This window comes from Populus alba, chromosome 17, assembly GCF_005239225.2.
Source record: "Populus alba chromosome 17, ASM523922v2, whole genome shotgun sequence".
In the NCBI taxonomy this organism is placed as follows: Eukaryota; Viridiplantae; Streptophyta; class Magnoliopsida; order Malpighiales; family Salicaceae; genus Populus; species Populus alba.
In genome coordinates, this window is record NC_133300.1 from 20,654,462 (window position 1) to 20,772,449 (window position 117,988).

Sequence of the window (117,988 nt, forward strand, 5' to 3'; positions counted from 1 at the left end):
TCGTGAGACTGCCTCTCAACATGAGCTTGCTTTTGAAATCGTATGCTGGATTCATCTCTCGTGTTGCCTCCTATCATATCTTGGGGAAGAAGTCTTCGACTTTTTTACAAGTAGCCCCTTTTTTCTCCAAATTTACGACTTGTCCTTGCCTCTTTGTCATGCTTTCGTTAAATGCTTTATCTTTTTCAAATCTACGGGCCCTCATCCCGTTTTGAAAACATGTAAAACCTTTCAGGAAATAATCTTTTATTGCCCCCTAGTGTGGAGTGCAACTGTATGTCAAGAAGATCTGATTTGGTGCTCTCCAATTGATGGAGTCATCTCTTTAGTCATGTGTAAAAAGTTCTTTTAAGTAAAAGATTTCAAATGCTATGAGATCATATGTTTTTATATATATATATATATATATATATATATATATATATATATATATATATATATATAAAAGGCTCTTTACAAAGAGAATTCATGGTCAGACTTTAATTTTGTTGATTGGGAAATTACGAAATACATCAAGCGTAATATTTCCTTATAGAGTCAGAATTCACGGGCCTAAATAGATCTTCTCCATCCATTCTAGATAACAATTAAAGCTTCTCCCAGAAATGCTTTTTGTACCACTAAAGGGCCCTCATTGTTTGGCGTCCATTTACTCTGACCTTCTCCTGGTAAAAGACAACATTTTCTTCAATATAAGATCTCCTTCGTGGGACCCTCAAGGTCGAATCCTCTTGTTGTATGATTTGGCCATCCTTCTTTGATAAAGTATGATGACAGATTGCGGCTATCCTCTTTTCACTTATCAGATTCAACTGTTCACATTTAACCTTGTCCCATTCTAACTCTTCTAGCTCAAAGTCTATCAATACTCTTAATGAGGGGATTTCAACTTCTAAAGGTATTACCGCCTCCATTTCATATACCAACGTATACAGGGTGACTCTTATTGAGGTTCAGATTGCAGTGGGGTACGTGTGAAGGGCAAATGACAACATCTCATACCAATCCTTGTAAGTGAATACCATTTTCTAAATAATCTTCTTGATATTTTTGTTAGAAGCTTCTACCGCACTATTCATCTTTGGCTTGTATGGCGAGGAATTGGCATACTTGATTTTTTCATTTAGCGCAGAGTTCTATTATCATCTTTCTATTGAAGTTCTGGCATTATTAATTTTTCTAGTGGACCATATCGATGGATCAAATATCTTTCCATAAATTTCTTCACCACTTTTTTTCACGTCATCGAAACATCTCAACAAAGTTTCGTCAAATGATTTCTTATACAAAGTTTCCCCATCAAGATAGAAATCCATTGCCAACCTCCTCAACGTCTTCTTGTTGATTTTTGGATGCCCCCACGGGATATGTATGGTTTTGGATGAAATTCTTGATATCATAGTACCAAGGGTTTCCATCTATTTCTCTTTCAAACTGAGCAACAGTGAGCTAAGTTATTTCTTTATATCAATGTGTATTGGTTTGTACCTTGTGCCCAAAGTCTATTCTAACCATAGAAGCTGGCGTGACCAAAACATCAAAATGGTTTCATTCCCTTCCTAGATGAGTGAACTTTATTTCCTCAAATTCTCTAGCCCATCTAGACAAGTATTCTTGGCAAGGTCTCAACTTCTCGTCCTTGGTTTGCCCTTGTCCTTTCACTTGACAAATAATCAAAATCGAGTCTCCAATACACATCTATCTTTCTGATGTTTTAGCTCTAATGCAACCTCTAAAATGCAAGCTTCAAACTCAGTTGTGTTGTTAGTGTACCCAAATTGCGACTTAACTAAAACCAGATACTGTTTCTTATTAGGAAAGATTAGCACTGCCCCCACTCTATTACCACAACACCCTCAAAGTACATAATCCAACAATCTGATTTCCCTTACTCGACTGAAAGCATATTTTTATCCAAAAAATTAAATCTTAACAACCCATAAACTTTCACAACATGGTCAGCTAGGTGATTGGCGATGACATTCATGGCTTTCCTTGTCATATATACTATGTTGTACTCAGCTAGTAGAACTTGCCATTTTTCAATTCAACTCGATAGATAGGGGTGGATTCAGTAGGTATTGCTTGATTTTCGTGAAAGCTTCTCCACGTTCTTATTCCAAATTCCAAGATTCTTCCTCCTTAACAATTTGAAGATGAGGTCATAAGTCGTGGTTAATTGGGATATATATTGAGCAATGTAATTCAAACTTCCCAAGAACCTCCTTACATCCTTCTTAGTCTTGGGAGTTGGCATAGGTTGAATAGCCTTTACTTAATCAGGGTCCACTTCTATCCCTTTGTCACTCATCAAAAATTCCAAAAACTTCCTAGATTTCACCCCGAATGAACACCTTGCATGGTTAAGCCTCAACTTGTACTTTCTTAGTCTTTCAACTAATTCCTTCAATATTTGGACATGATTCTCTCCCTCTCTAGGCCATGTCATCCACGTATACTTTAATCTCTTTTTGCATCATGTTGTGAAATAAAGTTACCATAGCACTTTGGTAGGTGCCCCCAACGTTCTTTAACCCAAACGGCATGACCTTGTAGCGGGTTTCCAAGCTTGTTCATGTTGTTCGTTTTTGTGAATCCCCTAATGTTATTTTCCTACCATTCTTCCTCTTCTACCCCTAAGTCTGGCCATTCATTCTCAGTGTAAAGTGCAGGTGTAGTTATGGAAGATTCGTTTTGAAAAGAAAAATGATGTGTAAACACCAAGGCGAACTTTTGAAAAGGCATTTGGAACCTCGATTTAAAAAGTTGAAAAAGGAAAACAACACAATATCATGATCAAACAAGCATTATTGATTAAATTTTGAACACCAATGGAGCTTCTTGGGTCTCCCAATTCTGGAAACCTCTCCTTTGGCTAGCTTTTGAATGAAGGTCTTCGGATTTAAGATGCTTTGAGCTTAGGCTTGTTTGGATGCAAAAAGATATTTATGGAGCATACATCCTAAGGATAGGCTCTAGTTCCTTTATGTGAGACATTGGGTAGGTTTACTACTTGGTCTCTAAAGAGGGTCTCTTGCTGTTCCAGTGATCACCCTCATAAAGGCGATATGGAGGTCCAGCAGATAGTGGGATGGCACGTGTACCAATCACAATCAGTCTAAACACTCAGCAAAGAGTTAGGGTTTACACAAACTTAAACCTTGACTCAAGTCATAAGGCAAGCTGCTAGTCCCCCACTTAATCTTAAAGTTACATGTGTGTGCCCTCAAAAACATAATAATAATAATAAAGTGATGCATGACTACATCATGTATGATAGAAATGTAAAGATGCATGCTAAAGCTTTTAAACAAAGTAAATCATTCATAGTAAAAAAAGAAAAACAACAACACATAGCATAAAAAAAAACAATTACCAAGCTTAGTCCAAGGGTCCCCAGTGGAGTCGCCATTCTGTCACACCCCCTCAAAAAATTTATAAAGGCACGACATCGGCTGGCGATTTTCGTTGTGTTCTAAGGATTTGGTTCTTTGGAGTCGCCACCTAGTATTTGGTCACTAGGAACCCTAACTGGTTTTTCAGAGATACTAAGGCAAGGGACTGGTTGCGTAAAGGGAAGGTACTAGCACCCCTAATACGCCCTACCTAAGGTAAGCTGCTTGGTGTTTGGTTTGCTCCATAGTCTATGGTGTTGGTGTTTTCTAAACCCGTCAATTTATTTTAGATAGAAATCTAAGGAAATTCCATGTGCTATGAAAGTTCGTTTTTTCCTTTAGTATTTCAAAAGTCGGTGACTCGTAAAACCGTGGAGAAAAAAAAAATTAAAATTTTGAAAATGTTTCTCGATCGCAACCAAAGCTTCTTTCAAACATGTGCGTTGATTTATTACTCCCGATAATATTTTGGATGTTCGTCCTTTTAAGGATTTCTTCATCCAAACATTAGCGGTGAACAATAACCACAACTTCTCCTCCCAAAATAAGATTTTTATAGTTTTTGGAATATTGGCCAATACCCTTTGGAGTTTTACAAACAGGTTGTAAAATCCACAAATGCAAGAAAATGATTTGTGTTTAAGAAATGCCATGCGAAAACACATTTTCAAAACTTTCCAATATTTTTTTTTTATATATAAAAAGAACATTCAAAACATGTTAGTGTATTGGCCGTATGCATGAAAACAAAACATTTTTTAATAAACATTTTTTTTTTATGAAAACCGGTATTTTTAATACCGGATTTGTATCTTTACAATATAAAAATACAAACCGGTATTGACCAAAATACAGTAATAAAAATTACAGAAAAAATCACAAATTCTTTTGAAATAATTTTTTTTGAAAGAATTTTTTATTTTTTATTTTTTTTTAGGGCTGGACCCAGTAGGGCCCACATGGCTGGGCTGAACCCAACAGGCCTCATGTGAACAGTGAAATAGCATTTCACTGTTCACGTGAATTATATGTGATGTGAACAGTGAATTAACATTTCACTTCAACAGTGAAATGCAAGGAAATGGTGCATGCACAGCGACGAAGGGGGTGCAAACCTGGTGGCAGAAATGATGTTGAAGACGATGGCGAACACTCCCAGTGATGCTGGTGGCGGTGGACAGGAAGCCAATGGGGGCTCACGATGGTTCTGACGGTGGCAGTGGTTGGGAAGCTCGATGACAGCAGCTGTTTTCTCTTCTTCTTCCCCTTTACAGAGGCGTTGCTTCTTCTCTTGGTTTCCCTCAGTCAGCAATGTTCTTCCCTCTCTATGGCAGCTTTGTGGAGGCGCTGGTAGTGGTGGCCGGGGAGTGACTTGGACGGTGGTCGGTGACTGTGGAGTGCGGTGTTCAGCCCTTCTTCCTTTTCTTCTCTGCGTTCCTCTTCAGCTATGTTCTCCTCTGCTTCCCTTTTCTCCTTCTGCTCCCAACTGTGTTGTTGTCGACTAGGAAGATAGTGGTAGCTGGCGGTGATGGCTTTGTTCTTCTTCTTCTCGCAGCAGAGGCGCGGGTTGCTGCCTTTTCTTCAATGATGCTGCTACGTCTGGGGAGAAGATGATGCAACCACCGTGTGTGACGTTTTAGTGGCTTCTTGAGGTGGAGATGTCGGTGAGAAAACGAGTGATGATGGTGGTGGTTGATGAGGGCCAACGGCGGAGAGGGAAAGAGAAAAAGAGGCTGGTTGCAGGAAAACTGGGCAGTAATGGCTGATTTTCGTCCGACTTTGTGTGTTCTTTTCTCCCCCCCATAGGTCTTCAAAAGAGATTCTATTTATAGGAAGTGGAAGAGGGCAATCTTGTATATGTTGGGGAAAAATTTCAGCCCTTGATTCAACTGGGAAGCATCTCAATCGTTGGCTCAAAGTGTGCACCTCGAGCTGCCAAATTTGGCAGCTCAAGGCTGTGAACTGCCCGAGGTGGCCACTTCGAGCCACTCAACGGAGCCGTTTCTAACTTTTTCGACCCGACCGGACCATTCTCCGGGATAAAGGGGTTGCGTGTGAACATGTTGGTGTAAGGTTTGTCGGATTTGGAGGCCACACGAGCCGGAAAACTCGCCTGGAAAGCAGCCACTCAGGCAGCGTTTTGAGGAAGAAAGTGAACAGTAAATTAAGGCACATTTTCCAAATTGGTCCCTGGTTTCGGATTTTCTCAATTAAATCCCTAATTGGCCCTTAAACTTCAATATTTATGCAATTAAGCCCCTGATTTGACTTAATAAAATTCCTAAAAATCATAATTTTGGCCCAGAACTTTAATTTCTTCTAATTAAAGCCCAAATTGACTTAAAAATCAATTTTTTCTTGCAATCAAATCCTTTATAAATCCCATTAAAAATCCAATTAAGTCCATAAACATCCAAATTTGGGCTTTTCTCCTCAAAATTTAAATTTTCCTTCTAAACAGGGCCCTCATCCTTCAAGAATATACTGTCCAAAATCCATCTTTGTATTTTTAACCTCCTTGACCAATTTTTCTGACCACTTTCTGGGCGCTTCTACCTCCTGTTATTTTTCTAGCCCCTTTTGGCTATTTATTTTATTTATTTTTGTGGGGACCCAAAAATGGGTTACAACAACATTTGTAATTATTATTTTGTTCTTCAGCATTTATGTAGTTTCCATTACATAATCATCTCTCCATGTGTACGTGCTTGTGTTAGTAAGATGTGCGTCATCTGAAAAGACTGAGTTTTATATACTAATTGTGATCAGAAACCGTGGAAGATCAAATGGAACTACTGGAAGTGAAGCCATCAGATTAGAGCTAGGTTGCTGATTCTCGATGACTAAAGAGTGCAGGTAGCATTTATAGTGTAGCTTTCAGGCTATACACCTATCAGGATGTTGCAATATGCAAGTAGCATCAACAAACTTTTGGAAGTTACTTTGATTTTCCATTTTTCTTACTGGAATAGAAAAGCTACTGAGCATGATAGCTAGTCACGCAGACCTCTAATGGAAGTTTTTTTTTTTAATATATGATTTTTTTCTTTTTTGTTATGATTTTTTTTAAATTATTATTTTTTTTTTATTTTTTAATATTGAGATGGTTGAGAATTTTTTTTATTTTATTTTGTCTTTATATGAGCTTAGCATGATTTGCGGGTTTGTCAAAATAACACAGATTGTGTCAGTTTATAAATTTAGTGGGTTTTTAATTGAATTTAATATTTTTATTCTATTTTTCTCATATTGTTAAAAAAATAATTTTAGATAAAAACTATATTATTAAATTTTATGAAGTAACAAAAATTAAAAGATACGAGGGAAACCATTTGTTCTCCCAATTGTAGTATGGATCACAATAGTAATCCATAGTGTGTTTCTTTCTTTTTTCCTTTGCTTTTTTTTTTTTTTTAATTTTTGTTATGATTTTTTTTTCAAATTTTTTTTTGTTGATTTTATCTTTTAAAATTGACAATGTTAAGAATTTAGCTTCGTAATTTACTTTTTTTTTTAGTTTTTTTTTATATAAGGTTAACCCGGTTTACGGGTTTGCTAAGGTAAACAAGGTTGTTATGGTTTACAAGTTTGGTGGATTGTCTTTATTTTTTTTAATTTAACTTAACTTTTTTTATAGTCTATTTTTTTCTCATATAGTTTAAAAACTAGTTTTAGAGAAAAATCATGTTATTAAACTTTATAAAATAACAAAAATTAAAGGGCGAGAAGAAACTATTTTTCATCTGCACACATTGCACTGTGAATGAAAATAGTAACCCACAGTGTTTTTACTTTCTTTCTTTTTTCTTTATGTTTTTGAATTTTTGTCATGATTGTTTTTTCAAATTTATTTTTATCGATTTTATTTTTTAATATTAGGATGATTAAGAATTTGGTTTCATAATTTATTTTCTTTTATTTTACATTTCTATAAGGTTAACATTGTTTGCGGGTTTGCTAGGGTAACCCCGGTTGCCCTGGTTTACGAGTTTGGTGGAGTGTCTTTTTTTTTTTAATTGAACTTAATTTTTTATCGTCTATTTTCTTCTTATATATTTTTTAAAAAAATAGTTTTAGAAAAAGTTATGTTATTAAACTTTATAAAGTTCATGGGTCTATTCACAGGTTTGGTTGATTGACTCAGTTCGTGGGTCTAGTAAGTTTTATTTTTTTTTAAATTAGTTTTTTTTTTTCATCCTTAGATACTAAATTAATTGAGAATTTAGTTTCATAATTGGTTTCATTTTATTTTTTATGAGGTTATTGTTTAACAAAAACCACATTCCCAATAATTCTTCTGCCGATGGGTCCCTTTGTGTAATTAGAAACCCTTAATTTTAAATTCCTAAACACATCGACATACATGTCATATTTAAGCATGTTATGTGAAATACACTTCATGAATTGCTTGTTTAAAGGGCTGTTTTCTTTTTCATAATATTAACGATTTAATCCTTAATTGTTTCTGTGTAATTGGCCAAATAAGGCAGATACTGCTTTGAAGTTCTATACATATAGGAATTGAGGATCGGTCTTAGCTCGCTGGCTACCATGACAGTCTAATTCTTATGAGCACGGTTCTATATGGTCCTTCCATTTCTGAATCATTTATAGCATTAATTTTACTACTCTTCTCAAGGAACCATAATTCCACCCGAATTTCAAGCTGCTGAAGAGGGAAAATGTTGTTTAATAAATTAAGTACATTCTTAATTTATTTGATTATTTATACTACGTAACATAACCATATAAAAAAAGGTAAACGGTGAGAGTTTTTCAAGGTTTTGGAATAAGAGTGGAGTTCCGCTTAATAAAACTCACATGGTCGAGCTCATTTGGAGACTTGGGGAGAGTTTGATGAAAAAAAATGAAATGAATGACAAATGACGGGTCGTTTTGGAAAATTGATGGTTTTGAGAGCCTATGATCGAGCACTCATTTTGAGCCAATGATGATGCAAGATCATGCATTTGAAATAAAATATAATCTTGGAAGAAACATTTTGAGATCCACTCGCGAACATAACGCAAGCCAGCATCTTCCATGTTTTAATTTGGATTGGATGATTGAATGTGTCCATGTGCCATCCAAAATGGCACCAGTAAAATGGTATCAAAAAGTATTTCGGTGGTTGTTCTGTAAAATATTTTTTATTTAAATATATTTTAAAATAATATTTTTTTTTTATTTTTATAAATATTTTTTACATCAACACATCTAAAACTATCTAAAAATATATAGAAATAATTTTTAAATAAAATAAATAAATTTTAATAAAACATCTTTTGAAACGCCATTTCCTAATCCTGGTTGCTATATTTGTCGCTGTGAATTATGAATTGGCTACGTGGGATGCTAGTTGTCTGGGAAAATAATATATAATAAATTGAATACATTATTAACTTATTTGATGCATTATATTTGATATCAATTGAAATTGTGGCTCGGAAAACAGGGATATATGTTAATATCATGGTGAATTTTTTAATATGCCAATGATCCTTGAGTTTCGCAATTGTGTTGTAGCTTCTCCCATGGAATAGGGATCTTTCCTTTTTCATGTTCTCTCTTTTCCTGTAGTGATTTTGGAGGTTACATTTTGTACTTTTCTATGAAACGTTGTATGGAAAGGCATTGTATGTTGTAGCTTCTCCATGGATTAGGCATGGTTAACCCTGCTACCTAGCAAATTCGCACGCTGGCAGCAATTATCAATCTGTATCTTTCATATTCTTATGATGTTTGCGTAATTTGTCATTGTTAAAAAATAATATATATATTTTTTTTTTGTGGTTGCACGATGGAAATGAGAATTCTACTTTAATGTTGTGTGCATTGATCAACTTTTATTTTATGCAACTCTCTTTAACATTTTGTGCGAAAATATTTCAATTCATTAAGTTGGCAAATTAAATCTGTTCAAATGATTAAGGAGTGCAATTGAACCATGTTTTTTTTTTTTTTTTTTTAATTTTTGAATAGTTTTTTAAAAAATTCAAAACAATATTTTTAGTATTTTATAAATATTTTAATGGCAAATATAAATAAAAAAATAGTTTTAAAAAATATTATTTTAATATATTTAAAAAAAACTTAAAAAAATACCCTACATCAAAAAAAAAAAAAAAAAACCTGCCGTATTTTATGATATGTGTTTTGAATTATTGTCTTTGGCATAAGTATTTTTTTACTCAAAATGGTTTGTGGATGGGTAAAATGGGTTCGTAGAATTTGGGTACCCCTAACTTTTGCAAAGATCAAAGAGAGCAAACAGCTGTTTTTTCGTCTTGTAGTGAGTTGATTATTGCCTACAAATAAATTTTTAATGCTTAATTTAAAATTGAGATACTTGTTTAGAAATATATTAAAATAAATTATTTTATTTAAAAAAAATTATTTTTAATAGTACAATTCAAAAACATAAAAAAATCTCATTATAAGATTAAAAAAAAATCAGACACAAACTTATTATGAGTGCATTGAAAGCATGTTTGGGTGCTTTTCATTAAAAAATATATTAAAATAATATTTTTTTTTTATTTTTTTAAAATTATTTTTGATATTAACGTATTAAAAATGATCTAAAAATATTAAAAAAATATTAATTTAAAATAAAAAAATTTAATTTTTTAATTTTTTTTAAATAATTTTAAAATATAAAAACAAACGTAACTAAAACGCACAGTAAATTCTGAGTATTGAGACGAAGAGGAAAAACGCCCACACCCTTTTACTTTATTCCGTAATGTAATTTTAACTTTGTATACAGATATTTGCAGTTAAAACACGAATATGTTAATCCCATGACTGCCCACAGTTAAATTCTAAATTCTAAATTTATGAGTATATATTAAAGTCTTTTAGACAAGTAAATATGAAACACATGCCATCTTTAAGCATGTTGTGTGAAATGTAGTTCATGAATTGCTTGTTTAAACTGCTGTTTTCTTTTTTTATAATATTAGCGATTTAATCATTATTTGTTTGTGGATCGGTCTTTTTTATAATATTAGCAATTTTAATCATTATTTTTTTAGGAAATTAAGGATCGGTCTTAGCTCGCTTGCTACTATGACAGTCTAATTCTTATGAGCACGGCTCTATATGGTCCTTCCATTTCTGAATCATTTATAGCATTAATTTTACTACTCTTTTCAAGCTGCTACAGAGGAATATATTGTTTAATAAATTAAGTACATTCTCATTTATTTTTTATTATTTATACTATGTAACATAACCATATAAAAAAAAAAGGAAACGGTGAGAGTTTTTTCGAAGTTTTGCTGGGATATTGGATTCATGGACTCTTAAGAGTTTTAATAGGCTATGGGTCTACTAGTATTTTGGACGCGGGCCAAACTAGTCCTAAAATATTTTCTTTCGAACATGGCCAGGGAGAAAAAAGAAAGTAAAATAAAAATAAAAATATATATCCTTTACTTAGAATGAACGAATGTATTATGGTCATCAAATGTTTTACTTTGGAAAAAAAATCTTCTTAAGAATCTATCCTTTACTTAGAACTTCCTAAGCAGTAAGCACAATAGCATAAACAACCCTGGTTAGAAAACCAAGTGATATCTCTCTTAGAATCTGAGATACATCAGAGATCAAAGATGATCATGACCTATCCTATCTTACGTATTTTCTCAAGAGTTTTCAGTGATGATGCTAATTAATTTTATAAAAATTCGATTTAAAAATATGAACAATACACAATTAATAATAATGGGTATGAAAATGCAAGAATACTAATCAATCACTGATAAATCTTGAACCCAAGATGCTTAAGAATAAAACTGATATGTTGGATAATTTATTGATCTCTTAGTTAAAGTAATATCATTTGTTCTCCATCAGTCAAGATATTTGATAACTTAATATGGAAAGCCTAGGGATTATAATTGTGGTGACCGATAGATTTTTTGATAAATAGCGTGTAGTGTCTAGTAAGCCAAAGTAACCTCTAAACTAGTACCTGCAAAAGATCTCTTTTGATGGACATATGGACTTTTCAATGGTAAAGTCAATAATTTTATAGAAAGAGAGTGCAATAACATTTTAGAGAAATAGACTCTTAACAATATATATGTTAAATGAAAAGATTGTGAACATTTAGCTTGAAGGATTCATGGTGTATTAATAGCCCATGAATCTTGTTCTTTTGTGGAGAGAAGGGTTAAAGTGTAACTTCACCCTTTTGATATTTTAAGTTGCAATATACTCGAAGTAATATGTATATGATCAATGAAAAAGAAAAATTATTTGATAAGTGTTAGGCTTAAACAAGATGCTCGAGCTCATTAAAAATGAATAACTAGTCCAAACGTGTTGCTTGGATCCATGGATGTTGAGCTCGGGGTGCGTGACTGAGCCTAAGGGAGTGCTGGGGTGCATGCACAATACCCTTGTTGGGCAGCACACTCATCTAGGTGGTGGGTGCACACCTAACACTAGGGATGAGCAAAAAAACCAATTAAATGAGATAACTGAAAAAAATATAATCGAAAAAATCGAACTGTGAAAAAAAAGAAAAAGAAAAAAGAAGAAGCATAGAACTACGAAAGAACTCAAGCTCAAGCTTAATTTTCAGCATAAAAAATGGGCAAGAGTGTTTTACTGTTATGTGGTGATTACATGGAAGATCATGAGGTGGGCTGCTTTTTTTTTTTTTTTTTTTTTTTTTTTATCTATCTTGGAGTGTTTCTTGAATCTTGGATGGATGAAGAATTGTGGGTTCTTCTTGTTTTTTGTAGGCTATGATTCCATTTCAAGCTTTGCAGGCTTATGGGATTGCTGTTGATGCTGCTTGACCTGGCAAGAAAGCTGGGGATATTTGCCGCACTGCAATTCATGATTCTGCTGGTTATCAGGTACTCTCTCCCTCATTATATACATTTAATCATCATATTGGATTCTTTTTTTTGGCTGTTTTTGAAAAAAACTTATTATAGTTCAGTCATCGAAGCTTTAGTTTTAGCATTTTCTTTTCAATAATTGGTGAATATAAGAAAGGTTTTTTTCTTTCTTTCTTTTTTATGGATTTGTAAAGTTAATATTAACTTATTCAAAATATGTTTTTTTCTCTCTATAGATATTGCTTACCTCACACTTTACTTCTTAATGTGCAGATTATTGGGTTTTATCATTGCTGTATGTCTTCTTTGGGTAGTTTAGTGGATAAAATCTAATACTTTGAGACTAATCTTCACATATATTTGTTATTAAATTTTAATTTTTGATTAATTAATAAGGTAATAAAAGACATTTTCTTAATGTAATAATAATTTTGTGATAACTGAAATGAGAGCCTGTAGTGGCCGTGGTGATCTTAGTGATGATGGTGGTTGCGGTTGTGGTGGCAGTGTAGTAGTGATAATATTAATATGATAATTTCTTTGATGGGTTGTGCTGAGTGCTAATTTTGATAATTGCATGGTTGTGGTGATGATCATTTTACATGCATTATGTGTTCATCAACATCCTTTTTTATGATAATTTATGTGTGTTGTTTTTCTAATAACCTGTTGGTGGATGTAGCTCTACTGATTGATTAAAGTGCAAGCATAATATATCAATTTCATAAACATAGTTCTGATAGGTGTTTTTTTGGAACTTTATTGATTTTAGACTTATACTGAGAGTCGTGGTCATAATTTTACTCTCAGTGCAACATTCGATGAAGTTGATTTTTGCAAATATGATGGGCTGGTGATACCTGGAGGACGGGCTCCAGAATATCTTGCCATGAACGAATCTGTGTTAGATTGTGTCGGGAACTTTTCTGACTCAGGAAGGCCAATTGCCTCTGTTTGCCATGGACAATTGATCTTGGCAGCTGCAAATTCAGTAAAAGGTCGGAAATGCACTGCATATCCTGCTGTGAAACCTGTGCTCATTGATGCTGGCGCTCATTGGGTTGAACCTGAAACCATGAAAGCTTGTGTTGTTGATGGCAATATCATCACCGGAGCTACATATGAGGGGCATCCTGAGTTCATCCAACTATTTGTGAGGGCACTGGGGGGAAAGATAACTGGTTCAGATAAGAAAATTGTGTTTCTCTGTGGGGTAAGTTCTAATTATTTGTTTTTAATTCTTAATTTTTTTTCCATTGACTGAGGTTATGCTTATGAAACATGTGTTGTCTCATAGTTGCTAAGAATCCTTGCTTCTTTTGTTTGGATGCCTCAAATTATGATGCTCTTGTCATTCCTGGAGGCCGGGCTCCAGAATACTTGGCACTGGATGAGACAGTGATTGCTTTGGTGAAAGAATTCATGCACTCTAAGAAGCCTGTTGCATCTATCTGCCATGGGCAGCAGATCTTAGCTGCTGCCGGAGTTCTTAAGGTAGTTTTGTGTTGTCTTGCGAGGAAATGTGGTGTAATTTTCTTCACATAACGCACCTAGAATATGTGCAAATGCAACTAATTTATTGTTGTGTGCACATGTTTTTGTTTGTTAGAAAAACTGCCATCATTGAACATTCAAGGAGACATGGAAATGCTTAAACATTAATTTTACCATGCATCTTTTAACATTTAAAATTATACTCCTTCTAAAATTATAAGCCATGAGAAGTCTTTCCCTGTACAAACTTTAACTCCGGACTGGGTGCCTTTTTTTATTAGATTTAGCTCTGTAGAATTTCGTATGCAACTTCTCATGGCTTATATCTTCACATGTGAAATTCAAACTCTTTGATCATCATATTTAAAGTTCCATGAGAATTGTTTTCCAGGGCCCTTTTATCTTCTATATTTGGAACGTAATTCTCTTGATCATAGAATTACAAATATTATGCTATTTCATGTGTCAGGCTGTATAATCGCTAATACGAATCATCTTTGCAGGGAAGAAAGTGTACCGCGTATCCTGCAGTGAAGCTGAATGTTGTCTTGGGAGGGGCAACATGGCTAGAACCTGATCCAATAGATCGCTGCTACACTGATGAAAACTTTGTTGGTGGGAGAAACCACTGGTGGTGGCTTTGAAACACTCAGAGGGGATAAAACACACTGTTTTATTACAAAATCCGAAGCTTACAATTAATTAACACAAAAGCTTAAACACACCCTCTCTCTCTCTTGCTCTTACAAGTGTTCCTCTCAATTCTCTCCACACAAAATAACATAACTGAGCACCCTATTTATACATAAATTCAGAATACGAAAATCTACTGTTCCAGGTGTGAAGGCGGCTGTTGACCGGCGGTGTGAAGGCGGCTGGCGGCTGCGGCTGCGGCTGGTGGCTGGCGGCTGGTCGGTGGTCGGTGGCTGGTGGCTGGTTGCCTTCCTTGACTGGAACCTTCTGGATTGAGTTTAATTATTCAACAAATCTCCCCTTTAAACTCAATTGAGGGATGTCATGCTAAGCATGAACTTTACTCTTCATTGCCTTCTTTCTGCTTGTAGCCTTTATCCACTAATTTGGCTTTCGTCTTGTAGACCCTTTTGACACCTATTGCTTTCTTCTTTTCTGGTGGGTCCTTATCTGCATGGAAACAAAATAGAGTTGTATCTTCCATAACCTGAGTGGTATCGTACAACTCTTCAAGGTTTCGCATCTTTCTTGGTCCTTCTGACGAGGATGCTGATGGTGGTGTTGATGATGATGCTCCTGGTGTGTTCCTCCTGTTGAATACAGGGAATCTGTGTACCGGACTTTGTGGTTCAGCTGCTGGTATAAACACCGGACTTTGTGGTTCAGCTGCTGGCACAATCGGTTCTTCTACAGGTACAATCGGTTCTTCGACAAGTACTGTTGGTACTTCTTCACCTTCAAGGATCAAATCAAGATTGATCCATTTGATTGCTTCTTGATCACCATTCCATGCCCAAGATGTATCTTCTTCAAAGATAACATCTCTACTCGTAATCACCTTCTTCGTGATGGGATTATACAGCCTGTATCCCATCCTTCTTTCACCATATCCGACAAAGATGCATTTCTCGCTCTTATCATCGAGCTTTCTCCTTCTTGCATCTGGGATTTTTGCATATGCCACACAACCAAAGACTCGTAGATGAGTAACACTTGGTTTGTGACCACTCCATGCTTCTTCTGGAGTGACTCCTTGCAAACTTCTGGTTGGGCAGCGATTCAACAGATACACTGCACATGATACAGCTTCAGCCCAGTATTGCTTAGGCAGCTTCTTTGCTTTGAGCAAACTTCTAGCCATGTCAAGAATCGTGCGATTCTTCCTTTCTGCTACACCGTTCAGCTGTGGTGTATAAGCTGGCGTCGTCTGATGTTTGATGCCTTGTTGTGTACAGAAGGCTTCAAAATCATTGGCTGTATATTCTCCTCCTTGATCAGATCTCACTGTTCTGATCGTATAACCAGTTTGCTTCTCCACAATTGCTTTAAAATCTTTAAAACAATTGAATACTTCTGACTTCCTCTTCAGAAAGTATATCCACGTTTTTCTACTAAAATCATCAGTAAAAGTGAGGAAGTACCTATTTTGTCCAGTCGACATAGGCGTGATTGGACCACACACATCTGTGTGTACTAACTCCAGTGGCCTTTTTGCTCTCCAGTTGACTTCTTTGGCAAAACTGGATCTGTGATGTTTGCTGAGGACACAACTCTCACAGACTTCATCTGGATGATCAATGTGAGGCAAACCTTTGACCATCTTCTTGCTTGCTAGCATCTTCAAACTTGTGAAATTCAGATGTCCAAGCCTCAGGTGCCAAAGCCATTCTTCACTGTTGGTGATGGCACTCAAACACCTTGCTGCATCATACTGGATGTTCAAAGGAAACATCCTATTCTTGGACATTTTCACATAGGCCATTAATCTCCAATTGTTGTCTCTAATTGCTAGATGACAATTCTCCGAGTAAAAAGTATAGCCTCTCTCCAAAAGTTGACCTAAACTGAGTAGGTTCTGTTTTATGGCTGGGACATAATACACATCGGCGATGTAGCTGGAATCGCCATTCTTCATCTTGACTGGGATGTTGCCTTTACCTTTGAATGGAACCTTTGCGGTATCTCCAAAAGTAACTAGACCTTGCTTGGTCTCATCTAGATTACTAAATAACTCTCGGTAGCCGCACATGTGATTGCTGGCTCCAGTATCTAGATACCATATGTCCTCCTTTTTCTTATCAAGTCCTTGTTGGACAAGAAATGCAGTTTCTTCTCTGCCATCCTTCTCTACATAGTTGGCTTGCTCACGTATCTCCAACGGAGCTTTTCTTCTGCATTCAGTGCTATAGTGCCCAAATTGATTGCAACTATAACATTGGATATTCCTCTTGTCACGGTTATTGTAACCGCCTCCTCTTCCTCTAGTAGTGAATGCTTGTTGTCCTCGGCCTCCTCTGGTGGTGTTTCTACCACCTCTTCCTCTGAAGCTTGTATTCCAAGATCCTCTTCCTTGGAATCTCTGGAATCCTCCTCTGGATTGTTGACTTCCTCCTTGAGTGGTGTAGCCACTTGATGAAGTCTCCCCTTGCTCATATCTGTCCTTGAGAGACAGCTTTGCTTGTAAGGCATGCTCAATTGCCTTATCTCCATTTCGCTTTACGATCTTCTGCTCATGAGCTTGCAAGGAACTCATAAGCTCATCAACCGTCAACTTGTCCACTTCCTTGGACTCTTCAATTGCGACAACAACAAAATCGAATTTTGGATCTAGGGATCTCAAAATTTTCTCCGTAATTCGAGAATCGATGAGGGCTTCTCCATTTCTCCTCATCTGGTTGACTATCACCATAATCCTTGTGTGATAATCAGAAATAGACTCCGAGGACTTCATTTGCAATAACTCAAATTCACCTCGCAAAGATTGAAGAAGAATCTTCTTGATTCTGTCAGCACCTTTGTATTTCTGTTGGAGAGCCTCCCATATATCATGTGACGTTTCAGCGGAAGCTATGATCTCGAATGTATCTTCATCAAGACCTTGGTAGATGATGGTCTTGGCTTTGTTGTCTTTCTTTCTGTTGACTTTCAAGGCTTGCTTCTGTGCCTCTTGTAAAGCATCTTCTCTTTCTTTGGACTCTGGTTCATCATAACCAGTTTGTACAATATCCAAACACTCTTGTGACCCAAGGAATGCCTTCAATCTGATGCACCAACTATCATAGTTGTCTTTGGTCAGCTTCGGGATGAGTGTATGTGTACCTTCTATAGTCATCTTGCTCTTTTAATGACTATATCGCCTTCTGGAAGCCGAATTTGGCCAAACGGACACTGTAGATCGATCCGGAATGGTCCAAATAGTAGGGAACCGGTCTGACTTTGTTGAAATCGGGTCAGAAAATGGGTGAACCGGTCAAAAAATCACTTCTGTACGGCGGGCGGTTCGCTGGGTTGAACCGGGAATATTCTGGGAATATTCTCTCGCTCGGCTGCGGCTTGAAACGCGGCTCGGCTCGGCGCGGAGTACGGCGCGGCTGGACTCGGCTTGCGGCGCGGCTTGGACTCGGCGTGGACGGCTCGGCTCGGCGCAATATATGGTGCGCGTGTGGCTCAGTCGTCGTCTACCTCTGGGGGCGTGGATGCGCGTGGGAGAACAGTGCAGAATCTTCAGGAGGCGCGTGTGTGCTACCTCCGGCTCCGATCAGGCTGATTCTTGCGACAGTGAGTTCGTCTTGATGAGCTCTACACTGTGGAATGATCAAAACTTGTTTTTGACAATTTTGAAAATTCGGATATACCCCAAAACACTTCTGTTTTCCGACGAACGGGGCTCTGATACCAATTGTTGGTGGGAGAAACCACTGGTGGTGGCTTTGAAACACTCAGAGGGGATAAAACACACTGTTTTATTACAAAATCCGAAGCTTACAATTAATTAACACAAAAGCTTAAACACACCCTCTCTCTCTCTTGCTCTTACAAGTGTTCCTCTCAATTCTCTCCACACAAAATAACATAACTGAGCACCCTATTTATACATAAATTCAGAATACGAAAATCTACTGTTCCAGGTGTGAAGGCGGCTGTTGACCGGCGGTGTGAAGGCGGCTGGCGGCTGCGGCTGGTGGCTGGCGGCTGGTCGGTGGTCGGTGGCTGGTGGCTGGTTGCCTTCCTTGACTGGAACCTTCTGGATTGAGTTTAATTATTCAACAAACTTGGTTACAGGTGCTGCTTGGCCAGGGCACCCTCAGTTCGTCTCTCAATTGATGGCCTTACTTGGCATCCGAGTGTCATTTTAGCTATTTTCATGTAACTATTATGCTTGTATCTTGTATCAAATAATGGGGATGTATGCAGTTTCCATGTTTGGGTCTAGGAATCCATCTTGTATCCCATGGATCCTTGTCGCTTGTATGCGGTTTGCCTGTGCTGAAAATAGACTTCTATACCATGCAAATAAGTGACTTTCTGGATTGTTGGTTGTGGGAAATGAGTGCTGTGAATGTATCATGTGGCTTGATTACAAAGGATGTGGAATTTTGCTTGCACTTGCAATTCTAACTCATTATTTTGAATTTGATCTTGATACACGGAATGGTGAAGATATGTTGGTTATTTTATTGGCAGAGGATTTTGGTTATAATATGAATGATCTTAGATTCAAAGACCGAGTCATTTCATGCATGATATGGTAAAAAGTTGATGAAATCACTTTAAACATCATGCTGATCGCGATAACAAGTAGGTGAGTTAGTCTCAATGCGATCTAGTCCAACAATAACAAAGCTCCCATTTAATATTTTTATTGGTAGCCATGTGCATTGATCCAACATTAACGAAGATAGTTACAGTACATTTTTAGTCAACGATAACGAAGAGAGTTAAAGAACAATTCCGTTTCTCTTGCACTTGCAGTCCTTATAAAAGCACGAAACTCCACTCGAGAGATGATAGCAATAAACAAAGCTAAGGCTTAAGTCTTATTTTTAGCATCAGCAATGGCTAATTGCAAGCCACAGAAGAAAGTTTTATTGTTATGTGGGGATTTCATGGAAGATTAATGAGGTGCGTTGCTTTCATTTTTATCTTTCTCATTTTGGAGTTGTTTTCCCCCTTGAAGTCTTTAAATGATTGGGTTTATTATCTTTTGCAGGCTATGGTTCCATTTCAAGCCTTGCAGGCTTATGGAATAGCAGTTGATGCTGTCTGTCCTGGCAAGAAAGCTGGTGATTGTTGCCGCACTGCAATTCAAGACTCTGGTGCCTATCATGGCTATCAGGTCCCCCCCCCCCTCTCATTTTATGTTAGCCTTTTATAATAACCATTTCTTAATGAAAATATTATTTGTTTTGGATATAAATGTATCCAAATTTAGTTACTTGCAACTCCGACTTGGTTCTGTTTAATTGTTTGTCTTCTGATATGGATGCTGGACTAGTGGTAGTGGCAATGGGGCAATCTGACTCTGATGGTAGTAGAAGATGTAGTAGTGATGATCTTGATGGCGATAGTGGTTGTGGTGGGAATGATAGTGATAATGATCTTGTGATGGGTTGTGCCCAATGTTAAAGATACAATAGTTATCATGATGATCATTTTACATTCATAATGTGTAAACTGAGCTCCCTTTTTGATGTGTTCTGTTGGCAAATATAGTACAGCCACTCGTTCCCCTAACTCTGATATGTGTTTTTGGAACTTCACTTGCTGTAGACTTTTACAGAGAAGCGTGGACACAACTTTAGTCTCAACGCGAACTTCGATGAAGTTGATTTTAGTAAATATGATGGGCTGCTTCTACCAGGAGGAAGGGCTCCAGAATATCTTGCCATAAATGAATCCGTGTTAGATTGTGTGAGGAAGTTTTCCGACTCAGGAAAGCCGATTGGCTCTATTTGTCATGGACAATTGATCCTGGCAGCTGCTGGCTCAGTAAAAGGTCGGAAGTGCACTGCACTCCATGCTCTGGGACCTGTGCTCATCGATGCTGGTGCTCATTGGATTGAACCCAAAACCAGGATGGATTGCGTTGCTGATGGCAATATCATCACTGGAGTTATATATAGGGCTCATCCTGAGTACATTCGGCTTTTTGTGAGGGCACTCGGAGGCAAGGTAACTGGTTCAGATAAAAGGATTCTGTTTCTCTGCGGGGTAAGTTCTATTGTTCTAATACAATTACTACCTGTCTCTTGCTATCAAGCTTGAGGAAACATGTGTTTTCCTTGTTTACTAAGAATCCTTTGTTGTTTTATTTCTGCTTGCAGGATTTCATGGAAGATTATGAGGTAACTGTTCCTTTTCAGTCCCTTCAAGCTCTTGGGTGCCATGTTGATGCGGTTTCCCCCAAGAAAAAGGCTGGGGATATCTGCCCAACTGCAGTCCACGACTTTGAAGGTGACCAAACTTACAGTGAGAAGCCGGGCCATAATTTCATTCTAACTGCTTCCTATGAAGGTTTGGATGCCTCTAGTTATGATGCCCTCGTCATCCCTGGAGGCCGGGCTCCAGAATATTTGGCACTGGATGAGACGGTGATTGCCTTGGTGAAAGAATTTATGCAATCTAGGAAGCCTGTTGCATCCATCTGCCATGGGCAACAGATCTTAGCTGCTGCTGGAGTTCTTAAGGTAGTTTCCTGCTGTCTTGTGAGGAAGCCTGTTCATAGACTTACAAATACTATGCTATCACATGTCCCATGGTTTATAATCTTCAATGCGAATCATGTTTGCAGGGAAAGAAGATGTACTGCATACCCTACGGTGAAGCTGAATGTTGTCTTGGGAGGGCAACATGGCTAGAACCTGATCCAATGTTGTCTTGGAAGGCCTTTGGCAGTCTTGTTGAGTACTTTGGAATAGCAGGTGCTCTTTGGCAATGTTGTTACTCGACAGTAGCGTATTATTATACTAGTCAGAACAAAAATAACCCAATCAAAATGTGTCTTCTACCTTTCATTTTTGCTTTGTGCGTGGTCATTTCTAAGTTAGTAAAGCGACCCGCCTGAACCATTGGTTAAACCTGAACCCACACTAGAGAAAATTTGTTTTTTCGTAGACAAGAACAACATTCAATGGCATTAGTGTATATGTGCTCTAGATGGGAATTAGTGTGAACGAAATTCAGATCGATCACATTGTAAGCTGAAAGAGAATCAAAGTCAAAAAGTTTTTAAATTTTGGATAATGCTGTCACAAAAGGAATGTCAATGGTGCCGAGGTATTGAAGATAATGCAGGGACCTCTGCAGATATTGAACAAGGAAACGTGTATGAGAATAACTCCAAGGAGCTCCACCCATAATCTCACAAGTAGTTTCCGTTTGGTTTTTCAATTTCTCCATTCTCACCAGCGCCACAAACTCTAAAACCCTGTAACCTCTTAATGCAGTACAGTGGAACTCTAGCAAATCATCAGAACAAGTAACGTGTATGAGAGGTTGTGGTGCTGTTGAGAATGGAGAAATTGAACAACCAAACGGAAACTATGCTTCCTTTTCCCGGTGGGCCAGAGTCTGAAAAGAAATGGCTCTCACATTGACTGTGAAAGACTTGGAGGCAGGAAGAGAGAAGGAACCAGCTGATGGTGTCACTTCCACACCTGGCTCATTTCCAGACGGGTTTTTTTTTTTTTTGTTCTTAAAAGTGCCATTTATTACTTCTGGGCATCGTTAATGATAAGCTAATCTCTTATCATCCCTGGAGGCCGGGCTCCAGAATATTTGGCACTGGATGAGACGGTGATTGCCTTGGTGAAAGAATTTATGCAATCTAGGAAGCCTGTTGCATCCATCTGCCATGGGCAACAGATCTTAGCTGCTGCTGGAGTTCTTAAGGTAGTTTCCTGCTGTCTTGTGAGGAAGCCTGTTCGTAGACTTACAAATACTATGCTATCACATGTCCCATGGATTATAATCTTCAATGCGATCAAGTTGGTTTTGGAAATTGGGACTGACTTATCAAAGTGAAGTGAAGTGAAGTGATCGACAACTCTCATGGACAAAACAGTAAAAACAAAATGATATTAATGAGTTGGATTTTAGAAATTATTATTATTTTTCTTAATATGTTTTTTTAAACTCAAGATTTGACCAGTTGAGTTATCTCTCAGCTGAGTTAGATAACAGTTTTTATCCTAAGAACTACTAAATTAAACCTTTTTATTTAACTAGTTTATATATCAAAGTTATAAAACCCACGATCTAGTCTAAAATTTGGGTCATAAGTTAAGCGTATTGATTTAGGTTGATTCAATCAATTTAAAATAATATTATATAATTATTTTCTGTTATAAATAAACATTATTATTTTGATTTTATTTTAATTAAACCAGGCTTTTTACCGAGTCAATTTCTACTTATTTATTTTAAAATTCAACTTGAGTTAAGGGTTGGATCGACGAGTTATCTAGTTAACCTGTATGGCTGACCGAGTTTAATAATAATAATAATAATAATAATTACAAAGGTGAGAAATAAAGTTCTTATAATTTTTTTATATTTTAATTGTAAAATGATAATGTTGAAATAAATCATTAGAACTAGCATCATAAATAAAATTTTGATAACACTTGTACTAAACTCTAATAAATTTTAGATAAAAAGAAATGACAAGAAGTTTAATTTAAAAAAGGGAAGCACTCTCATATATATATATATAATATATATATATATATATATATATATATATATATAAGAGAGAGAGAGAGAGATGCATTTTGTGATGGTCTCGTGAGTTAGGGACAAGTGAATACAAGCAATGCTCCATCTTATTGAATGTAGGATTGAAAAAAAGAATGATTAAAAAAAATGATTTTAATTTGTGTTGTTTAACCATTATTCAATTCTGTCGTTTCATCTTTAAAGTATTTGGAGTGAATTTTTGGACATTTCATATTGTCAAAAAAATTTACCTCGGTTTTTGAATAACATAGCTATAAACAAATTCTAAATAATCTTTTCATAAAAAACATAGCTAATATCTATTTTGTTGTCATTATTGCATTATCAATTCAAAGCGAGGGTGAGAAATATAATCAAATTATTTAGAATATTTATAAAAAATCAATCTAAAATTAACTGAAATAATCAATCTGAGAATTCAAATCAAGAAAACTAATTAAAAAATAATTTTGTTAAGTTTTAGATTTTAGAAATAAAAAAAACCAAAAATTGAGAAACAAAGTGAAAAAAGATAAGACTATATTATATACTCACATTTTTTTTGTAAAAAACAAAATTTTGTTAAGTTAAACTTTTTTTTGGTCTATTGTAAATTATACAATTTCAATAAAAGTAAAATCGATCTAAACCGATTGATTTTGCTTTCTGATTTAATATTTTTTAAAAATATAAATTAAAATAATTTTTTTAGTGCAAACAAAACTGAACCAACTACACTTTAACTGCATGACCTTACCTTTATATTAGGCTTATTTTCCAATGAACAATTGAGCTCAAGCCTAAGCACTATGAGCATTATGAAGGGGAAAAAACAAGCAATAAACACTTGAAAACAAATGCTACACAAGTTTGGCATTATTCTTGCTCTCATGCTGTGGAGACTTGAGGAATAAAGTTCACCTACATACCACCCAGATAGACCCAAAATAATTGGGCTTAAGTTTCACACATGGAACTCATCACCAATTTTATCAAAAAATCCACAAAAAAAAAAAAATCCCACCTCATTTCCCAACAACTTATACAATTTCCAACTCTCAAATTAATTAGCTTTTGCTTCCCTTATCTTTCAGTCGTTTTTATATCACCTTTCCTAAATCCTAACTTCCATAACTCAATCAATTCCTTGTATTTGATATCATATGTTAAAAGTATAGAAATATGGACTCGCTTGATAAATCAACCTCAAATTTAACTAATTATAAGCCTGGACCAATCAAGATTAAAAAATAAATAAGAGTAATCTGATTTCATTTAATTAAAAATCAATGTTAACTATCTAATTGATCTAGAGTAAAACCTGATCAAGATTAAAAAAAAATAAGAGTAATCTGACTTGATTTAATTGAAAATTCATGTTAACTATCTAATTATTCCAGAGTAAAACCTGGGCAAAACTAAGCTCATCAATCGTTAACTTTGTTTTGAAAAAAAAACTTCTTCTTTGTTAATAAAAAACCATGTTGTTTTGATAGTTTAAATAAAAATTTAGATTTACCCTCTTATGCCTAACTTTTTTCGGGTTTTATACGGATAAAAGTTAACATGGCTCCGACTATCTTGCTCACCTAAGACGGTACATTGAATGCCTAAAATTGGACAAAAAGGCTTAAGGGTTTATTTGAAATTGTGATAGCGGTTATGGTTTAAAGTGTTTTTTATTTAAAAATACATTAAAATAATATTTTTTTTATTTTAAAAAATTTATTTTTGAGATTAGTATATCAAAATAATTTAAAAATATAAAAAAATTAATCTTTAGCAAATTGTTTTTCAAAATTTGAGGGGACGTGGTTTGGACCGCGTTCCCAAACAGGACATAAATATATATTTAGGAGGAGGGTTGTATTAAAACAACTAATCTACAGAGGGACGCATTAGATAAAACATAAAAGTTCAAGGATGTGAAACTACATTTGTAATTATTATTTTGTTCAGCATTTATGTAGCTGCTATTACAGAATCATCTCTCCATGTGTATGTGCTTGTGTTAGTAAGATGTGCGTCATCTGAAAAGACTAGAGTTTTATATACTAACTGTGATCAGAAACCGGTGGAAGATCAAATGGAATTACTGGAATTACTGGAAGACCTCTAATGGAAGTTTCTTTGATGTTTCAGCTTTTTAGTTTGTTTAGAAGGAGGAATTTATATGTTAAGCATAATTATTCAAATGATCACACACAATATTTTAAATAAGATAAAGAGGTAAGCCAATAATTCAGAACAACCAAATGTTTATAAATTTATTCATGACTAGTCATCACACATAGCTAGCCAAGGAAATTACACAAAGCAGACACTCCGAGCCTTAAGTTGATCTTCGTAAGTGACAAACTGTTGTAGAAGATCTCAGCCGACAGGACCCTCACAGTAGTAAACCTGAAGAAATTAAACAAAAATAGAATTTAATAATGATGTATTAAGTTCAAAGAAATTTAAATTACTGAATGAATTAGTTAACTTTGCATTTTATCATGACACCCACGACAATGCCTTATCTTGTTCTTTTGCTCTAGTTAAATCTGATGGAGTTCCACTTGAATAAACAATTAAAAGGCTGAGTTAAATAAACATTGAAAAGAATTTAAAAGGAAAAAAAGGAATTGAAAAATAGATAAAAATGTGAAACTAAAAATGATATATTTAAATACTTATAACCCATACCTAATCAGATGTTTCTTCACCACTGTCATCATCGGTAACCTTGATTTTAGGGATATGTTTGATCTTGGGCCAATCTTCTCCTGTTCCCCTACGACATTTTTTGCTCAACCTTGGACAATCACTGATCTCAAGATTTTGAAGTTTCTTTAAATTGCCGATGCACTCTGGCATTTCTCCAATGTTTGGACACTTTTTGATGATAAATGTTTGTAAGGATTCTGCAGATCCTTGAAGAAATTGTTCTGGTAAAGCAATAGTTGATGGTAACCCTTCAAACATTACAATACGAAGGGAAAGGAAAAGAGGTTGAATTTTTTCCTCTTTCTTTTCTTCTATCGTCATCAAATTAAGTTTTGCACAATTAAAAATGCAAAATTCTTCCAAAGTAGTTAGGCATTTTATGCTTCGTGGCAGAGAAATCAAGCTATCACATCTAGAAACAACTAATTTTCGAAGACTTTTAAGACCTTGCATATCTTCGCACAAATTTTCTAGATTTTCACACCAAACAATGAATAAAGTTTGAAGACACTCCAAATACCCAATCCCACCTTTTGGCAACCACTTCTGCTTAGTAATTAGAGTTAAATATCTAAGGCTGGTCAAGTACCTCACATCTTTGGTCAGCTCTTCTATTTCTACAACCAAAGCTTGCAAGTTTTGCAATTTGAAAAGAGTGTTTGAGAATCTTTTTACTTTTTCTTTACTCCCAAAATAGGTCCCAAAATATCTCAAATGTTTCAAGGCGCCAATCCTCTCCGGAAAAGTCTCAAATTCAACATCATTTATTAATTCTAAAAACCGCAAATGTTTAAATTTTGACAAACATTTCTCAAAATCTGTTTTGCATGTAGGCCCCACTATACTATCTGCAAAGAATATTGACCGCACTTGATGGAAGTTGTTTGGGAACTCGGGGAGAGTTTTATGAAAAAATGAATCAGAGTCAAGAATTGTCAGATGACGGGTCGTTTTGGAAATTTGGTGGTTTTGAGAGCTTATGATTGAAAACTCATTTTGAGCCAATGATGATGCAAGATCATGCATTAAATCATGCATCTTAAAGGCAGCTCCTGTGCAATCATCTTCCACATAATCTTGGAAGAAACATCTTGAGATCAACTCGCGCACATAACGCAAGCCAACATCTTCCAACTTCTCATTTGGATTTGATGATTGAAGAATGAGCCCATGTGCCATCCAAAATTGCACCAATTCGAGATCCGAGAAGTACTGGTAATCTTTTGGAAAAACCGAACAATAAAGAAAGCATCTTTTCAAGTGAGGCGGCAGTCTTTGATAGCTTATTTTCAAGGCAGGTAAAATGCCGTCTCCCTCTTCTTCCCACTTCTCACTGTCTCTCACCGATTTCCACTCTTTTTCATCAGTCTTACCATACAGTTGAGTCCCCAAGTTAATCACTGCCAGAGGAACTTGCTTGCATTTCGCCACTATTTCTTTCCCAATTGCAACCAAATTTGGATACAACTCCATTTGCCCTTCCTTGAATGCACACTTGTAAAACAACGACAGACAGTCCTCCTGACCAAGAAGACTTAGGTTGTGCGGAGGAACAGTACCCATAATGTCAGCAACACGTCGACTACGGGTAGTTACTATAATCTTACTTCCATCAGCACCATTTGACAACAAAGTCTTCAACAACAACCATTTTTGAGCATCTTCGTTCCAAACATCATCCAAAAGAAGCAGGTATTTTCTTACCCTTCAATAATATCTTCAAGTTTTTGTATTAGTTCACCCTCATTCAAATCCGCAGATCTTTCCCCAGTTGCAGATTTAATAATTTTTTGTACCACTTGTTTCAAGGAAAAATCATCTGAAACACACGCCTCCATCTTCAGTTCAAAAATGACTTTTTACATTTTCAGCATCACACACCGATTTGGCAAGAGATGTCTTCCCCAAGCCTCCCATTCCTACAATCGGAAGGACAAGGGGATGTGCATCACCAACCTTAAAAAGGTTCTGCTAAAAGGTTGATGAGGCATTCTTTGTCTTTATCTCTTCCGATAAGACTGGGAGAAGGTCTCAAAGGATCGGTTCATCTCTGTTTCCTCATGCAGGACATGACTACAATCAATAGGCTGCTCGCTGAGGTTGAACTCAGACTTAAGAGATGAAATCTCAGCTAGTCTTGCTATGATGCTCTTTATCTTATGACCCATTCTTAAACGGAATGCAATCTTATTAGAGCTTGAAAAGAAGCGCCGTACCTTTCTGCTGGTGCTCCCTGTAGTTTTTCACCACCTGCCTTCGCAAAGTTTCGCACTCGATTTCGTCCAGCACGTCCTCTGCAATCGTACAAGACTTCTCTGAGCATATGGAGCCAGAGCCGAATCCTGTCATTCTTTGATTGTTGCTTTCTCAGCATCGGACAGCACCACGTGATGGCTTTCAATATCTCTTCAAGACGTGCAAGGTCATCTTCAAGTCCCCATGCCAAACGAAATTCTTGAACAGCAAAAAGAGCCTAACTTCCCTAAAAGGGATTTTGCAATCTCGGAAGCAAAAGCTTCTGCCATTTTCTTTTTGAGTGAGGGGAGAAGTGTTTGATAGGAAGAAATGATTGAGATAAGAGTGGAGTTCCGCTTTCTGAGTGGAGAGGAGAAGTCGTCGAGTCTTCTTGATCACAAAATTAAGGGACGAAAAGTAAAAAAGAATAAATTTAATTAAACATCATCCTAGAAGTAGTAATCTTTTGGAAAAATGGAAGAATAAAGAAAGCATCTTTTCAAGTGAGTCGGCTGTCTTTGGTAGCTTAATTTCAAAGCAGAATATAGGATGGTACAATATCCCAATAAAATTCTATACCACTAATTCGAATTTCAGTTTATATGGTATTCAGAGCATGAAAAAAAAAATAAAAAAGGGGGCAATTAAAGCACCTACAAATTTAATAGACTGGATACCTACTTAATACGCGTTCCATTACCAAACCTGGAGTCTAATTAGCTACTAAGACTGGATTTGTTTTTTTTGGTTAGCTTTTATGTTTGTAGTGAAATAAAATACATAAAATATTTGGAAACAAATCAAATTATGTTTTATGTTGTGGAGCATATTAAAAAATAAAGTTTGAAATGCAGTTTTTATATGTTTTTTAATTGAGTTTCATAAAACTATTTATTTTTGTGTTTTAAAAGTGCTTTTGAAAAAATTAAAAAAAAATTTAAATTTTTTTACTTCAAATTAATATGTTTTTTGGTATTTTCAAATCATTTTGATGCGGTGATATCAAAAATAATTTTTTTTAAAAATAAAATATTTTGATGTATTTCCAAGTAAAAAGCACTTTGAAAAATAACCGCAACTACACTTTTAAATATAACAACCAAATATTTTATACATGTGTTTTTTGCTACACACATATTTTACACATAGCTAGGATAGCAACCAGTGAATAGCGAAGGCCACTCATGGAAAAATAGAGGAAAAGAAAAGGAAGAAGAAGAAAGGAGTGCATGAATCATAAACAGAATGAAGGAGGCTTGGGAAAAGTTACTAGATCAAACTCTCCCACAAGCTCCAAGACCTGGTAATGAGAAATTCCAGCCAAGTTGATCTTTACAAGTGACAAACTGTTATAGAAGAATGGATAAAAATGTTAAACTAAATATGATAGATTTAAATACTCATTACCCGTACCTAACCAAATGTTTCTTCACCACTGTAATCATCGTCAACCTTGATTTTAGGGATATGTGCGATCTTGGGCCAATCTTCTCTTCTTCCCTTTCGGCACCTTTTGCTCAAATGTTTAAATTCTGACAAACATTTATCAAAGTCTGTTTTACATGTAGGCCCCACTATACTATTTAAAATGCAGTTTTTACATGCTTTTTTAACCAAGTTTCGTAAAATCCTATTTATTTTTGCGTTCTAAAAAGTATTTTGAAAAAAAATTAAAAAATTTTTATTTTTTTGCTTCAAATTAATATTTTTTTGGTATTTTCAAATCATTTGATGTGGTGATATCAAAAATAATTTTTTAAAAAATAAAAAATATTTTGATGAATTTTCAATTAAAAAACACTTTAAAAAATAACCGTAACCACACTTCTAAATATAACAACCAAATATTTTATACATGTTTTTTCTACACATAAAATTCAACCATAATTTTTACCGAACATATATCTACATCCTCCAACCAACATCTAACTATACTTTTTAAGAATATGATAGATTTAAATTTGGTTTACTACTGCTACCTGCAAGGGATGTCTCTTCACCTTTGTCATCACCGTCATTCTCGATTTCAGGGATATGTTTAATCTCGGGCCAATCTTCTCCTGTTCCCCTTCAGCATCTTTTGCTCAAACTTGGACAACAAGTGATCTCAAGATTTTGAAGTTTATTTAAATTGCCGATGCAATCTGGTGTTTCTTTAATGTTTGAATAGTCTCTAATTAAAAATGTTTGTAAGGATTCTGCGGATCAAGTTGTTCTGGTAAAGCAAGAGTTGCTGGTAACTCTTCAAAGATTATAATAGGAAGGGAAAGGGTAAGAGGTTGAATTTTTTCCTCATTCTTTTCTTCTATCGTCATCAAATCAAGCTCTTCACAGTCAATAATAAATAATTCTTCCAGAATAGTTAGGCATTTTATGCTTCTTGGCAGAGAAATCAAGCTATCACAAAGAATAACCAATTTTCGAAGACTTTTATGCTTCAGCATCTTCATGCCAAACATCATCTAGAAGGGATTTTGCAATCTCGGCGGCAAAAAGCTTCTGCCATTTTCTTTTTTGAGTGAGGGGAGAAGTGTTTGATAGGAAGAAATGATTGAGATAAGAGTGGACTTCCGCTAACGCAAGCCAGCATCTTCCACGCTGTCATTTAGACTTGATGATTGTATGAGTGTGCCATTCAGATTATTTTTTAAAAATATATTTTTTATTAAAATATATTAAAAATAATAATTTTTTATTATTTTTTTTAAAAAATATTTTTAATATCAACATATTAAATAAACAATAAAACAAAAAAAATAATATTTTAAAAATAAATTTTAATTAAACATCATCCTAGAAGTAGTAATCTTTTGGGAAAATGGAAGAATAAAAGAAAGCATCTTTTCAAGTGAGCCGGCAGTTTTTGATAGCTTAATTTCAAAGCAGAATATAGGATGGTACCATATCCCAATAAAATTCTATACCACTAATCGAATTTCAGTTTATATGGTATTCAGAGCATGAAAAAAAAAGGGGGGGGGGAATTAAAGCACCTACAAATTTAATAGACTGGATACCTACTTAATACGCGTTCCATTACCAACCTGGAGTCTAATTAGCTACTAAGACTGGATTTGTTTTTTTAGTTAGCTTTTATGTTTGCAGTGAAATAAATACAGTAAAATATTTAGTAACAAATTAAACTATATTTTATATTGTGAAGCACATTAAAAAAATAAAGTTTGAAATGCAGTTTTTACATATTTTTTAATTGAGTTTCGTAAAACCTGTTTGTTTTTATGTTTTAAAAGCGCTTTTGAAAAAAATTATTTTTTTTAAATTTTTTTTACTTTAAATTAATATGTTTTTGGTATTTTCAAATTATTTTGATGTGGTGATATCATATTTAAATCTATCATTGTTAGGCATTTTATGCTTCTTGGCAGAGAAATCAAGCTATCACAATGAAGAATAACCAATTTTCGAAGACTTTTATGCTTCAGCATCTTCATGCCAAACACCATCCATAAGAAGCAAGTATTTCTTACCATTCAAAATTTCTTTTAAGTTTTTTATTAACAATCAAATATTTTTATACATGTTTTTTCTACACATAAAATTCAACCATAATTTTTACCAAACATATATCTAAATCCTCCTACCAAAATTTAACTATAATTTTTTACATTGTGAAGCACATTAAAAAATAAAGTTTGAAATGCAGTTTTTACATATTTTTTAATTGAGTTTCGTAAAACCTATTTGTTTTTGTATTTCAAAAGCGCTTTTGAAAAAAAAATATATTTTTTAATTTTTTACTTTAAATTAATATGTTTTTGGTATTTTCAAATTATTTTGATGTGGTGATATCAAAAATAATTTTTTAAAAATAAAAAAATATTTTGATGAATTTTCAATTAAAAAACACTTTAAAAAATAACCGCAACCACACTTCTAAATATAACAACCAAACATTTTATACATGTTTTTGCTACACATAAACTTTAACCATAATTTTTACCAAACATGTATCTAAATCCAATTAACCACAACTAACTATATTTTTTTTAAAAATTACAATCATAAAAGCTACCATAAAAACAAATACACTTTAACCAGCTTGCGTAATAGAATAGCAACCAGTCAATAGCGAAGGCTACTCATGGAAAGATAGAGGAAAAGAAAAGGAAGAAGAAGAAAGGAGTGCATGAATCATAAACAGAATGAAGGAGGCTTGGGAAAAGTTACTAGATCAAACTCTCCCACAAGCTCCAAGACCTGGTAATGAGAAATTCCAGCCAAATCTAGGAATGATAATTTCATTATACTCATTGAATATCCAATTATTATAATCACTCAATTTGATTTGATTGGACTTTTACTTGATTTTATCCGATTCAAACTAAAAACTTGATTTTGGATACATAGAATTAATTTACCTAGCCAATACTCATATTACTTTTTTTAAAAAATGTAACCTAACTATATATCCAATCTTCTTACAAACTAAATGTTACTTAATAAATACCAAAACAGAATATTTAAATTTTAATGCATATAATAATTACTATTACAATATTATACTACAAATCTTGTAAGAACCAATCTAATTTCTAACATTATTTTATAATTGAAGTTTAATTTATAATAATGATGATTGATTAAGAATATATATAAAGTTATTTCTCTTAATACATATATTTATATCAAATACGAAGTAATATATGAGCCAAGTTAGGTGGTTGGTGCATTGTTTTTTTAAATATATGATATAAGGTTATTTAACAACTAATAAGCGCATCATTTAATATATTATTTATATGAAATAGTGTTTTTGTTATTGTCTCAAAGAAAAAAAAAAAAAACGGAGATAATATATTTTATATCTCTACGCTACAATATTCAGAATGAGGATGGGCCTTGAATGTATACGCTTCAACAAAAAACAATTGGTGCCTTGCCATTTCATGCAAGCCCTTTAACCCACTGAAGCAGACCCATTAACAGAAGAGTAACGGATAGCAAAACGAACAAATCATAGATAGATAGATAGTGCAATGGGTCTTCTACCCAGAGTAGAGGAAACTTGAGAGATGTTAGTGTGTTCTTATGTTTTGTCTTTAACAATTATTTCTTGTTTGTTTTTCTTTTCTGAATAGGAAAGCCTTATTTATACCTGGGTTTAGAGACTATAGCTGAACTTATAGGCTTTGGGCCCTTTAGGCTTTAGGGACAAAACTTGGGTATTACCTTAAGTATGTTGTGGTTGCATACTGGAAATGATAATTCTACTAGTAAGATTGTGTGAAAAACTTTATAATTCTCATGATTATGCGGAATGAGGCGAAGCTAAAATTATATTGAAATGTTTTTCTTTTGATCTTGACTACAAATCATACTTTCACTAAATTCTGGAAAATTCACGTAGGTCTGCTCAATCGCCCATCACTTGCCTAGATTACAAATGGAAGAGCACCATATACAGCTCCAAATTCTATCTGACGTCAATCTCTACCACTATCAAATGGATCTTTAAAATGACAATCTCTACCACCATATACCAGGTCGAGTTTAATATCATGGTAACGTAATGAAATCGATCTTATGATATGTTATATTGGATTTAATTACAATTCTTTTTAGCACACGAATTTTTTTTTTATCAGCCTCATTAATTTGCAGGTCAATTAATATAGCTGTAACGATTGAAGGTGGTTTTAGTTTTGGTCATTCAATGTATGGGCTGGTGATCATTGATGCTAACTAGGAAAAAAAGTTTTTTTTTTTTTTTTTTTTTTTTTTTTTTGTTTGGTAGCTGGTTTGGATTTTGATTATTTGGAAAAGGACAAACGGGTAGAAACTTTGATGTTCTTTCAAGGGCCATACGATTAAAATGACATATCAATGCATGGTAAGTTTCCATAATTAATATCCCTTGTTGATTCTAAATGGAGAGTCATTGGAAGCAAGAATGATGATGTTGATCTTAAAATTCTTTCATGGATAAGCGTGTTTGATATTGTTCAGTATTGCAGTAATTTTACAGTTATGAATAGCAGTAGTTTTTACAGTTACGAATAAAAAAATTCAAGTATAAAAAAATGCATGCTAATTAAAACTACTTGAGATGAATTTTTACATGTAAAATAAATTTAAAAAAAAAAAACATAATTTTTATTTGTAATTTTTACATAAATACTTTTATTAACCTTATTGATTTTAAACTCATTTTATAATATAACATTGTCAAACTTTTCATGCAATTATTTAGAAGCTTGTTTCAAACTATATAATAACTTAATAAGTTTGAAGTCTTTTTTTTTTCTTTAATAACAAACCTCTTAAGTTGTTTCATAAATACCTCTCCCTCAAAATCACCATTTAAAAAAACATTTTTTTTTTCATATTTCTAACTTGTTAATAATTGTAATAACTATTAAATACATATAAAAGTTATTATTAACATAGATAAGTATGTAGTAAACTAATTTTTTTTTGTTGTTTTTTGAAACTTTTAACGATAAATCTTGCTTTGTATTTTTGGATGGTTCTATTAGCTTTCAGTTTTCTCTCTCTTGAAGATCTATTTATAGCCTAGTAGGGAATGAATTTTTGAATGGTAGAGTATAGATCTTTCATCTATAGTTTGATGAGACCACCTAAGCTATTCTTCTTTGATTTCTTATGTGAACGAATTTCTTATATCTTTTATAAAGGAAAATGTCTTTAAAAGTATATTCATTGATTTTATTATTATATCATGATGAATTTATTCAATGCTTGATTTATATATATAAAAGAAATCCATATACACTATCAATGAATACACAATCCACTCCAGAGTTAGAAACGATAAGCTCAGTTTAGCAGCCATAGAGCCTGTCGAAGCAGAGAAGCTGTTTAAAGTTTGTGCCTTTAACTGGTGGATAGTTGGGATTGTTGATAGATTTTCCAGCAAAGATTTTGAGTGCTAAAAACAAGAAGGTTGAGGGGATAACAGTGAAGGTGAGGATGACAGAGAATGTCCATTTCTTTGAATGAATGATAGTTGAGATAAGGCAAATATGTGTAGGGGAATAGCTTTAAATCTTGGCCTAGAAACATCCCATGGCCTAGAAGAAAGGAAAATGACATGAACGAAACAATAATTAACTCCATAGAAAAACGTACAAGGAAATAATTCTAATAATCCTTTAGAGCAACAGTATGTTCCGAATAATCCTTTATTTAGATGGTAGGTTCTTGAAGGATGCAGAAATGGATGACTCTTTGTCAAGTTCTTTTTTGCCACATCTACTCTTCTTATTGTTAAGTGTTGCCTTTGAAACTCATGCATGAGACATCTGATTCTCGATCGATGACTGAAACGGTAAGTTTTTTTTTTTTTTTTTTTTTTTTCCAATCAAGAACTAGATTACAATTATAGAGCAGCTTTCAGGCTTTACAACTATCAGGATGTTGCAATATGCAGGTAGCAGCAGCAAACTTTTGGCAGCCCACATGTGATTGCCTCTAATGGAAGTTTCTTTGATTTTCGTTTTTCTTTTTGGAATAGAAAATCTACTCAGCATGATAGCTAGCTAGTCATGCAGACCCTTAGAGTTTAGAGCAACAGCATGTTCCCATGCATTATTCACATATAAAGAAAGAGTAGATGTTCTTGAAGGGTGCGGAAATGGATGTCTCTTCGTTATGATCTTTGAAACTCATGAACGAGACAATGCAGTAAGTTTGAAATTCTTGATGGCTGTTGTAGCTTAAGGGAATGGATGTCCTTCTCCTCCCAACTTCAGCTTTCTAGTTTGTTTAGAAGGACGAGTTTATATGTTAAGCATAATTATTTAAATGATCACACACAATATTTTAAATAAGATAAGTTGAATAAAATAAAGAGACAAGCCAATAATTCAGAACAACCAAATGTTTATCAATTTATTAATGACAAATCATCACACACAGCTAGCCAAGAAAATTAAGACAGGGGAAGTTACACAAAGCAGACACTCCGAGCCTTCAGCTAATCTTTGCAAGAGACTTAACTGTCGTGGAAAATCTTGGCCGACAGGGCCTTCACAGTAGTAAACCTGAAGAAATTAGACAAACATAGAATTTAATAATGATGCATGAAGTTCAAAGAAATTTAAATTGCTGAATGAATTAGTCAACTTTGCATTTTATCATGACATAACTTGTCTTGTTCTTTTGCTCTCTAGTTAAATCTGATGGAGTTCCACTTGAACCTGCCCCTCCAAAACACAAGAGGTTTTGTCAAATAAACATTGCATTTTCTTTTCGGGGAAAAGAATTTAAATGAAAAACAAGGAATTGAAGAATGGATAAAAATTGTGAAACTAAATATGATAGATTTAAATACTCATAACCATACCTAATCAGATGTTTCTTCACCACTGTCATCATCGTCAACCATAATTTTACGAATATTTTTGATCTTTAGCCAATCTTCTCCTGTTCCCCTTCGGCACCATTTGCTCAAACTTGAACAATCACTGATCTTAAGATTTTGAAGTTTTTTTAAATTGATGCAATTTGGCATTTCTTTAATGTTTGGACAGTCTTTTGATGATAAATGTTTGAAAGGATTCTGCAGATCCTTGAAGAAGTTGTTCTGGTAAAAGCAAAAGTTGCTGGTAACGCTGCAAATATTATAATACGAAGGGAAAGGGAAAGAGGTTGAATTTTTTTCTCTTTCTCTTCTTCTATTGTCATCAAATCAAGCTTTTCACACTTTATAATAAATAATTCTTCCAGAGTAGTTAGGCATTTTATGCTTCTTGGCAGAGAAATCAAGCCATCACATCCACCAATAACCAATTTTCGAAGACTTTTAAGACCTTGCATATCTTCGCACAAATTTTCTAGATTTTCACACCCAACAATGAATAAAGTTTGAAGACACTCCAAACACCCAATCCCACCTTCTGGCAACCGCTTCTGCTTAGTAACTACAAATAAAAATCTAAGGTTGATCATGTACCTCACATCTTTAGGCAGCTCTTCTAATCCAAAACCTACAGCCAGAGCTTGCAAGTTTTGCAATTTGAAAATAGATTTTGGGAGTCTTTTTATTTTTGCGTTGCCCCCAAAATGGATATATCTCAAATGTTTCAAGGCGTCAATCCTCTCCGGAAAAGCCTCAAATTCAGAATCATCCATTAATTCTAAAGACCGCAAATGCTTGAATTCTAACAAACATTTCTCAAAGTCTATTTTGCATGTAGGCCCCGCTATACTATCTGCAAAGACTATTGACCGCACTTGATGGAAGTTGTTTGGGAACTTGGGGAGAGTTTGATGAAAAAATGAATCAGAGTCGGTAACTGAAAAATGACGGGTCGTTTTGGAAATTTGATGGTTTTGAGAGCTTATGATTGAAAACTCATTTTGAGCCAATGATGATGCAAGATCATGCATTAAATCATGCATCTTAAAGATAGCTACATAAGTGAAATCCTCATAATCTTGGAAGAAACATCTTGAGATCAACTCGCGCACATAACGCAAGCCAACATCTTCCAACTTCTCATTTGGATTTGATGTTTGAAGAATGAGCCCATGTGCCATCCAAAATTGCACCATTAAGAGATCTCGGAACAAGTAATCTTTTGGAAAAACAGAACAATAAAGAAAGCATCTTTTCAAGTGAGTCGGCAGTCTTTGATAGCTTATTTTCAAGGCAGGTAAAATGTCATCTCCCTCTTCTTCCCACTTCTCACTGTCTCTCACCGATTCCCACTCTTTTTCTTCAGTCTTACCATACAGTTGATTCCCCATGTTAATCACTGCCAGAGGAACTTGCTTGCATTTCGCCACTATTTCTTTCCCAATTGCAACCAAATTTGGATACAACTCCATTTGCCCTTCCTTGAATGCACACTTGTAAAACAACGACAGACAGTCCTCCTGACCAAGAAGACTTAGGTTGTACGCAGTAACAGTACCCATAATCTCAGCAACACGTTGACTACGGGTAGTTACTATAATCTTACTTCCACCAGCACCTTTTGATAACAAAGGCTTCAACAACAACCATTTTTGAGCTTCTTCATTCCATACATCATCCAAAAGAAGCAAGTATTTTCCTACCATTCAGAATAGCTTCAAGTTTTTTTTCAAGTTCACCCCCATCCAAATCCGCACATCTTTCCCCAGTTGCAGATTTAATAATCTTTTGTATCACTTGTTTCAAGGAAAAATCATCTGAAACACATACCTCCATATTCAGATCAAAATGACTTTTCACATTCTCAGCATCACACACCGATTTGGCAAGAGATGTCTTCCCCAAGCCTCCCATTCCTACAATCGGAAGGACAAGAGGATGTGCACCAACAACCTTAAAAGGTGCTTCTAAAAGGCTGATGATGCGTTCTTTGTCTTCATCTCTTCCGATAAGACCGGAAAAGCTGTCAAAGGATCGGTTCATCCCTGTTTCTTCATGCAAGACATGACTACAATCAATAGCCTGCTCGCTGAGGTTGAAGTCAGACTTAAGAGATGAGATCTCAGCTAGTCTTTCTATGATCTTCTTTATCTTATGACCCATTTTTAAACTGAATGGAATCATATTAGAGCTTGAAAAGAAGCGCCGTACCTTTCTGCTGGTGCTCCCTTTAGTTTTCACCACCTGCCTTTGCAAAGTTTCGCACTCGATTTCGTCCAGCACGTCCTCTGCATCATACAAGACTTCTCTGAGCATATGGAGCCAGAGCCGAATCCTCTCTTTCTTTGATTGTTGCTTCTCAGCATCGGACAACACCGCGTTGATGGCTTTCAATCTCTCTTCAAGACGTGCAAGGTCATCTTCAAGTCCCCATGCCAAACGAAATTCTTGAACAGCGAAAGAGCCTAACTTCCCTAAAAGGGATTTTGCAATCTCGGCTGCAAAAGCTTCTGCCATTTTTTTTGAGTGAGGGGAGAAGTGTTTGATAGGAAGAAATGATTGAGATAAGAGTGGAGTTCCGCTTTCTGAGTGCATAGGAGTAGTCGTCGAGTCTTCTTGATCATAAAATTAAGGTCTGAAAAGTCGAAAAGAAGAAATTTACAAGAAGTTGCTAATAAGGAAGGACTAGTAATTTGGAGTTATGCAACTGTGTTGAAGCTTCTTCCATGGAATATTGACCACACATGGTCGAACTCATTTGGGGATTTGGGGAGAGTTTGATGAAAAAATGAAATGGAATCAGTAACTGAAAAATGACGGGTCGTTTTGGAAATTGGTTGTTTTTTGAGAGCTTATGATTTAAAACTCATTTTGAGCCAATTTAAAATTTATTTTAGAGAACAATTATATAATTAAAATGGTGTAAGTTTTAAGAAATACATGAAAATTATATCTAATTTATAATTTTTTTTAAAAAAAAACACGACTCTGTTCAACAAGTAAAATGAACGAACAAACCAGAACAGAGCTCGCCAGAATCCTCACATGGATTTGGTTAAGGTAGCATTGCACCAGACACCTCATGTGAGGAAATTCTACGACGTCTTGCTGGGCATAGCTTGTAGACCGTTGATGCATCCAACAATTTATAAATTATTTTAAATAAAATAAATAATAATTAAAAAAATAAAAATCAAATTTAATAAATAAAAAAATTCAATTAAAAATTAATAAAAAAAAGTAAATAATAATTATGAAAATAAAAACCAAAATTAATATAAAAATTAAATTCTAAGAAATGATATTGAAAAACAAATATTATAAACAAAAAATATATATAACAATCAAAAGTTTGAGAATCAAATATAATACAATCAGCAAATAATATGATATTTTTAAAATTATTCATAACTTTCAGAAAGTGTTTTCTGTCCAAAAAAAAAAAAAAACACTTTCCTGAAAATCAAGCTAAATTTTTTCTTGATCAACTTTTTTTAATGACAAAATAAACATATAAAAATTTAAAAAATAATTTTTCAAAAACTATTTTTCAACAAACAAACATAATCTTAAGAGTACATGTGCTTTGATTTAGTCGTGGATTCTCTCATCTATTTCTTACTTACTCAAATCGAGACCAAGTGTTTTAGTTCAAGAGTTTTTAATTAAATGTTGGAAACCTACTTCAAAACATTGCGGGATAGTAAGCGAATCTTCTGTTTAGATTAGGTTGTTTCTTTAATGGAGTGCTCGTCAATAAATATAGATTGCATATTCTAAATCATAAAATTAAAATAACTTTATAAAAAAATAAATTATAAAAAAAATAAAATAATCAATTTAAATTATCCTATCAAACTTATAACTCAATCATGATATTAGAATAATCTTATATAAAAATAAAATTAAAATAAATATTTTAGTATAATTTTTCAATCAACTTATTATTAAAAAATAAAATTAAAAAAAAAATTAATTTAAAAATGAGCTTATGCATTTGTTAAAACTCAGTTGGGGATCTTGGAAATTGTTTCCTCATAATCTTATAACGCAAGCTAGCATGTTCCAAGCTATCATTTGGACTTTAATTGAATGAGTTTAGATTTTTTATTTATTTAAAAATATATTAAAATATTTTTTGTATTTTTAAAAAATATTTTTAATATCAATTCATTAAATAAAATAATAAAACAAAAAAAATAATGTTAAGCAAAAAATTTAATTTTAATAAAACATTTTTTGAAACGCAATTCAACCAATATCCTAGAAGTAGTAATCTTTTGAAAAAAATGAAACAACAAAGAAGGCATCTTTTCAAGACATTGCATATCTTCGCACAAATTTTCTAGATTTTCACACTCATAGATGAGTAAAGTTTGAAGAAATTTCAGGCAACCAATCCCACCTTTTAGCAACTGCTTCTACTTAGTAACTAGAAATAAATATCCAAGGCTTATCATTATAATAAATACTATAATTAACAAATAATATAAATTGTTAGGGACTGAAAGTTTATAATTTGAAAAGTTATAAGATTAAAGTGTACGTTTAGCCCCAAGTTTAAAAAACCCATCTTTTTTTGCCATGCCTTTCATTTTAGTCTCATATCTTTGAATCCTGCACTTCCTTAATAAATGAACTTTAATTGGCCATTAATTTTAGCCTATAAGGATAGTAATAAAAAAGAAGAAGAAGAAGAAGAAGAAGAGCGACCAAAAACAAAGAAAAATCATTGTGGCAATCCATAATTATGCGTAGGGTCAAAGGGAGGAGTGTTAACCTGCCCTCCCTTCGCCGCCTACAGAGAAAGGCCCATTGGTCGATTGGTTAAGTCTTTGTTCCTCTTTTTTCTAAAGTTCTTAAGACGGTTATGTAATAATAACAGGGTATTATGAATTGGAAAGGGCAGGAGGTACTGTAATCTATTTTAGAACCCCGTGGGAAACCGACACAAGTAAACCTGCGGGAAAGGAAAAGCTATCAATCGCAATAGGCGCAGGAGATCAAGTCTTAAGTCTAGCATTACTTTAGTTCAAGAGTGAACAAGGAAGTGCAAGGCTAGCTGGCAGCTGTCTGATGAGTTCATCGCTCTCTATGGCCATTTGTCTTTAAGCTCTAGGCTAGTTAGAATGGTTATGACATGTGGATCCGGACTCACAGGATTATGCCGCCTGGCCCCTACAACACAACTAAGGACGACAGTGGGTGCCCAAGAGGAGGCGAAGTCCTTTGAAAGCGAAAAGTCTTGTGTGCAGAGGCACGGCGAGGAGCAATCAACATCTTAAAGCAAGCAAGCAAGCTCCGGGCGAGGCAAGCAATCAAGGTTCCAATTACCTTCCGCGTTCATTTCAGATATTAAGGAAAAAGATGGCAATTCAGCATCAAAGAATATTAGAGCCGTTAGTAGCTCCCGGCTTCGAAAGAGCAAGGATGGCAAGACATGCTTTTGTCTAAATCATTTTTGAGTTCATACGCAGTCGAAACATCATAGAATTAGCTAATCCCAAGACCACCTTCATCTATGGGAAGAGTTCATATACAGCTTCAAATTCTATCTGACAATCTCTACCACTATCAAATGGATATCTATATGTCCATTTGATCCATCTGTTTCAGCCCAGATATGCTTTTGCCAAGTAAAACTCAATCTTACAATAAAAGAACATTTATGACTTTTTTGGAAATCAATTTCTTCTGATGCATTTTTTCTTTTTTTAAAAAAAATATTCTTTTTCATTGACAGAATGACTCTGTTGCCTTTAATTTTTTTTTAAAAAAATTTAAAATGACAACATTTTGATGTGAGGGAAAATTTCATTTTATTAAAGGTCCCCCAAGTTTGGTGTCTTTTCAAGTTTGGTTCTTGGATCTTTAATTGTTTTATTTTTTGCAAATTTCAACTATTTTTTCTTTATTTCATCCTTAATTGGATTACATATAGTCCTTGAATATTGATACCTTTTTTGATTTGGTCCTTAGCTTTTCAATTTTTAATTATTTAATGAATTTCAACTCCACTGATTGTAATTTTTCTTTGTTTTTTTCTTAAAAAAAAATTTTGAAATTTTTTTTAACTGAAATATTTTCTTCTCGTTGAAGTATATTTTTTTAGATATTTTAGAGGGGTTAAAATCGTGTTATGATAACATAAATAAAGAAGATTTGGAAAGTGGATTTGAAGAGGTGAATTTATCAAGGAAAGAGTAGGAGGTAGTTGTGGTGGTCTAGAGAGTGAAGGCGGCGACGTCAATGGTTGCTGATGGAAGTAAGCGAAGAAAAGATTCAACAACATAAATACACAAAATTTGAAACAAGTTATTCCATGCTAAAAACACTCCTGAGATGAATTTCTGCATGTAAAATACACAAATTTCTGCATGTAAAATAAATTTAAAAAATAATATTATTTTTATTTATATTTTTTATATAAATACTTTTATTAACCTTATTGATTTTAAATTCATTTAATAATATAACATTGTCAAACTTTTCACAATTATTTAGAAGTATATTTCAAACTATATAATAACTTAATAAGTTTTAATTTTTTTTTTTTTAACAACAAACATTTAGGTTGTTTGATAAATAACTTTTCGTCAAAATCACCATTTAAAAAATCTATTTTTCTATAAATTTGATATATTTTTAATTTGTTAATTATATATAAAAGTTATTATTAACATAAATACATACTTATTATTAACATAAACAAGTATGTAGCAAATTTTTTTTTGTTTGAAACCTTTGATAATAAATCTTGCTTTGTAATTTAATTCACAAATATCATCAACAGTTCAAAGCACTCTTAAACTTCCTAATTTAATTCACAAAAATCATCTTGTTGCTATAACAAAACTGACACCGCACCAACCAACCTTGACTGCTATTGCTTGCGATCTCTCAACATTGCAAGATGCAGAAATATTTGTTAGTTAATAGTATTTTAAAAAAAAAAACTTAACCACATATTTGTTGTTATCCAAACTTAACATCCATCAATATAAATAATGCAATAACATAATTTTTATTTGTATATTTTATATAAATACTTTTATTAACCTTACTGATTTTAAATTTATTTGACAATATAATATTATTAAACTTTTCATGCAATTATTTAGAAGCTTGTTTCAAACTATATAATAACTTAATACGTTTAAAATCTTTTATTTTTCCTTAACAACAAATCTCTTAAATTGTTTAATAAATATCTCTATGTCAAAATCACCATTTTAAAAAAACAAATTTTCCATAAATTTGATGTATTTCTAACTTATTAATAATTAAAATAACTATTAATATACATATAAAAATTATTATTAACATAGATAAGTATATAGCAAAATAATTTTTTTTTTTTTGTTGTTTGAAACTTTTGACAATAAATCTTGCTTTGTATCTTTTAATGGTTCTATTAGCTTTCAGTCTTCTCTTGAAGATCTATTTATAGCCTGGTAGTGAATGAATTTTTGGATGGTGAGTATAGATCTTTCATCAATAGACCTAAGCTATTTTTCTTTGATTTCATGTTCAATACTTGATTTGTATATATAAAAGAAATCCATATACACTATCAATGAATACACAATACACTCCAGAGTTAGAAACGATAAGCTCAGTTTGGCATTTAACTGGTGGATAGTTGGGATTGTTGATAGATTTTCCAGCCAAGATTTTGAGTGCTAAAAACAAGAAGGTTGAGGGGATAACAGTGAAGGTGAAGATGACAGAGAATGTCCATTTCTTGGAATGAATGATAGTTGAGATAACGCAAATATGTGTAGGGGAATAGCTTTGAATCTTGGCCTAGAAGCAAGGAAAATGACGTGAGCGAAACAAAAAGGAATATCTGGATGGTGATGATTCAAATTCAAGTCACTAATGCTAAATTAAAGCTTGATAACGATGATTAGATGAATTTAAGCTGCTTGTTGCTGGTGGCACATAGTTTAGAAAAAGGAAAATGGGACAACTGAAAATTTTCAAAACAGAGCTCACAACACCACCCCTGCCTCCTCTGCAAGCTGCAACCTGGTTTCGTTTAATATTTTAGCTATAAAATCCAGAATGACGAAAACCAAGTTTGAGTAAATATATTACAAATGGAAGAGCACCATATACAGCTCCAAATTCTATATGACAATCTCTACCACTATGGTATCAAATCTAAAGACTGTTTGTTTTTATGTTTTAAAAGTGTTATTGAAGTATCAGAAATTTCAAAATTTAATGAAAAACAAAGTGTAAAAATTTATAAACTTTTAATATGTTATTGGATGTCTCTTCGTTAAGATCTTTGAAGCTCATGAATGAGACATTGCAGTAAGTTTGAGATTCTTGATGGCTGTTGTATTATTAGAAACAAGCAGCATAATTATTTAAATAATTCAGAACAACCAAATGTTAATGACAAATTATCACATATAGCTAGCCAGGGAAATTACACAAAGCAGACACTCCGAGCCTTCAGGTGATCTTTGCAAGAGACTAACTGTCGTAGAAGATCTTGGCCGACAGGACCCTCACATTAGTAAACCTGAAGAAATTAGACAAACATAGAATTTTATAGAATTTAATAATGATGTATTAAGTTCAAAGAAATTTAAATTGCTGAATGAATTAGTAAACTTTGCATTTTGTCATGACATACCTTGTCTTCTTCTCTTGCTTATGGAGTTCCACTTGAACCTGCCTCTTCAAAACACAAGAGGTTTTGTCAGTTTTTGTTTTCTTTTTCAAAGCTAATATTGTTTTCAGGGAAAATAATTTAAACGAAAAAAGGAATTGAAGAATGGATAAAAATATAAACCTAAATATGATAGATTTAAATATGGTTTGCTGCTGCTACCTGCATGAGATGTCTCTTCATCACTGTCATCATCGGCAACCTTGATTTTAGGGATATGTTTGATCTTGGGCCAATCTTCTCCTGTTCCACTTCGACATTTTTTGCTCAACCTTGGACAATCACTGATCTCAAGATTTTGAAGTTTTTTTAAATTGCCGATGCAATCTGGTATTTCTTCAATGTTTGGACAGTCTCTGATGATAAATGTTTGCAAGGATTCTGCAGATCCTTGAAGAAACTGTTCTGGTAAAGCAATAGTTGCTGGTAAGTATTCAAACATTACAATACGAAGGGAAAGGGAAAGAGGTTGAATTTTTTCCTCTATCTCTTCTTCTATTGTCATCAAATCAAGCTCTTCACAGTTGATAATAAATAATTCCTCCAGAGTAGTTAGGCATTTTATGCTTCTTGGCAGAGAAATCAAGCTATCACATCCAGCAATAACCAATCTCCGAAGACTTCTAAGACCTTGCATATCTTCGCACAAATTTTCTAGATTTTCACACCCATCAATGTATAAAGCTTGAAGACACTCCAAACACCCAATCCCTTCTTCTGGCAACCGCTTCTGCTTAGTAACTAGAAATAAAAATCTAAGGCTGATCATGTAACTCACATCTTTAGGCAGCTCTTCTAATCCTTCACCTGTAAGGAGAGCTTGCAAGTTTTGCAATTTGAAAATAGATTTTGGGAGTCTTTTTATATTTGTGTTCTTCCCAAAATGGATATATCTCAAATGTTTCAAGGCACCAATCCTCTCCGGAAAAGCCTCAAATTCAGAATCATCCAATAATTCCAAAGACCGCAAATGCTTAAATTCTGACAAACATTTCTCAAAGTCTGTTTTGCACGTAGGCCCCACTATACTATCTGCAAAGGCTATTGACCGCACATGGTGGAACTCATTTGAAAACTTGGGGAGAGTTTGGTGAAAAAATGAATCAGGGTCAATAACTGACAAATGACGGGTCGTTTTGGAAATTTGGTGGTTTTGAGAGCTTATGATTGAAAACTCATTTTGAGCCAATGATGATGCAAGATCATGCATTAAATCATGCATCTTAAAGATAGCTCCAATAATCTTATCCACATAATCTTGGAAGAAACATCTTGAGATCAACTCGCGCACATAACGCAAGGCAACATCTTCCAAGTTCTCATTTGGATTTGATGATTGAAGAATGAGCCCATGTGCCATCCAAAATTGCACCAATACGAGATCTGCGAAGACATAATCTTTCGGAAAAACGGAACAATAAAGAAAGCATCTTTTCAAGTGAGTCGGCAGTCTTTGATAGCTTATTTTCAAGGCAGGTAAAATGCCATCTCCCTCTTCTTCCCACTTCTCACTGTCTCTCACCGATTCCCACACTTTTTCATCAGTCTTACCATACAGTTGAGCCCCCATGTTAATCACTGCCAGAGGAACTTGCTTGCATTTCGCCACTATTTCTTTCCCAATTCCAACCAAATTTGGATACAACTCCATTTGCCCTTCCTTGAATGCACACTTGTAAAACAACGACAGACAGTCCTCCTGACCAAGAAGACTTAGGTTGTACGCAGTAACAGTACCCATAATCTCAGCAACACGTTGAATACGGGTAGTCACTATAATCTTACTTCCACCAGCACCTTTTGATAACAAAGGCTTCAACAACATCCATTTTCTAGCATCTTCATCCCAAACATCATCCAAAAGAAGCAGGTATTTCTTACCCTTCATAATATCTTCAAGTTTTTGTATTAGTTCACCCTCATTCAAATCCGCACATCCTTCTCCAGTTGCAGATTTAATAATTTTTTGTATCACTTGTTTCAAGGAAAAATCATCTGAAACACATGCCTCCATCTTCAGTTCAAAATGACTTTTTACATTTTCAGCATCACACACCGATTTGGCAAGAGATGTCTTCCCCAAGCCTCCCATTCCTACAATCGGAAGGACAAGAGGATGTGCATCAACAACCTTAAAAGGTGCTACTAAAAGGTTGATGATGCGTTCTTTGTCTTCATCTCTTCCGATAAGACCGGAAAAGCTCTCAAAGGATCGGTTCATCTCTGTTTCCTCATGCAAGACATGACCACAATCAATAGGCTGCTCGATGAGGTTGAAGTCAGACTTAAGAGATGAGATCTCAGCTAGTCTTTCTATGATCTTCTTTATCTTATGACCCATTCTTAAACGGAATGCAATCTTATTAGAACTTAGACCAAGAGAACGCCGTACCTTACTGCTGGTGCTGCCCGTAGTTTTCACCACCTGCCTTCGCAAAGTTTCACACTCGATTTCGTCCAGCACGTCCTCTGCATCATACAAGACTTCTCTGAGCATATGGAGCCAGAGCCGAATCCTGTCATTCTTTGATTGTTGCTTCTCAGCATCGGACAGCACCGCGTTGATGGCTTTCAATCTCTCTTCAAGACGTGCAAGGTCATCTTCAAGTCCCCATGCCAAACGAAATTCTTGAACAGCAAAAGAGCCTAACTTCCCTAAAAGGGATTTTGCAATCTCGGTTGCAAATGTTTCCATGGAGCGCTTGTTTAATTGGTTGCTCCCCTGTTCTCTTTCTTTTCTTTTCTTCATTATATTAGCGATCCTTAATTGTTTTTTGAGTGGTTGACCAAGAAGCTATGAATCCACCCTACGTGTTATCTACTTAATCTTAATTTATGTACCAAGTTGAGGAGGGAAAATAATATTTAATAAATTAAAAACATTATTAACTTATTTGATACATTATATTTGATATCAATTGAAATTGTGGCTCGGAAAACAGGGATATGTTTGTCATTTAATATCATGGAGTTCCGCTTGAGAAGTCGTTGCTAACAAGGAAGGAAGATTAATTTATAGTGATGCAACTGTGTTGTAGCTTCTCCCATGGAATAGTGACCTGGGGAGAGTTTGAGCCAATGATGTTCAATTCTAAACGCATTTAAAATAAAATATAACCTTGAAAGAAACATTTTGAGATCAACTCGCGCACATAACACAAGCCAGCATGTTCCCAAGCTGTCATTTGGACTTTTGATTGAATGAGTCCATGTGACATCTAAAATTATATGAGGGAGGTTGTTTTTTTAAAAAATATTTTATTTGGAAATATATTAAAATAATTCTTTTATTTAAAAAAAAAATAATTTTAACATCAACTCATTAAATAAAATAAAAAAATAAATATTAAACAAAAATAATAAATTTTAATAAAATATTTTTTGAAACTCAATTCAAAACAACATCCTAGAAGCAGTAATCTTTTGAAAAAATGTAACAACAAAGAAAGCATCTTTTCAAGACCTTGCATATATTCTCACAAATTTTCTAGATTTTCACTCATAAATGAGTGAAGTTTGAAGAAATTTCAAGCAACCAATCCCATCTTCTGGCAACCGCTTTTGCTTAGTACCAAGAAATAAATATCTAAGGCTGATGATTATAATAAAAATTATAATTAACAAATAATGTAAATTGTTAGGGACTGAAAGTTTATAATTTTAAAAGTTAGAGGATTAAAGTGTACGTTTAGCTCCAAATTTAGAAAACGTCTCTCTTTTTGCCATGTTTTTCATCTTAGTCTCCTATATGTTAATCATGTCCTTTCTTAATAAATTTTCTTTAATTGACCATTAATTTTGGCCATTAAGGGTAGTAATAAAAAAATAAAAAAGAGAAACCAAAAAGAAAAGAAAAGATCATTGTGGCAATCCACAATAATTTGTTCCTTAATGAAAAATAGCGTGAGAAACAATATTTTCTCCATGCCTTTTAGAGTATTTCTTACTATGCCAATGATCCTTGAGTTTCTTTAGTAAGTTAAATGTCACTACTCGATTTCCAGGCCCATGATCGGCAATGTAAACATAGCACCTCAAGATGCTCCGCTTATGCTAAGCCTCAAAACTAATACATTTGATATCATAAAAATCATAAAATAGTGCAGTATAACAAAATATCCAAAACTAAGGAATTCAATAAATAAATAAATAAAAATCCAACTCTTTCATAAATAATTCAAAACGAATTCAAAACATAATTTAAAATCATTATGTGAATTATCTATGGATAACAAATAAAGAATAAACTATTGGCCTTAAGGAACAACGGGACATTCCGACTCAAAGAAACAAGAAGAACACAACCAAAAGATCTTGCTATTAAAACTGAACAAAATAACTCAAAAAAAATGAATTGAGGGGTAATTAAGTCCAAACACTATGTGAGAGGTAGCAACTATAATCATGTTAATATATACTTTATGATAAGTCAATACGATTACATAAATAAAGAACAAAACAAAACATGTATATAAAAGGTATCATATCAAATGGTGTACAAAAGAAGTATGTATCATATTACTGACATCATATATATAATTGTGGGAGGTTAATCCGCACAGTACTGACAATCTACTCGCCAGCTAGGAAACAAAATATCATGTGTACATAGGCTAACTACACTCCGTTAACATAGAATAACTAATTATTCTTTATTAGTCAGGAGTTTCTGACAGCGGTCTAAATGGGGTAGCAAGAATCATGAGCTCAAATGAAGAAATAACATGAATATAGGATTTATGATTTATCATCAAGATTCATAATATAAGCATGGTCACATCTGAACAAATATAAAGGATATATGGACCATGCTCAAATCAAATAAGCATACAATGAACATTTCAGAAGAAAACATAATAATAATAACCATAACTAATCAAACTTATATAGTCAACAATTGCAATAATACTCATCATTTCATACCAATACACACACACACACAAATTATCTCACTTACTCGGAAAAAAAAAAAAACCAAAAAACAAAAGAAAGCAAATGGAAATAAAGCAAATCGACTCACTGAAGATCAACTAGAGTTGTATCAACTAAACCTATGTAAAGAAATAAAATATAAATTCAAAAACTACAAGAAACTGAATCCTATATACAAAACAAATTGAACAAGACCCAAAAGACTCTATTTCTCGTTAAATGATTGACCGATAGGAACCAACCAGTCGACCAAAACAAGTCAGTTGACAAATAATAAGGGAAACGATCGACAACACCAAAAAAAGATAGTCGGTCGACCTACCAAACACAACCCAACTGATCAACTGCACCTCCTCAACAGGTTGACCGACAGAACAAAATAGATTTTTCCTGCTACTGTATCCCCAATTGGTTGACCACCCACGCCTCAAACGGTCAACCACAATGTATGTTCAACAACTGGTCAACCTGTTCACTTTAACTAATCAACCGCTTGATCAGGAAATGCAGAATTCTGACTTGCAGTTTCAATATGATTATGCCAAGACGCAACAATATGCCCAACAACATCAAAACATTATTTAACAATTCTAGACTGCCCAAAACTTTTGCATGAAGTTTATTAATATGTTATCTTGCCTTGATTTAAGATCTCAGCTCAACTGGAGTTTAGTAAGGACTAGCTATTTAAGCAAAAAAATTGGATAGTGTACGTGAAAATAAAATGAAATACATAAGAGCATAAATGAGGGACAAAATTATAATTAATGGCAAATTTGCCTTTAAAACAGCAAAGAGACCAAATATTACAAAAAAAAGAAAGTGAGGCAATTGAGAAAATTCAGCTAGAGAGAGAGAAGTGCAGAATTTGGAAGAGCCAGCCTAAACAAGGCAGTATGCTCTGGTGGTCATATATCTGGCATTAACCGTTGGATCATGCTTATTTTCGGATATGATTTTCTTCTCAAATGCATCTACTAACTGACTAAAGGAATTTGAAAGATTACTGTTTGTCAGAACTCGCCATCGAAATTATCCTGGAAAACAAAAGGAAACACACCATGTAAGGTAGTTTTGGTCAATGGTCATATCTCCCGCATCAACCGCCCAAAAACATATTTCTAACATCCTAAACCCAATATTCATGCTCAATTCCATTGTCATCATAAAAAATTATTAAATTCCTCAATTCAACATACAAGCCCTAACATGTCTTTTACTGTTCATAATATGAAATTAAAGACAAAGTTTACAATGATCTTACCTTGCTATCAACACTCAAAAGCCACAAAACAAAATAAAACCTACCAAAAGTGTCGCACATGTGCGGCGGCGCGGCGATCGTCCACCCTCAAGGAAAAATCGGAATTAATTTTATTCCTGGCAAATGTGTGGAGAGACAAGGAATTCTTGTCTCTACATGTGAAAATATGGACTGGGAGTCGCCACCTAGTATTCTGGTTACTAGGAACCCTTACTGGTCTTTAGAGATCAGGTACGGAGACTGGTTGCGTAAAGGGAAGGTATTAGCACCCCAACTACGCCCTACCTAAGGTAGGCTGCATTGTTTTAATGTCTGATAAAATATAAGATCGTGTTGTGGTTTATTATTGTTCGGAATACGCATTACATGTAATGTCATACCCCGGGTTCTAAGAGACAAACAAAATAAAATTTTTGTTGTTTTTGAAATTTTGGCCAATATTCTCTTGACTTTAATAAACTGGTTATTAAAGCCAAAATGCATGCTAAATATTGTTTTTTTTTTTTACATATGAAAAATACGATATGATTTTTTAGATTTGAGACACTTGGCCGTATGCACAAAAACATTTTTTTTTTAATTTTTTTTTGTATTTTTGGAAGTTTTTTTTTATAAAAAAAACGGGTATTTTAATACTGGATTTGTATAACAATACTGTCCGATATTAATCAAAATGACATAAAAACTACGCGGAAAAATTATAAAATGCTGAAACAAATATTTTTGTTTATTTTATGCATGTGTGAACAGTACCGTAAATAGTGTCGTGTGAACAGTACCGTTGGACGAAAACCGGGTATTTGAATACCGGAGTTATGTTATTGTGATATAAAAAACAGAGTGATATTAAATAAACATTGATAAAAGAAATGTGCTGGAAAATAAATATATAACAAAAATAAAAATAAAATAAACAAAAAAATAGTAATAAAAATAAAAATTATATGGGCCAGACTCGGCCCAAATGCATGGGCTGGGCTGAACGGCCCCAGCCCAAGCCCAACTGGGCTGGTTACTGTGCATCAGCACAGTAACCAGCCCACGCTGCATTTTGCAGCAGAACGTGAATTATTCACGTTCTGCATGCAAGTGCAAGGCGGGGCAGCAGGAGAAGAAAATGATCGGGGAGCAGGAGGGTACCCGGGGTGGCGTCGAGGCGGTGCTGCTGGCGGCGTAGGCACGGTTGGCGATGGTGGCGGAGGCCGGCGGTGGTTCTCTCTCTATCTCTCTCTCTCTCCTCTGTTGTTTTTGCTCTTTTCTGCTTCTTCTTCTTTTTGGTTTTTTCTATTCCTCTCTCTCTAGTCTCTTCTCCTCTCTCGTTTCTGTCCTCTCTCCTCTTCTCCCCTCTCACTCTTCTCCTCTCCTTTCTTTTTTTTTTTTTTTTTTTTCGGTGCCCCTCCCCTGTTTTTATAGGCAAAAACAGGGGGGGGGATGGTGGTGGGGCGGCCACTGTTGGCCGCCCCTCCACTAGCCGTTCAACGGATAAAAAGGAGGCAAGTGGGCGTCGAATGGTGGGCGTCTTATTGCGTAGAAATGGGGAAAGAAGTTAGGCGAAAAGGGAGAAGAAAATCTTCTTCTTCCCCTGCCTCGCGCGTCCAGGGGAAAGAAGAAGACCTACAGTGCCGTCAAAACGGCGCCGTTTTGGGCTTCTTTTTTTTTTTTTTTTTTTTTTTGCAACAGTGAATGAAACGGCGCCGTTTTGGTCAAAACGCGCCGTTTCATTTAAAAGGAAAAGGCGCCAAAAGCATCAGATTCAAATTTCGGCCCTCCATTTGCGCGCGTTTTGCATTTTGGTCCCTGGTCTCGGATTTCTTCAATTAAGTCCCTAATTGGCCATTAAACTTCAATATTTATGCAATTAAGCCCCTGATTTGACCAATTTAACTTCCAAAAATTATAATTTGACCCCAGCAAATTAATTTCTTCTAATTAAAAGCCCAAATTAACTCCAAAATCAATTTTTTTTTGCAATTAAAATCTTCATAAATGCAATTAAACCTTTAATAAAATTTAATTGAGTCCATAAACTTCTGATTTTGCATTTTTCTTCCACAAATTGAATTTTCTTTATCATCGGGGCTCTCATCAGGCAATGATATACTGTCAAAAAATAATTTTTATATTTTTGAAAATCCTCAAACAATTTTTTATATTTTTAGCATGTTTATGGCGCTCTGGCATTTTTCACTGTTATATTTTTTTTTGTAATATATTTTTTTGAATTTTTTTGTATTTTATTATTTTATATGTGGGGACCCAAAAATGGGTTACAACAAAAAGTAATGATTGATTATCCAGAGTAGAGGAAACTTGAGAGATGTTAGTGTGTTCTTATGTTTTGTTTTTCTGAACAATTATTTCTTGTTTGTTTTTCTTTTCCGAATAGGAAAACCCCTATTTATACTTGGGTTTAGAGACTGTGGCTGAACTTATATCGTCGTTGCATGCTGGAAATGATAATTCTACTTTGATGCTGTGTGAATTGATAAAACTTAATTCCTGCAACTCTCCTTGATATTTCGATCCATTGAATTGGCAAGACTAGTAACATTGTGTGAAAAACTTTATAATTCCCATGATTATGCGGAATAAGGCCATGCTAAAATTATATTGAAATGTTTTTCTTTTGATTTTAACTACAAATCATACTTTCACTAAATTCTGGAAAATTCACGTAGTTCTGCTCAATCGCCCATCACTTGCCTAGATTAGCTTTCATCTTCATCCATCTGTAGAATGCACACCCTGCTGCAATAGAAGTGCTTTCTGAGTCAAAGATGGACAAGACGACAAAAGGCATATGTGAAATACCTACAGATCATCAAATTCAAGCTGGTCCATTCGTTTGGTCTCTTCTTTTATTCTGTCCCACTTAAGATTATCATTAATCAGGTGTTATTAAGGCTAAACATAGACTTCATAACAGAGCTCACAACACCACCCCTGCCTCCACTGCAAGCTGCATGAGATAGAAAAGGAGGGGGGAGGAACTGGGTATTCCTCGAAATTCTTAAAATATATTTTTTTGAAATATTTTTTAACTGAAATATTTTCTTCTCCTTGAAATATATTTTTTTAGATATTCAAGAGGGGTTAAAAATCGTGTTATAATAACATAAATAAAGAAGATTTGGAAAGTGGATGTGAAGAGGTGAATTTATCAAGGAAAGAGTAGGGGGTGGTTGTGGTGGTCTAGAGAGTGAAGGCGGCGACGTCAATGGTTGCTGATGGTAGTAAGCGAAGAAAAGATTGAGGGAATGAATGAATCATGTGTTAGGTATTGCCATTAGTGGGACTACCCCACCACCATTGAAGTGGCCACCACCACTAAGCAAGTGGCAGCAGCCTTTGTTGAAGAAGATGGCAGCCACCCACTCCCATGTGCAGCTGCTGGAAAGAAGAAGAGAAGCTACCATCCTGCCTATAAATAGGCACCATACAAAGAGAGCTATGAGAGGGTGAGAATGTGAGAATTGTAGAGAGTGGAAGAGAAAGAGAAGAGAAAGGGCTGCTGCCAATGGCAGCAGCCCTGTAGCTGCAAGAGCAGCAGAGATGTGAGTTGAGTGGATGATCCTCCTCCATGTATTTATTGTATTCTTTCTCTATCTCTAATAAATGGACTCTCTCCCGTGGATGTAGGCGGTTTTGCCGAACCACGTAAAATATTGTGTCTCAGTGTGCTTATCCCTCCGTTGAGCAATTATCAGTTCATCACCGGTCACCGGATTCCGCGCCCAACAATTGGTATCAGAGCATATGGTTTAAGTGGTGTTTGATTTTTGCTCAAAAATGAAAGTTGTCAAAATTGTGTTTTGACCATACCACTGTGTAGAGGAGGACGAGACGAAGCCACTGGTGAAAACCGCGTCGAAATCGGACGTCAGAATCTCCTTCACGCGCCGTCACGCTCCGGCGAGGTGACTGGCCACGCGTCACACGCGTCTTCTTCGCCCGGATGGGCTGACCCGACCCGAATACCAGACGACCCGACCCACGTGGCTGACCCGGATAAAGATGACGTCATCATGATGTAATTTGTGACGTCAGCATGCACAGTAAGCATGGCCCAAGATGACATCAGCATGATGTATTGGTGACGTCAGCAAACACAGTCAGCATGCCATGCCAGCAGACACGTCAGCACAGTGGGACCCACATGCCATGTCATCAGCCGCGAGCCAAGCCAGTTGAGCCGAGCCGAGCTAAAGGAGAGCCGAGCCGCGAGCCGAGGGAAAGGATTCTGTGCAGCAGAGTCTACGTGCAACCGGATCTGATAGTCAATCTGAGCCGTTGATCAGGCCAGAATTGTTTTGATCAAATCTTAGCCGTCTGATGTGCGATTTGGACGATTCAAGACATGTTTCCAGCTAAGTTGATCATTCCGGATGCAATGGTACGGTCCGATCGTTGAGATTCGAGACCAAAAATGGCAGTGGTGAATTATTGAAGAGAGATTGCCCGATCAGGAGGCATCTGAGGGTCATCATGGTGGTCGATGGAGAAGAAGAAGAAGAAGGTGCACATGTTTACCCAATTACATGTGCTGAACTGTTAAATGGGAAAATTTTAATGCCTTGATGGAAGGCAAAATTGGGACACTCAAGACACCCGGTTATGTGGACAATTAGAGGTGGAGAGTGAAAACTGACGAAGACCAATCTTGACGAATCTAAGCACTGGTAGTCTCGCCAGATGTTGAGAAATCAGGTATAAAACCAGTATATTCCAGATCACTTGTAAAGGAAAGCCGCAACAAAGCTAGCAAATGGTTGTATATACGGAGAGACAGTACGATGGATAGATATGGCCTAAGAAGTTCTGTCTAGGAGATTGGGTTTTAAGCGGGACCAGTGTGACCCCTCCAATCTTTCCTGGGAACTTGCTTAGTGGAAGGATTATCCATACGATACTATTTTCGTATATGTAACAGTTTGTAATGAAACTGATGAAGACTAGCAGGATAACGGCACAAGGGGAACAGTTGGGTTCCGTATGATCAAGGATCTGATGGAGTGGTGATTTCTCCAAAGAAGTTAGATTCGGTGACTGTGATTTCTCGAGGGGAGAATTGATGAAGACCCTGATAATGGAAGAGAAATACAGCAAGGGGATAAAGATTGGCACCCTATTTTGACTTGGACAGGTGTTGTGACAGGATGAGCTGCTGTCAAACATGAGCAAGGAATAGGGAGAAATCTGGAGAACAGATATTGCACGAGGGCACACGGAGATTGTGCATGAGTACCCGAAGGATCCAACGAGGTACTGCAATGAGACAACAGGTGCAAGGAGAAGAAGAGTTCCCAGATGAAGCTCAGAGCAGAGACTGTGTACAACATGAAGTCTCTTATGCTCTTAATGAAGACAACAAGCGAGGATCTTTCCAATGCATGCAAGGATGGAAAGATGAGCTGTTGCAGAGGCACCTAATTGAGGGGGTGCAAAGGCCTATGATAAAAGGCGAAGACACCAAAGAGAGTAGTGTAGGTGGAGCTGTCAAGCAGAAAGGCGTAGAAGCTCCAAACATAGAAATCTAGGTGGAGGATTGCGAGGAGTATACCGCAACTTTCTCTTTCTATGTAGTCAGTGGCAGTAATCTCTCCCAAGTCCACATGGTGGTAGAGAATCTTGGAGCCACTGGAGTCATCCCCAATGAAGGAGGATGAGACCGCCCCATGACAGCGGGCGGAGACACCTTAAAGAGAAGGTGTGAGGGCTATGAAATGAGCCCAAGATCAGATCGCCCAAGACAACGGGCGTAGACACCTCGGATGGAAGGTGTGGGGGCCATGATATGAGCCCAGATTTCAAACCGCTGCATGACGACGAGCGGAGACACCTAAGGAGAAGGTGTGTGAGCCACGATATGAGCCCAGTTCAGAACGCCCCAGAGCCAATGTGATGGCTGGACATAAGTGGACAGATGGATAGCCAATGAAGTGGCTATGATGAGTATGAAGACAAATGCAGGATTGACTTTCATGGATATTGCCCCCATGCTAAAGATCAATGAGCTAGAAGACATTTGCCTTGGACAATAAGTGTGTGACTTGTGGAGCATTAAGACGCGGCTGCTATGAAGGAGCAGAGGGCATGCGCAGGTTCCGGGAACGAGTTGACTCTTGTCAAGGTGGTGAGCTCGGTGATGGCATTGTAATACTCAGAGTATGGAGATAGATATGGATCAACCTTTAATGGGCTGCCCCCATGGTTAAAGGTGGAGAGCTACCTGGACTCTTACGACTAAGAGCGAGAGACTCATGGAGAAGTAAGGCGTGGTTCCTAGGGTGGAACAGAGGGCAGGCGCAACTCCTGGATGAGTAGACTCTTGGAAGAGTGGTGAGCTTGTGATCATATTGAGATACTCAAATAATGACTGTCGCACTTGGAATATCCGTTTGAGGGGGTGTTGTAAGCCTTGGTGTAAGGCTTGATGAATCATTCCGGACCGAGCATGGATGATACGCTCGAAGGGGAATGTTGTGTCCCAGAGACAAGCGTTAACACTCTTCAGATGTGAAGTGGCAGACCATCTGGTTGTAGTGATCCTTTTGTGTGAGAAAAGGTGTGCTTTGGTGACTCTGGTGATTGAAAGGTTTGGCGAGTACCTGTAAACTTGGCCACAGACGCTCTCGGAATGGTAAGCTTGGAAGAGCTGCAAGATGCAAGCTTGTGCTGAAGAAGCAAGAGGAAAATTGCCCACATAAATGGCAAAGGGGGTGATTGTTAGGTATTGCCATTAGTGGGACTACCCCACCACCATTGTAGAGAGTGGAAGAGAAAGAGAAGAGAAAGGGCTGCTGCCAATGGCAGCAGCCCTGTAGCTGCAAGAGCAGCAGAGATGTGAGTTGAGTGGATGATCCTCCTCCATGTATTTATTGTATTCTTTCTCTATCTCTAATAAATGGACTCTCTCCCGTGGATGTAGGCGGTTTTGTCGAACCACGTAAAATATTGTGTCTCAGTGTGCTTATCCCTCTGTTGAGCAATTATCAGTTCATCACCGGTCACCGGATTCCGCGCCCAACATCATGGTCATAAAAACAGATAAAGGAAAGAATGAGAGGAAGAATCCCGGCATTCAGTCACATGCAGCTATAATATTGGAAGGTAAGCAAAGATTCAACACCATAAATACACAAGATTTTGAGCGCTAAAAACAAGAAGGTTGAGGGGATGAAGAGAAGTGCTGTTTCAGCGAAGGTGAGGATGACAGAGAATGTCCATTTCTTGGAATCAATGATAGTTGAGACAAGGCAAATATGTGTAGGGGAATAGCTTTATATCTTGGCCTAGAAGCAAGGAAAATGACATGAACGAAACAAAAAGGAGCACTCCTTGTCCTAAAGCAGGATAACGATGATTAGATAAATTTAAGCTGCTTGTTGCTGGTGGCACTTAGTTTAGAAAAGGAAAATGGGACAAATGAAAATTTTCAAAACAGAGCTCACAACACCACCCCTGCCTCCTCTGCAAGCTGCAACCTGGTTTCGTTTAATATTTTAGCTATAAAATGCAGTGTGACAAAAACCAGGTCTGAGTAAATATATTACAAATGGAAGAGCACCATATACAGCTCCAAATTCTATCTGAAAATCTCTACCACTATCATATATTTGGGCCAAACACGCCAAGGTATCAATTCTACATGTAGTTCGTTTTTGTATTTTAAAAATGTTATTAACAAATTTTGAATTTGTTTTTTATTATTTAAATTATTTTTATATTTTTAGATCATTTTAATGTGTTTTAATGTGCTGGTTAATAATAAATTTTTAAAAATAAAAAATATTATTTTAATATATTTCTTATAAAAAATATTTTATCTAACATCCTTTTATTATCTGTATATCCATTTGATTCACCATTCTCAGCCTAGATATGCTATTGCCAAGTAAAACTCAATCTTACAATAAGAGAACATTTAGGACTCTTTTTGGAAATCAATTTCTTCTTATGCATGTTTTCTATTCTTTTTTCTATTTTTTAAAATATTTTTTTATTGACATAATGGCACCGATTTAATTAATTAAATTCACTCAAAATCAAAACTTTAAATTATTCACTAAATCACAAATTAACACATAAATTAATAACAACAATAATAAAACTAACTTCATTTACTTCGAATAATTTCTGATAGTAAGAATCAGAGTTTACTGGTAGGTCATGAAGAGAGTTTGAAATCCGTGATGGTTGAAGTAATCTGTCAGCGAAAATGAAAATGATTAAAACAGGGTTAAATAATTAGCTTAGAGAAAGAGAGAGGGGAGGTTTTTACGGACGGTGGAGATTGCACAAAAAGAGCGAAGGAAGGTGTACTGGAGAGATGAATTTGTCAGGGAAGGAGTCAGGGTGGTTTTGGTTGTATAGATAGTGAAGTTGGCGCTACTAGTGGTTGCTGTTAGTGTTAAAAGTTTGGTTTTTCTGGTTAAAGGAAGCTAGAAGTTTTGTCTGAGGGTCATTTTATTTTGCAAGAAGATGGCGGTGGTTGTGGTTGTATCGATGAGACACTTGTTTTGACGGCGAGGTACACGGTGGGAATGTTTGTTTGAAAAAAAAAAATTAAAAAACAGTTTTTCAAAAATTGGTTAGGATCAAGGGTTGGTTTTAGAGTGTGACCTAAAATATATTAAAATATTTTTAACAGTTACACATTAAAAAAAATTTAAAAATAAAAAATAATTAATTTAAACAAAGAAATTTCAAAATTTAATAAAAAAACAGTATAAAAAATTTATAAACTTTTAATATGTTATTGGATGTCTCTTCATTAAGATCTTTGAAAACTCATGAATGTGACATTGCAGTATTATTAGAAACAAGTAGCATAATTACTTTAAATAATTCAGAACAACCAAACGTTTATCAATTTATTAATGACAAATTATAACATATAGCTAGCCAAGGAAATTACACAAAGCAGAGACACTCCAAGCCTTCAGCTGATCTTTGCAAGAGACTAACTGTCGTAGAAGATCTTGGCCGACAGGACCCTCGGAGTAGTAAACATGAAGATATTAGACAAACATAGAATTTAATAATGATGTATTAAGTTCAAAGAAATTTAAATTGCTGAACGAATTAGTTAACTTTGCATTTTATCATGACACCCATGACATGCCTTGTCTTGTTCTTTTGCTCCTCCAAAACACAAGAGGTTTTGTCAAATAAACATTGCACTTTCTTTTTGGGGAAAAGAATTTGAAAGAACAAAATAAAAGGAATTGAAGAATGGATAAAAATATGAAACTAAATATGTTAGATTCAAATACTCATCACCCGTAACAAACTAGATGTTTCTTCATCACTGTCATCATTGTCAACCTTCGGCATCTTTTGCTTAAACTTTGACAATCACTTATCCCAAGATTTTGAAGTTTTTTTAAATTGCCGATGCAATGTGGCATTTCTCCATTGTTTGGACAGCCTTCGATAATAAATGTTTGTAAGGATTCTGCAGATCCTTGAAGAAGCTATTCGGGTAAAGCAAGAGTTGGTGGGAAGTTGCAAAATGTTACAATACGAAGGGGAAGGGAAAGAGGTTGAATTTTCTCTTCTTTCTCTTCTTCTATTGTCATCAAATCAAGCTTTCCACCGTCAATAATACAAAATTCTTCCAGAGTAGTTAGGCATTTTATGCTCCGTGGCAGAGAAATCACCATTTTCAGCCTAGATATGCTTTTGCCAGGTAAAACTCAATCTTACAATAAGAGAACATTTAGGACTCTTTTTGGAAATCAATTTCTTCTGATGCATTTTTTCTATTCTTTTTTCTATTCTTTTTATAAAAAAACTAACTTCATTTACTTCAAATAATTTCTAATAGTAAGAATCAGAGTTTACTGGTAGGTCATGAAGAGTGAGTTTGCAATCTGCGACGGTTCATATATTTTGTTTGAGGGTCATTTTATTTTGCAAGAAGATGGAGGTGGCTGTGGCTGTGGTTGTGTCGATGAGTCACTTGTTTTTGACAGGGAGGTACGCGGTGGTAATGTTTGTTTGAAAAAAAAAATGAAAAAACAGTTTTTTTTAAAAATTCGTTAGGATCAAGGGGTGGTTTTGGAGTGTGTTAGGTATTTTTACTTAAAATATATTAAAATATTTTTTTATTTTTTAAAAATTATTTTTATCAGTTATATATTAAAAAAATTTAAAAATAAAAAAATAATTAATTTAAGCAAATAAATTTCAAAATTTAATGAAAAACAAAGTGTAAAAATTTATAAACTTTTAATATGTTATTGGATGTCTCTTCGTTAAGATCTTTGAAACTCATGAATGAGACATTGCAGTAAGTTTGAGATTCTTGATGACTGTTGTATTATTAGAAATAAGTAGCCAAATTTGGATTGACCCTCTCATGCCTAAACTTTTGTCAGGTTTTATACGATAAAAGTTAACTATCTTGCTCACCTAAGATGGTACATTAAATGCCTAAAATTGGACAGAAGGGCCAGATTATAAGGTATATTTGGAATTGTGATAGTAGTTGTGATTTAAAGTGTTTTTTGCTTAAAATATATCAAAATAATTTTTTTTATTTTTTTAAAATTATTTTTTAGATCAACACATCAAAACGATCTGAAAATATAAAAAAATTATTTTTTTAGTAAATGTTTTTTAAAAAAACATTTAAAGGAACGCGGTTTGGATCGCGTTCCCAAATGGACCATAAATATAGATCTAGGAGAAGGGTTATATTAAAACAAATAATCTACAGAGGGACGCATTAGATAAAACATAAAAGTTCAAGGATGTGAAACTAAATTAACCCCACAAGGCTAAAACTACCTGCTCCTCTATCCCACTAAGATGATCTTCCTCTTCCTCAACCCCCAAAGCAACCGTCCTCTCTTATTCTCATTTTGCTCAGAGACAAAAACACTTGAATGTGGATTAGTTTTTGTACTTGTGCATATTCCAAATGTTTGCATTATTTTTTTAGTTTAACGTGGGTGTCCGGGCCAGCTTGCGTTCACCTCGACTAATTTCACGGGCCCTGAAGTTAACAACCATGTAAGCCTCCAGTGGCCATCATATGAGCAACCTAGAGCTCGAACCTGAGACCACAGAGGGAGCAAACCTCTTGGTTTCAAGCTCTTACCACTGGGCCACCACCTAGATGGTTATGTTTGCATTATTACTCAGTCTAGTAAAGGATAAATTGAGATGGCCAGTGGAAACTTTCAGATTACTTCCAAATCATTCAGATTGAGCTCTTAATTTTTATCCCTTTGCTAATGGACAAGTTCTGAAGCTTTAGTTTTAGCGATGGAAGAAGTTCTGAAGCTGATGCTGTTCAGTTATCAGAATCATTTACATTACTCTGGCTTCCAAAACTCTTATGTATGTAATGTTACTAGCTAGTTCATGTTACCATAGATTTTCACTGTCCTGTACAGTTATTGCAGCATATGGTATTTAACACTCTTCTGCAATTACAGTCTAATGAGACAACTAGAGTGCCAATCACATTTGTAATTATTATTTTGTTCTTCAGCATTTATGTAGTTTCCATTACATAATCATCTCTCCATGTGTATGTGCTTGTGTTAGTAAGATGTGCATCATCTCAAAAGACTGAGAGTTTTATATACTAACTGTGATTAGAAATCGTGGAAGATCAAATGGAATTACTGGAAGTGAAGCCATCAGATTAGAGCTAGGTTGCTGATTCTCGATGACTAAAGAGTGCAGATAGCATTTATAGTGCAGCTTTCAGGCTATACACCTATCAGGATGTTGCAATATGCAGGTAGCATCAGCAAACTTTTGGAAGTTACTTTGATTTTCCATTTTTCTAACTGGAATAGAAAAGCTACTGAGCATGATAGCTAGTCACGCAGACCTCTAATGGAAGTTTCTTTGATGTTTCAGCTTTTTAGTTTGTTTAGAAGGAGGAATTTATATGTTAAGCATAGTTATTTAAATGATCAAACACAATATTTTAAATAAGATAAAGAGGCAAACCAATAATTCAGAACAACCAAATGTTTATCAATTTATTCATGACAAGTCATCACACACAGCTAGCCAAGGAAATTACACAAAGCAGACAGTCTGAGCCTTAAGTTGATCTTTGTAAGTGACAAACTGTTGTAGAAGATCTCAACCGACAGGACCCTTATAGTAGTAAACCTGAAGAAATTAGACAAAAATAGAATTTAATAATGATTTATTAAGTTCAAAGAAATTTAAATTGTTGAATGAATTAGTTAACTTTGCATTTTATCATGACACCCACGACATGCCTTATCTTGTTCTTTTGCTCTGGTTAAATCTGATGGAGTTCCACTTGAACCTGCCCCTCCAAACCACAAGAGGTTGTGTCAGATAAACATTGAAAAGAATTTAAAAGGAAAAACAGGAATTGAAGAATGGATAAAAATGTGAAACTAAATATGATATATTTAAATACTTATAACCCGTACCTAATCAGATGTTTCTTCACCACTATGAGATGTTTCTTCACCACTGTCATCATCGGCAACCTTGATTTTAGGGATATGCTTGATCTTGGGCCAATCTTCTCCTGTTCCCCTTATGCACCTTTTGCTCAACCTTGGACAATCAATGATCTCAAGATTTTGAAGTTTCTTTAAATTGCTGATGCACTCCGGCATTTCTCCAATGTTTGGACAGTCTCTGATGATAAATGTTTGTAAGGATTCTGCAGATCCTTGAAAAAGCTGTTCTGGTAAAGCAATAGTTGCTGGTACTGCCACAAATAGTACAATACGAAGGGAAGGGGAAAGAGGTTGAATTTTTCCCTCTTTTTTTTCTTCTATTGTCATCACATCAAGCTTTTCACAGCTAGCAATAAATAATTCTTCCAGATTAGTGAGGCATTTTATGCTTCTCGGCAGAGAAATCAAGCTATCACATCCACCAATAACCAATTTTCGAAGACTTTTAAGACCTTGCATATCTTCACAAAGATTTTCTAGATTTTCACAATGAAAAATGAATAAAGTTTGAAGAAATTTCAAGCACCCAATCCCACCTTCTGGCAACCGCTTCTGCTGAGTACTAAGAAATAAAAATCTAAGGCTGATCATGAACTAGAGCTTGCAAGTTTTGCAATTTGAAAATAGATTTTGGGAGTCTTTTTATTTTTGCGTTGTCTCCAAAATGAAGATATCTCAAATGTTTCAAGGCGCCAATCCTCTCCGGAAAAGCGTCAAATTCAGAATCATCCTTTAATTCCAAAGACCGCAAATGCTTAAATTCTAACAAACATTTCTCAAAGTCTGTTTTGTATATAGACCCCACTGTACTATCTGCCAAGACTATTGACCGCACATGGTGGAACTCATTTGAAAACTTTGGAAGAGTTTGATGAAAAAATGAATTAGAGTAAAAAACTGACAAATGACAGGTCGTTTCGGAAATTTGGTGGTTTTGAGAGCTCATGATTGAAAACTCTTTTTGAGCCAATGATGATGCAAGACCATGCATTATGTCATGCATTTTAACTAAAGAGAAACAAACCTTATCATCATATTTTTGGAAGAAACATCTTGAGATCAACTCGCGCACATAACGCAAGCCAACATCTTCCAAGTTCTCATTTGGATTTGATGATTGAAGAATGAGCCCATGTGCCATCCAAAATTGCACCAATACGAGATCTAGGAACGGGTAATCTTTTGGAAAAACCGACCAATAAAGAAAGCATCTTTTCAAGTGCGTGGGCTGGTGATTGAAGGTGGTTTTAGTTCTGGTCATTCAATGTATGGGCTGGTGATTGATGCTAACTAGGAAAAATGATATATATATATATATATATATATATATATAATATATATATATATATATATATATATATATATTTGTTGTGTTTGGTAGCTGTTTTGGATTTTGATTATTTGGAAAAGGACAAAGGGGTAGAAACTTTGATGTTCTTTCAAGGGCCATACGATTAAAATGACATATCAATGCATGGTAAGTTTCCATAATTAATATCCCTTGTTGATTCTAAATGGAGAGTCATTGGAAGCAAGAATGATGATGTTGATCTTAAAATTCTTTCATGGATAAGTGTGTTTGATATTGTTCAGTATTGCAGTAGTTTTTTACGGTTACAAATAAAAAAAAAATACAATGCATGCTAATTAAAACTACTTAAGATGAATTTTTACATGTAAAATAAATTTTAAAAAATAACATAATTTTTATTTGTATTTTTTACATAAATACTTTTATTAACCTTATTGATTTTAAACTCATTTAACAATATAACATTGTCAAACTTTTCATGCAATTATTTAGAAGCTTGTTTCAAAACTAATAACTTAATAAGTTTAAAGTTTTTTTTTTTAATAACAAACCTATTAAGTTGTTTCATAAATACCTCTCCTCAAAATCACCATTTAAAAAAATAATTTTTTCATATTTCTAACTTGTTAATAATTGTAATAACTATTTATGTACATATAAAAGTTATTATTAACATAGATAAGTATGTAGCAAAATAATTTATATTATTTTTTGTTAGTTTGAAAACCTTTGACAATAAATCTTGCTTTGTATTTTTGGATGGTTCTATAAACTTTTAGTTTTCTCTTGAAGATCTATTTAGAGCCGACTAGTGAATAAATTTTGGAGGGTGAGTATAGATCTTTCATCTATAGTTTGATGAGACCACCTCAGCTATTTTTCTTTGATTTTTTATGTGAATGAATTTCTTATATCTTTTATAAGGGAAAATGTCTTCAAAAAGTATACATTCATTGATTTTATTATTATATTAGGATGAATATGTTCAATACTTTTATATATATATAAAAGAAATCCATATACAATATCAATGAATACACAATCCACTCCAGAGTTAGAAACAATAACTCACAACCTATTGAACCAACTCTAATGTGTAATGTTGAAGTTATGGTTGAGCAACCTCAGTGTATTTCAGGTTACAAAGAACCTGCATTGATTAGTGAGTAGCCTCTTACTAGAATCGACATTGCTCATTTAATTAGAGATCCAAGCAATCGTTCTCAAATTTGAGAATACCCAGTTAATCAACAAGATGAAATTCAAAGGGCATATATTAATTTGGGGCCATATCAACCTTTAAAAGAAATTGCTGAAAAATTCACAATTGATATGATAATCGATGATTTATATTCTATGAAAGAACGACGGGCACAATTAAAATAAATATGTAAGAATCATTCTTTATTTTTTACTTTATTTCAAAGTTTATCAAACATAAATAATGCTTCGCTTTAGCTAATGTTTCTTATATACTTTGTATGTTTATATTTGATAGGTATAAAGACCAACAACATTAAAGTGATGGATACATCATGAAGATAAAATTAACTTCATTGTTTTGACTCAATTTAGTATTGCTCGAAACATTTTACCTTATATAAAGGTCATTATATGTTTTGTAATAACTTATTTGAATAAAACTAAATTATAAAAGTTTTTTTTTTACAACTCATGTATAATAAATTAAAACAAATATTATATTTTGTTATATTATTTTTGGTCACCCCTAACAAATAATTTTAGCTCCGCCCCTGGCTGTTAGTGTTAAAAGTTTGGTTTTTCTAGTTAAAGGAAGCTAGAAGTTTTTGTTCCAGGGTCATTTTATTTTGCAAGAAGATGGTGGTGGCTGTGGTTATGTCGATTAGTTGTTTTGACGGTGAGGTACACGGTGGTAATATTTGTTTTAAAAAATGAAAAAAAAGTTTTTCAAAAATTGGTTGGGATCAAGAGGTGGTTTTGGAGTGTGTTAGGTATTTTTATTTTAAAATATATTAAAATATATATTTTTTTATTTTTAATTTTTTTTTTATCATTTATATATTAAAAAAATTTAAAAATAAAAAAAATAATTAATTTAAGCAAAGAAATTTTGAAATTTAATGAAAAACAGAGTGTAAAAAATTTATAAACTTTTTAATATGTTATTGGATGTCTCTTCGTTAAGATCTTTGAAACTTATGAATGAGACATTGCAGTATTATTAGAAACAAGTAGCATAATTATTTAAATAATTCAGAACAACCAAATGTTTATCAATTTATTAATGACAAATTATCACATATAGCTAGCCAAGGAAATTACACGAAGCAGACGCTCTAAGCCTTAAGAGGATCTTCGTAAGTGACAAACTGTTGTAGAAGACCTTAGCCGACAGGACCCTCACAGTAGTAAACCTGAAGAAATTAGACAAACATAGAATTTAATAATGATGTATTAAGTTCAACAACGAGGGAGCAAATGAACCGATTGGCAACCATTATGAACAAATGAAAAGCCAAGTACATCACCCGCAGGAACTACGAGCAAAGCACACAAAGAACGAATATTAATCGTTATTTGAACAAACTAGATTGTCAGCAACAACACCGAAAAAATTGAAGTCCCCGAATTATAACCGTCAGCAGAAACCCCAACGAAAGCTGAAGAAAATTAGACAAACATAGAATTTAATAATGATGTATTAAGTTCAAAGAAATTCAAATTGCTGAATGAATTAGTCAACTTTGCATTTTATCATGACATACCTTGTCTTCTTCTCTTGCTGATGGAGTTCCACTTGAATCTGCCTTTCCAAAAACACAAGAGGTTTTGTCAGTTTTTTTTTTTTTTCAAAACTAATATTGTTTTCAGGGAAAATAATTTAAACGAAAAAAGGAATTGAAGAATGGATAAAAATGTAAAACTAAATATGATAGATTTAAATATGGTTTGCTGTTGCTACCTGCATGAGATGTTTCTCCACCATTGTCATCACCGTCATTCTTGATTTTAGGGATATGTTTGATCTTGGGCCAATCTTCTCCTTTTCCCCTTTGACATTTTTTGCTCAACCTTGGACAATCACTGATCTCAAGATTTTGAAGTTTTTTTAAATTGCCGATGCACTCTGGCATTTCTTCAATCTTTGGACACTTTTTGATGATAAATGTTTGTAAGGATTTTGCAGATCCTTGAAGAAATTGTTCTGGTAAAGCAATAGTTGATGGTAACTCTTCAAACATTACAATACGAAGGGAAAGGGAAAGAGGTTGAATTTTTTCCTCTTTCTTTTCTTCTATCGTCATCAAATCAAGCTCTTCACAGTCCCTAATAAATAATTCTTCCAGAGTAGTTAGGCATTTTATGCTTCTTGGCAGAGAAATCAAGCTATTACATCCACCAATAACCAATTTTCGAAGACTTTTAAGACCTTGCATATCTTCGCACAAATCTTCTAGATTTTCACACTCAACAATGAATAAAGTTTGAAGACACTCCAAACACCCAATCCCTCCTTCTGGCAACCGCTTTTGCTGAGTAGTTAGATATAAAAATCTAAGGCTGATCATGTACCTCACATCTTTGGGCAGCTCTTCTAATCCTTCACCTGTAAGCAGAGCTTGCAAGTTTTGTAATTTGAAAATAGATTTTGGGAGTCTTTCTATTTTTACGCTGTTCACAAAATAGAGATATCTCAAATGTTTCAAGGCGCCAATCCTCTCCGGAAAAGCCTCAAATTCAAAATCATCCATTAATTCCAAAGACCGCAAATGCTCAAATTCTGACAAACATTTCTCAAAGTCTGTTTTGCATGTAGGCCCCACTATACGATCTGCAAAGACTATTGACCGCACTTGATGGAAGTTGTTTGGGAGAGTTTTATGAAAAAATGAATCAGAGTCAAGAACTGTCAAATGACGGGTCGTTTTGGAAATTTGGTGGTGTTGAGAGCTTATGATTGAAAACTCATTTTGAGCCAATGATGATGCAAGATCATGCATTAAATCATGCATCTTAAAGGCAGCTACATAATTGAAATCCACATAATCTTGGAAGAAACATCTTGAGATCAACTCGCGCACATAACGCAAGCCAACATCTTCCAAGTTCTCATTTGGATTTGATGATTGAAGAATGAGCCCATGTGCCATCCAAAATTGCACCAATACGAGATCTATGAAGTCATAATCTTTTGGAAAAACGGAACAATAAAGAAAGCATCTTTTCAAGTGAGTCGGCAGTCTTTGATAGCTTATTTTCAAGGCAGGTAAAATACCATCTCCCTCTTCTTCCCACTTCTCACTGTCTCTCACCGATTTCCACTCTTTTTCATCAGTCTTACCATACAGTTGAGTCCCCAAGTTAATCACTGCCAGAGGAACTTGCTTGCATTTCGCCACTATTTCTTTCCCAATTGCAACCAAATTTGGATGCAACTCCATTTGCCCTTCCTTGAATGCACACTTGTAAAACAACGACAGACAGTCCTCGTGACCAAGAAGACTTGGGTTGGACGCAGCAACAGTACCCATAATGTCAGCAACACGTTGAATACGGGTAGTTACTATAATCTTACTTCCATCAGCACCTTTTGATAACAAAGGCTTCAACAACAACCACTTATCAGCATCTTCGTTCCATACATCATCCAAAAGAAGCAAGTATTTCTTACCCTTCAAAATTTCTTCAAGTTTTTTTTTAAGTTCACCCTCATCCAAATCCGCACATCTTTCCCCAGTTGCAGATTGAATAATTTTTCGTACCACTTGTTTCAAGGAAAAATCATCTGAAACACATGCCTCCATCTTCAGATCAAAATGACTTCTTACATTTTCAGCATCACACACCGATTTGGCAAGAGATGTCTTCCCCAAGCCTCCATTCCTACTATCGGAAAAGGACACAAGGGGATGTGCATCACCAACCTTAAAAGGTGCTACTAAAAGGTTGATGATGCGTTCTTTGTCTTTGCCTCTTCCGATAAGACCGAAAAAGGTCTCAAAGGATCGGTTCATCTCTGTTTCCTCATGCAAGACATGGCTACAATCAATAGGCTGCTTGCTGAGGTTGAACTCAGACTTAAGAGATGAGATCTCAGCTAGTCTTTCTAAGATGCTCTTTATCTTATGACCCATTCTTAAACGGAATGCAATCTTATTAGAGCTTGAAACGAAGCGCCGTACCTTTCTGCTGGTGCTCCCTGTTGTTTTCACCACCTGCCTTCGTAAAGTTTCGCACTCGATTTCGTCCAGCACGTCCTCGGCATCATACAAGACTTCTGTGAGATCGTTGAGCCAGATCCGAATCTTGGCAGTCTTTGATTGTTTCTGCTCAGCATTGGACAGCACTGCGGCGATGGCTGACAATCTCTTTTCAAGACGAGCAATGTCAGCTTCAAGTCCCCATGCCAAACAAAATTCTTGACCAGCAAAAGAGCCTAACTTCCCTAAAAGGGATTTTGCAATGGTGGATGCAAAAGCTTCTGCCATTTTCTTTTTGAGTGGAGAGAGGAGAATTAGTTGATAGGAAAAATGATTGAGATGGGAGTGAAGTTATGTTTTCAGAATGGCAAACCTCTTGATTTCTAGCTACGAGCATGCATGTAAAGGCAACACAAACGCCTGTAATTTTTGTTCCTGACATTCCCTTGTTCTTTCATTTATCTCTTACTTTGGAAACAATCTTCCTAATTAGAATATATCCCTTACTTGGAACTTCCTAAGCAGTAAGCACAATAGCATAAACAACCTTTGTAGAAAAGCAAGTGATCTCTCTCTCGGAATCTGAGATGATCATGACGTTTTGAAGATGATATGGTGATGATGTATTGTTAATTAATTTCAGTTATGTATGTATGTATGATCAAATTACAACCTAATCAATCAAAAAGAATTTTGAACTACACTTAATTTTAAATTAAATAAGATTATAAAGAATTTAAACAACATACATTTGTGATTTAACATTGAAATGGAAGGATAAACACGAGCAAAATAATTTTGAATTAAAAAAAAAAAAAGGAATGTCACGAAAACAAAAAATTCTCATCCTTGAAATTCCTTAGCCCTTCCTCCTCGAGTTAACCTCTCTTAAATTCCCTCGTCCTAAAAAACCATCAAAAACATTCCTTCAAGTTCAATATTCTTTCAATGACAAAAACAGTTATGAAAGATGGTTCCTTAATATCACTAAAAATAATAAAGGAATGGGTTAAATAAAAGTAGGTCATAACATATACAATAGTTTATTTTATAAAATATAACTATATATATATACTATAAATATTTTAAATATGATAGTATAAACATATATCCTTGTTAAATATTTTTGAGTGAAATATATTAATATTTTTTTCAATTTTTAAAACCTTGTCAGATATTTTTTTTTAAGTAAATTTTATTAATATGTTTAGATGTATAATGAAAAATAAGTTGAAAAATATTTTTTGGTATTTTGACCACATCAAATAAAACAAATTAAAAGCTAAATATATTTTGAGTTATTATTTTTTTTAAATAGTAAAATTTTTATTTTTTATCAAATATTTTTTGGTGTTTAGAGAACTACATTGAAAATAAATTTCCTTTCTATGATATCCTAATTTTATAATACAATTTTATATGATTTAAATGTATGATTATGAGTAATATAACATGTTTTGTATTCAAATATGTTTTTTTATTTAATATTATTTAAATTGAAATATTATATGTACTGATATATTAAATTAATATACCTTTATATTATATATTAACATATTCTAATATATTATTTCCTATATAAATATAATACTGATTTATTTATTTTAATAATATTATATTTTAAAGTATTATATATATATATATATATATATATATCACTTTAGTTCTTAGCTCTTTATGAAAAGTGATTTTCAATTTTTTATACTAAATATAAAACATTTTTCTCCATCTAAAACCTATGCTTGTTTTTTTAATTAGAAAATAAATTTTGTTAACTATATAATTTTTCATAATATAATCAAACATAAAAAAAATCATAAAAAAAACTTTTTTAATTAAAACACCAAACAAATAAGCCTAAGTTATATTAAAGATACATTTCCTAGTGTTTATTTAATGCATTTTTTGTGTGGTATCTCACATATATTTATTGCATTTAAATAAATTTAATAAAAAAGTTGAAACTAAAGAAATTAAGTCATTTTTAAGTGATATTAAGAATATTTTTTTAATCTCAATTGAAGCATACTCTATGTCTGAGATACTCTTTAACATTAAATAAAAAAATATTAATTATTTTATGTTATTATTTATTTTCATTTAACTCATTCCTTTATTATTTAATTTTTAGTCACAAAATCTTTACAATCGAGATTCTTCTATCAAAGAAAATCCATTTTGGACCTGTCCTTGCGTTTGATCACGACAAAATAGCACATGAAAATAACCATGCTTATAAAAAAAAACAATAACAAAAACATCATTTCTCTCCGAAATTATATCATCACTTCTATAAAACTCACGAACTCCAAAAAAAAAAAAAAAAAAAAAAAAAAACAAAAAAGAAGAAGAAGAAGAAGCATAGAACCACGAAAGAACTCAAGCTCAAGCTTAATTTTCAGTATAAAGAATGGGCAAGAGTGTTTTACTGTTATGTGGTGATTACATGGAAGATCATGAGGTGGGCTGCTTTTGTTTTTATCTATCTTGAATTGTTTCTTGAATCTTGGATTGATGAAGAATTGTGGGTTCTTCTTGTTTTTTGTAGGCTATGGTTCCATTTCAAGCTTTGCAGGCTTATGGGATTGCTGTTGATGCTGCTTGCCCTGGCAAGAAAGCTGGGGATATTTGCCGCACTGCAATTCATGATTCTGCTGGTTATCAGGTACTCTCTCCCTCATTATATACATTTAATCATCATATTGGATTCTTTTTTTTTTTTTGGCTGTTTTTGAAAAAGCTTATTAATTTGCTGACTTACTTAGTTCAGTCATCGAAGCTTTAGTTTTAGCATTTTCTTTTCAATAATTGGTGAATATAAGAAATTTTTTTTCTTTCTTTCTTTTTTATGGATTTGTAAAGCTAATTTTAACTTATTCAAAATATGTTTTTTTTCTCTCTAAATATATTGCTTACCTCACACTTTACTTCTTAATGTGCAGATTATTGGGTTTTATCATTGCTGTATGTCTTCTTTGGGTAGTTTAGTGGATAAAATCTAATACTTTGAGACTAATCTTCACATATATTTGTTATTAAAATTTTAATTTTTGATTAATTAATAAGGTAATAAAAGACATTTTCTTAATGTAATAATAATTTTGTGATAACTGAAATGAATGCCTGTAGTGGCCGTGGTGATCTGAGTGATGATGGTGGTTGCGGTTGTGGTGGCAGTGTAGTAGTGATAATATTAATATGATAATTTCTTTGATGGGTTGTGCTGAGTGCTAATTTTGATAATTGCATGGTTGTGGTGATGATCATTTTACATGCATTATGTGTTCATGAAGATCCTTTTTTGTGATAATTTATGTGTGCTGTTTTTCTAACAACCTGTTGGTGGATGTAGCTCTACTGATTGATTAAAGTACCAGCATAATATATCAATTTCATAAACTTAGTTCTGATAGGTGTTTTTTTGGAACTTTATTGATTTTAGACTTATACTGAGAGTCGTGGTCATAATTTTACTCTCAATGCAACATTCGATGAAGTTGATTTTTGCAAATATGATGGGCTGGTGATACCTGGAGGACGGGCTCCAGAATATCTTGCCATGAACAAATCTGTGTTAGATTGTGTCAGGAAATTTTCTGACTCAGGAAGGCCAATTGCCTCTGTTTGCCATGGACAATTGATCTTGGCAGCTGCAAATTCAGTAAAAGGTCGGAAATGCACTGCATATCCTGCTGTGAAACCTGTGCTCATTGATGCTGGCGCTCATTGGGTTGAACCTGAAACCATGAAAGCTTGTGTTGCTGATGGCAATATCATCACTGGAGCTACATACAAGGGGCATCCTGAGTTCATCCAACTATTTGTGAGGGCACTGGGGGGCAAGATAACTGGTTCAGATAAGAAAATTTTGTTTCTCTGTGGGGTAAGTTCTAATTATTTGTTTTTAGTTCTTAATTTTTTTTTGCCATTGACTGAGGTCATGCTTATGAAACATGTGTTGTCTCATAGTTGCTAAGAATCCTTGCTTCTTTTGTTCTTGCTTGCAGGATTTCATGGAAGATTACGAGGTAACTGTTCCTTTTCAGTCTCTTGAAGCTCTTGGGTGCCATGTTGATGCAGTTTGCCCCAAGAAGAAGGGTGGGGACACCTGCCCAACTGCAGTCCATGATTTTGAAGGTGACCAAACTTACAGTGAGAAGCCTGGTCATAGTTTCACTCTAACAGCTAGCTTTGAAGGTTTGGATGCCTCAAATTATGATGCTCTTGTTATTCCTGGAGGCCGGGCTCCAGAATACTTGGCACTGGATGAGACAGTGATTGCTTTGGTGAAAGAATTCATGCACTCTAAGAAGCCTGTTGCATCTATCTGCCATGGGCAGCAGATCTTAGCTGCTGCCGGAGTTCTTAAGGTAGTTTTGTGCTGTCTTGCGAGGAATGTGGTGTATTTTCTTCACATAACACACCTAGAATATGTGCAAATGCAACTAATTTATTGTTGTGTGCACATGTTTTTGTTTGTTAGAAAAACTGCCATCATTGAACATTCAAGGAGACATTGAAATGCTTAAACATTAATTTTACCATGCATCTTTTAACATTTAAAATTATACTCCTTTTAAAATTATAAGCCATGAGAAGTCTTTCCCTGTACAGGCTTTAACTCCGGATTGGGTGCCTTTTTTTATTAGATTTAGCTCTGTAGAATTTCGTATGCAACTTCTCATGGCTTATATCTTCACATGTGAAATTCAAACTCTTTGATCATCATATTTAAAGTTCCATGAGAATTGTTTTCAAGGGCCCTTTTATCTTCTATATTTGGAACGTAATTCTCTTGATCATAGAATTACAAATATTATGCTATTTCATGTGTCAGGCTGTATAATTGCTAATACGAATCATCTTTGCAGGGAAGAAAATGTACCGCGTATCCTGCAGTGAAGCTGAATGTTGTCTTGGGAGGGGCAACATGGCTAGAACCTGATCCAATAGATCGCTGCTACACTGATGAAAACTTGGTTACAGGTGCTGCTTGGCCAGGGCACCCTCAGTTCGTCTCTCAGTTGATGGCCTTACTTGGCATCCGAGTGTCATTTTAGCTATTTTCATGTAACTATTATGCTTGTATCTTATATCAAATAATGGGGATGTATGCAGTTTCCATGTTTGGGTCTAGGAATCCATCTTGTATCCCATGGATCCTTGTCGCTTGTATGCGGTTTGCCTGTGCTGAAAATAGACTTCTATACCATGCAAATAAGTGACTTTCTGGATTGTTGGTTGTGGGAAATGAGTGCTGTGAATGTATCGTGTGGCTTGATTACAAAGGATGTGGAATTTTGCTTGCTCTTGCAATTCTAACTCATTATTTTGAATTTGATCTTGGTACACGGAATGGTGAAGATATGTTGGTTATTTTATTGGTAGAGGATTTTGCTTATAAAATGAATTATCTTAGATTCAAAGACCGAGTCATTTCATGCATGATATGGTAAAAAGTTGATGAAATCACTTTAAACATCATGCTGATCGCGATAACAAGTAGGTGAGTTAGTTTCAATGCGATCTAGTCCAACAATAACAAAGCTCCCATTTAATATTTTTAGTGGTTGCCGTGTGCATTGATCCAACATTAACGAAGATAGTTACAGTACATTTTTAGTCAACGATAACGAAGAGAGTTAAAGAACAATTCCGTTTCTCTTGCACTTGCAGTCCTTATAAAAGCACGAAACTCCACTCGAGAGATGATAGCAATAAACAAAGCTAAAGCTTAAGTCTTATTTTTAGCATCAGCAATGGCTAATTGCAAGCCACAGAAGAAAGTTTTATTGTTATGTGGGGATTTCATGGAAGATTATGAGGTGGGTTGCTTTCATTTTTATCTTTCTCATTTTGGAGTTGTTTTCCCCCTTGAAGTCTTTAAATGATTGGGTTTATTATGTTTTGCAGGCTATGGTTCCATTTCAAGCCTTGCAGGCTTATGGAATAGCAGTTGATGCTGTCTGTCCTGGCAAGAAAGCTGGTGATTGTTGCCGCACTGCAATTCAAGACTCTGGTGCCTATCATGGCTATCAGGTCCTCTCTCTCTCATTTTATGTTAATCTCTTACAATATCCATTTCTTAATGAAAATATTATTTGTTTGGATATAAAATGTATCCAAATTTAGTTACTTGCAACTCCGACATGGTTCTGTTTAATTGTTTGTCTTCTGATATGGATGCTGGAGTAGTGGTAGTGGCAGTGGTGGCGATCTGACTCTGATGGTAGTAGAAGTAGTAGTGATGATCTTGCTGGCGATAGTGCTTGTGGTGGGAATGATAATGATATTGATTTTGTGATGGGTTGTGCCCAATGTTAAAGATACAATAGTTATCGTGATGATGTGTAAACTGAGCTCCCTTTTTGATGTGTTCTGTTGGCAAATATAGTACAGCCACTCGTTTCCCTAACTCTGATATGTGTTTTTGGAACTTCCTTGCTGTAGACTTTTACAGAGAAGCGTGGACACAACTTTAGTCTCAACGCGAACTTCGATGAAGTTGATTTTAGTAAATATGATGGGCTGCTTCTACCAGGAGGAAGGGCTCCAGAATATCTTGCCATAAATGAATCCGTGTTAGATTGTGTGAGGAAGTTTTCCGACTCAGGAAAGCCGATTGGCTCTATTTGTCATGGACAATTGATCTTGGCAGCTGCTGGCTCAGTAAGAGGTCGGAAGTGCACTGCACTCCATGCTCTGGGACCTGTGCTCATCGATGCTGGTGCTCATTGGATTGAACCCAAAACCAGGATGGATTGCGTCGCTGATGGCAATATCATCACTGGAGTTATATATAGGGCTCATCCTGAGTACATTCGGCTTTTTGTGAGGGCACTCGGAGGCAAGGTAACTGGTTCAGATAAAAGGATTCTGTTTCTCTGCGGGGTAAGTTTTATTGTTCTAATACAATTACTACCTGTCTCTTGCTATCAAGCTTGAGGAAACATGTGTTTTCCTTGTTTACTAAGAATCCTTTGCTGTTTTATTTCTGCTTGCAGGATTTCATGGAAGATTATGAGGTAACTGTTCCTTTTCAGTCCCTTCAAGCTCTTGGGTGCCATGTTGATGCGGTTTCCCCCAAGAAAAAGGCTGGGGATATCTGCCCAACTGCAGTCCACGACTTTGAAGGTGACCAAACTTACAGTGAGAAGCCAGGCCATAATTTCATTCTAACTGCTTCCTATGAAGGTTTGGATGCCTCTAGTTATGATGCCCTCGTCATCCCTGGAGGCCGGGCTCCAGAATATTTGGCACTGGATGAGACGGTGATTGCCTTGGTGAAAGAATTTATGCAATCTAGGAAGCCTGTTGCATCCATCTGCCATGGGCAACAGATCTTAGCTGCAGCTGGAGTTCTTAAGGTAGTTTCCTGTTGTCTTGTGAGGAAGCCTGTTCGTAGACTTACAAATACTATGCTATCACATGTCCCATGGCTTATAATCTTCAATTTGAATCATGTTTGCAGGGAAGAAGATGTACTGCATACCCTACGGTGAAGCTGAATGTTGTCTTGGGAGGGGCAACATGGCTAGAACCTGATCCAATAGATCGCTGCTACACTGATGAGAACTTGGTTACTGGAGCTGCTTGGCCAGGGCACCCTGAGTTTGTCTCTCAATTGATGGCCTTACTTGGTATTCAAGTGTCATTTTAGCTGCTACCATGTTAAATAATGTGCCTGTATCTTATTTCAAATAACATACCTATGCAGACACCATGTTTGGGTCTAGAAACCCATCTTGTATCAAATAACACATGGATTCCATATCTGTTATTGGAATCCTTGTCACTTGTGTTCATCTTTGCCTGGGGAAAAAATAGACTTTCATATTTTTCAAAGTAACAACTTTTTTTTTTACTAATGTGGGTGTTCGGACCAGCTTGCGTGTATCTCAACTAATCTCACGAATCATGAAATTAACAACCATATAAATATCTAGTGGCTCTGAGATTTATAGGACTCGAACTAACGACCACAAAGGAACAACTTTTGGGATTGTTGGTCGTGCAAATCAATGATGGCCGAGTGCCCCTTCTATGAAACCATGTGCCCATGGATCCATTGGGTTGAACTTAGGATCGCAAATCCGATTCCAATGAGATCCGCTTTCATTATCCAATCTAAATAAAGGTCAGAGAGATTTTTGTATCCAGAGAGAGAGAGAGAGAGAGATCTTCAACTTGTTCAAGTATAGACACGTAATAAAATATCCTCTATCCTTGATATATAACAAAATTTAGTATACTCATAATTTCTTTAATATAAATCTAAAATAATTTGTATGATTTTTATTTTCCTATCCAATGAAGATGGAGACTAGTATGAATGATTGAAAATTGACTTCAATGAATATAAAGACAAGTATGGAGGATATTTAAAAGCATGTTAGTTAAACACGATCCAACTTGAAAAATAACGGGTTAATCAATTTATTAAAACGGTAATGTTTTGGTTTTTTTACATAACATTGATTTGTTCTGTTTTTTTACAAGACAGTGACCAAACCAGGTTTTAGTTAAGTCAGTTGGGTCACTAAAATGTCAATCAGAGTAGAACATGTTTGGCCGAATCAATGTTTTGTCTAGTTCAACTAGAAACCTAGATCAAGTCTGGCTTGGCTTTGAATCCCAGGTTTTCCGAGTCAACTTTACAAGCATCGAGGAGATGGAGGGAGGTGAGGAAGCTTCTATTGAGATGAATTCGTTGTTAATGGCAGCAATATTTCTAGGGCTTAATACAAGGGGCATCCTGAGATCTTCCAGCTATTTGTGATGGCATTGGTAGGCAAGATAACTAGTTCGGATAAAAGGATTTCGTTCCTCTGTGGGGTAATTATAATATAGCTCGACAAAAATGTGTCTGGTTACTATAAGAATCCTTGCTTCTTCAATCCGCCCCTTCTTGTCAGGTGTCATTGAAGATAACAAGGGACACATTCCTTTTTCAATCCCTTCAAGATCTCAGGTGCCATGTCGACGCTGTGTTGCCGGAATAAGAAGGTTGAGGGCTTATGCTCAACTGCAGTGCATGAGTGGATGGCTTGCATAGTTTACAGAGGAAAGCTAGGTCATGTTCTCAAACTAACAGCTACCTATGAACGTCTAAATTTATGATCCTCTTCTTAACCCTGGAAGCCAGGCTGAAGAGTATTTAGCAGTGAGATAATACAGTGACTGAGTTGGTGAAAGACTTCATGCAATCATACAAGCCATTTGCAGCTAGAGGTCAGAGGCCATGCAGGGCTTTGCTGCACTAATGAGAGTTTGATCAATGAATATAACTGATTTGATCTCTAAGTTAACGGACTTAATGAGTATTCAGGTGTGCACATGTGATGTATTTTGTACCGAAAAACAAGCGAAATGGAGACTCAATGTTGAGGATGATATGATAAAAGGTAGAGGAGTTCTTGTTCATTTTCTGGAACTAGAATGAAATATCAGCATATTACATATGCTTCTCAAGTTTAGCAACACCAACATAGAGAATGATGCCTATTTACCTGTGGATAAATTATTTCACATCCTTGAGATTTGGAGAGGAAATGTAGCATCATGGATTGCACCTCTAGAAGGGACTAGGTGGAGATTATCGAAGTAGCCAAGTCTCTCTAATAGGTGTCTTTGACAGCTCTCGGCAGCCATAATTCCAGCTGCGTATGCTCCATGCACAGATCCTTGATGGTCCTCCATGCTAACTGCTTCTCCTCCGAAGAAGAGATTGCCCAAAGGTGCGCGGAGTCTCTCGTATGAATCTTCAGGCTTTCCAACCAGATCATAAGAGTAACAACCAAGTGAGTTCGGGTCTGTTCCCCATCGCGTTACAAGATACTGAACCTGTTCCAGCAGAGCCAATGATACAAGTTTATAACATTTTTACATAAGAACCAAATTAAGAAAAAAATTCAAGAACAGAGATTATAGGGCAGTGCAGAGGGCTAAATGAAATTTACCGGCTCTGTTGCGTTAGGAAACATTTTCTTCAGCTGCAACATCACAAATTTTGCAGCAGACTCATCAGATAGCTTCTCAAGATCGTAAGCAAACCTTCCAGCAGCCATGTAGACAAGAACAGGATGGCCCGTTGCCTTGTGAAGATTGAGAAAATAGCCACAAGCATAAGATGTGGGCGCAACAATGCCCAACAGTTCCAAATCTGGCCAAAATACTTTATCAAATTGCAATGCAATCTTGTTTTCATAGCCAAAACCAAGATCTGAAATTGCATCAACCTTCCACTGTGGCAGCTTTGGCTCAAAATGAATTAAGTTGGCTTTGAGAATCCCAAGGGGTACTGTAATGATAGCTGCATCAGCAATAAAGGCTGTCCCATCCTCTACTGTGACCATCACCTTATTAGGCCCGTTGGATATTTTTGCAACCCTACTCGTCACAATTTATTAAAGAAAGAAAATCATTCACTTCAGGAAGCACCATATAACAGCACCTTTTGAATTCAGTAAACAAGAACACGTCCAAAATATTAAGATATGAGCAAGTATACCTGTGATTCAACTGTATATCAACATGTTTTGCAAGAGCCTTTATTATAGGGTCATAACCTTGCACCATAAGACCATGACCTCCGGAAAGAACTTGCTCCTACATGTGAAGAAGTGCCCTCAACAGTGTCATTGTTCATCTAAAGATACACTCAAAGTGACCTTAACATAGCACAGCTTTGTATAGAATTTTGCAATATACAAATTCTGCAATCTAAGATTCTCAAAAAACATTCACTAATTTCTTAGCTTCTGCTATCTCTAAGCAAAAAAAATTCTGAATCTAAAGCCAACTCGTAACGGTAATCAACTGTTTTTCAAGTTGAGCTTTTGAAGGCAAAGCATTTTTTTGACATAGTGCAATGTTGAGAGAGAAAAAAAAGTGTATTAAAGCAGAATCCTCCTCACACAGTTCAAGACAAATTGCAGCTCAATGCAAAGCAATTTAGGAGAGATTCAGAAGAACAATAATCCACTTGCCTGATCCCAAGATTTCAGTGATATCATATCAGCATCTGCTGCAAACCACGCTTCCATTCTACAGATGTACCATTGCAGCACTTCATGTGCAAGTCCTTCTTGCCTAAAGACATTGGAAGTTTTCTTAGTAGTTCCAAAACTCCATGCTGAAAAAGTACAAAACTTGAATTTGTTACACGTTGTTCTTTTAACCATACCTTAATTCTGGATGCTTATCTAGCACAATCCAAATTGCTTGAAGAACAGACATGTCATCAGTGTGTTCATCTCTTACTTTCTCAGTCTAAAGGTTTAAACAAAGGACTTAGTTTGGTTGCTGTAGAAGAGGGTAATTTCTAATCATAAAAGAAGGGTTCACGTCACAGAAATTAGTGAGAAGATCTACCTCCTCGAGAATTCTTTTGAATGTATCTCCAACTTCAATGACCATCTGTTGTGGAACTTGACGTCCTTCCTTGTCAAAAAGGGTATAACTGAAATGGCAAACCCAAATCCTCATGACAAAAGTTTGGACAAAATTAATAAGAACCACAATCGTAAATCTTAAGGTTCAAAACATTGCAGCTTCGATCCAAGCTTTTTCTACCATATTATAGGTAGTACTGCAGCCTATTAATCAATTCATCATTCAATTAGGAACATGTATAACTTTATTCATTGTAAAAAGAAGTTGGCCAATGTTTGTATGATCTTGTATGTTCTGAAAGATACAGGAATACAGCACTGGTTAAGAAAATTCAAAGCTAGAATGCAAAGGTAATAATTAATATTGGATGCAATTTGCTCCATGAAACAATTAAGAACTGGGATACGAAAAAACTGTAGGATTTGAAATGCATAATTTAACCACAAACACACATAAAATTAAAAGGCAAAAGGAAAATTTAGATGTCTGCTTAATGCAACATCTGAAGTGAATTGCAGAGGATATAAATGTAAAACTAGCAATGACTGACCTCTCCAGATCATGGTCATACAATACAGAGTTGTCACCACTAGTACGGTATAATTTAAGCCCCAGACCTCGTATCAGCGGAGCCAAAGGATTCTCATTGCAAACACCATGTAGCCTAGATTGTAACATGAAATGAATTAACACATTGAGGAATCTATCAGTTGCTTCACATTTTCAAACAATACATACCAAGGCAACCCAACACAGGTTACAGGCACTGGTAAAGCGAGGTTAAAGAGCCAAATGACACGTGAGGAAGAAAAGAGATCTTTTTCTGAGCTTCTAGAGAAATTAATTGGGTTTTCAAGACATGATTACTGAGCATTAACATCCCAAAAAAAACGAAAATATGTATCAACCTTATCAATGCATGTCAGCATATTTAAAGTGCATTAATTCCCAAAAACCAGGCAATCACATTACTAGAATAAGCAAGACACTAAGCAAGAGAAGGGATAAACAAGAGTAAGGTAAAGGTTCCAATAAGATCAAATATGAGTGAGAAAAAAAAAAAAATACCAGGATGCTCCTAAATCCACTGGATAGCCAAATGAATAGTCAGTATGAATGCGGCCACCGAGTCTATCCCGTGATTCCAGCAAGATCACCTTAAACAAAATAACAATGATTAGCCAAATGATGCATATGAATACCCTATCCCAACATACAACTAAAAAACTCTAGACTCATATGTACATGTCAGTACGCTAACCTTGAAAGATGCATCATGCAGCATTCGTGCAGCAGCAAGCCCTGAAATACCACCACCAATCACGATGACAGTAGGAATTGAACTGTTTTGCCTCTCAACTTGTGAAGGAAAAGTGCCTACTGATTAGTTGAAAAATATTTAGCAAAAGACAAAAAAATAAATGTACTTGTCAAAAAGTACAGAAGCAAGCAAGCCTGGAGAGACATTTAGCTAGAATATTACATCTAACTTTGTAATCATGGAAGATTATAGATTTTACCGCAGCCTTTCCTTTAAATAAAAATTATAATAATTCCTGCTACTGATTTTGACTCAAACTCATCTTGTCAAAGGAATTCAAAGAAACAACTTGGAACATTATTCACAACGGCATTGCCACATATGTCATACAATCACAGAATCTAGTAAAAGCAAAAATAAATAAATAAACTTTTCGAATATCTCTGTCTCAGAATCCTTTAGGTTGCATTTAATGTGTTAGGATAGAAGTGACAGATATAAAGACAGAAACATGTTTAAAAAAACATAAAATAAATTTGTTTCAAAAACAATTTTGAAGTGAAGACAAGTTCCCTCGATCCCTATTGTTGCCGTATCTTCATCTCTTTTGCCCGAGATAATGAGCTAACTTATAAATACTACTAAATGCCCTCCTATTCAATTTCAATTCTCTCCCTCTCCATGCCAAGAAATGAACAACTCAAACCTTCTAAAAACATTTCAGAGACAAACCTCAAGCACTTGGTAAATCTCCACATTGCAGGCCCCCACAATGCTAAACACCGCATCATGCATGTCAACTATCATATCAACATATTTGCTAACATGATCATCCAGGCTAACAGCCACCACATTAGCAACTTTGCTAGTAAAATATGTCACGTTATGGTTGCTTTGATAATTAATATATGTTTCACGTTTTTTTTTAAATAAATATTTTTCAACTTAAAACATTTTTTTCTAAAAGAACTATATTAATATTAATTACTACAATTAAATATTAATTTCGACACAAAAGTATCGAACTACTGTTATCATAATTACCCTATCATTTCAGCCTCAAATTCCAAGACAAAAAAAAAATCAAAATCAAATAAAAAGAGAATACATTCTGTCATTTCAGCTTTATCAAATCAAAAAATTAAAACCAAAATTCAATAAATAAAAAACAGAGAATATACTAACCGTTATCAATCAGATTCTCCATTTTGAATAAAAAAAACACAGAATCAGCCAAATCGACGAATTATTCTTCAAAAAATCACTGATCGCTCGCGAATGCTTTTTTGTTTAGAGAGAGAGTAAGAAAAACGATGCGTTTAGAGGTGTATAGGAATAGGAAAATTAGAGATTAACTGAGAAGAGTGATAAAGAATAAATAACAAAATTCCAGCAATAAAGTGACTAAAAATACTGCTCGATGAAGAAGAAGAAGAAGAAGAAGAAGAGCAATGGAGCTGCTGCTTCTGCTGTTGTTTACGATTTAGAGAGCTCATAAGGAGAGATTTTCTTAAATTCTCTCAAGATTATTTTTTCTTTTTGAATTAAACCTAAGATTAGAATTTGATGAAGAAGAGACGGTTGCATGGATCGGATTTATTGAATTTTTATTTGAAAAAATCAATCGGTTAATGCAGAAAACAGGGAAAAGAAAAATTGTCTTTTGAGTTACGTGTTTTGTTGCGGAGTTTTCCATTCCTGGTGGTTTGTTTATATTTATAGGGACAAGTTGTTGCTTCCAGTTTGTGGAGTAAATTGTAAGTTGGTCCCTGTATGTTTGAACAATGAATGGAATAGTTCAACTAGTTTTGAAAATTAGTTAATTAGTCCCCAAATTTTAATTATTTTATAGATCTGTCAAATTTATATGTGATACCTAAAATGCCCCATAAGAAATGGCAGCCGGGGTTCAGGAAAAGAGGAGAGAGAGTAGAGAGGAAGATTTTTGAGGTGAATATTTCGGAGATGGAATGGGAAACAGGGGTAGTTTAGAGATAAAAATATTGAATTGGGGAGTGTTTTTATCAGCTTAGTAAAGGTGATTTTGAAGGAGAAACTAAGTTATTAATAGATTTTAAAATATAAGGATTGTTTATATAGTTTCTCAAACTAGATAGACTAATTTATTCTTATTTTGAAAGTATAGGGACTAACTTATAATTTACTCTTGATCGGCGGTGATGATTAGTGAGGGGTGTGGAGGAAGCTTCGGTGTGTTGCTGTACTTTGGAGGAATGTTGGTGTCGTTGTGCAGTGAATTTAGCTTTTGCGTGGTAGGAAACATCTGGCCCACTGGTTGGCTAATAAGTTGCCACTTGAACCCCACCCAATCTCATGGAAAATCTGAATAAAAAATATATATAATATATAATATATATATATATAATTTACTTTTGTCATTTGTGTGGGATTTTTTTTTTTTTTTTGGAAGGATAAATTTAAGTTTTTCTTTATTTAAGGGGTTTGGTCGGTCGATTGATGAGTTTATTATGTATTTAAAATCTTTTATTTTGGATATTGAAATTAGAATTTAATTTATTAAATTCTTTAAATACAATAGATATATAGATGTGTAGTTAGATTTAGAGAATTTTTTACAATGCATTTCATTTTAGGTTTAAACTTTGTCGTTTGAATTCAAAAGTATTATTTTTTATTCTTTTCACGGTGAGTGAAATTAGTGCTAAACAGGCACACTTAATTGATGTGCAAATTGATGTATGGATATTTTTTATAGTTGAATTTAAAAAAGAAATTTTGATGAAAAAGAAATTCCAACTTGTCTGTTGATTATTTAGGGGTATTTATTTTTGCGGTAAAAATCATTTTTTTTTTTTTTTTTTTTCTGTTTGAAATTATTTTTTTTATTTTTAGATATTTTTATATACAATATAAAAAATAAAAAATTATTTTTATATATTTTTAAATAAAATATTTTAAAAAATAATTAATATCACATCCTCCTGCACCATTTTAATTCACCTAATGAACAATTTAGCGTGTTTTGGCATTTGTTATCATCCAAAAAGAAAAAAAAAAGCATCTTTCCTCTACCGATTTTATTTCCTTGGATTTTTCTATAAATGGGATTGTGTTTTCGGCTTTTTGCTAAGCCCTAGCTAATGGTATCTATCACCTCTTCTAAATAAAAACGGGGGCCTTCTAAGAAAAACACAAGGAATGCTATGAATTGGAAAATCCATGTAATAGAATTTTGCAATTTTCCAGTTCAGGTTTAATATTTGATTTATTTTAAAATGGATTAAAAATGTAAGTATAGTTTTGATGTATAAAATTTGATTTAATTAACATAAACTAGAATCATATATATAAAAAAAATATATAAGAGAATTAAAAAACCTAAGTTTATTATTTGGTTAAAACCCATTAATTTTATTTTTTTTAAAAAAAGAGTTAGCTATATCTTTACACCGAAATAATCTTTTGAATTGAGTTTAATAAATACAAAAAGAATTGTGATTCTATGAATTTTCATTTCAAACAATCTATTGGCTCACTTCAAGCTAAAAATCTAGCACTTGAAAGTCCAAACTCGAAACTTCATCGATCCCACTTGAACTTAATTTCATTTTATTTTTTTCTATTTTTTTTTGATATGGTCCTTCATTTTAATTAAAAGTAAGTAATGTGGTTGGTTAATGCTGAGTAGGGTTGATGGGGGATGGAGCTCAAATATCTCAACTAATAGAGAGATAAAATTAGGGTTTAAGCCCGAATGGTATCCATCACCTAAGCATGGGATGTTTTCGAGGTGTGGCAGACAATGAAATGCTCCCCCCAGCAGGATTCCAAAAGTATTTTTTTTTTTTTATCGTTTTTTTCACTAATTAATCGATCTCTACAGCTCTATAAATAATTAAATATTCCTTTGATCAATCCTAACAAGTATTAATATAATAGTTGTTTGTTTTTAAAAAAATTTCTTTTCTAATCAAAATCTCCACCTTCTGTTTTTCTCGTAATACATATAATTAAATTATTCGTTAGAAAACAACATAAAATTGATGGAAGAATTAAATTATAAATAAACTGAAAAATTTTAAGGGTTAAACATATAATTTCTTAAATTTATGAAAAATGTAATCTACGTTAAGCATGACTAGTTAAAAATGACATTGTTTTTCGTTTGTTAATATGTTATTATTTTATGTATCCTTGAATAACTTATAGATCTCAGTAATAAATATTTATATATATAAAAAAAAAAAAAAACCAGACCCCATAATGGGAGTGAGATAAAGTTAGCTAATGAATTCTTATGAAAAAAAGAAATTAATTGAGTTCATGAGCACGTGAATAATAAATTCATGAATTTGAATGCTCTGTTTTTAATGAAACGGAAAGGTATCCCTAACCACAAGTTGATATATATATATATATATATATATATATATATATATATATATATATATATATATATATATATTCAGTGAAGAATATGGGTCGGTGCATGATGAGAGCTCCATGTGGATGCTGAGTAAGGAAGGGTTGATAAGAAAGCAGCTCATATATCTATGATCTATCCTCAATTGTTTCATGAGCACTGTGGCAGGCAATCAATGACAGAGGAGGATGACGAGGCTATGAACCAGAAATCTGTGGGCTGCCTTCTTTATTTTACAAACATAGCAGACCTGGCAATGGCATCTTCCTCCTGTTGGTATATTATCAAAAGGCTTTTTTAGTATACTATGAGGTCAAGAGTGGTAATTAAACCAAAACGACGTGCTATTTGTGGCAGCCGATGGACCCCTGAATCTACATGGAGGATAGCAAGATTTTTCGTTTTGTCCGTGTGCCCAACTGCTACATGGAGGATAGCAATATATTTTATTTATTTTGTCTCGTGGCCAACTTGGCTAATTTAACACGTAAAAATATATAAAAAAACATTTAAATAATATTTTTTTTATTTTTTAAAATTTATTTTTAACATCAACATCTCAAATCAATTTAAAAATTAAAAAAAAAAAAACTAATTTGAAACAAAAAAAAATAAAAAATTTTAAAAATACTTTGAAAAACATATAAACAAAAACGAGGTTTATATAAACAAACACATATTTTTTTCTATAACATGGTTAAAGTGTAGGTTATAAATTGAATGGATCAACAATGCTGAGCAAGTTTACTTGTATCAATTTAAATAGTGCCATTTCAAGATTTAAAATAAATAAATAAATAATATATAATCATTTTGAATTTTCTAAAATAAATTCAAATCAAATCTCATATAAATTTTAATAGGGTGAATCAAAATTTAATTAAATTTGACCAGATTAACTTCAAATACCGCTTGATATAAAATACAAGTAAAGATCAAATCTGAAGTCAGTGCATAACTAAGTTGCCTCGTCGGCTAGGCTAGGCAAGGTTTTGTAACTATTATTTTTAATGGTCTGAGAATGAGAATAAGAATATTGGAGTGTGAATTGGATACCAATTACAAATTTAAAGGAAGTTATTAATTATTTTTAGTCATTTAGCTTTTAAATCTTATACATTATTCATACAAAACACCCAAATTTGTTGCGGGAGTTGGAAAGGACTCGCATTTATTTTGAGGATATACTTGTTAGGATGATGGAGAAATTAGATGGCAGGAAGGAAAGGGAAAGGGACGGATGTAGGTAGGAGTCACTGCTAAAAACAAAAAAATGGATTATTAGACAAATTTGGATAGCATATTTTTTTTTTAAATTCGAAGACTAGGTAATTATTCGAGCAATTTTCCCATTTTTTGAGATATTTTTTTAAAGAAAATAAGTCACCCAAGTTATATTTTTATTATTCATTTAATAGCATTTGTGATTTTCTTAATTAAGCCTATTTCTTTCTAGCGAAAACTTTATTTTAGACCTATTTTTATTATTTAATTGTATTTTTTTAGTATATTAGGTAAAAAAATCAACGGGGTAATGAGAAAAAAAATCAAATAATTATTCAAACGACAACTATTGGAGGAATTGCATTTTTATTTTATTTTTGAAACCAAGAAAGATGAGAATGATTCTTCCTTTCTTTCATAGGTCATCGTCAATGGCGTCAAGCAAGGAAATTATCAATTCATCTTCATCTTCTTCTTCTTTTGTCCATCCTCTTTCATCTATCCTTCATCGTTCCAAACAAAGAGAACATCAGTGTGGTGATGATGTGGAGAATGAGAGAGGATCATGCCTCCCCCAACAACAAAAAGAAGACGTTAAATTAATTTATTGATCTCTATCTCGTTTTTGGAAGAATTGGAGCTTATACTGTTGAGAATCAAATGACATTATGCTATAGAAAGAATGCAATGGAGATTTCTTCATGCTCAGAGTTTTTATGGCAACAAGGAATGGTAAGCAAATCTATCACGAGTGGGCTACCAATGCCTTTCTTGGGGGTTTGTGTCTGGGCTTTTCTTTCAAATAGCTGGTCAGTTTTGTAATTTAAACTAGTCTCGGTTTGTTTTTTTTTTTTTTTAATTTATGGGCTTTTGAAAGCCTTCGTAATAATAGGGCTATTAGCCCGTGTTTTTATATTCATGTAGGCATGAATATAAAACCCTATAATTTATGGGCATGAAACCAAGCCCAGCCAAGTTTTTTTTATCCATTTAGAAAATTGATTTGGTAAAATATAAATAATTTAGTAGATGAATTCATGACTAGGCTGAGCTGGTCATGCATGTAAAAAACACAAATTCTTTACTCTCTTTTTTTTTATATAGTTTGTTTTACCCCGTGACATGAAAGATTTTAATAAATTAATAAATCTTTAATAACTTAAACTATTATTATAGAATTTGATTGAGAATCCATTAATATATTACATACCTAAGCGAGATAATCAAAATAGGTTTGAGACCAATTAAATGTTCTGTTTGTTTATATATTTTAAAAAATTTAATTTTTTTTTTTTTTTTTATTTCAAATTAATATTTTTTTTATATTTCCCAATCATTTTGAAACGTTAAAAATAATTTTTTAAAAAATAAAAAAAAAATATTTTAATATTTTTTTAAATAAAAAAATATTTTAAAAAAGCAATCATAACTATACTTATTGATACCTTTTTCAAAAGGGATTATACAAAATACCTGCCATTAAAGCCATTACTTTGAATAAGCTTGTAGTACTGAATGAATTTCTGATAAGCTTCGGATATTTAATTTCCTGATTAATTATCTTCTATGTAATTTTAAGAAATAATGATACTTTTAAAAATCTTATACCTATGTCAAGATAAGCATTGATTTTATGATTGTTCTAATTATAAATTTGAGTTGTGCCATCGATATTTTTGATAATATAGTAGCGGTTGTTTTTCAAATAATTTTTTATACCAAAATACATGTTAATAATATTTTTTTATTTTTTAAAATTTATTTTTAATGTCAACACATTAAAATAATTCAAAACATACAAAACATATTAAATTTTAATTAAAAAAAATTGAATTTTTTAAAAAAAAACGCTCTCTTCAAAATTTTGTTTACCAGTTCCATCTCTTCGCATCATCTAAATTAGCGAACTACTGAATCCCATTGCTGATAAGCTAGAAGTAGTTGACGAGTACTACTCCCATTTCCACCATGTTTCCCACCAACTCTTTTAATTAATGCAAAAATTAACTTTTATGCTCATTTATATGAACAATGATCAATGCTGCTCTTTTTTTTTCCTTTGCTTTTTTGTTTTTGCCTTGGGATGCTATGTTGGGTATTTATGTTCGCTTTTGGGTGTTGTTTATTATGTTGTTTTAAATAAAAATTATGGTTTGTGGATGTTTGTTTTGACCTTTGTTTTTCTTTTTATTGCGTTTATGCCATTGATTTGTTTCCTTCTAAGCTCCCCCCTCCTTCCTCCTTGTTGACCTCTAAACAACTAGCACTTTCTGCCAAAAGTACTGTGTGATGCATCTTCAAGAAGCAACCTATGATTCTCCAACCAACACATGAAAAGAGTTTCCTAACAAGTTACATCGAGCACCAAAACCCTAAAAGAGAGCCAATTCTTCAAGACCAAGTTAAGCACTATCCATTGATCGATTAGTTTAGTTAAAAAGTTCATCAACAGCACTATTGTTTTTCGAAGAGGTTTCCCGACCAAGACTTCAATAAAAAGCATTGCCCTCAGTAGGTTAATCTTCGATTCATGACCTAACTAAACACATGACATGCCTCTTACCCTTAAGATGTAATTAAAGTCAGATTAACTAAACAACCTCTAATCATGTTTTTTGCCTTCATTAAATCAAAACCTTGTAAGCTTCTGCCTTGGTTGGATAACGGCTTTAACAAGAAATACCTGAAAGTGGGTGATTAACTACCCTTTTTCCTCTCTTTTTAGATGGTCATAACCTGTATGGAAGTGACATAAATCAATGGTATTGTATTTTGAGTCAATTCAACGACGTCTCGACCAAGTCATTGCTTCTTGTATCACCACCGAGCCAGCAGCCACCAGTGCGAATATTTGATACTTTTTACAAACAACATGTAATATTCTCTAGCCATAATATTTTTTAAAGTCTGACATGCAAGGATATTATTGAGCTAAATTTTAGATATTAGGAATAATCTTTTTTTTAATTAATTGGATATTAAACAATATATAAAATAGAATCAAAGTTTTAAAGGGAACAGTCACGTTCCTAGAGTTATATTCAAGTTGATGAATTGATTAAAGCTCAAGAGAAAGAAAATCCATTATAGAAGCTTAATAAAGACTAAAACTCATAGTAAAGAAATCTGACAAAATATCAAACCCAATTCTCTCTTGAACTTAACTATATACTAGATCTAAACACATATGAATTTAATAAGATCTTTTTATAGATCAATCTATTAGGCCATTTTTAATTTAATTAGATCAATAGTAAATCCAATTTCAAATTAAAAACTTAACTAGAACATGTTTTGAGACTCAAATTTCTCGAATTTACATGTTAAACTAAATTGGATTAATAACTACATATTATTGAAATACATAGGCATCACCTTAAAAATGTTATTTGGAATTCCTTTCGGAGGTATTACACCGGCCAAAAACTGTCTCTTTTTATATCTTGCTTTAATCTATAACACCTTCAAAAGAAAAAAAAAATCCCAAGAAACTCAAACTGCAAGTATATATATAGAGGGATCTTGAGTGAGACCAAATTAAAAAGATTTAAAAAAGAAACAGGTATAGACGAGTCTTAAAACATCAAATCTCAAGTACTAAACTACTCTCTCTCCCTTTGGCACAATTTTATTTTCTGGTCAAAATTTTCTAGCAAACTTATACCATGTACGTACTACCTGAAATTTTCGAAGTAAATTTTCTCTTTGGGTCAACATTTTCTATATACATTGATAATCGGATATTACTTAGCAACTAACTCAATTAAGCTAGCCTAGGAGCTAATTTGCTCACTAAAACCAGAATATTTCATGACACATGATTAACTGAGCTATAACATTATAGCCAAGACTAATTATAACAATGATTATGTAATTAAGTCAGCTCTTTAATAGGTTAATATGAATGTGAGAAGGATTAAGCTCTTGATTAATAGAAGAGGAGATTTGAAGGAACATGTAGTCAGGTATGACAAATGTGCATGCATGAGAGGGAGATTTAATCAGAAAGTTTGGTGCATGAGAGCTTAACAAAATGCTTGAGCATGTTTGTGATGTAGCAACAGATCAAAAAAGGACACAGACAATTACTAATCTCCAAACTTCGAACTTTTTTACTCTATAAATTCTCTTCGATTCAGTTATGTTTCATTCAATTCAATTGTACCCGCAGCAGCAGCAGTCAGAGCTTATAACTAGCTAATTGATTAACCATGGAGAAAGCACACACAAAATCTGCTCTTAAGGTTGCTAGCTAGCTAGCTATATGTGCTATATCTTCTATGTTTCTTTTTTTTTTTCCACTTCCATAATTATTTTCTTAATGTGTGTTATTACATTTCTTTAGAAGCTTGTTAAGGCTAGCTCACAATCTGCATCGTGGAGCAATGCTGCTAGAGGAATGGTGAGATGACATTCCTTGCACCTCAACTAGCTAGTTCTCACAAGAAAGCAAAATTAAGCCTTTCGAGAATAGGATTTAGGATTTTTCTTTCATCAAGGATCATGCATTTTTCAGTATCCAATCATTGACTTCAAAGTCAGTGTCTTAAGTCTCAAGTCTAACGGATCCTCTTAATCACGTTAGCTTACTTAAAGATAACAACCTCGTAACTTCTCTTTCCCCTCTTAACAACCTCCAAGTTTTAACCAAAACACTCTTTTGAAGCAAATGCTATGTTCCCAGCCGACATGACAGATACTTTACCAGCAGCCCTGCCTCTTTCCAGGAACAAATCATTAGTCATTGAAAGCTACATTTTGCTGGGAAAAGATGTAGAAAGAGGAAAAAGAGTCTTCTTTTAATGATTTTTGTCACTTTGCATGTCAAAAAGGTCATCTCCTTTTGAGAAGTTCTTCTCAAAGAATGTTTTGGAGTTTGGAGTATTGCCTTTCGTTTCAAATGTTGCTGCTTCACGCCCTTTTTTCCATTTTAAGCATGAAGTAATTATTAGGTGAAAAGGTGTATCCCAATGCAGATCATTGTCACCAAAATTTATTTTCTTGCCTACACATATATTTTCTATGAGTAATAGCTTGGAATATATTTTCACAGGCGAAAGATGATCTCAAGGATCCGCTTTATGACAAATCCAAGGTAAAATGGATCTCTACACCTTATTAATTCTCTCATCAATCTGGGTATTTTTTACTGTGCTGAATCCATAATCATGCTATAGGTTGCCCCAAAACCCCTTGCAAAAGAAAACACGAAGCCCCAAGAATTCAAACTCCACACTGGACAAAGAGCTCTCAAACGTGCCATGTTCAACTATTCTGTAAGCAACTTGATTCCATCTCTGCACAAAAGCATCCTGCTTTTCAATGTTTATTCTGATTTTCCAATCTTTTCTTTGAACTATTTATGATTTCAGGTGGCAACCAAGATATATATGAATGAGCAACAGAAGAGGCAAATAGAGAGGATACAAAAGGTATCAAGCTAGTGCCCATTTTTTCATGGTGCAAGAGAGAATTACATCAATTACACATAACATTGATCCTGCTAATGAAATTGTGTGCAGATCATAGAAGAAGAAGAGGTTCGTATGATGAGGAAGGAGATGGTTCCAAGAGCTCAATTGATGCCTTACTTTGACAGACCTTTCTTTCCCCAAAGGTAAAGAAACTTGACAGAAATTTGTTCAGTTCAAGCTCATGCAATAGTCGAAAGAGGCTAAGTTGATCTATATCTGCTGCCCAAGGCTAAAACCATTAGCTAGAGCATTGTGGGATATCAAACAGGTTGATCTCTATCTTTGGTGCAGATCAAGCAGGCCATTGACAGTTCCTAGAGAGCCAAGTTTCCACATGGTGAACAGCAAGTGTTGGAGCTGCATCCCTGAGGATGAACTTTACTACTACTTTGAACATGCTCATCCCCATGATCATGCCTGGAAGCCTGTTAATTAAATAATTGCCATGATTTGTAGGGGAAAAAGGAGAGTGGAGTATTCTCTCTGTGCTGCTAATTTCTTCATGCTGTCCAAGTTAGTCTTGTATAATTTGGACTTTTGGAGTGTTGATAGTGTTTACTGTTTAGATCATGTGATAGCTCTTGTAGTGGGTGTAAGTAGTCGCTTTTTCATAGCTGAAAGTCCTTTTCAATGGGGGGTTTTGCTTACCAATAAGGCGGATATTGTACTTCGTTTTGTACTATTAAAAAGCAAGTCACCCTCTTTTCTGTCTTTTAGCAGTATCGTCGTGCATGCCCAATTAAGCACTTCATTTTATTTTGCCGGGAATGAATTATCAAAGTAGACTATAATTCTTTTAGCCATTTTGGGTTTTTTTATTTATTTTAAATAATAGCAGAGTAAAAAAAAAATCTTGCAAACTAGCACATTTGGAAGAAAAAATCGGGAACTAGCATATTTTTGTTGTGCAACCAACAAAAATTTTACTCTGGTGGCCTTTCCAACAACGCAACTTTTTAAAATAAAAATAAAATAAAAATTTGTAAAAATAAGTCAAAGGATCGAGAAGAAATAAAGATTTGCAATGATCCCATCAACATAAATTTTTCTTTAAAAAGAAAAATTTAAAGGAATGTGTTGATGGGATCAGCTAAACAATAAAAGCTTGTGTTTTTATTTATTTATTTGAGAATTCTGATTTTACCTTCTTATAAAGATTATTTTCTAACTAATTTAAGAAGTTATAAATCTCTAACAAAAATATACCAGAATTCATAATTATATTTTGAAAATAAAACTAATGAAAAGAATTTCAGAGATCATCAGCTTTGTCTTTCTTAGTTAATGTTGTTCGTGCTTCGTTCTTCATCAAAGACTTAGATTATGAAGCATGCTATGAATCTTTTACGAGAATCAAAAAGCAACATTTTGCAAATTATTGGAATTAGAAGAATATTTAAACTTTAAAGTTTGTTTAAATAAGATTGTTAATTTCATTCAAACATTATGTTAATTAAAAAAAAAAAAAAAAGTTCAAACAATGCGTGTGTGCGCATGTATTTGGGCGTAAATAGGCCTTTATAACTAACGTCGGTTCATGAAAGGACCCAACTTTCATTGACGATGAAGAAGACAATAAGAGGGAGGCTGCTTTCTCTTTAGGGGAAAAAAAATAATTTCCAATTAGGTTTCTTCATTGATTTGATTTCTTCTCTCCGAATCCAGAAACTCATCAAAGATCGTAAACATTTTCGATTCTATCTACTCAATTTTCCTCTCCCTTTTCAGGTACTTACAAACCCTATTTTATCCTAAGATTTACAGTTCTAGCTGCATTGAAAAAAAAAAAAAAACCATTTCTTGATTTAGCTGACCCTTGTGTAATATAGTTGCTGTTTTGGTTATTTGAGATTTTGGGTTTTTTTTTTTGGTTTGATGGGTCCTTGATGAAGGTGAAGATCCAAACTTTAGAAGATTTCAGTTTAGGGTACTAAATAGAATTGTTGGGTTTGCTTCTTCTTTTTTCATGTTATTGATTGTTTTAGTAGGGAAAAGGGATTTTTGGCTTCTCAATGAAGCTAAAGATGCATGCTTGAGATGTATGGATCTTTTGTTTTGTTGAAGTTTGTTAGCTTGGGTATGGAATAGCTATTGGATGGTTAAGACATCCTATATTTAGAGATAAAGAAGGGCATGAGCTTTTTGTACATCGCATGCCTACTTTTTTGAAAAATTTCCAGTTGTTTTGTTAGACAGAGACCGAATTGTTAGAGCTGATTTTCTTTTTCGAAGAGCAGAATTGAAGTATAGTGTTGAACAAGCAGGTAACCGTTGAGCTATATGGTGGCGAACTAAATGGATTCAGTTATAGTGATCCTGCTACTGTGAAAAATATGCTAGACACGCACAATTGGGTGAAATATTTGAATTAGTTCACGCTACAATCTGACGTGTTTTTTGGTAGCAGTCCAGGGTTTGGTTTTGTTGCTTAGTTTCATGGGATTTTGCTTCTTATGGGTTAATTTTGTTAAATGTATTGGTTTAGTAAAGAAATAGGTGTTTTTAGGTTCCCGGCTCAATTACGAGCTTTGGAATTTATTTAAAAAGATTAAAGAAGTCTATCAGAACTTGAGTTTTATTGACTTCTTAGGAACTTTTTAATTAAAAATATGTTTTGATTAAGCTTTTGGATTTGTTGACTTATCAATGAAGCTAAAGATGCAAACTATGATTTTGGTACACATTTATAGTCCCACCAAATGGAACTTGTAGCTTGTTGGTTTTGCATTCTGTTTCTTGTTATTGATTGTTTTTGTTTCATGCTGTTAACTTCATGATTTTATTTATGTTTTTGGAGTGCAGTTTGAGAAACTTTGATTAAATGATAATTAGTTGAGAATATAAGCAGTTGTTTCAATTCTATTAAACTCAGGAGTGCTTGGATTTGTTTAGTACAGTATGGAGATACAGACAAATGGGAAACCAATAGATTCGCTGTTAGAGAAGGTCCTTTGTATGAACATACTATCATCAGATTACTTTAAGGAGCTTTATCGATTAAAGACATACCATGAAGTGATAGATGAAATATACAATCAAGTTGATCATGTTGAGCCATGGATGACTGGCAACTGCCGTGGTCCATCTACTTCCTTTTGCCTTCTATACAAGTTCTTCACCATGAAACTCACTGTCAAACAAATGCATGGTCTGCTAAAGCACAAGGATTCTCCTTATATCAGAGCGGTAATTGTGCCATACCCTGATTTTTGTTTTCCATGAGTTGGTTGTAAATTCCTGATGCTTGGATATTTACTCACATGCTTCACTGGATGATCATTATTGAATTTGAGAAATGCTTGCTTGCATATCAATTTTATCTTCTCTCTTATATTATGTGTATTTACAAGGTCATTTCATTTGCGGAAGCAACGTGAATTCAAAAGGATTTTTGGTTTGTAAGACATGGATGATGGGGTTTAGTTTTGTAGTCATAGGTTGTCTTATGTGGGCCTCAGCTTTAGCTCATGTCTTTTCAATTTTTTAAGGCCTTTACTCATTTTTATCTTTTCTATTTAGTGTTATACCTAATTTTACCAATTTTTGGAAACTTGAGGAGGATTTTATCAAATTTGGGAACTTTTGGTTGGTGTCAATGATTTTGTTACATCTCAGGGAGTGATTTGGCATTGTACATTAACTACACGAAGGAAATTTAAATTTTCAATGCAACTTGATTAACATTGTTCTATAAACTGCAAAATATTGAATGTATAATTTTTTAAGAGTTGAGCTCCACTCATAAGGGCTTTTTAACTACTTTTCTGGTGTGTGAACTGCTGAGAAATTACGAGGTAATGGGCATAACATTGTCATATCTGAATTTTCATAACATTTAAAATCTCTGTTCTGATTTACACATCACACATGATAATGTCCTTGTTTTTCATAGCAGATCTCTCCAAACCAAGGTTGAGGTGTTCTTGTTTCTTTGAGTTGCTATGACTTTCTCACTCCTACATAATCTGCCCTTGCTTTGCTGAGCAGATTTCGCAAAATTAAGGTTTGGGGTGTCTTATTTTTTTATTCTCACTCCTAGGCTTTTTAATCGTGAATCAATACTGTCTGTTGACTGTTTTAATCATGATTCAATGCTGTTAGTTGTCTTTTAACCCAATGTCACTTGCTGCTACTTCGACTGTTGTTGTTACTATTCGCTAATCATTGGAAAACCAGAACTGGCATTTTGCTGCCCACTTCTATTGACCACGAGTTGGTTCTTTGAAATAAGGATAGAGATCCCTTATCCCTTTGGCATCAAAGCTTGGTTCACATTTACCTGCATTTACACATTTTTTCTTCTCTCTCTGCTTGATTTGCAGAATGTACTGGTCAGCATAGGGACTGCTTTATCTTAGCTTTGTGTTTGATTGATGTCCCCAAATTTGTTTGCAGGTTGGGTTCCTCTACCTGAGATATGCTGGGGATCCAAAGACACTGTGGAATTGGTTCGAACCATATATTAAAGACGATGAGGTACTTACTTCTCTGTATCTTTTCATGCACTACATCTCAAATTTCTCTCAGGCACCTATGTATACTATATTGCAAATTGATTCCTTCTGATTCTTGAAAGTGTTAGTTGCAGGTTACAACTCAATCTGACTCTAGAAACTTTTTTGTTTGTGGAATTGAATCCTCAATAATTGTGCTTAAGATTTCTTCCACATCTGAATTTTGCAAAAAAAAAAAAATCTTCTGTAGTGATCTGTGTGGTTGCTTAGTTAATACAAGTCAAATGCCATTGTTGGAATTTTTTATTTTTTTATTATTTCAAAGTCCTATAGTGGTTGGTGGAGGAGGGGTATTCAACTTCAACAATAACTTATAACAGGCGTTGATATCGTCCAATTTTATTTAGAATGCATTTTATAGGTGAAGCGATGATTGCAATTGCTGTGCTCTGTATTCTTTGAACTAGAGATGCAGTATGTGGTCTTTATTCTTTGAACTAGAGATGCAGCATGTGGCCTTTTGTTTAGGGTAACTGTCTACGAACACAAATAAGCTACATACATAGAGATGGACAAACTCTTAGTTAGCTCTTCTGCAATAAATTTTAGCTATAAATAAAAACGTGGTAAAAAAGAATGCTGTTGGTTTTCACCAATTGCTTTTCAGATACAAAATTTGTGGTGCTCATATCTGATGGTTCTTTAGATGGTGAAAAGTTTATGATGAAACTGGCAAAGCAGCTATTACTTGAATAGAACAACTAGCAGCTCTAATTGCTTGTTGAATGTACTTATAACGGGGGATACCATTTGCACGTGTTTCTTGTTTGTCCTGCAGTTGCTCACATGTATAATGCAAAAGAGCACTTTGTAATTTACTTCAACCCCTGTGCTTGTTGAGTAGCTTGCTGAGAACTTTTGATCCAAACATCAAATGAATTTAGGAGATCCGTTAGCTTCTGTTTGGATTGGTTGATTGAAAAACTTCCATTTCTAATACGTGAAAATTCTAGTAGATCCTGCTTTCCCAGATCTGGTCTTTCTATTCAAGTATTCACTTTTTACCATAACCTAGTAGTTGTCTAGCTAATTCCATCTTCCCTTGCACTGCCACTGTTAATAAATGCATTCATGCTACAAGTCAAACCTGACAACTTCACAAACTTCATGGGTTTTTTGACATGATGTGCATGTCCTTTTCCATCAGCTGCTTAAGTTTCTCTTTATATTTCAGGAATTTTCTCCAGGAACTAGTGGAAGGAAGACGACAATGGGTGTATATGTGCGTGATTTGCTTCTCGGACAGGTCAGGTTGAAACAATCTCTAATTCCTTGTAGTATTTTCAGGTTCTGTTATCCTTCCTTGCAGGCCAAAAGGGATACTGATGTCATGTTTTTCTCTTGCAGTACTACTTTGATACCCTTTTCCCCCGTATTCCTGTTCCTGTCATGCGGCAGATCACATCGAATCTGGAGAAGTTGAAGCTACCAACAAAAATCTCTGGTTCAACAGGGGATGGAAACCGTCATGGATCTGACGATACGGCACACCGGCCACCATCTGTGAAGGCAGCGCTTTCAGTCTCTTTTGGTCAGCGTGCTCCTCATCGTGCATCAACCAGGGATTTGTCTCCTGTTCGTCGCACAATACCTCCACCCTCCTATGACAGAACCAGTGATGATCCACGAAGTCAACTCGGCCAGAGTCGTGAATATTCTGATAAAGAATATTCAGATCAGGATCGGGATCGTGATAGGGGTAGGGAAAGGGACCGAGACCATGATCAGGATAGAGAGAGGGACAGGGTTCGGTATAGGGATCAGCAGAGAGAAAGGGACTGGGATCATGAAAGGGATTGGGATCAGAGCCTGGACAGAGACAGGGATCGGAAAAGGGATAGAGACAGAAGGTATGATTATGATAGAAGTTCCAGGTACACTGATAGGGAAAGCAGAAGGGATTCTGAACGGAGCAGCCATGACAGAAGTAGGCATTATAGAGAAAGTAGTTCTTATAGAAGCCACAGTCGAAGCAGGAGTCGCAGCAGGAGCAGGAGCCGAAGCTCGCAAGCTGGCGCATCACCATTTGATCGCCATCCAACTTCTCAAAGGGATGGAAACAAGGATAAGACATCTGCGCCTAGCAATCTGGCTAAGCTCAAAGATCTTTATGGTGATCTTAGTGATCAGAAAGGGGATGCTGGCCTGGAAAGGGTTCCTCGGAGGGATAATGATGGTGAAGAGGTTTTTAGACTCGGTGGTTCTACTTGGAGGTAGGTAGTTTAATCTTCAAACAGTAGCTTCAGTGGCTGTCACATCAGCTGTATCAATAAGGTCTTTAGCCAGGCCAAATTTCTGTTTGAATCAAGAAAATGGTCGCCATTATATACTCCCCCCCTTTCTCTAGTCATGGTTCTAGATTTTCGCTAAAGATATTCATGGAAGCACTTGAGTACGTGTTGTTGAGCTGTAGGGCAGCGTGCACATTAGCCCCAACCTATCTTTTAAGTTTCATGTGTACAATTGTTTCAGAAAAACTCAGATATTTTCCAATTTAACTTGTTACATTAAATACGCAAGAGAACATTCTTGGTCATAATTTCGAATATGTTTTCTTTTTTCTGTGGTTTCTGACCCGGCACAATTTTCCTCCTTGAGGATATAAATTCCATGAATCTTTGCAAGGGCATACCTTTCTATTCAAGAGATTATTGTATCTCTAGCAATTTTAAATAATGTCATGACCATGCAAAAACCGTCGTTACTGAGTAAGCGCGTTTGGCTACCAAATTTCGGTAGCTTTCGCTGTTGTGGGTTGTAGGGTCAACGCGACATTCCTCCTTGAGGATATAAATTCCTTAATGTTTTTACATGTAAGATAATAAGGATTCATTAGTTAAATGTCATATTAAGCACTATATTATAATTATCAGAAGAGGTGAAGTGTGAAACTTGAACCCAAAATGCAAAGACAACAATCATGAGTGAGTAGTCCGTTATTGACCAGTTATTTTTACAATAACGGCCGTTACCATTATATATCGGCACCATAGCTGTAATTGTCTGAGACTCGCCATTGCCGGCAATTGGGCACTTGTTTTCTGTTAAATAACGGCGTTAGCTTACAATGGACTCAAAACAGACAGCTTGTGCTTACAAATCATTAACTGCATTCTAAAGTCCTACACAAACAATTCCTATAAAAGATCTTAAAAGTCCTACATGTGATGTGCCAGAATTCTCAAAAGTTGTGACATAGAACTCCATCAATCCAGGAGCAGATTTCCCGGCCAACCGCTGCTTCACCTGTAACATGAGAGATACTATATGATCACTTTCATGGATACAACCGTGTAGATCTCAACAATTAGGCTACTTAAGAGAATCGACAGGAGTGTGTGCGTACCCATTGAACATACTGAAGATGATATGGCTTGCTATTCGCACTTGATTGAACGGTAAATGTGGCGGACAAAAAACAAGGAGGCACGGAACCCAATACTGCCAAGCATGAGGAAGAAACCATAGCAAACACAGGCCATGTAGCCAAAGAAAAAGGAGGTTTGCATGAAGCCTGACATGTCTGATCTTGCATAGTAGTAATACAAGCAATAGCCATAAATGAACAATCCAGTTGATCCACCACAAAGGAACGACCTGACAAACACCAAATTCAGAGGGGTGAGTGTGTAGCATTATGAATCAGGCAATCAGATATCCTTTTAAAACACGACACTTCAGAAAACACAAGGAAAATTCATGCAATGGATGAAAAAAAAAATAAAGCAAGCTAGGAGACCGTTACATCAGGAAAATTCATAACAGGAACCCGATGATGAAAAAATTACATTGTGACTTGAATATTTCCAGTAATTTAAATAACATCTCAAGAGTGAAAACATAGAATGAAAAAACACAATCTGCTAACATTTCACAAAAAGTTGGAAACCAAAATACAAAACTAAAGAATGTTATTTGCGAGCAAAACTTCCCAGATATTTTATTTGTGCTGATAATGATGCAAAATTGAAACAATAAGCTCAGAGATATTAGCATTTTACACATGAAATTATATCTATCAAAAAGTAAAACATACCTCCACCACCACTCATGGTCTTCAGCAGCAAGTTGGAAATATGTCAACGCCACTGTTATAAAAGCAGTGACAATCAAGAGAATGATGAAGACAATGAACAAGATGCTGTAAATGGTGTAGATCCTGTGACCCCAAACACTGGCAAATATGTAGTAAAGTTCAATATATATTGCACTGAAAGGCAAGAATCCTGCCATGGCCATCTGAGGAACTGTTTTCCGATACCAAGGCAACTGAGGAATCTCTCTGGGGTATTTAGTGGTGCGGACGGGAGCCTGAAACTCAGCCTTGCTATTCTTCCCAGCAATCCCACCCAGTACCAGCAATGGTGTTGTTACCAGAGCCCAAATAAGAAATATCACCACTATTGTTCCAAATGGCAATGCTGCAGTGGCACTATACGTGATTGCAACGGTATTAAGAAAGCAGAAAGTGAGAAACAGGGGTCCACAAAACAGGGCTCCAGTTAATAACAAGTTCCTGACCTGCAAAACCAGAATTTCAGAACTTCTTAGCCTAGCATGTCTCAAAGTTGAATGGTAGTTTCTAGAGTAGCTAGAAGTTCTGCAATGATAGAGCATAAGACATCATGGATTCAAACAATGCTGCTGAAAAGTGATTTCATCATTCTAATAATGATCAATTAACGTCACTATCATAATACTAATGAATGCAAACCATGCTAATTTTCATAAAGCCACAACCAGCACAAAATAGTAAATTGCACTCGTATCCAATTCTACAATTACTTAGTTTCAATGTATGTAAATTTATTAGAAGCAATTGTGAACTGTTGAGCTCTAATTTATCGTCTTCTGAGGTTAGCTTTTCAAGTGTAGCGCAAGCCTTCAGGAAGCAGTACACCAACTTTCAAGCACATTGTTTTCTTTCACTGCTTTCTCTCGAAAAGCTTCTCTTTCGCATCCCAGTTAGTTCAACTATTATAAGAGAGGAAAACATTATCCAAACACAAGGTGGTTTTGACCCCCGTTTCCATGTTTCGGACAATTTCCACAAAGTGTTTAGAGGAAAACCAAATTGATTCTGACAAAAGTCAATTTTCACCAAGCATTTATCTTAAAGCAAAACACATTTCAAAGAAACACTGAGAATTCCTATATATCCATTTACCAAATTTGATACCAACTACAACATCCTTAGACACACAGTAACAACAATTGTCTAGAACACACAAAACAATGACAATGATAAGTGCAAAAGGCAATGAAAAAGGAATTCTTAACAAGTTACCCAATTTGTTCCTTCCAGTTGGCAAAAGAAAGAGGCTGCAGTGTAGCCTGCAATCCCAGCTGTCAGAGCATATATGACAACCAGTGCAGTAAACAGAGCTCCACGATTATAAGGATAAAAGACACCAACTAGAGCAAGCACGAAAATGAAAATTGTGCTGCCAATGCACATATGTAAGCAAAGTTAGCAGACTGCTAAGCAACAGAATAACTTTAAAAAATGGATATGAGACAAAACCAACAAAAGCACAGCTTTGAAGTTGAACTTACAGGGTGAACAGCTGGGTGCCAGAACCAACTGCTGCTGCAAGCAAAGACTTATACTTTGGATATCTAAATACATCACCATGGATGTACTTCCACCCAGTCTCTTCTTGGTCTTCAGCTGACTCCTCATCATGAGCATATCTATTACAAATGGGAAGATCAAAAAATAAGAAAATTACAGTTTAAACAACATAAGCAGACATGTTTTAATAACATATTCATTGAAATGTTCTTCTCACTTGACAAAATCGTTCTTCAGGACTCGCATGAGAATTGTGGCAAGAAAACCAGTCAACAGGAGAACTGTCACACATGAGTTAATAATTGAGAACCAATGAATTTCCAAGTGATGAGGAAGTGAAGAAGATTGTGAATACTTGTCCATCCTTTTCTCAAATGTTATATCTGTTTCCTTCCATTTAACTGAATACATGAACTCCACATTGACTTCTTTATCTTCAGTAAGGTCCACAACATTGTTCAGATCAGATTGTGCAGAGATCTCAATGACACGATCCTTATTGTAAAAGATGGTAAAGTGAAGATGCTTAAACAGGTAATATTTGTATTCACTAGGGTCATTCTTGCGTTCCTTATCAACTTTCCCTAAGAAACCCCAAATGGGCAAGTCATCATAATACATTTGGAAGTAGTAGTCCTTGGAAACTGCTTCTCGGAACTGAGCAACTTGTTCCTTTGTCAGCGTGTTTTTGCATGCAACTTCAGAATCTTTGTCATTTAAAAATTCAAGTTTGTATGGGGCAGTGACTAAACGATCCCCATTCAACACTTCACCAAGGGCTTCTTTCTTGTCCTTTGTAGGACCTGTATTAAACATCGTCAGTAAACTTCCACAATAAAACAAAGCTTTATAGTACGAGTAATGTGAATTGATACAGACCTGATGAGCAGAAAGGCAGATCAAAGTAGCGGTATGTTTCACTGACAGAATGAACAAGAAAGAAACAATATCAAACAATTATGAATAAAAAAATACTAACGAAAGTTTTCACAGTTGAACAGTTAAAATCTCAAAATGAAAACCAAAAGTCTAGAGATGACCACAGTAAATATCAATTAAGTTCCGGCATAATTTCATGTACGATTACAGAAAAAGAGTTCCAGCGACTGATTAAAGATCTAAAACTGAGATCCAAGTTCAGCAATAACAAAGGAAAACCCAATACTTGAACTTTTCCAGCTCACAAGAAACAACCAGAAACAGAAATCAACACCTAGTCACTGGACATTATTCTGGGCTTTAACTAACAGACTCTACTTACGTGCAAATGTTTCTATCCAAAAGCTTGCATTCCAAAATCCCATTAAGCATTTCCTCAACTATCTCCCCAGGGATCCACTAGACCAACTCCTTGTACAACCATTAAGCTATGCTAAATTTCCAACTTAATTAGCAACTAAGTGACATCAACAGCATTTTCATGTTAAACTCCAAGTTCCAATCTTTGATCTTCCTTTTTAGGAAACCAAATCATAAGATCCACTTCCCATAAGCTCAGATCCACAACAATTGAAGAAACCAATCCATAAAACCAAAAAAAAAAAATGGATTCCACAGAATCTGACACGTTAATGCTAAAATCAAATTATCCAAAACCCAACTCCACAATTCCATTTCTAATCCATATCCCACATACCCCAACTTCCTAAATCATCAAAAGTCACAAACTTGAAGACACCCCACAAGACCAATAACCTTAACCTAATCAAAACAGCAAGAAAGATCGAGAATTGGATTACCTGGGATTGTGAAAAGGTCCAACCTTGTTAACATAGAGAGGGACATCATCTCCAACTTTGTAACGATGATCAGATGCATCTGATCTAACATGGGACACGCTGCACAATATCAAAACAAATGAAACCATACAAGGCACTAGTTTCTTCTCCATTTTCAATCACTGTAACTCACAAAAAGAGAAGAGAGAGTTAGATAGTTATGGGGTGAGAGAGAGAGGAGAGAGATTTATAAAGATGGAGACTTTATGGGTTGTGGCTCCAACAAATCTAAAATGGTTCGTGTCAAAATTGAGGCCTTCCTCAAATAACGAGAAAGAGATTAGGAGAGTAATTAAAAAATAATTATTTTTATTCTTAAATGCGTTCATGAAAAAAAGAATTATGACCACTATAAACGAGGTTTTGCTTTGGAAGTCCATGCGCCATCCTAGAAGTTTTGAGAATTTTCAGCTTTAACTCTTAAATTATTGAGATGTTGTTTGATTTTATTTGAGTTTTATCTTGTTAATATCCTAGAATATAATAAATAAATATAAAAAGATATATTTTATTAGAGAAATAAAAACAAGTACATAAAATAAATAATTTTTAGAATAAATTAAAATAAATTTATACATTATTAAAACATGAGGTATAAAATAACATGTCTCTTTTATTTTTATTTTTTCTGTTTCAAAACAATAATCAACCATTATTTTAATGTTACTGTTTTTGTTTTTTTTTTATCTTCAAACAAAAAATTAATTAATTTTTTTTAAAATGCAAAACCAGCAGGCTTGTCAAAATTATAGAAATTTTATTTTAAAAAAACAAAGGGAAAAAAGTTTTAAATTTTGGTTTTTCAAAAACATGAATGATACGAACAACCTTTATTTTTCAAAATAATTTGGTATTTAGCATCCCACAAAATTTTTTATTTCATTTTAGTGTTTATAAATTTAACTTATTGACCAAATAATATAAAAAAAGATAATAAGTACAAAAACACAAAATTTCAAAAGAATAGATTACACATAAACCCTAATTAACAATCTTATTATTGAATATTTTTTTTTTTTTTAAATAGTCTACCCCTCTAAAAATTTACAATTCTTTAAATAATCTAAACAAAATAGGAAACTTGAAAATAAGAAAAAACAATAAAAATCATAATTCAGATTACAAAAAATAAAATCATTAATCATAATATTTAATATTAAAACTAAATATGAAAAAATTAAAAAAAAATAACCAAGAAAACAAAAAAAATAAAAAAATCCTTTTATATCAAGTTTTTCTAAATTTGAAAGAACTCCTCCTCAAGTTTAATTTGTGTTTGCCTCGATCTTATGAATGTTCAATCAAGAGTTTTCAATATTTACTTACTTGATCTTTTTACTAAAAACATAATATCAACATGCTTAGCTTTTCTAATAATGGGACCATTTTATTGTTAGGAGAAGATTTGAAAATATGTCTCACAACTTTTATCAAAATACAATGACATCAATTTGATCTTATCAATTCTAAAGTCCTCCTGACAAATTTGATGCACATCCTTCAACATCACTTTAACATTCTCATCAATTTGATGTTTGATTCTAATTCACAAAAAAACTATGATCATTTTTATCCAATTAATAAGTTGTTTTCTTGTTCAAGCCTTTAAAATGTTCTTAAAATTAGACATGGATCAATAATCACTCTCTTCACGATCTTTCAGGCTACTCACTGTCGCCAATAAACGAGTTGATTTTGTAATTTGTCTCTATATATTTTCTATCACCATATCCTAAACACCTCCTTTCAATTTTTCAATATGTCACTAAATGTCTTATATTACTAGTTTTTAAATATTTCTTTTCTTCAAGGGGACCTCCTCATCCCCTTATATATAAACATATCTTTTCTATTATCTTTTTCATCCATGTTAATCCAGCATAGACAAGAAAATAATTATTGGGATCATTAGACTCTAATATCAATTGACATGGAATGAAAAAAATACAATAAGCACAAAAACATATATAGGAGATTGCAACTCCAAAAGAAGGGATCACAAAGAAACCTAATAACTCGCAATCTTATTGCTGAATATTTATTTTTAAATAGTTTACCTCTCAAGAAACTTGCAACTTTCTTATATAAAATCTAAAAACTAACCTAAAAACACTATAAAACTCAAAGATAAAGGAAAAACAATAAAAGTCTTAAACTAACTAAGAAAAAAATAAAATTATTAAGCATAATACTTACTTTTATAAACTAAATAGAAATAAAAATAAGAAAATAAATATTTACTTTTTCTAAAAAATCCTAATGCATCCTTATTTTGAAATTAATCATGCTTATAATATATATATATATATATATTTATATATATATATATTATATATATATATTTTTATTTCAACCCTCATTTATGAATTCCTCATTCCACCTCATTTTTTTTATTATTACAAAACACTAGAAGGAATGACTATATATATGTTGTAATTTTAATTTTTTATTTTTTTTATTTATTTTTTAATTCCATGTAATTATTTCTTTTTCAATTTCATATCAATCTTTTTTTAAAAGTTTACTTTAGTATTTGTTTTTTAATTGCCTTTAACATTATTGATAGGAATTACATAATTATTTTATTTTTTTTTTGTTATTAGATTTTTATAATTTAAAAAAAATAATAATATTTGAAAAAATTTATGTATAATAAAAAAATGCAATTTTTTGAGTTTATAATTAAATTTTTTTATTAGAAAAAAAAAAAAAATTTGATTCAACGGCAGCAGCACGATGGAAGTTAATAATCTAGTTATATCTATGCTTTGTGACTTGATAGCAGTATATGGGATCAATTTAAAATAAAATAAAATAAAACTAGGCCCATCTTTCCAATGCATGGCAATAAATTATACCCTTCGAATATGAAGAAGAGGGTTGACTTCACTTAGATTAGATCTCAACACAGGCATAAGAAGAGTGAAATGGAAGGAACACTCCAAACTTTGAAGGCGAGTGATTGCTTGGATGCCAAGGATTACAACTTCACAACTCAACAACCCTAGATATCGAAATTATCATGCCATCTACTTGTGGTTAATTCTGAGGTCTGTGCTAGCTTCTGTGGTACATTGCTTTCACTTTGATCTGCTATCTTTTCCATGGCGTGGTTGTCATGGCTATTTTCCATGTAATTGAAGCATGGAGGTCAGGTCAAAAGACTAAAAATACAGAAAGAAATCACTTTGTGTGTTAAGAACGCAAGCGACCTTGTTAATTATAGTTATTTGATGAAGGTTTGATCGATCCAGTCTTTTAATTTCTAATCTGTTCTTATTTTTATTTGAATCGTAATCTATGTCGTGTGATGCCTGTTCATTAGTCAAAACTGCTTTCAATTTATAATTTCCCCCCTCACTATTCAAGACTAGTGTTAAATATAGTTATAAAACTCTATTTAACAAGTCAATTCAATAATTTGCTGAACTAGAATTTGATTCGAGACGTGTTTTACTGTGAACTAGTTTTTTTTTAATATAACAAAATAATCCTTTTTATTTTTTTAAAATTATAAGTTTGAATTGTCTTATTAATTACATGGTTTTACTTGTTAAATTCATGATCTGAAACTTGTATTCATTGATAAATGATGTATTATTAAATTTAAATAAAATAATAAAGTAATAAAAATAACCTGTTAAAGATATGAGACTTGGACTATTGATAAATAATATATTATTAAATTTAAATAAAATAATCAAGATAATCAATTAAATTCAAATCTGATAGCAAAACCGAAATGTTGTAATAAGCAATTATATTTGCTTACGTATTTTTTTTTTATCTTGTTTCTAATTTCCTAAAAAAAAATAATTTTCTTTTACAAATAAATAGAAGTTGATGTTATGTTTAAATCTTATTGTAATGTTTTTGTTGGTCTTAGAACGGACCATACTTTTCTGTTAAAATATGCAAGATAAAATATGGCTAACTCATGACCAAGAAAATCAGGAAAAAAAAAATAAAACAAAAGAAAAGGCTTGCTTTAATTGCCATACCCCATTTTACCCTGAGTTTGCCTCTCAAATAAATAAATAAATAAAGGATAATGTATTTGCCTCAATGACCATCAAATGGTGATCTGTCCCCTTGAACAAAATATTTTTTAACATAATATTAAAATCTTTATCTTACTAAAATACGCAAAAAAAAAAAAAAAAAACAACAATAATAATAAAAAAAAAATTAACAATCAATTGGAGAAATTTATGTTGAAAAGTTTGCAAAAACATAAAACAATTATTTTTAGTTTTAAAATAAAATTTTATCATTCAAAACAAGATTTACAAGTTCAAAAGTTTTCAAAAATTAAAAATTTTGATAAATTATTTGAGGACTTGCTCTTAAATATAATATATAAATGATTTAAGATGTGGAACATATTTAGATCTAAAAGAAAACTTGATCATATTAGATTAAAATAATAACTTAAAACTATAATAACAAAAGATTCAATCTGTTAAATCAGATTTAAATTTCTCTAATTGATTGTATAAGCAATTTTCATATAGATTTTCTCCAAGAAAAAGATAATGTATTTGCCTTAATCACCATCAAATGGTGATCTGTCCCTTTGACCAAAGCTTTTATTAACATAATATCAAAAGTCTTTATCCTACTAAAATAGGCAAAAGAGAACTGCAATAATTGAAGGAAATTGACAATCTTGAGAAATTTATGTTGAAAAGTTTGCAAAAACATGAAATAATTATGTTTAGTTTTAAAATAATTTTTTATAATTTCAAATTATTTTTTTTTGATGCAACCGGGTTTCAGACATTAAAGGTTTTATAAGTTAATTTGAGGATTTAGCTAAAATATACCATTTAAATGATTTAATATATGTTTTTATAAAGTATTGGAATAAGTTTAGACTCTGGAAAAGACTTGATCATACTAGATTAGAATAATAATTTAAAACTAAAATAACAAAATATTGACCTGTTTAATCAAATTAAATTTCTCCAAATAATTCAGATTTCTCCATATAATTCTACAAGCAGTTTTCATATACAAAGTCTTTGGGTCACTTATCAATGCTAGGCTAATTTTGTTATTTTTTTCTAAATATTTTTGTTTTTATCATTTGTTTAAGATTTTATGCTATTTTTCTTTGTATCTAAGGATTCTGACTTTTGTTTCCGAGTCCATATCGATTTTTCTAACCTATAAAAAGCACTACAAACTTCTTTAGCAGACTTATTAATTGAGAAATAAAATAAAATTTTAAAGTTTGTGTTTAACCCTAATTCGGGCTAACTTCTTCAGCAAACTTCTTTTGACTGTTATGGTTCCGTCTACATGACATGTCCTCTCACTCTCCACTACCTTCATTCATCTCTTTTGATGGCATCCAGAAGCTACCTTGATTTTTTATCTCAGCTAATTTGGATCATTAAATTGAAACAAGAATAGTGAAATTAGAAAAATGAAGAGTCATGTTTCCCCTTGAACAAAAAACAAAACAGACGATCCTCGTACTCAAGTTTTCTAGTCCACCCTATGAGAATAAATGACAGAACATGTATTTTGCAACTATAATAAATTGTGGAGACAAGAATTTTCGAAGTACTGCTACCAATAACACAAACTCTACGGCTTCTAACAGTGATAGAATACATTCAAAATGATGGATTATCTCACATTGAAGCACTGCAAATTCTTTAACAGCATTCTAAAGCCCTACATGTTCCTCTCCTATATATAAAAAAGGTTATTACAGAAGTCCTCCATGGAACGTGCCATCCTCCTCCAAGAGTAGCATAAAGCTCCTGCAATCCCAGAACAAGTTTTCCCAGCCAACTGTGGCTTCTCCTGTAACATGGCACGTTAAAAAACCACCTTCATCAATACAAACACGCGGAGTTGCCTTCAATTAAGTGTATTCAAAGAAAGGAAGGCAGCCTACTCACTGAACATAAGGAAGACCATATGACTTCCTACTCGCACTTGATTGAGCGGTAGATGTGGCGGACAAAGAACAAGGAAGCACGGAAACCAATGGTTCCAAGCATGAGGAAGAAACCGTAACAAACACAGGCCATGTAGCCAAAGAAAAATGAGGTTTGCATGAAGCCGGACATATCTGATCTGGCATAGTAGTAATACAAGCAATAGCCATAAATGAACAAGCCAGTTGATCCACCACAGAGGAAAGACCTATGAAACACCAAATATATAAAAATGAGTGTCTAGAAACATGTATCAGGCAATCAAGTATCGTTTTAAAGCATGACATCTTACAGAAAATACAAGTACATGCTGAGGATAAAAGGAAGCAAGCTTGGAGAGGGCATAAAGCCAAAATTCACGTTATGGCTTGCATATTTCCAGCAATTTAGATCTCAAGAGAGAGAAACATAATAAAAAAAAATTCCAAAATTTAACTCAAATTTAGAGAAAAACATTAAAGAATGTTTTTTCTGTGGCTGAACATGTATATTTTTTGAGATAATAATGATTGGAAATGAATAAATAACCTCAGAGGTGTCAACTTTATATCAATCTGATAGTTAAACATACCTCCACCACCACTCATGGTCTTCAGCAGCAAGTTGGAAATATGTCAATGCCACTGTTATAAAAGCAGTGACAATCAAGAGAATGATGAAGACAATGAACAAGATGCTGTAAATGGTGTAGATCCTGTGACCCCAAACACTGGCAAATATGTAGTAAAGTTCAATATATATTGCACTGAAAGGCAAGAATCCTGCCATGGCCATCTGAGGAACTGTTTTCCGATACCAAGGCAACTGAGGAATCTCTCTGGGGTATTTAGTGGTGCGGACGGGAGCCTGAAACTCAGCCTTGCTATTCTTCCCTGCAATCCCACCCAGTACCAGCAATGGTGTTGTTACCAGAGCCCAAATAAGAAATATCACCACTATTGTTCCAAATGGCAATGCTGCAGTGGCACTATATGCAATTGCAACGGTATTAAGAAAGCAAAAGGTGAGAAACAGAGGACCACAAAACAGGGCTCCAGTTAGCAACAAGTTCCTGACCTGCAACAACAAAATACAAATCAGTCAAGGATAACGTCTTGAAATTTGAATGGTAGTTTCTAGAGTAGAGCTAGAAATGTTGCAATAATACAGAATATGACTACAAGTGCCTACGATCCCAATGAAAACAAACAAAAAACACATCATTGCAACAATGACTAATTACCATCAATATCATTAAACAAATGAATGCAGAAGGTGCTAGTTTTAAGAAAGACAACCAACATAAAATAATGAATTGCAGTCATATCCGTGTCTAGCATTACTTAGTTTCAGTGCATGTAAACTGATATATCTAACAGTGACTCTGAAGTGTTGATCTCATCTATAAAGACTTCTAAAAATCACATTTGAAATTTAATGCAAGCTTTCAGGCTGTACACCATCAACTTTCAAGTCCACTCTTTTCTTTCTCTAGGAAAGCTTGCTTTTATAGCATCCAGTTGGTTCAGATATGATGAATGGGGAAAACAGTTTGCAAGCATTAGGTCATTTTCACCCCCTTTGGCAATGCTTAAACCAAATTTCACAAAACATTTATCCCAAAACCAACACATTCTAAAGAAACATTGTAAATTCCATTAAGCATGTGTACTGAAATTGAATTAGAAGACAATAAACTTAAAAAAAAAATACAGCCATAACAAGTGTTAGGGACATGCCCGGGAATGATACATGCCAAGGCAGTAAAATAGGAATTAAAAAACCACTAACCCAATTTGTTCCTTCCAGCTGGCAAAAGAAAGAGGCTGCAGTGTAGCCTGCAATCCCAGCTGTCAGAGCATATATGACAACCAGTGCAGTAAATAGAGCTCCACGATTGTAAGGATAAAAGACACCAACTAGTGCAAGCATGAAAATGAAAATTGTGCTGCCAATGCACATATGTAAGCAAAGTTAGCGGACTGCTAAGCAACAGAATAATTCAAAAAAATGGATTTGAGACAAAAGCACAGCTTTGAAGTTGAACTTACAGGGTAAACAGCTGGGTGCCTGAGCCAAATGCTGCTGCAAGCAACGACTTATACTTTGGATATCTAAATACATCACCATGGATGTACTTCCACCCAGTCTCTTCTTGGTCTTCAGCCGACTCCTCATCATGAGCATACCTATTACACATGGGGAATCAGAAAATACGAAAATGACACAGTTTAAGCAGCATAAGCAGACATGTTTTAATAACTCAGTCATTGACATGTTCTTCTTACTTGACAAAATCATTCTTCAGGACTCGCATGAGAATTGTGGCAAGAAAACCAGTCAAGAGGAGAACTGTCACACATGAGTTAATAATGGAAAACCAATGAATTTCCAAGTGATGAGGCAGTGAAGAAGACTGTGAATACTTCTCCATCCTTTTCTCAAATGGAATTTCTGTTTCCTTCCATTTAACTGAGTACATAAACTCCACATCAACTTCCTTATCTTCAGTCAGGTCCACAACATTGCTAAGATCAGATTGTGCAGTGATCTCAATGACACGGTCCTTGTTGTAAAAGATGGTAAAGTGAAGATGTTTAAAGAGGTAATATTTGTATTCGCTTGGGTCATTTTTTCCTTCCTTGTCAACTTTCCCTAAGAAACCCCAAATGGGCAAGTCGTCATAATACATTTGGAAGTAGTAGTCCTTGGAAACAACTTCTCGGAACTGAGCAACTTGCTCCTTTGTCAACTTCTTTCTGCAAGCAATTTCAGAGTCCTTGTCATTTAAAAAGTCAATTTTGTATGGGGCAGTGACTAGACGATCACCATTCAACACTTCACCAAGAGCTTCCTTTTTGTCCTTTGTCGGACCTGTATTAAGCATCATCAGTAAACTTCCACAGTAGAAACAGAAGCATTGAGAGCTGGAATAATAATAAAGATTGACACATACCTAATGAACAGAAAGGAAGATCGAAATAGCGGTATGTTTCACTGTTAGAAGGAGATAACATCAGATAATCATGACTAGGGAAAATGTAATAATATTTATAGAGAACTGTTAAAATCTCAATATAATAACAAAAGATTGAGAATGTCTCAAGCACTAAACAAGTTTCCTATCTAATTCAAACTAATCCAATCTGCTACCAGCCAAGACTTCTAAATCCAAGCAAGATACGCACAACACGAATGAATTTAGACTAAAATAATTTTACATAAGAATGATGTTTTTCTCATTGCTGAAAAGATCTGAGAATGTAGATCCAAGTTCAGCGTCCACGAAATAAAAGTAAAAATTCTCTGAAATACCTGAACTTTTCTAGCTCACAAGAAACCACAAGAGAAAGAAACACCTCTTGAATCTCTAGACACTGTTCCAGTCTTCTATTGACTGCTTCTTCCTGCTTACAGACTTCTCTATCCAAGTCAAACAATTTCATTTCCAAAATGCCACTAACCTCAGCATAAGATGGCCCACTTAATCAACTCCAAGTATAATCATTAAGCCATACGAGATTCCCAACTTCATTAGTAACTAACTCATCTCTTTACCATGTTCAAGTTCCAATATTTAATCTTCCTTTACAGGACACCAAATCACCGATCCAGTTCCACATTAGTTTAGATCCACGAAAATCAAAGAAACAAACACAGATAAGAGCAAAAAAAGGGGGGGGCTTCTTCAGAATCAGAACCTTAAATGCTAAAATCAAATTCTCCAAAACTCAACTTCACAATTTCATTTCCAATCCAAATCTCAAAGCCCATCTTCCCCGATCATAAAAAAAACCCTCAAACTTGAAGGAACCCCATGAATTTACAGCATTAAAACTGCAAGAATTGAATTCCAAAATTGAAGAAAATTGGATTACCTGGGATTGTGAAAAGGTCCAACCTTGTTGACATAAAGAGGGACATCATCTCCTACCTTGTAACGATGATCAGTTGCATCTGATCTAACATGGGTCACACTGCAAAATATCAAAATAGAGAATACCAAACAAGGCACTAGTTTCTTCTCCATTTTCTCTCTCACGGTATCTCACAGATGCATAGAAAGATAGATCGAGGAAGCGAGGCTTATAAATTTGGAGACTCCTTTGTTTTGTCACGGTTGTGCCCCCGTGTCAATAGAAGCTTTTCTTTTATCATCCCACAAGGAGTGAGATTATTTATTTATTTTCACAACTTATCATTGAGGTCTTTTTTGGAATTTCATTTTTTATTTAACTAATGTTATTTAAACCCGGTCAAGATCTAAGGGAGCTGCACTGAGTTTCATGCCAAATGAGGTTAGAGAGTTGATCTCATAAAACCTATAGATTTAGTTAAGATTAATAAGAATTGATTTGATAATTTTTTTAAAAAAAAAATAATGCTGTCTTATACCAAATAATGGTGTTAAGCTGAGTTTCTTAATTTTGATGTTAATGGATTTTTTTTAAGCAGTTGAAACATATTTATAAAATAATCTGCTAAAAATAAACTTAATTAAATCAAATGAATTTATATAAAAATATAAATTAAAAATTAACTCGTTAGATCAAACCAAATCTTATAACATAAGGTTAAATAAACCAATTTTCTTAAATTAAAACTAATCTCTATAGATTTTATTCATATTAATTTTTTTTTTAAAAAATTATATCTTCTCTAAGAGGGGTTTTTTTTTTTTATGAATTTAATCCAGGAATCAACTCATCATATCTACACTAACGTGAAATATTTGAAAAGTAAGAATTAAGGGATAGTACTCCTAATATTGAAGGTGTGTGAATGCTTGGACGCCAAGGATTATGACTCCACAGCTCACCAAACCTAGATGGCAACCAGAATGCTACTCCACCTAGCAGCCATAAAAGGTTAGCTGCGCTGCAGGTTTGGTGGTTTTGGACCCCTCACGAGAACAAACAACAACTTGTATAGTAAATTTTACTTGGGATTTCTTGATGGAGAGATGCGCAAAAAGATAGCTGCTGGATTTTAATTTCCAGTTGATTGTATTCCTTGAAGCCATTAGCTTTGATGTTCTAATATTTTTTGTAATGTGATGAAACTTTTTTTCAACAGTCAACCATTTTTGTATAAGAATTCGTACACTACGAGTAACTTTTTGTCTTTAATTATTCCTATACCAAGAACAGTTTTTTTTTCTTTAATTGGGTTTTGGATAAATCATTTGCTTTCAAATTATTCGAATGATGAAGAATTTCTTTCCTGGATTTGGATTTGAGATGATTGCTCAAATCTTTCTAATCCATTTTGTAGTTTCATCGCTTATTTTCCTACTTGTTTTATACTTGTGTTGTAAGGAATTGATTAGAAATTAATTGAGATTTAATGGGTTTGAAATTAAATTAACTTAAACAAATTTACATAAGTATGCATTGTATTTTTTAATTGAAAATAAATTGAAATGATAGTTTATTTATTTTTTATATTAATATATTAAAATCATAAAAATACAATGTATTTTTTTTTATATTATTCTTTTTAGATGAAAAACATTAAAAAAAAAAACAATTTACCTCTAGTTTTCTTGTGGCGTGTAAAATGTATGCTATTTTTATATATATATATATATATATATATATATATATATATATATATAAACAGTCTGTGTATTCATGGTTTTTAGGTTCGGTTTAGTCCAAATTCGGGTTTTAGATTTTGATCGAGTCATTGGATCGCTCGAATCAATTTTTTTTTAAAAAATCAAAACGACGTTATTTTAATAATAAAAAAACAAAAATCAACGGGTTACAACAAAATTTTTTACTGAGTCTTGTCAGGTCAACTGAGTAGTTGGGTCAACCAGGTTTTTTCTTTCCTTATTTTTTTTTTAATTCAGCTCCGTTCCAGTCTCAAGTCAATTGGGTTTTAAGTTGATTTATCGGACCGGGTCGGATTTTAAAACTATGAATATACTTTTTAGTTAGCAGTAAATTAAGTATTTTCATAAGACTTAAATGGTTAAGATTGCTACGTTAGTAGCTTATTTACTGTTCAACGTTGAGAAGCAACGAAGCCCAATAACAGGACAGATCACAAGGAAATTGTATAGCAGCCCAAGCTACAAGCCAATGAAGAGTCCACAACATAATTGTCAGATCCAACCCAGTATCTGAAAAAAGTTTAAACCTTTTTATTGTTAATTTTAGAAACTGTTTGTTGTTTATATTTTAAAAATATATTTTTTAAAAATTAAAATTTTATTTTATTTTTTTCTCTACTTAAATTTTTTAAATATATATATATATATGTATGTATGTATGTATGTATGTATGTATGTATGTATTAGTTTATGGACTAAATCTTTAGTTAGCGTTAACTTCTTTTTTAATATATATTGACAT

At 34.1% G+C, this 117,988-nt stretch overlaps 12 protein-coding genes and 2 long non-coding RNA genes across 28 annotated transcripts; 6 read left to right on the forward strand and 8 right to left on the reverse strand.

The window, feature by feature from the left end:
* Positions 1–11,918: 11,918 nt before the first annotated feature.
* On the forward strand, positions 11,919–22,243 carry LOC118037207 (protein DJ-1 homolog D). Its single transcript, XM_073405580.1, has 6 exons — positions 11,919–12,047; positions 19,431–19,556; positions 19,991–20,431; positions 20,545–20,907; positions 21,012–21,141; positions 21,981–22,243. The coding sequence occupies exons 1-6, from the start codon at positions 11,997–11,999 to the stop codon at positions 22,241–22,243; spliced, it is 1,374 nt and encodes a 457-aa protein (XP_073261681.1). The 5' UTR covers positions 11,919–11,996.
* A 2,934-nt stretch (positions 22,244–25,177) lies between these two features.
* LOC118037142 (disease resistance protein RGA2) lies at positions 25,178–47,673 on the reverse strand. 4 transcript variants are annotated; one of them, XM_035043045.2, is made up of 3 exons: positions 45,070–47,673; positions 44,872–44,909; positions 25,178–25,339 (listed from the first exon to the last, which is right to left on the reverse strand). In XM_035043045.2, the coding sequence occupies exons 1-2, from the start codon at positions 47,654–47,656 to the stop codon at positions 44,890–44,892; spliced, it is 2,607 nt and encodes an 868-aa protein (XP_034898936.1). In that variant the 5' UTR covers positions 47,657–47,673; the 3' UTR covers positions 25,178–25,339; positions 44,872–44,889. The 4 variants fall into 4 exon arrangements, with proteins under 4 accessions (XP_034898936.1, XP_034898934.1, XP_034898935.1 ...); XM_035043043.2 differs by having other exon boundaries at positions 44,872–44,915; XM_035043044.2 differs by lacking the exon at positions 25,178–25,339 and adding an exon at positions 44,569–44,757.
* LOC140954807 (disease resistance protein RGA2-like) lies at positions 25,625–27,994 on the reverse strand. The gene is made up of 4 exons (XM_073405581.1): positions 27,862–27,994; positions 27,509–27,564; positions 26,452–27,280; positions 25,625–25,893 (listed from the first exon to the last, which is right to left on the reverse strand). The coding sequence occupies exons 1-4, from the start codon at positions 27,992–27,994 to the stop codon at positions 25,625–25,627; spliced, it is 1,287 nt and encodes a 428-aa protein (XP_073261682.1).
* On the forward strand, positions 34,964–35,485 carry LOC140954816 (uncharacterized). Of its 2 annotated transcripts, none has more exons than XR_012168307.1 (2): positions 34,964–35,189; positions 35,275–35,485. It is a non-coding gene; the product is annotated as an uncharacterized lncRNA (long non-coding RNA). The 2 variants fall into 2 exon arrangements; XR_012168306.1 differs by having other exon boundaries at positions 35,292–35,485.
* Positions 35,725–36,389, reverse strand: LOC140954817 (uncharacterized). The gene is made up of 3 exons (XR_012168308.1): positions 36,207–36,389; positions 36,010–36,060; positions 35,725–35,904 (listed from the first exon to the last, which is right to left on the reverse strand). It is a non-coding gene; the product is annotated as an uncharacterized lncRNA (long non-coding RNA).
* On the reverse strand, positions 36,666–38,738 carry LOC140954808 (putative disease resistance protein RGA1). The gene is made up of 3 exons (XM_073405582.1): positions 37,925–38,738; positions 36,816–37,839; positions 36,666–36,696 (listed from the first exon to the last, which is right to left on the reverse strand). Exons 1-3 carry the CDS (start codon positions 38,736–38,738, stop codon positions 36,666–36,668), a joined length of 1,869 nt encoding a protein of 622 aa, XP_073261683.1.
* A 15,548-nt stretch (positions 47,674–63,221) lies between the features above and the next one.
* Positions 63,222–70,372, reverse strand: LOC118037146 (putative disease resistance protein RGA4). The gene is made up of 2 exons (XM_035043050.2): positions 70,051–70,372; positions 63,222–63,407 (listed from the first exon to the last, which is right to left on the reverse strand). Exons 1-2 carry the CDS (start codon positions 70,354–70,356, stop codon positions 63,381–63,383), a joined length of 333 nt encoding a protein of 110 aa, XP_034898941.1. The 5' UTR covers positions 70,357–70,372; the 3' UTR covers positions 63,222–63,380.
* Positions 70,373–72,337: 1,965 nt separating this feature from the next.
* LOC118037145 (protein DJ-1 homolog D) lies at positions 72,338–75,407 on the forward strand. Its single transcript, XM_035043048.2, has 5 exons — positions 72,338–72,529; positions 72,617–72,733; positions 73,511–73,951; positions 74,076–74,438; positions 74,940–75,407. Exons 1-5 carry the CDS (start codon positions 72,479–72,481, stop codon positions 75,126–75,128), a joined length of 1,161 nt encoding a protein of 386 aa, XP_034898939.1. The 5' UTR covers positions 72,338–72,478; the 3' UTR covers positions 75,129–75,407.
* A 139-nt stretch (positions 75,408–75,546) lies between these two features.
* LOC118037144 (protein DJ-1 homolog D) lies at positions 75,547–77,936 on the forward strand. The gene is made up of 5 exons (XM_035043047.2): positions 75,547–75,893; positions 75,982–76,107; positions 76,519–76,959; positions 77,073–77,435; positions 77,540–77,936. The coding sequence occupies exons 1-5, from the start codon at positions 75,828–75,830 to the stop codon at positions 77,726–77,728; spliced, it is 1,185 nt and encodes a 394-aa protein (XP_034898938.1). The 5' UTR covers positions 75,547–75,827; the 3' UTR covers positions 77,729–77,936.
* A 579-nt stretch (positions 77,937–78,515) lies between these two features.
* Positions 78,516–84,391, reverse strand: LOC118037141 (probable polyamine oxidase 4). Of its 2 annotated transcripts, none has more exons than XM_035043042.2 (10): positions 83,909–84,391; positions 82,724–82,839; positions 82,531–82,619; positions 82,013–82,126; positions 81,442–81,529; positions 81,254–81,339; positions 81,057–81,159; positions 80,579–80,676; positions 80,028–80,457; positions 78,516–79,911 (listed from the first exon to the last, which is right to left on the reverse strand). In XM_035043042.2, exons 1-10 carry the CDS (start codon positions 83,928–83,930, stop codon positions 79,594–79,596), a joined length of 1,464 nt encoding a protein of 487 aa, XP_034898933.1. In that variant the 5' UTR covers positions 83,931–84,391; the 3' UTR covers positions 78,516–79,593. The 2 variants fall into 2 exon arrangements, with proteins under 2 accessions (XP_034898933.1, XP_034898932.1); XM_035043041.2 differs by having other exon boundaries at positions 78,517–79,911; positions 82,724–82,842.
* Positions 84,392–92,466: 8,075 nt separating this feature from the next.
* On the forward strand, positions 92,467–94,586 carry LOC118037140 (microtubule-destabilizing protein 60). Of its 2 annotated transcripts, XM_035043039.2 has the most exons (7): positions 92,467–92,596; positions 92,698–92,754; positions 93,406–93,447; positions 93,530–93,628; positions 93,725–93,784; positions 93,875–93,969; positions 94,118–94,586. In XM_035043039.2, the coding sequence occupies exons 1-7, from the start codon at positions 92,564–92,566 to the stop codon at positions 94,260–94,262; spliced, it is 531 nt and encodes a 176-aa protein (XP_034898930.1). In that variant the 5' UTR covers positions 92,467–92,563; the 3' UTR covers positions 94,263–94,586. The 2 variants fall into 2 exon arrangements, with proteins under 2 accessions (XP_034898930.1, XP_034898931.1); XM_035043040.2 differs by lacking the exon at positions 92,698–92,754 and having other exon boundaries at positions 92,502–92,596.
* A 932-nt stretch (positions 94,587–95,518) lies between these two features.
* Positions 95,519–100,879, forward strand: LOC118037139 (pre-mRNA splicing factor SR-like 1). 6 transcript variants are annotated; one of them, XM_073405747.1, is made up of 6 exons: positions 95,562–97,012; positions 98,222–98,302; positions 99,515–99,586; positions 99,688–99,915; positions 100,016–100,214; positions 100,283–100,879. In XM_073405747.1, exons 1-6 carry the CDS (start codon positions 96,725–96,727, stop codon positions 100,555–100,557), a joined length of 1,143 nt encoding a protein of 380 aa, XP_073261848.1. In that variant the 5' UTR covers positions 95,562–96,724; the 3' UTR covers positions 100,558–100,879. The 6 variants fall into 6 exon arrangements, 5 of the variants coding, with proteins under 5 accessions (XP_034898926.1, XP_073261847.1, XP_073261846.1 ...); XM_035043035.2 differs by adding an exon at positions 95,519–95,554 and having other exon boundaries at positions 96,724–97,012; positions 99,688–100,879; XM_073405746.1 differs by adding an exon at positions 95,524–95,554 and having other exon boundaries at positions 96,719–97,012; positions 99,688–100,879.
* Positions 100,880–101,206: 327 nt separating this feature from the next.
* LOC118037138 (transmembrane 9 superfamily member 3) lies at positions 101,207–106,088 on the reverse strand. 3 transcript variants are annotated; one of them, XM_073405744.1, is made up of 8 exons: positions 105,655–106,088; positions 104,795–104,835; positions 104,133–104,718; positions 103,897–104,034; positions 103,628–103,784; positions 102,377–102,861; positions 101,700–101,937; positions 101,207–101,586 (listed from the first exon to the last, which is right to left on the reverse strand). In XM_073405744.1, exons 1-7 carry the CDS (start codon positions 105,804–105,806, stop codon positions 101,718–101,720), a joined length of 1,779 nt encoding a protein of 592 aa, XP_073261845.1. In that variant the 5' UTR covers positions 105,807–106,088; the 3' UTR covers positions 101,207–101,586; positions 101,700–101,717. The 3 variants fall into 3 exon arrangements, with proteins under 3 accessions (XP_073261845.1, XP_073261844.1, XP_034898924.1); XM_073405743.1 differs by having other exon boundaries at positions 101,207–101,603; positions 101,687–101,937; XM_035043033.2 differs by having other exon boundaries at positions 101,687–101,937; positions 105,655–106,086.
* A 5,121-nt stretch (positions 106,089–111,209) lies between these two features.
* Positions 111,210–115,697, reverse strand: LOC118037136 (transmembrane 9 superfamily member 4). Of its 2 annotated transcripts, none has more exons than XM_035043031.2 (8): positions 115,505–115,697; positions 114,583–114,623; positions 113,915–114,500; positions 113,678–113,815; positions 113,418–113,574; positions 112,219–112,703; positions 111,609–111,855; positions 111,210–111,510 (listed from the first exon to the last, which is right to left on the reverse strand). In XM_035043031.2, the coding sequence occupies exons 1-7, from the start codon at positions 115,654–115,656 to the stop codon at positions 111,636–111,638; spliced, it is 1,779 nt and encodes a 592-aa protein (XP_034898922.1). In that variant the 5' UTR covers positions 115,657–115,697; the 3' UTR covers positions 111,210–111,510; positions 111,609–111,635. The 2 variants fall into 2 exon arrangements, with proteins under 2 accessions (XP_034898922.1, XP_034898923.1); XM_035043032.2 differs by having other exon boundaries at positions 111,605–111,855.
* Between the last annotated feature and the right edge of the window lie 2,291 nt (positions 115,698–117,988).

Coding starts and splice junctions, on each gene's coding strand:
- LOC118037145 (XM_035043048.2), top strand. CDS start 72,479: ATGGGCAAGAGTGTTTTACTGTTATGTGGTGATTACATGGAAGATCAT. Junction 72,734..73,510: donor ATGATTCTGCTGGTTATCAG/GTACTCTCTCCC, acceptor TATTGATTTTAG/ACTTATACTGAGAGTCGTGG. Junction 74,439..74,939: donor CTGCTGCCGGAGTTCTTAAG/GTAGTTTTGTGC, acceptor TCATCTTTGCAG/GGAAGAAAATGTACCGCGTA.
- LOC118037136 (XM_035043031.2), bottom strand. CDS start 115,656: ATGGAGAAGAAACTAGTGCCTTGTTTGGTATTCTCTATTTTGATATTT. Junction 114,501..114,582: donor TCTTCCTTTCTGTTCATTAG/GTATGTGTCAAT, acceptor TGCTTAATACAG/GTCCGACAAAGGACAAAAAG. Junction 113,816..113,914: donor CTGAAGAATGATTTTGTCAA/GTAAGAAGAACA, acceptor CATGTGTAATAG/GTATGCTCATGATGAGGAGT.
- LOC140954808 (XM_073405582.1), bottom strand. CDS start 38,738: ATGGCAGAAGCTTTTGCAGCCGAGATTGCAAAATCCCTTTTAGGGAAG. Junction 37,840..37,924: donor ACTTGAAGCTATTCTGAATG/GTAGGAAAATAC, acceptor TGTTATCAAAAG/GTGCTGGTGGAAGTAAGATT. Junction 36,697..36,815: donor GAGCTGCCTAAAGATGTGAG/GTACATGATCAA, acceptor GTGAAAATCTAG/AAAATTTGTGCGAAGATATG.
- LOC140954807 (XM_073405581.1), bottom strand. CDS start 27,994: ATGACAGGATTCGGCTCTGGCTCCATATGCTCAGAGAAGTCTTGTACG. Junction 27,565..27,861: donor CAGGGAGCACCAGCAGAAAG/GTACGGCGCTTC, acceptor TTCCGATTGTAG/GAATGGGAGGCTTGGGGAAG. Junction 25,894..26,451: donor CAAAACAGATTTTGAGAAAT/GTTTGTCAAAAT, acceptor TAATGTTTGAAG/GGTTACCATCAACTATTGCT.
- LOC118037138 (XM_073405744.1), bottom strand. CDS start 105,806: ATGGAGAAGAAACTAGTGCCTTGTATGGTTTCATTTGTTTTGATATTG. Junction 104,719..104,794: donor TCTGCCTTTCTGCTCATCAG/GTCTGTATCAAT, acceptor TGTTTAATACAG/GTCCTACAAAGGACAAGAAA. Junction 102,862..103,627: donor AACTGGAAGGAACAAATTGG/GTAACTTGTTAA, acceptor CTGGTTTTGCAG/GTCAGGAACTTGTTATTAAC.
- LOC118037140 (XM_035043039.2), top strand. CDS start 92,564: ATGGAGAAAGCACACACAAAATCTGCTCTTAAG. Junction 93,448..93,529: donor CGCTTTATGACAAATCCAAG/GTAAAATGGATC, acceptor ATCATGCTATAG/GTTGCCCCAAAACCCCTTGC. Junction 93,970..94,117: donor AGACCTTTCTTTCCCCAAAG/GTAAAGAAACTT, acceptor TCTTTGGTGCAG/ATCAAGCAGGCCATTGACAG.
- LOC118037146 (XM_035043050.2), bottom strand. CDS start 70,356: ATGGCAGAAGCTTTTGCATCCACCATTGCAAAATCCCTTTTAGGGAAG. Junction 63,408..70,050: donor CAGGGAGCACCAGCAGAAAG/GTACGGCGCTTC, acceptor TTGGAGGGGCAG/GTTCAAGTGGAACTCCATCA.
- LOC118037207 (XM_073405580.1), top strand. CDS start 11,997: ATGGGCAAGAGTGTTTTACTGTTATGTGGTGATTACATGGAAGATCAT. Junction 19,557..19,990: donor GTGCCTATCATGGCTATCAG/GTCCCCCCCCCC, acceptor CACTTGCTGTAG/ACTTTTACAGAGAAGCGTGG. Junction 21,142..21,980: donor TGAGTACTTTGGAATAGCAG/GTGCTCTTTGGC, acceptor TCATCCCTGGAG/GCCGGGCTCCAGAATATTTG.
- LOC118037141 (XM_035043041.2), bottom strand. CDS start 83,930: ATGGAGAATCTGATTGATAACG. Junction 81,160..81,253: donor GATAAGCATCCAGAATTAAG/GTATGGTTAAAA, acceptor CAATGTCTTTAG/GCAAGAAGGACTTGCACATG. Junction 80,458..80,578: donor GATATACAGTTGAATCACAG/GTATACTTGCTC, acceptor TGTGACGAGTAG/GGTTGCAAAAATATCCAACG.
- LOC118037144 (XM_035043047.2), top strand. CDS start 75,828: ATGGCTAATTGCAAGCCACAGAAGAAAGTTTTATTGTTATGTGGGGAT. Junction 75,894..75,981: donor ATTTCATGGAAGATTATGAG/GTGGGTTGCTTT, acceptor TATGTTTTGCAG/GCTATGGTTCCATTTCAAGC. Junction 77,436..77,539: donor CTGCAGCTGGAGTTCTTAAG/GTAGTTTCCTGT, acceptor TCATGTTTGCAG/GGAAGAAGATGTACTGCATA.
- LOC118037142 (XM_035043043.2), bottom strand. CDS start 47,656: ATGAAGAAAAGAAAAGAAAGAGAACAGGGGAGCAACCAATTAAACAAG. Junction 44,916..45,069: donor TGAAGAGACATCTCATGCAG/GTAGCAGCAGCA, acceptor TGTGTTTTGAAG/AGGCAGGTTCAAGTGGAACT.
- LOC118037139 (XM_035043035.2), top strand. CDS start 96,725: ATGGAGATACAGACAAATGGGAAACCAATAGATTCGCTGTTAGAGAAG. Junction 98,303..99,514: donor CATATATTAAAGACGATGAG/GTACTTACTTCT, acceptor TTTATATTTCAG/GAATTTTCTCCAGGAACTAG. Junction 99,587..99,687: donor GTGATTTGCTTCTCGGACAG/GTCAGGTTGAAA, acceptor TTTCTCTTGCAG/TACTACTTTGATACCCTTTT.